The 121,896-nt window shown below is 37.6% G+C and overlaps 5 protein-coding genes and 1 long non-coding RNA gene across 11 annotated transcripts; 3 read left to right on the forward strand and 3 right to left on the reverse strand.

The window, feature by feature from the left end:
- Positions 1-45,871: 45,871 nt before the first annotated feature.
- Positions 45,872-54,373, reverse strand: sub1b (SUB1 regulator of transcription b). Of its 4 annotated transcripts, none has more exons than XM_065267009.2 (5): positions 54,271-54,373; positions 53,310-53,379; positions 53,037-53,156; positions 46,346-46,454; positions 45,872-46,213 (listed from the first exon to the last, which is right to left on the reverse strand). In XM_065267009.2, the coding sequence occupies exons 2-5, from the start codon at positions 53,376-53,378 to the stop codon at positions 46,134-46,136; spliced, it is 378 nt and encodes a 125-aa protein (XP_065123081.1). In that variant the 5' UTR covers position 53,379; positions 54,271-54,373; the 3' UTR covers positions 45,872-46,133. The 4 variants fall into 4 exon arrangements, with proteins under 4 accessions (XP_065123081.1, XP_065123083.1, XP_065123082.1 ...); XM_065267011.2 differs by having other exon boundaries at positions 53,310-53,382; positions 54,271-54,345; XM_065267010.2 differs by having other exon boundaries at positions 54,220-54,300.
- Positions 54,374-57,435: 3,062 nt separating this feature from the next.
- On the reverse strand, positions 57,436-59,607 carry LOC135748623 (E3 ubiquitin-protein ligase TRIM39-like). Of its 2 annotated transcripts, none has more exons than XM_073814842.1 (6): positions 59,218-59,607; positions 58,725-58,820; positions 58,402-58,632; positions 58,264-58,286; positions 58,072-58,190; positions 57,436-57,973 (listed from the first exon to the last, which is right to left on the reverse strand). In XM_073814842.1, the coding sequence occupies exons 1-6, from the start codon at positions 59,605-59,607 to the stop codon at positions 57,450-57,452; spliced, it is 1,383 nt and encodes a 460-aa protein (XP_073670943.1). In that variant the 3' UTR covers positions 57,436-57,449. The 2 variants fall into 2 exon arrangements, with proteins under 2 accessions (XP_073670943.1, XP_073670942.1); XM_073814841.1 differs by having other exon boundaries at positions 58,072-58,178; positions 58,246-58,286.
- Positions 59,608-60,245: 638 nt separating this feature from the next.
- zfr (zinc finger RNA binding protein) lies at positions 60,246-78,515 on the forward strand. Of its 2 annotated transcripts, XM_065266986.2 has the most exons (20): positions 60,246-60,373; positions 60,569-60,650; positions 63,116-63,398; positions 63,522-63,678; positions 63,868-64,089; positions 65,463-65,698; positions 66,004-66,216; positions 66,990-67,293; positions 68,729-68,919; positions 69,023-69,142; positions 69,879-70,024; positions 70,110-70,275; positions 70,426-70,637; positions 70,733-70,883; positions 71,056-71,197; positions 73,705-73,802; positions 74,605-74,700; positions 74,840-74,951; positions 76,691-76,788; positions 76,934-78,515. In XM_065266986.2, the coding sequence occupies exons 1-20, from the start codon at positions 60,337-60,339 to the stop codon at positions 77,114-77,116; spliced, it is 3,249 nt and encodes a 1,082-aa protein (XP_065123058.2). In that variant the 5' UTR covers positions 60,246-60,336; the 3' UTR covers positions 77,117-78,515. The 2 variants fall into 2 exon arrangements, 1 of the variants encoding a protein (XP_065123058.2); XR_010532180.2 differs by lacking the exons at positions 73,705-73,802; positions 76,691-76,788; positions 76,934-78,515 and having other exon boundaries at positions 74,840-74,856.
- Positions 78,516-78,910: 395 nt separating this feature from the next.
- Positions 78,911-93,571, forward strand: mtmr12 (myotubularin related protein 12). Its single transcript, XM_065266758.2, has 16 exons — positions 78,911-79,082; positions 80,432-80,489; positions 80,910-81,049; positions 82,125-82,197; positions 82,306-82,442; positions 82,526-82,613; positions 83,631-83,754; positions 84,364-84,433; positions 84,576-84,673; positions 84,994-85,118; positions 87,100-87,178; positions 87,505-87,575; positions 89,258-89,427; positions 89,692-89,868; positions 92,144-92,296; positions 92,406-93,571. The coding sequence occupies exons 1-16, from the start codon at positions 79,014-79,016 to the stop codon at positions 92,982-92,984; spliced, it is 2,211 nt and encodes a 736-aa protein (XP_065122830.1). The 5' UTR covers positions 78,911-79,013; the 3' UTR covers positions 92,985-93,571.
- Positions 93,572-96,798: 3,227 nt separating this feature from the next.
- golph3a (golgi phosphoprotein 3a) lies at positions 96,799-108,490 on the forward strand. The gene is made up of 4 exons (XM_065267234.2): positions 96,799-97,222; positions 101,334-101,465; positions 102,352-102,466; positions 104,724-108,490. Exons 1-4 carry the CDS (start codon positions 97,007-97,009, stop codon positions 105,146-105,148), a joined length of 888 nt encoding a protein of 295 aa, XP_065123306.2. The 5' UTR covers positions 96,799-97,006; the 3' UTR covers positions 105,149-108,490.
- Positions 108,491-112,807: 4,317 nt separating this feature from the next.
- LOC141282235 (uncharacterized) lies at positions 112,808-120,973 on the reverse strand. The gene is made up of 4 exons (XR_012336757.1): positions 120,644-120,973; positions 119,487-119,651; positions 119,221-119,361; positions 112,808-113,954 (listed from the first exon to the last, which is right to left on the reverse strand). It is a non-coding gene; the product is annotated as an uncharacterized lncRNA (long non-coding RNA).
- Positions 120,974-121,896: the final 923 nt, after the last annotated feature.

Raw genomic sequence — 121,896 nt, forward strand, 5'->3', positions numbered from 1 at the left:
GTTCCTCTTTTAAATCCGCTTAGAAAAGCGTTACGTTTTATTTCGTGCCACCATACTTGCTCGTATAACTACTCGTCTTAAATAGGAAAAACGTTGATGTGTTTGGTCACTTCTAACCAGGGGTTAAATTGGGATTTGTTATGTGGGGGGGGCTCTGCGGGAAGGGGTACTTCAAAGGGTAACATGTTTAATACTGATGATAGCAAAGCCACTGGTGTGTTTCAATGACATTCTGGACCTCTGATAGGATTTGATAAGTTTCAGCTTTAAAGCTGTGCCAAAGGTTGACCCAAAATATTTAAAAAAGAGCTTCTGAATTTTAAATGATGCAAATCTATGAGTTTGACACCCTATATCCATTTGTTGCACATATCATTATGCACAACTGATCAAACTTTAAAGGAAGTTTAAAGAATCAACCTCCTTGAATAATTCTAGGCATAAGATACCCAAAAAGACTCAATTAACAAGAAAAGGTACAACACACAGTACTGTATCATCAACATGTCTTATAAATTAGCCATAGAGATTCCCTATGCTGGTCAGCAGCTAAAACAATCATATAGTTAGGTTTGATTTGTGTAATCAAAATACATTATTTTATTAAACTATACAATAGTTATATCCAGTGTTATCCTTAACATAATGTAATTAGATGAGTGACATACATACTTTAATCCTTTACACGTTTCTAGTCTTCTATGAAGTTTTCTCGACATGGGCACCATTCTTACCTCTCTCTCTCTGTCTCTCTCTCTCTCTGTGTGTCTCTCTCTCTCTTTCTCTCTCGTCAAATGATCCTGCGTGAGAGCGCGTTCTTGAAGTTCCGAGTTTTTTCGCTTGAGTTGCATAACTTGCGCGAAGACGCATCTAAAGGGAAAAGCGCGTGTTTTTGCGGCAATTGCGGCGCCCAATTCGCGTCATTTTCATCGCCCCGTGCGAGGACGCGTCTGATTGCGTCTTTGCATTGACTTTGTATGTACTCTGCTCGCGCAAATCGTTGAACTTGCGTTGGTGAATATGCCCCATAATGAATGAAAACGCATTATTCCCTTCGCGTCAGTGCACACACACCAGCGCAGCGAGTACACACACACAAGCGCAGCGGATACACTGGCAAGAGCAGAGCGCGACCTTCAGCCTATGTGCCGGGGCTTAGCCCCGGACGGCCCCGGCCCAATTTATACCCTGCTTCTAACTTTATCTCTGTTTGGTACCATTGAATGAATGGGGCTAAGCTAAATGCTATCAAAGTGTCGCAGGGTGCCACAGCGCTTACATGCACGCACTAAGATGATAGAGGTATTCTTAGTTAAGGTAATAACATAGTTTAATATGGAAAAAGGATAGACTATTTCTTTAACTAACAGACTGAGACTGAAGCAGGAGGAATTATGATAATGTCAGTCTTGTCCACGTCAACAGGCCCTGGAAGTAAACTGTTGCCTACAATCTGTGTGTTTGTTGTAGTGCAAGAAAAGAGATTTACGCTGGAGACAATAACTCGCCTCATTTACTTGGGTTTGTACCTTTTGCATAACGTTAACCAGTGTTGAGGTAACGCATTACAAGTAATGTGCATTACGTAATAATATTACTTTTCTAAAGTAACGAGTAAAGTAACGCATTACTTTTTTAATGTACATATTAATATTTGAGTTATTTTTTTTAAAACGTAATGCAAGTTACTTTTCAGTTTAATGAATCTGATTAAAAAAAATAATGTACCGAATTAAACTGAAGTTAGTCAAGTATAATTACGCAAACTCTAGTCAGAAACAGAGATGGCAGGCAAGACTTTGACATTTTTGTGATGGAAATATGCAATTTCTGAATGCCGAACTTCTCAGTCATAAAAAACAAAGCCTGCAAGAGATCAAGCCTCAGCCAAGTAAGAAAAAGTAGCGCAAAAGTAACTTAAAAGTAATGCAAGTAATACTTTCCATGAAAAGTAACTAAGTAACCCAATTAGTTGCTTTTTGGGAAGTAACTTAATATTCGCATTACTTTTAAAAGTAACTTTCCCTAAAATGTACTAATACACATGTTAACTTGTTCTAATTATTAGTACATGTTAACATGTGTACTAGTCTGTAAGTGTGTATTAGTAACTAATACACACTTACACACCAAAGGAAATGTAAAATCGTGAATCAGACCATAGGAGCTCTTTAAGATCTATTCTGAATTTGGTAGAGCATAACATTAGCAGTACAAAGGTTGTGGGTTTGAATCAGAGGAAACACATACTGATGAAAAATATACAGCTTGAATGCACTTTTAAAGCTGCTTTGGAAATACGTTTATACCGAATGCATGGTAAATGTAACTGAAGACACAAATTAGGTAAATAAACACATTATTAAAGGGATAGTTCGGCCAAAAATGATATTAAACCCATGATTTACTCACTCCCAAGCTGTCCGAGTTGCATATGTCCATCGTTTTTCAGACAAACACATTTTCGGTAATCCAAACGGCTCCAGGATGATAAACAAAGGTCTTCTGAGGGTAATCCGCACGGTGTTGTTGTAGAAATATCCATATTTAAAACTTTATTAACTAAAATAACTACCTTCCGGAAGCGCCGCCATCTTAGTCGCGTCCGCATTCAGGATGAGAGCTTACGCAGCCTACGGAGGCTACTCTGCTGCTGCTCTGTGCCCCCGCCCTCCGAATTTGTCATACGTCACTAAGAAAAGTGCGACCACTACGCTAGTACTCTCTCCTGAATGCGGACGCGACTAAGATGGCGGCGCTACCGGAAGGTATTTATTTTCTTTAATAAAGTTTTAAATATGGATATTTCTACAACAACACCGCGCGGATTACCCTCAGAAGACCTTTGTTTATCATCCTGGAGCCGTTTGGATTTAATTTAATTAATTTAAATAATTTAATTTGGACTTGAAGGTTGTGGACCCTGTAACATAACATTTAATCAACTGAAAGATCTAAAACATTTTCTAAAATATCCGAAAATGTGTTTGTCTGAAAAACGATAGACATATGCAACTCGGACAGCTTGGGGGTGAGTAAATCATGGGTTTAATATCATTTTTGGCCGAACTATCTCTTTAAAGGGTTCATTTGTGCTAAACTAATATTGCCTTAAACTGTGCATCAGTTTAACTGTAAAAACCCCTGTAATGTTGTGGCTTTCCTTATAGGTAAAATACAGATTGCCAGTTAAGTCACAGCAAGTCTTTAGTTGGATGCTGGAGAGCTACTGAAATTACAGGAAATTATAAAGCATATATGGAAAAAATGTAACAATATAGTAAATCCAGAAGCTTTCATGCTTCTTTGTGCTACTTTTCAGCAAAGTTGTATCTCCTTTCTTGCCACATGAATTTATATATTTCTCATAAATAGCTTTAAGCAGGTGGCCCAATATGATGTTGATGAAAATCATCCAGAGAGAGGCTTAAAATGTCAGTTCCCTCTAATATCCATGAAGAGGAGATAGATCTGACGCACTCTTAGCTGTAATTTGTTTATTTGCTGCATGAATAAATATCTGACACATTGAGTAGTGAAGCACATCATTTAATGAGACACTTGAAAAGCTTACAAATGACACAGCTGAAAACAACGGCAGTGTTTGATGCTCTGGTCTGTTTCATTTTAAGCAGTAGAATTATTGTCTTAGCGTCCAGCAACAAAGCAATGCAGCATCTTTGATATAAACACATTCCAGCAGTTACACAATGTTATGTGGTTGCACATCAGTGCTCTTGAAACAATAACCAGATCCAGGAGCATCTGCTTAAAAGCATCTGTGATTCACTCTGTTGTAGATGCCAAATGACTGCTGTCAGTCTATTCACTTCCCTTTATTGTATCTAGAATTTCGTCCCAGTAGTCGGCTACTTTTGAAAAAGCAAACTACTGTACTGCTCTGTAGCTTTGAATTTAACGTTTCTATTGATATATCCAAATGAACTATTAGATTTGGGGACATCGGCAATATTAAAAGAGCACACTTGAGCTAATATCCCACAATGCTTTAAGTGTGAGAACAGAAGTATTGACTTTTTTACTTGCAGTGTGTACATTTTAGGAGGATCTCTTGAAATCTTGAAATGCAATATTATATGCAAGACTATATTTTCAGTGGTGTATAAATCTTACAAAATAATAATAATCATCATAATAAAATGTTTTATTTATATAGCGTCTTTCCAGAGCCCAAGGACGCTTTGAACCTTTGTGTTTTTATACCTTAGAATGAGCTGTTTTTATCGCCATACAATGTGGGTCCTTTTACATGGAATCGGACTTTACGAGTTCGCCTCACTGACAATAAAGTGGGACTGCTAATATGCGTGAGTGGCGTGCTGTCCCGGGGCGAAGGTTCCGACCTCGGGAAATACCCCCCGAGTTCGGAACGTTCGTCCCTCGACCGGGGAAGGAGCCCCGGGCCTGGGGCGTGCCCTGACCCGGGTTATCCCCGGTGCTGAGCTAAATGTACGTAGTGAGGCGAAGGGGTGGAGGTGGGTTTGCGATAATTCCGGAGAATGAGGGTAAGGAGTCTTGATTATTTATAGAGCTGCTACTAAGTTAGTGATTGTTAAACAGCTGTGTTCATTGCTTAATGATCGAGAGCCAGCCGTGTTCATTGACTGATCAGCTCCTCCCAAACCTTGTTTATATAAAACATCATATTTTGCACCTCCATGTTTCTACAGTAGCCTTAAAGGATTAGTCCATTTTCTTAAAAAAATAAAAGATAATTTACTCTCCTCCATGTTATCCAAAATGTTGATGTTATTCTTTGTTCAGTCGAGAAGAAATTATGTTTTTTGAGGAAAACATTACAGGATTTTTTTTCATTTTAATGGACTTTAATAGAACCCAACACTTAACACTTAACTCAACACTTAACAGGTTTTTTCAACAGAGTTTCAAAGGACTCTAAATGATCCCAAACGAGGCATAAGGGTCTTATCTAGCGAAACGATTGTCATTTTTGACAAGAAAAATAAAATGTGCAATTTTAAATCATAACTTCTCGTCTATCTCCGATCCTGAAAGGGCCAGCGCGATGTCACATTAATGCGTAGTGACGTAGAAAGGTCACGTGTTACATATAAAACGCACATTTGCGGACCATTTTTAAACAATAAACTGACACAAAGACATTAATTAGTATCATTCCACATACAACAACGTCGGAACGGTCCTCTTTCTCCACACTTGTAAACACTGGGGCGTAGTTTCGCGTTCATCCTCTGTGATCTCTTGACGTGATGACGTATTGCGTGAGGTCGCGCTTGCGCTTTCAGGACCGGAGATAGACGAGAATTTGTGGTTTAAAAGTGCACATTTTTTATTTTTCTTGTCAAAAATGACACTTGTTTCGCTAGATAAGACCCTTATGCCTCGTTTGGAATCGTTTAGAGTCCTTGAAAACTGTTAAGTGTTGAGTTAAGTGTTAAGTGTTGGGTTCTATTAAAGTCCATTAAAATGAGAAAAATCCTGGAATGTTTTCCTCAAAAAACATTATTTCTTCTCGACTGAACAAAGAAAGACATCAACATTTTGGATGACATGGTGGTGAGTAAATTATCTGGATTTTTTTTTTTAAGAAAATGGACTAATCCTTTAAACAAACAAACTGCTCTACAGAGCATATTTCATTACTGTTGTCTCAGACGATGACATGTTTGTCCTATAGCGGCTACCGTAGCTTCTCTATGAATTTTGAAAGGAAGGTGTGAGCTGTGGACTGCACCATTGGTTGCTATTTTCAATCTCACCACTAGATGCCGCTAAAATCTGCACACTGCAGCTTTAAAGAGCACCAATTGTCCGATTTATGTTTTTACATTTCCTTTGGTGTGAAAGTGTGTGTTAGTACATGTTAACGATATGCAAAAGGTACAAACCCCAAAGTAAACGATATTTGCATTTAAAGTTGTTTGTCCTTATCTTGGAAACTTATACTTCCAGTTAGTAAAATAACATAAAGTTATCCATTTGGGACAATACTACTCTTCTAAAATTCATACATTAGGTGGATGAGTATTGTACATATAGTGCACAGTTTAAATGCATAGTGTATAGTATTTCCTTTGAGACACAGCTATATTGAGTGTGTTTACATAATAATACATAATAATAAACTATCATAATATGCTTATAGAAATGTTTTCATGGGTTTACATGCAAATTAATAAACCAGAAAACGTGCGTACATTTTTTGGATATTTGTCAGGTTTCCTGTAGGCAGTGATGTAACCACCTATAGGACATCTAGTCATTAAAAAAGCTAGCGGGACATCTGCCTTAAGCTATTCTGTTGTATCTCTTCTAAATGTAACATGAGCTTATTTAGCGGTTTCGAGAGCAGACTTTTATGCGTTACTTTACGCTTGCTTCTGTTTGTGGGGTTTATCTTTTACAATCTACCACAACTCTTACGAAAATAAACCATGGTTTTATAGTGGTAAAAGTGTAGTAACCATGGTTTTTTGGTGTATTGATTACTATCAGAAAAACTATGGTTTACTACACTAACCATGGTTTCTCCATTGTTTTTGAAAGCCATGGTTGTCAAAATCTTGGTTATTTTGTGGCTACCATGGTTACCAGGAACCAAGTTTTTTTACTGTAGTAAAACCATGGTTAATTTTCGTAAGGGAAGGGAGGCGTGTTGGGGTGATTTTAGCTGCAGGTGGCTTGCACTGTAACTGCTGCGGCAGGTGGATCAACCACGTACTGTGGATTTTAAGATCCTCTGTCACTGTGGGAGCTATCGAAGACGACAACACTAACTCCCCTGGATTACTTCCACCTCCGACAGCCATCTCTCTGACTGTGCCAGACTGTCCAGAGTAAACCGGAAGGTCAAAGCGACCATCTGCCACAGAGCTTGTGACCATAATCGAGCCTGTCATGGAAACAGAGTCCAAGCATTACCCGCCAAGGACTGCAATTGAAAGCCTATTCCTACCACATACTAAGTCCATACCAGAGCCAGAAAGTTACATCCGTCTTGAGGCCAGAGCCGATCACCAAGCCCCATCTGGAGTACTTGCCAGTAAACCGGTTCACCCCTGAGCAAATTGAAGCAAATCCCACCTATCACTCATGTTGTGCCAGATAATCTTATGGATGACCCAGTCCCATCCTGTATCCTGCCCACCCCTTTGTTTCCAGACTCCCTGCTGGCTATGCCCTGTCATGTGCACTTACCTGCAAATTAGTCCCACATAGCTTCTTGGCTCTTACATCCCCAATGGCTCTGCCTACTCTTCTAACACAGCTCTTCAGCTCCACCCCAGCTGTCCACACCCTCCAGGTTTTTGGTTCTGCCTCAGGCTCCTTCACCACAGCTTGACCCAGTTAGGGGGTCTTCAGAGCACATACCTCAACAAGTTTTGCCTTGGCTGTGTTCTCCCTTGGCTTCATTGTGGTCTGTCAGTACTTGAGCTCCAACGGGCTTGGTTTTACCATGGACTTTCAGGCCTCTGTTTACACCTCAACCCTCCAAACTTTTGGTTTCTTCAGCATCACCACATTTTGTTAGACCCGTTTCTCCACCTCCACCTCCAACCCCACTTCCAGGTCGTGGATGTCGTTCTAGGCATACGTCCTTATTGCTACACCTCAACTGCTTCATCAGTTCATCACCAAGCTATGCCAAGGAGATCCATCAGTTCTCCACCATAGCTCCCCCCTCCTTCTGCTTCACCTTGAGCTACTCCTTTGCAGGCTTTTTCAGTCCCTGACACATCACCAGCTCCACGCTCTCCTCCCAGGCCCTCCCACACCACCATTATTAGACTATAATTTATAGTGCGAGGACACACCTGATGGGAGAGGGGAGTTTTGTCACAGTTTTGTTTCCTTGTGTTTGTTTAATTGCGTATGGATATCTTGTCTTTACTTTTGCCATAGTTCATTAGTTATCTTATTGTCTTCTTTGTTACTGATTATAGTCATCTGTGTGTCATGTACTGTAGCTACCTCATTAATCCCTGTGTATTTATACCACTGCATAATTTAATAAATTAATAAATAAAATAATTATTAAAAGTAAAGATCTGAATAATGTATGTTTGGGTATTTTCTTATATGATTTTTCATGTTTTCTTGTTTTTATAGCATGTATTTTTTATGGCATTTGTTTGGATTGGTTTGTTTGGATGTAAATGTACTATCTATTGTGATGACTGTATATGGTGTATACACCTCAATAACAGTACAATAACATGCATTTAGCACAAAGGGTGATTTGAAGCAGTTGTTTGTGACTGTTAAAAGTATTCGGTTGAAAGAAGGTCATACTGTTGTGTTTTGGTGACTAATCCAAATGTTCTCATTATGCATCACAATGATTATGTGGAAAAAAATATGTAACAATGAAAGCATGAAATCAGTGTTTTTTATAAAGTGACTTACCTCAGTTTGGAGTTTTTTTACTTTTACTGAAAATGTACACCCTACTTGGTGAAAATAGAACCAAAGTGAATAAACAATTTAATATACCATAGAAGTGTGATTTGTTCCTAAACATTAGGAATGGCAAAATTGCAAAAAATATACAGTATAGTGACTTGATAACATTTGTTAGAGCAGAATAAGAGTGCATTATTATGATTTATACCACGGGTCTGTTGAACGCTTTATTCTGATTGGTTGAGAAATGTTCTACGGGTGTTAATTTATTTTTTTAAATGCTTAATTCCAATCCTTGACTCTTATTGGTCAATAGACCTTTTGCGTGTTTGCAAACAGAGATGACGATTTTGTGGGCGGAGCCCAACTGGTGGCAGAAAGTGACAGCTCTGCAATAGCGGTGTGAAGTGCTTTAGCGTTAAACTGTGATTTTTATGGATCCGGTGTCCTGTTGAAGTCTGTTTCCCCTATATTTCTCTTTAGTGTAATGTTTCTTATAGCGTTTTCACCACGTTACGTTCATTTTTTCGATAAATTAAAAGTTTAAATGGCTTGGCTACTGATATGTGTGCATGTACGTAATGTATATGTCATGACACGGTGGTGGAGTGAGGACACAAATGCAGAGTTCGGAAAATAAATAACATTTAATGATAAAACTGGAAATAATAACACGAGGAGTAACAGGTAACCAACACAGGAACATCCAAAACGTGACACAGGGAACAGACATGGTTGCAATGACAATATAGAACAGACACAAAACATGACACGGATCACCGTGACATAACCCCTCCCTCTACGAGTGGCTACCAGACACTCACATAAACACAAAACAAACACAAAGTCTGGTAGTGAGAGTCCAAGGGAGGGGTGGAGGGCTTGGGGACCCTGGCGAAGCCGACAGCCGCCGGGATGAGACCAACAGGACGGTTGGCCAGACTGCGCCAGGAGAACTGGAGCGATCGCTCCGAGAACCGAGGCAGACGAATTACCCCCCTCCTGGGAATCGTCGACGATCAGATGCCCCCGGAAATCATTTCCCATCCCCTCGCGGAAACGGAGACCCTCGCTCGGTAGCCACCCCGGGGAAATGATCGGGCGTGGTCCGTTCCGGATCCCCCTGCGAGCAGGATGGTGGTCCTCCGAGGGACCGTCGACGACGACTCAACCGTTGGGGGACCGCCTGGGTCGATCCTCCTCCCGCAGGCCCGCAGGAGAGAGCGATCGCTCACGGTGGTCCCCAAGAGACATCAGGGTTGATGGGGAACGAACCCCGATGTCACTACTCCCCCTCGACGAAACTCCTGGGGGAGCCGCCCTCCGTGAACCTGCTGCGTCCAATATGGCCGGATCATTCTGTCATGACACGGTGGTGGAGTGAGGACACAAATGCAGAGTTCGGAAAATAAATAACATTTAATGATAAAACTGGAAATAATAACACGAGGAGTAACAGGTAACCAACACAGGAACATCCAAAACGTGACACAGAGAACAGACATGGTTTCAATGACAATATATCAGACTTCGACAGAACACCGGACATCTTCTCTACTTAATTTCTATTCAAATTATTAATACATTTCCAGATGATTTCATTGCTCCAGTCTGTCCGTTTAAGGGCTTATTGCAACCATAAACACCTACGTTTATTTTCAAATGGTGTCTTTGACGACGGTATACTATAAAAATAAAGGTCAGGGCCGGCCCTGGGCATAGGCGGAATAGGCAAATGCTAAGGGCGCTGCCGACCCCTTGGGGCGTCCGTGCGCCCAAATTATTATTTTTTTAATATATGTATATAAACATTTAACTATAAATATTTAATTTTGCACAAGAAAACAGCAGTTACTGATGAATTATTAGTAGCAAATAATCTCGGAAGATCGTGCTTGTTAAATAGCTCTGTGGCTATACTGCACTGAAGCGGCAGTTTAAAATATAAACCCAGAATTCAGCAAACGTCAAGGACAAGAAAACGGAAACAACAATCAGACAGAGACGCGGAATTTACATAATGTTACACAGACCATGTTTAAATTTCAATGTTTCTAGACAGAAATAGCAACTTGTTCACTTTGTTTGGTATTAATAAGCTGCGCATTGGAGTGCTGGCCGCGGTGCTGAAGACCAGGGACGTGCACAGGAATTTTTAGGGGCAGTTGCTCTGACCTAAATAAAGGGCACCCCCCCCCCCTAAATATTTTTTTAAACACGGCCTATATGAAGGATTGAGAATAACAGGGTCTTTATTAAAATCAGCAAACATGTTTGCCTAATTCCTACCAAAAAAATTGTAGCCTAGGCTGCTTGTCTGCAAGCTGTAGCTAGCTGCTATCTGTCTGATTATTTAAGCTTAAACGTGGCAAACTCAGCCTAGATTCATGAAGATTTTAACAGAGGTGGAAAGAGTAGCCAAAAACTTTACTCAAGTAAAAGTACAAGTAACTAAATAAATAATTACTCAAGTAGAAGTAAAAAGTATGCAATGAAAATAATACTCAAGTAGCGAGTTACTAGTTTTTAGTTTAGTTTTATTTTTATTAGTTTATAATAACGTGGACAGTCCCTTTTAATAAAAAGAGCAGCTTTAGCCTGTACGGCTAATTTCCAGCTGTAGTCCCCGGCCAGAGTGTTAATAGGCATACATCAAACAAAATACATTACAGTTATATTACAACAGAACTAAACAAAAGAGAATAAAATATACAATCCTGCGACACACAATTTAGACAAGCACAGTCAAAAAGCACCAATTACAAAAACATAAAGCCTGTTACATACATGGGAGCAGTACAGATTTCACATATAATTATGCAGGAGCCACATTAAAACACATACATAACCAAACATTAAGGCAGCCAACAAAGATCTAACAGCAGCAGCATGACCATGTCACATCAAATGCACATCACATCTGTCTGATTAATGTGTGCATTTATAATTGACGGATAGCCAGCTTTTAAGATGTGTAGTAAAGACGGAATATGTATGTAGGTCTTTAATTGTGGTGGGCAATGAATTCCAGTTTTGTATTGCTGTAACAGAAAATGATAATTGACCAAATGTGCTTTTCCTAAATGGGATTAAAAGATCACCTCGTGTAGTGCTTCTGGTGATCTGACTGCTATTTTTACGTTGGATTATAAATGAATTAAGAGGAGTAGGAGCCTTATTATGCAGAATTTTATAAACCAGACAGATATTTTTGTATTTAATTACATCTTCCCAGCTTAACAGTTTATGGTCATCAAGAATGATACAATGATGTGAACTGTTAGGCTTCTGGGCCAATACTTTAAGAGTTTTTTTATAAAGAATTGCTATTGGCTTTAGTGATAAGCTATTTATTTGTCCCCAGCTTGTCAGACAATATGTCAGATGTGACACAATCATGGCATCCATAAATAATTTAGCAGCATTAAAAGTAAGTGCATTTCTAATATATCTAAAATTTGCTAATGTAAACTTAACCCTATTGCACACTTTCTTAATATGAGGTTTAAAAGAGAGATTAGAATCAATAATAACACCCAAATACTTAAATTGTGGCACAATACTGATGTTTTGACCTGAGATCATTATATTTGACACAATATTACTTTGTCTCTTTGTGAAAAACATTCCCACTGTTTTATTTACATTTAGTTGAAGACACGAACGATTTAGCCAATTAGTAATGTGATCCATAGCTATGGTCAGTTTGGCAGCAGCCAGATGTTCTGTCTTGGCATGCACATATATTACAGTATCGTCCGCATACATTAATGTACTGATATCTGGACAGACTGATGGCAGATCATTAATATATAAACTAAACAAAAGCGGGCCAAGTATCGAACCTTGTGGTACCCCTGTAGATAGATTAAGAACTGATGAACGATAATTATTAATGGAAACGTATTGAGTTCTACCAGTTAAATATGACTCAATCCATTTGATTGCAGAAGGGGAAAAATTAAAAGTAGATAATTTGGCAATAAGTACCTGATGGTTAACTGTGTCAAAAGCTTTACGCAGGTCTAAAAACACAGCACCAACAACACCTCCCTTGTCAACCATTGCTCGGACAGTTTCTACAAAGAAACAATTGGCAGTTTCTGCAGAGTGATGGGCCCTGAAGCCAAACTGCATCGGATGAAGAGTAAATGGACTATTATTAAGAAAAGAAACAAGTTGCTCTGATACACATTTTTCAGCAACCTTGGAGACCACAGGTAAAATACTGATTGGGCGGTAATTAGATAAAATTAGAGGGTCATTTGACTTAAATATAGGAGATACAATTGCAGTCTTCCAAATAGTTGGGAATATCCCCTGTAATACTGACTGGTTAACAATATGTGTGATAGGGTAGGCTAGATGTTCATTCAGGGATTTAAGCATTTTAGAATCCATTCCATAAATATCTTTTGCTGTTGAGTTTTTAAAAGAATTAATAATTGCCTGAGTTTTAATTTCAGAAATAGGTTGAATGATAAAAGATGGCTTACTTTTATCTATTTCAACAATATCTCCATTTATTGGAGGAAAATTCACTGCAATTTCATTCACAGAATTAATAAAATATTCATTAAAAGCTATAGCTATTTCAGATGGATCTTGTATCAATTTACCATTCAAATTCAGTTCTACCCGGTTTCTAAGCCTATGGCTAATTCCCATCACATTCTTAATCTGTTCCCAGATCAGCTTTGTATTACCCTTTCCCTCATTAATAATTTTTATAAAAAAGTTAGCTTTAGCTTTTCTAATTACTTTGACTACTTGATTACGTAGTGAGGTGAACCTATACCTATCACTATTTAACTTTGTTTTTAATGATCTTTTTAAAGCAAAATCCCTTTCTTTCATCAGATTAAAAATGTCATTATTAAGCCAGGGGAGTGCATTTGTTTTTTTCTTTCCTTTTACCTTTCTAGTAAACTCCTTAACTAAACTTTGTAGCTTGGTTGCAAACATCTTGCTGACTTCGTCTATATTGATCCCGGTAAGAATATCTGACCATTTAGTCTGCTGTACTGCCCTTTGAAAATTATCCATTTCATTCTTTGGGATCCTAAGTTGCTCCACAGATTTATTAGAATGATGAAAACGCTTTTTTGTAAGTTTTCTTGACAGTAATGTCAGATTATGGTCAGACAGTCCAGTAATAAAATTAAACGTTTTTACAATTCGCTCGGGCTTATTACTGAATATTAAATCTATCTGTGTTTGCGATGATGTGGTTATTCTGGTTGGACCTTCCAACAATTGGGTAAAATCTAGACTGTCTGTGATCTGCTTAAGGGGTTTCCTATTAGTCTTATTTAGCCAATTACAATTTAGATCTCCAAGTAATATTACCTCCGTTTTAAAATCACACGCTTGAAGTAGCTTTTTAAAAGTAATATAAAAATCATTATTATTGGAGGGAGGGCGGTATACAACAATGAGCACAAAGGACATTTCAGATGAGAGCACAATATTCAACCCAATACACTCCAAATCATGATCAAAAGGCCAACATATTTGATGACAGTTAATGTGGTCTTTTATATAAATCATAACCCCTCCCCCTCTTCCCTCAGATCTGTCCCGTCTAAAGATATTATACCCGGGTACATGTAATGCGCCCGATGGAGAGTTGTTATGTAACCACGATTCTGACAGGCCTAAAAAGTCTAAATTAGAGTTAGTGAGAAGATGATGTATTTGTTCAGACTTTGGGGTGAGGCTACGAATGTTCATATGCCCTCCAAAAAGACCCCTAGGTTTAAGTTGTTGATCCCAGATCAGTCGAGAATGATTGACAGTTTTAAAAAAGTTCAGTTTGCGATGTTTTATCAGGGCAGGATTTATGATGCTTTTAAATGCATTGTGAGCTGTGCCGTGCAGATTTTCACGCTTACCTTGAGCGCAATGACCAGTTACCGTAACATCATTAGGATCAGAAACGTAGGGCAAGGAAATAGATGTTTGCTCTTTAACGGTGATAGCTCCATTGTTGACAGTACACGTGCCAACAGACGGCCAACCCAGGCTTTCGGCGCTCACCAAGCCCGGCGTCTCAGCCCTCTTTAACTGAGGTCTCAGCTGCCCGCCACCGATAGATCCACCTCCCGGTCGATGTCGGATAAGCCCTAGCCCCCGAGAAGCAGGGATTATACTCCCTGTGTTCTTGCAGCTGGCACCACGGGAAGCTGGACCTGGGCACGGGTGCACATCTCCGGACAGCAACAGGTAAAGTATGATAATAATCCCACTGTCATCCTGGCGTTTGCCCCGGACCACATGATCTCGCTTGTATTGGTCCCGGCCGGCCGCAGTGTTTACAAACGCTTGCATTAATATATGCTTTCCGTAACCGAAATGCTTTATTGGCGTTGTTTTTCTGAAAACGGTTATATCTTGGGTAACTCGCTTTGAGTTTACAGACTCACCCGAATCCGTTAGATTTAAGATAACTCCAAAAACTAAAAGTGCCAGGAGAGCTCCTGACGCACCTGTCCCGCTTGCTCTCGCCATCTTGATCATCTTGATTAAAAATCTCCTAGTTACTGATGAAAAAATAAATCTAGATATACACGCGCAAACACACACACACACACACACACACACACACACACACACACACACACACACACACACACACACACACACACACACACACACACACACACACACACACACACACACACACACACACACACACACACACTACAGTGCCCTCCATAAGTATCAGAACTGTAAAGACAAGATTTTTCTGTTTGCTGTGGAGACCAGAAATTGGTAAGATAAATATCAGTATGTCAGAAGTTTAGAATGTCACATTTTATTAACCTTTGTTTATGTTTCAACACATACATGCTTTAACAACAAAGAACAACAGCATTAAATGCTGACTTATGTATGTTGTACACAAATGCACATACGTGAATCAAACTGATCCTACACATTTTATGCTTTTCATGTGTAAACAATCAGGACACAGCTAAGTGACCATTAAAAAATAATTATGTGACAGATTCTGTACTTTTGTCTCATGTTCATCTTTTAATGTTTAGACATTTCGTGACTCCACAACAAACAGAAGAATACTTATGAAGGGCACTTCTACAGTATGTGTAAAACTGCAACATACACAAACAGTACAGAAAAAAGAATACAAACACAGAATAGACAAGCATTTCAAATTAACAAATTAACTCTAGTCTCAATGTTGATGTAGCTTATAGCTGAAATATCAGACAAGTAAACTGACAACAGTTTTGCATATGTATAAAGTTAGAAATCTCCTAAGATGGTCTGAGGACATTGACAGTTTACACTTACATAAAAATGATTTTAGACAAAACTCATGTTTTCTTACGTTGTCATGTCACGTGTGTTTTGTGAGAATCACTTGCATCATATACAGTACAGTATACAGCGAATCAGACGTCAATCATCGATGGATTTTCTTCAATCTGTGCTACGTCTGGAGGTTGCACGCGTTTAACTGTGTCTGACGAGGAACAGGTCGCGTGTATGTAATGGCGGGTACATGTGTGAAGTTTTGCTTTTAGTTAAAAGATTGGTAAATTCATTTCCACGTCACCCAAAACTGGTTATATTCTGCGTGTTTCTACATAGGTTACGAGTAAAACAGCTTCGGACGATTCCGTTTTTGCAGCGATCTGAACAATTCATTCAAACTGATTCGCGAACCAATTTAAACGTTTGGCCCATTCGCTTTGTAAAGAATCGACTCAAAAGACTCGTTTATTTGCAAAACTTTGTAAGGAATCGACTCAAACGAGTCATTAATTCGCGAATACGCCAGAAACACAAGATAGCAATTTAAAAATAAAATACAAATTTCGTAATTAATTAAAATACAGTAACGAAGGAACGCTGCATAGTGTAAACGAAGTAAAAGTACAATTTATTTTTTTCCACCTCGGAAGGGCAACTTGAGTCGAGAAGGGCATATGGGCAGTTGCCCGGGCAACCTGAGCAACCCCCCTGTGCACGTCCCTGCTGAAGACGCGCTCGGACGGAGTACAGGTGGCAGCACAGATATTTACGTGCAACCTATTGGAAACTATTATTCGTTATTATATAATTATTATTCGTTATTTTACTTTATTACTTCCACTTAAGAAGAGTTTTGCACTTTTATTTCAATATTTCTCTTTATATAAATACTATTTTGTACTTAAATCTATAATTTCATTATTTTACTAACCAAACTCATCTGCGCTTTCCGATAGGTTGCACGTAAGGAGAAAAGTAGCTTACTTTCCCTTGAGAAGGGTTGTGTGTTTTAAACTTTTAAAAACATAAATCTCTTTACAAAAAACTTTTTTCTTCTATTAAAAAGCTATAATTTCGTTATTTTACTAACCCAACTAATGACTCCTCCGCTTTCCAATAGATTGCACGTAAATATCTGTGCATATGTGCCATCACGCGCCTTCAGCACCGCCACTGTGCAGCTTATTAATACCAGACAAAGTTGGTATTTCTGTGCAGAAACATTGAAATTTAAACATGGTCCGTGTAACGTAATTTAAATCCTGCGTCTCTGTCTGATTGTTGTTTCCGTTTTCTTGTTCTTGACGTTCGCTGAATTCTGGGTTTATATTTTAAACTGCCTTTTCAGTGACAATGTCAAGACCAAATGCCTGAGGGTATTGTGTGTATGTGTGCGTGTGCGTGCGTGCGTGCATGCGTGTGTTTCCAAAATATTTTCGAAATTAAGAAAAACTAGACAAAGCTTTGCATTTTTTTCTGTGTAAGTTTATGAACAAAATGATTCTAAAGGGCACCAGGTGAAATCTTGCCTAGGGCAGCAAATTGGCCAGGGCCGGCCCTGATAAAGGTCATCTTTTTTTGGCATTCCTATTCTGACACTCAACATCACAACAAGACATTGTCAATGTCTAGTGTGTTATCTTGTTTGTTTCACTCGTGTCTAATGCATTTTCACAGATTTTCTGCCACCACATTGCGCGCGCAGTTTGCAGTGACCTTACTGTGACGTCTACTAGCAAAGGTCTATAGCTGTGCTTTATTCACAATAAAACATGGCTATGACCGCTTCACCCAACGTTTCTATTTATCACTGTGCCCTTAGCAACCACAGGTATCAGTTTGTTGTTTTTATTTGAGCTTTGATGCATATTACACATTGAAACACTGTTGTTCACAGTCGGGGACTATTTTTTTCTAGCGAAAGGAATGCTTTTATTGATTTAACTACAAGAAAGTTACATACATTTTTTGTACTTTAATATTGTGTGGTAACCATTTTATAAAAGCAATAAGGTTCTCAAGGCAAGTGCTGTATCGTGCATAAGTAACGGCTGAAGGGCGTTAGGCACGACCAGAGTCGTATAATAACAGAGTTACGAAACGCTTTGATCTCGCCGCCGCGCGGTCACGTGATTCAGGTAACGTTCTACAGTTCCAAACCAAGCAGGGCTGTCAATCTGTTTGCATAGGTTTTCAGCTATTTTAGGTAAATATTAGCTTGTAATGGGAATTGATCACTATACTTACTGTGTTTATAACGTTTTTTTTACTAGGGAGTGATGGAAATACAGTAAATCAGTTAATAAAGATAAACAGTTAATTGTGACCCAAATATAACTGTGGTTATCTATACCAACTACAGCAACACAGTTTAGCTTTTATTTTTGTACCAAAATATGGCTATATAAATGGCTATCAATCTGCTAAAAACATAATTCCTACACTTTTACTATATTAAAATCACAAAAAAAGATTGCCAACGCGGTTATTTGTAACAGTGAAGCATAACAGAAACACACTAAATTCATATTTTAAATTCACATTAAATGTTAATATAATCATACATGATTTTCGAGGATACATCACTCGTATTACTTACCCAACACAATGAAACACATAGCAGCATTGTGAAGCAGTGTGACTTTCTTATAAGGCATTTAGCTTGTCGCTGTTGCCCCCTAGTGTTACTCGTAATATATAAAAAAGATAAGTATAAAGTAGATGGCCACCAGTAATAAAATATTAAACCATTAAATCTATATTATTCACACATTATACACAACTCATTAAAATATAAAATTTTTACTAGTTATTATTAACGATAATCATTACCTACAGCAGAGTTCATAAAATATCACTGTTGACTATATTAATGAAATGTCCGAAAATGTAAAGAGAAACGGTAATTTCATCGATTTACCAGCAGGTGCCATTGAAATGAATGGGCTTCAGTGCTGCGTTTGGAACTATGCGTCACTACCGGTCACTACATGAAACGCTGTTTCTTCCGCATTCCATTCTTACAACGGAGGTCTATGTGAGTGTCGTAACTCTATTATTATACGACTCTGGGCACGACGTGAAGCGGAGTGCCTGCAACCCTCATCAGCTGTTACTTATGCACAGCCTCTCGTACCTTATTGTGTACGTAAAACGCACACCTAACCTCTCAAATGTCTTAAAATAACCACCAGAGCTATGTTTGTGGTATGTTTGTGGTATAAATGTATTCATTGACTCCAGGTCTTTGAAATATTTGAAAATAATGCACACCCGCGGTGTAACAGCACTCCGCTTCATTAAGAGTGGATGTATTTTTGTGGGGTTAAAAGTTGTTTCATGATCCCTGTTTTCTACTATTATAAAGCTTGGAAGAGCAGGAAATAACTCCAAATGTGTTCTTCTGAAAGATATATGTATCTCGGATGGCTTGAGGGTGAGTAAATCATGGGGTAATTTTGATATTTGGCTGGAGTATCGCTTAAGTTAAATCAAACTTTGATGCTCCTAATCTTGACTTTTGCCTGGATTTCACAGACAGGGTCAAAGATTTATATGACTGTTTAACATGATATTATAAAATTATTTAATTTGTTTCCCTAATGGCTTTCCGTATTTTACCAAGTGGTTGATGTCCTCAGGGCAACATGATGTTGACCCTGTGACAACATTTTAACCAACCAATAAGATTTCAGAAATAAGTTTACAGTTTGTTTTAAGTTTAAGAGTACAACCAGGATTAGCTGCATCTAGACCATTGTTTTTAACGTATCATTATTTCTCTTTAATTTTAGGGTTTAGTTATGGTTAGGGTTGGGGTTTGGGAAGCCAAGCTGTTAGTTTCTTCATTCTATTAGTCAATTATTTCCCTCCAAATATCTTTTTAATTTGTTTCCAAGGATACCATGTAGTAGTATGTTATACTGTGTCCCTAAGTACTGATTTTGTTGACCGGTTACTTGGACAACAAGAATGGCAATTAGCTGTGAACTAACATGAAGACCTCAGTTAGGGTGAAGCTGTGAACATTGTATTAATTTGCACTTCTGAGTTCCAGAAATGTTGAACTACAAGAATGTGCTGTGTAATGTTACCGTCACAAATCAAACAGCTCTTTTCCTGCCCTTGTTTAATTAGTTTGTCTTTTTTTTTAAACCTGCACTTAACTTGTTTCCAGGCAGCATTTCAATATAATCCTGACATAGAGTATGTGCCCTGCCATATAAAACTAGGGAGTGAATTGTGTTCCTGAACTACAAGGTCTCAGTAAGGGATGTGCCACATTTCCTCTCAATGAAATGCCATTGCAATACTTGTCAGGTTTGTAAAACTTTGAAACCTGCACTAAATCTTTTCAGAGCTGTTTTATTGGCCGAGTGACAAAAGAAACGCTCATTAAGCAGTTCTTATTGCTGACCGTCTAGTCAATATTTAACTAAAACACTTAAGAGTAGCATTTCTATATCACATGTATATCATTGGAATCTGTGCGTATTTAACTGAGCTTTAGAGTCGAAACATGTGCCCTGTTTCATTAACATTCAATAAAACCGCAGGGGTTCACAATGTTTTCCTATACAGAACATCTACTTAAAGTCGTCAAGTTGTCTATTGTTTTCAGTGAATGCAAATAGTACTACGGAAGTCAGTGACATGGACATAAGGGCTGGTTTACCAACACAATCTAGACAGACAACCTGTGCTGAACCACAGGTGGACCAGAGAACCATCAGACCAGGATTATCTCAGCTCAGGGTCAGTTCCAGATGTGCACGGTTCGCATTTATTAATGGCCTGCAGACAAATGCTCTTTATTAAACCGATTACTTCCACGTGGGATAAATTGTGTGTCCTTAATGATTCGCTAGAAACGATCTGTGTTTACAGCAACATAGTAGTGGTAGTGCAGGATAATGTTTCTGTTGACAATAACCTACCCTCCATTTGTGGGATGTGGCACACAGTTGTGTGTTTACTTGAGTGTGATCCAGAGCACCACGTATTCCTACTCGATAAAACAGTTTACCCTGATTGATGTGAAATCAGTACTCAGGTAAAGGGCACATAATGGCCATGTCTTAAATGTGCACTTAATGTGGAATTGCAACTTTTCTTCCTAGTTCCAACATGACGCTCAAAATACGACTCCAAAATATGAATACGGTGCAGCCTCATTGACTTGCATCAAGGGTCCCTAAAGTTTGCACTACTGTACATGATATCATCAAAGTGGGGACTCTCGGCTCTCCTGATTTTGCCAAGTGGTTGATGTCCTCAGGGCAACATTATGTTGACCCTGGGACAACATTTCAATCAACCAATCAGATTTCAGAAATAAGTTTACAATTTGTTTTATGTTTACAACCAGGATTATCTGCTTCTAGACCATTGTTTTTCACTTATCATGTGCCCCTGATTTTAGGGTTTGGTTATGGTTAGGGTTGGAGTTTGGGGTGGGTTTAGGTTTTATTTACAAAATGTTGTCCTTGGGTCAACGCAATATGTTGACCTGAGTACTTCTCTCACTTGGCAAAATCAGTTCGACCATGGACTCACAAAGTGAGGAAGTCCACAAGTCCGGAGTGAGCCATTTGAGACAGGGCCCTCTATGTCGTAGACTACATTCCTTGCTATTGTATGAATTAAGCATAAGTTGAATTGCAATCCCAAGATACCTTTTGTCATTTTGCACTGCTAACAATGTTCTTCCAGTTGAACTACAGGAAAATAGATCTTGTCTCCATATATAATCTTTCTTTACGAACTCCAATATGTTACACTGTTACACTAGACTCCAGTAACAACTGACTTAAAGAGCACCTATTTCATTGCTAAAACAATGTTATTTTGTGTATTTGGTATAATTTGGTGTTCACGTAGTTTATGGTTAAAAAACACATTATTTTCCACATACCGTACATTTTTGTAGCTCCAGATTTCCCTGTCTTCCTGAAACGCATGGATTTTGTACAAAACTGTCCCTGATTGACCAGCTTACCTGTACGTTGTGATTGGCCTGAATACCTCTGACATCAATGGCAGGGCCGGCGTCAACAGGGGGGGGCTTTCGCGGGCAGTGCCCCCGAACAGGTTATTGTGCCCCCCTACAAAGTTTTTAATTAATTTAATATATATCAAGAATAATTAAAATAAATTAAACATTGAATGTTTCATGACTTGTAATGTAATCAAATGAGGAAAATATAGTTGATATATGTTTTCTTTAATTAAAATAGACCAGTTTCTCTGATTGGATGTATTGCCGCGTCTCATGCGTCTTACGTCTTTAGCATATTTGTGACTTGATACTAGCACTAGTGACTTAATTTTTGCGGCATTTTATGGATCGTGTAAAATATGGATATTAGAACATTTAGAACGATCCAGCACTGCCTGCTTCACACACAGACTGGATCAAACTCAGAGATTAGAGGTCGAGGTGGAATTTTCAAATCTACAGGACACTGTTTTAAGGAAGTTTAATGTTTGTACACGCCGTCTCCAGCAATTTTAAAGGTAAGTTAGTGTTGTTTTAAATTACGTAAGCTTATATGTGAAGTGTGGCTATAGACCGTTAACAGCATTAAGACATGATTATGGTAAAGCGGCTTTTAGGACGCGGTGTGCGCTGCGCTATGAAACCCATTCATTTCAATGGCTTGCGCTGGGCGAGGGCGGTTTGTTGTTGCGTCGAGCAAAGCTTGCGCTCACGTCGCGGTCGAAGTTCAAAATAGTTTTGCGCAAAGTTTGTGGTCTTTTGCACTTTATACGGGAAATGAGCTGACAGTCTGTACCAGTTGTATGAGTGTGTGCTTGCACTGTATTTGTTGTATTTGTCTTGTTTTTGCAAGCCACATGCCCCTTATGATTTGGCACCGTCTCTGATCAATGGTAATGTGACGTTCCTTACCATGTTTGAAAGATTCGCTTACAGTGCAATGCTAACAGGAGTTAACTTACAGACTGAGTCCGAAGTGGGAGGAATTATGATAATGAGTACATTTACATGCACAGAATAAGCGGAAAACTATCAAAAATCTGCTTATTATAGAAAACTGTTTTCATGCGTTTACATGCAAATCAATAAGCCAGCTATGCAGTCAACTGCGTTTACATGGGACTTGAAGACTTATCAGTTTTCTCGCAGACAGTGACGTCACCACCTATAGTACATAATAGTCGATCAAAAAGCCGACAGCATATCTGTCTTAAGCTATATTCTTGTATCTCTTCTCGTGTCTGCAGAACCTGTAAATGTGACATAAGCTTCTATTTTAACAGTTTCTCTGCCAACTGCTTTAGTCGAGTGGAGACTTTTATGCATTACTTTGCACTTACTTCCGCGTGTGACGTTTATCTTTCATACGCGGAGACATGCGCACATGGACAAAACTGTGAGAAAGCCGGTTAAGGTGTTTACATGCCACGCGAATTCGGCGTAATGAGTAAAAAACTACCTGTGCCGATCTGTTTTTGCTTACGCCGTTTATGGGCTTTCCCCGATTAAAGAGAACCGTTTTACGCGTTTACATGACCCCACGTGTTATCAGTTTATTAAGCATAATCGGCGTAAGACTGTGCATGTAAACGCACTCAATGTCGGTCTTGTCTACATCACACATCCCAGGAAGTAAACTGTAGCCTACAATCTGTGTGTTTGTTGTAGTCCAAGAAAAGATACAGTCTTGTTCAAAATAATAGCAGTACAATGTGACTAACCAGAATAATCAAGGTTTTTAGTATATTTTTTTATTGCTACGTGGCAAACAAGTTACCAGTAGGTTCAGTAGGTTCTCAGAAAACAAATGAGACCCAGCATTCATGATATGCACGCTCTTAAGGCTGTGCAATTGGGCAATTAGTTGAATTAGTTGAAAGGGGTGTGTTCAAAAAAATAGCAGTGTGGCATTCAATCACTGAGGTCATCAATTTTGTGAAGAAACAGGTGTGAATCAGGTGGCCCTATTTAAGGATGAAGCCAACACTTGATGAACATGCATTTGAAAGCTGAGGAAAATGGGTCGTTCAAGACATTGTTCAGAAGAACAGCGTACTTTGATTAAAAAGTTGATTGGAGAGGGGAAAACCTATAAAGAGGTGCAAAAAATGATAGGCTGTTCAGCTAAAATGATCTCCAATGCCTTAAAATGGAGAGCAAAACCAGAGAGACGTGGAAGAAAACAACCATCAAAATGGATAGAAGAATAACCAGAATGGCAAAGGCTCAGCCAATGATCACCTCCAGGATGATCAAAGACAGTCTGAAGTTACCTGTAAGTACTGTGACAGTTAGAAGACGTCTGTGTGAAGCTAATCTATTTTCAAGAATCCCCCGCAAAGTCCCTCTGTTAAAAAAAAGGCATGTGCAGAAGAGGTTACAATTTGCCAAAGAACACATCAACTGGCCTAAAGAGAAATGGAGGAACATTTTGTGGACTGATGAGAGTAAAATTGTTCTTTTTGGGTCCAAGGGCCACAGGCAGTTTGTGAGACGACCCCCAAACTCTGAATTCAAGCCACAGTACACAGTGAAGACAGTGAAGCATGGAGCATGATATGGGCATGTTTCTCCTACTATGGTGTTGGGCCTATTTATCGCATACCAGGGATCATGGATCAGTTTGCATATGTTAAAATACTTGAAGAGGTCATGTTGCCCTATGCTGAAGAGGACATGCCCTTATAATGGTTGTTTCAACAAGACAATGACCCAAAACACACTAGTAAACGGGCAAAGTCTTGGTTCCAAACCAACAAAATTAATGTTGTGGAGTGGCCAGCCCAATCTCCAGACCTTAATCCAATTGAGAACTTGTGGGGTGATATCAAAAATGCTGTTTCTGAAGCAAAACCAAGAAATGTGAATGGATTGTTAAAGAATCATGGAGTGGAATAACAGCTGAGAGGTGCCACAAGTTGATTGACTCCATGCCACACAGATGTCAAGCAGTTTTAAAAAACTGTGGTCATACAACTAAATATTAGTTTAGTGATTCACAGGATTGCTAAATCCCAGAAAAAAAATGTTTGTACAAAATAGTTTTGAGTTTGTACAGTCAAAGGTAGACACTGCTATTTTTTTGAACACACCCCTTTCAACTAATACCCCAATTGCACAGCCTTAAGAGCGTGCATATCATGAATGCTGGGTCTTGTTTGTTTTCTGAGAATCTACTGAACCTACTGGTAACTTGTTTGCCACGTAGCAATAAAAAATATACTAAAAACCTTGATTATTCTGGTTAGTCACATTGTACTGCTATTATTTTGAACAATACTGTAGGTACTTTGGAGATGATAACTCGCGTCATCGTTTACTTTGGGGTTTGTACCTTTTGCATATCGTTAACATGTGCTAATATACACCAAAGGAAATGTAAAATTGTGAATCGGGCTATTGGTGCTCTTTAAGAACAGCCTGCTTCAAAGCAGGATGCTCAACAAAGGATAGGGAATCCACATATATTACAAGGATCCAGTAGTACTTTGTACCATGATGAAACCTTAACCTGGGGATACATACTTTCCTAAAACATACGGAAAGCATTCAATGTATTTAACAGAATATATAGAGGCTTGTGTAGTCAGTTACACCCCATAATCATTACATGGTATTCGAATGAGATCAAGTAACAATACAGGTGCTGAATGGCTTGGCCAGTCAGAGCGCATCTACAGAGTGCCAGCGGTTCCTGAGATCATCGGGGAAATAAAGCAAACAGAACAAAAAGGCCCAATTGATGGCAGTACCTGTTTTAAGGGGCACATCTGACTTTTATTAAAAGCACTTTAAGAGGAAATAATAACAATAATCATAATCAGAGCAAGATGTTTGCTGCCTTGTGTTGCGTCACTCACACTAAAAGTTAAGTGAGACAATCTGCTCTCTTCAAGAATCACTACTTGCATTTCCTCACCATCAAACTGATATACATCAATGCAAAGAAATGTTATAAAATGCTTAGTGCACTGCTAACCGCGCTATGAAGGTTTATATAAACCACAATGATAATGCTTTGGTCTTTCACACTGTTATTTTTCTTTTTTTGTGTGTGAATCCAATGTTAAAGGTTCTCATCTACATCGTTTTGTGGCTTTGTTCAATTGAACTGGGAACCGTTTAAAACAGGCATTCTTGGCATAAGTTTAGAGACCAACTGTGCACAAGTGATCACAAGGGAGACTTTATTAGACATCCTCTTTAGAAATAGGTCTATTAAATTGAAATACTTCTAGGATTAAAAGCACATTTTTATGAAATTTTGGCTTGGCTTGAAGTTTCTAATCAGTTAAATGAATCCAAAGGCTTCAAGACTTGTATCAAATTAATTTCAATACATTTTTATGCATACTTTAAACCTATTTTAAAATAATTAATATGTCACCATAATTTATATGAAATCCAAGTCTCATGCTCTCATTATGAGATTATGCATCATTTTGAATCATTCATTTTGATTTGATTTTAGTCAGTTAAAGATATCAAAGATATCAAGTTATACTTTACTATAAATACAATGATTTTGTTGAAAACAATACATCACAAAAAATTACTCTAGCAAGTTCACAGGCAGGTACATATACAATTATATAAAATATGTACATTATTTAAATACTGTCCATACCATTTCATAAAAAGTCATGTCATTTATTTTTATATATGTCGTTTTTTTATATCTTAACTAATATTCAGGGTAAAAGCGAAACCGCTCCACTCTCAGGCCTGTTTTAATAGTGGTACATGCTTTCAATCACTCAACATGTTCAGACTCTTCTGTGTGGGGGATGCTGGTACTCCACTGGTGCTGAGGGCCTTCTTGGGTTTGATGTTGAGAGAGAGAGAGAGAGAGAGAGAGAGAGAGAGAGAGAGAGAGAGAGAGAGAGAGAGAGAGAGAGAGAGAGAGAGAGAGAGAGAGAGAGAGAGAGAGAGAGAGAGAGAGAGAGCTTATCAAGACACATTCGCAGCATCTCAATGTAGTAGACACTGTCCATGAATTCAGTGTGTGTTTGTTTTCTTTGAGAAAGTTTGGTAATATAGCAAATCACGGAAGCCTGTAATGGCAGTTTCTGTTTGTTTGTAAAACTTCTCCAGAACAGAGTCTCATTTGTGCAGATGTCCTAGATGTATTGATAGTGTGGCCTATAGCAAGAATTTCCTTTGAAAGATTTGTTCATTATTAATATTCATAACAACAACATAGTATATGGTGTTTTCTGATCTGGTTAATGTATACTGTAAATGACACTGTGCAACTACATTTCTATGAAGTTTACAGTTTGCACATTTTTTATTAGTATATGTGTGTGTTACTTGTGGGTTGGAACCAATAACCTCTGCAGTGATTTACCAATTAGTTATTTAGCAGTAATGAATCTCTACCAGTAACCTATTATGTAACGTTACAAAACAACAAGTTTTCAACTCAAAATGTATAATCAATGAATAATAATTAATTTAAATTTGTGGCATTCAAAAGTAAAAACTAGTGAAAGCTTTCTTAGCATGCAATGATTAAAAAAATTGAAGGAAAAAACGCCCCAATTTCTACAAATTTAGGAGAAAGAAATGTCTACTTATGTAGTGTAATTAAAAACGAATGTACTCGCAATAGGGATATTTGACCACACTTTGTTCCATCTTCAGGTCATTATTAGATCATTATTATTTCAACAGTTTATTGTTGTGCTAGTAAGGCTAAATTGTCCATGTCAGAGGTTTTATAATTGTTCATTATTCAACCCTTTGGTGCATTCCCATACACTTTTTTGTGTACTACATTATTTAAAGGAAAACTCCCAATAATGTACTCACCCCCAGGATTTTTCGCAATTTAATAAACTTTATTGGACAGGGCTCTCTGGAATGCTTGATTCTGATTGGTCAGTTGAGACATTTGCAGGTTCGTTCTTTTCAAATAATAACCGCTCCAAAGTAATAACGCATAGCCGGTACTACTTGTATGTTTAAAATCCCTCCGCGCCAATAAAGATTACAGTTTGGCGCCATCTTGTGACAAACACTGGACAACCACAATTAACAATGGTGGTACTATATCGTTTCGCGGAAAGATAAGAATGTTTATTTAAAACAAATATGCCAATAAAATGTTTCAAATTCATATTCATGTACAGTTTTTTTTCCTTATGTGGCAAGTAGCCGTGTAATAAGCGGGATAATGTAGAGGCAGCCTGTAGTTATCGCAAATATCGCTTATTTTACGACTAGCCGTGTAATAAGCGGGATAACTAATGCCTCTACATTATCCCTTACATAACAATTTACAGTTTCAACGCAGCTTCAAAGAGCTCTAAACGATCCCAAAGGAGGCATAAGGGTCTTACCTAGCAAAAAGATTTTATTTTTGGCAAAAAAAAAAAAAGATATATATGTAGGGGAGAGCAGGGGTGAAAGTACCATTTTTCAGAAAAACTTAATTTTAAAAGATAATGTTTTAGACAGAGATATATCTTATAAATCACAAGTGTGGTCTATCAATACAAGGTGAAATTTTGTAAAAATGTCAAACAACTTCTGTATAATTTCACTTTAAACATGTGTAGCGCATTGTTACTTTTGACCCTGTCAGCAGGGATGAAAGTAACACACAGGTTGGTCAAAAGTAACACACAAAACAAGATAGATTTTTGTGTTACACTTGTTTTTATTAAATAAACATGACTATGACCTCATTAATATGTAACTGCAAACTTTTTTGTCATTTATCTTTTTGTAAAAAATAATGAAATGAATTATTATTTTAAATTTATTTCAGTTTTATCAAATGTTTCAAAAGCAACAAACAGTACAAACTTAAATGGTTGAGAATAAAACATTTTTCAACTTTTTGAACACTATTAAAATGAAATTAAATCAAATTACATTTTCAACATATACAACAGTATTAGCAGCGGGACAAAAGTGATAGGATCTCTTCACATTTAAACTCAATTTACTTTTATTTTGAAAAACTCAGAAAAGTCAAACTTCAGGATGTGTTAAAGTACTAAATACCCTGTATAATTGATTAGTATTGTAACACATGAAATAAGAAACACAATGCGTTATAAGAAAAAAATGACCACTTTTGGAATTTATACTTATCATGGTTGAAAACACCTTTCTGGATATTTGTCAGGTCTGTCAAGGGTTTGTCTGTTAAAGATGATGTCATAGTTTGGGATGCAAATTTTATCAGGGCTGGGAGAAAATCGCTTTGTTACTTTCATCCCATGTTACTTCTGCCCCGGTTCTCTCCTACTTTTAAATCAAAACTTCTCGTTTTGCACTAGCCTTGTGGGCGCCAGCGCGACCTCACGTAATGCGTCATCAGGTCAAAAGGTCATGAATGACATATGCGAAACTACCGCCCCAGTGTTTATAGGTGTGGAGAAAGAGGACCATTCTGACGTTGTTGTTTGTGGAAGAATACTAAGTAATGTCTTTGTGTCAGTTTAAAATGGTCCACAAATGTGCTTTAAACATATGTAACGCGTGGCCTTTCGATGTGCTTACGCTATTACGTGAGGTTGTGCTGGCATGGCAAGACAAGAAGTTGTGGTTTAAAAGTGCATATTTTGTATTTTTCTTCAGTAGATAAGACCCTTATGTGTCGTTTGGGATCGTTTAGAGCCCTTTGAAGCTGCATTGAAAGTGTAAATTGTTGGGGTCCAATAAAGTCTTTCTAAAAAACACTTAATTTCTTTTCGACTGAACAAAGAAATACATCAACATTTTGAATGACATAGGGTGAGTAAATTATCAGGATTTTTTTTAAGAAAGTGAAGTAATCCTTTAATTTTTTTGTTCTATACAAAATCAATACCTGAAGAAACCCAGAATAAAGGAACCTACAGCAGATTTGTGTACTCTTTACTCATTGGCTTTTTTGTCACAAAAGACATGTCTTTCTTCTCATTCCTTTGGAGACTAAATCAATAAAAGGATGTAAAACTGCAAAGAAAGGAGTGGTAGTGAGTGTTAAGTGTCTTCACCTCCGAAGACCCAATTTAGTTTGTCTCTTTTTTAAGACCCTTGTTAGATACACATTGGTGAGCACATACGCAGACACTCACCACAATGTGAAAGTCTGGGAAATGTCAACAAACACTAGACTTCTCAATAGTTACTGGAAAGGCCACCACTACAGAGGCATGTCCCAGCATTTAATTCAAGGCGCCAGTGTCACACTTTCTGTGCCGACTGTTTAAAATGCAGGAGCTTTGTACAAAAACGTACCAGTATGTTTCTGATGTAGCTATTGATATAATTAAAAGGGTTAATCTGGTTAAAATTCTCACCTGGGTTAGGGCCTGTGTTTAAACTGAGTCAGATGATTTATTTATCATATTAAATAGAGTGTTACGAAATGAAATAATGGAAATTTGAATGCGGAGATGTGTTCTGAACTCAGGTCATGACGGCAAACAACATCATTCACTCTCATTTAATAGCTCAAATACTTTGGCAACATAAGATCGAATGACATTGCATGTGAAACAAGAATTTGATTTGTATTTGCTTGGTTAACTGCAATGACGATCAACTTAAAAATGTTTCAGCCAAAGCTGGTAGGATCATTTTCACATATGGGCCAAACAAACAATGGGTTGCCATGATATCTTGACATCTTTTCTTGAAGCCAAAGTGCTTGATGACATTTAACATCACTTGGACGCGTCATTTATTTTCACACCCAGACGTTGCGTCACGAATGAACACAATGAAACATTTGCCGAGGAAATTGGAAAACAAAAGAGGTCAATGTTCATGAAATAATTCATTTGCACATCATTTTAAAGTCGTCTCATCCTGTACTAAATCTAAATTATGTTTAATGAAATGATCACGCTACGGAACTTGATGTTTATGATTTCTTACACTAAAGGTATTTATGTGTTTTACTGGACTGAAAATCGTTTACTTTAACTAGTAGCTCATTGTTGAATGTCAGAACGAGGTCAAAATATATTTCTAAGTATGTTTAAATCTGTTTGGGCAAGTCTTTATTTTTATAGACAGTCTGCCCTCATCATTAGATTTTATTTGTGCTGGACTGAGTTGTCTAAAGTTGCTTTCTCTGGTTCGTTTCGTCTCCTGATAAAGTGTTGCAAATCAAAGATGACACTGATAAAGATGATCTGTCGCCCTTATTTTTCTACAGATGTTTAACTCTGAAAAATCCATGGAAAAGATTTCCATTCCATTTAAAAATATTTGTTCAGTCTCTTTTTCCTCAATTTAAATTGCTGTTGACTTTGTCAATTCAAATATAATTTTCCTTATTGAATAAGAAAGTCTATTTTTTCTTTTTTTTAAATAAAGACTGTAACACTTATATTCAACAGTTAGGTTGTATATGTCAACAATTAGCACAATCAGTAAAATGAACAATGCTTTTACAGCTATTATGAAGTATTAAATGTTTAATGTCCATTGCATAAAGCCTAACCATTTCTATTACTAACATCAAAAGTTTGTGTAGACTACTACCGGATAACTTCATGCACCTTAAAGCAGTGTTTCAACCACTGTGCCCTGGCACACTAGTGTGCCGTGACCCCTTGTTTGGTGTGCCGTGGAAAAATAACATTGCCACAGTATTTGAAAAAGCGCTCAAAGCTACCAGGTTGCTGAGTTGGTCACAGCTGTGTGTGTCACTGTCCTCAATTCCAGCCAGGATATCATTTGTGTTCATCAAAACAAGATCAAGTTTCACATTAAATGTAAATACTACGTTTAATTCCAGTTTAAAAAGCAATTTAAGCATTGCAATACAGGTTTGTGCAGATCTGTTAATGCTTATTGTGAAAGTGGTGTGCCCTATGATTTTTTTTCTTATCAAAACTGTGCCGTGGCAGTATAAAGGTTGGGAAATATTGCCTTATGTCTCCAAAAAATGATGCTTTACTTATAAAAAATGTCAAACCATATTTATCCAGGTGCACTGCTTTGAATCAGCAGAGACAAAATTACTGTGACAGAAATCTCATAGGCGTTATCCATCTTGCAGGAAAAAAAAACTTTCAAATGTGCAGGCCTGCAATGAATTGTGGCAGAGGCACCTGTTGTGATTTGATTCGCATCTACTTTTAGCTGATGTTAGTTGAGTTCACCCAAACGTTTAATGCCACATCTAGTAAAATTCACTGCTTTATCTCAAATTATTTAAGTACCAAGTGCACCACACAGCTACAAGATACAGTATACAGTACAGTGTTATATGATGCTAGATCTTTTAAGTTAATTTTAGATTCTGTGACATTTGAAAATGTCGACACTTCTTTACTAGCAGTGTCACAACGGAGTTGCCACAATGCCAACTGAAAAGAATTTTAGTGCTTGATATACTACTGTATGGAAATGTGATTGCACTTGCAGCCTCTTTGGCTCCCACCCCAGAAGAAAATGTCTGAGCACACTTTATGTCAATGTGAAATCCATAATTCATAGGTAAGGCAGCATACTTTTCCAAATATGTATTGATGTTAAATATTACATTTGAAAATGTAATTCTAAGATAAATTTACTAACTAAATAGTGGTAACTAGATATTTTTTTTTAATACAGAGATAGTATGCTAAGAGCACACTTTTGTTCATATTCATGGTGTCTCAAATAGCACAGATAAGTACACTTAGATGTTCTTAAGATTATCTTAAAAAGTACTAAAGAAGAATTTTAAGTATAAAGCACAACATTAATATGTAAAGAGCCCTAACCTAAAAAATGCTTTTAAATGTGTTTCTAGCAAAAATTAAGTCGGCAGTGTGTGTTTTATACAAATACACTGCCTGTTATTATACAAATCCATCTATTATTTTTTGTACAGTCACACAAAACAGTCTGTTTGGGATCCCCTATCAATGTGATGTCACATTGTTTATGCCCCACCCATAACCGCTCACAGACTTCGCCTTATGAGCACGTAGTTCAACCTTCTGCTACAGACACATGTTTTGATGTAGTCCAAAGCACATGTGTAAGCGCTCCACCCCCTACTTTGCATACGAGGAGGGGAACAGAAGCTGTGCGTGTACTTTTTTCACCTGGGTTGCCATTAAAGAAAACATGTCAGACGAACTCTCAATATATTAACCCAGTGGAATTGTTTGAATTAGTTTCAATATATATACACTTACCTAAAGGATTATTAGGAACACCTTTTCAATTTGTCATTAATGCAACTATCTAATCAACCAATCACATGGCAGTTGTTTCAATGCATTTAGTGGTGTGGTCCTGGTCAAGAAAATCTCTTAAACTCCAAACTGAATATCAGAATGGGAAAGAAAGGTGATTTTAGCAATTTTGAGTGTGGCATGGTTGTTGGTGCCAGATGGGCCGGTCTGAGTATTTCACAATCTGCTTAGTAACTGGGATTTTTGCACGCACAACCATTTCTAGGGTTTACAAAGAATGGTGTGAAAAGGGAAAAACATCCAGTATGTGGCGGTCCTGTGGGCGAAAATGCCTTGTTGATGCTAGAGGTCAGAAGAGAATGGGCCGACTCACTCAAGCTGATAGAAGAGCAACTTTGACCTAATTAACCACTCGTTACAACCGAGGTATGCAGCAAAGCATTTGTGAAACCATAACATGCACAACCTGCATGGGGCGGATGGGCTACAACAGCAGAAGACCCCACCGGGTACCACTCATCTCCACTACAAATAGGAAAAGAGGCAACAATTTGCACGAGCTCACCAAAATTGGACAGTTGAAGACTTTCTGATGAGACATTCAGATGGTAGAGAATTTGGCATAAACAGAATGAGAACATAGATCCATTATGCCTTGTTACCACTGTGCAGGCTGGTGGTTGTGGTTTAAGTGTGTGGGGGGGGGGGTTCTTGGCACACTTTAGGCGCCTTAGTGCCAATTGGGCATCGTTTAAATGCCACGGCCTACCTGAGCATTGTTTCTGACCATGTCCATCCCTTTATGACCATGTACCTATCCTCTAAAGGCTACATCCAGCAGGATAATGCACCATGTCACAAAGCTTGAATCATTTCACTTAACCCAATAGAGCATCTTTGGGATGTTTTGGAATGGGAGTTTCATGCCCTGGATGTGCATCCCACAAATCTCCATCAACTGCAAGATGCTATCCAATCAATATGGGCCAACATTTCTAAAGAATGCTTTCAGCACTTTGATGAATCAATGCCACGTAGAATCAAGGCAGTTCTGAAGGCGAAAGGGGGTCAAACACAGTATTAGTATGGTGTTCCTAATAATCCTTTAGGTGAGTGTACGTCTGCTTTTGTCAGTTTTTATGTCAGTTTTGCCATTTTGGAACCTATTGACGGTTTTAGCAGCAACAACATAAACCGCTTTTGTGGCCCAAATTTAACTTCCGGTAGACTTCCGCAAAGCATCAATAGAGTCCCTCTAGAGTAGATTATTTCTGATAACAAGCTAAATAAATAACCAGTAAATTAAATCACAGCTTAAGCGTTTTAACCATTAGACTGAACGTTACGGTGTAAAAAATATATATACAATGTTTGCTACAGTTTCTTAAATTCAAATCCGCACAGTGGTGATCCATGCCTGCTGTCTCCCCTCGTCTTTTGGAAACCAAAAATGTTTATTTTTCACAAGTTATTCGTTTCAGAGGTTTCTTTATTCTCTCTACACCTACCTATATGTAAGGCCTTCTATAAACCTCATTTGCATATTGAGCTACATAGAAATTGATACTTGCCAACACATTTTAAAGAACATTATATGTTTAAAAGAAAATGTTGTTAGGGAAAATGTTGTCATTATTTTTCCCATTGTGTCTTTTAAAACCAGTAAGACTTTCCCGTGTGGAACACAAAAGAAGATCATTATAGCCGAATGTATTAGCTACACTTTCCATACAATGACAAGCAATTTTTTTAAGGTATTGTGTAGTGCATGAGTCATGTGGATTACATTTATAAGGTTTTTTGTTGTTGGTTTTTGGCTTTTGTGAAGCTTTAATTGTATGCAAGATCGCAGCATGAACATTCTTTTGTGTTGCTTGGAAAACAGGATCAGGTTTGGAATGACATGAGCTTGAATATTTTTGAAACATACCAGCTACAACTGTATTATTAATCAGTATTAATTTCTATAGCAATTTACTATGCAGTTGTTTGACACCGGCATTCCAGGTTTTAGGAACATTTTCCAAGTTATTTGCCAACGTGCATTTCTCAGCAGAGTCAGTGACACGTTTGATTCCTATAATCAAACACGAAAACTAGCAAGCAACACACCAGAGGTAAAACTTGATCGAAATATGCGAACACATACGCATACACCGTCCTTCCCTGATGTGACTGGAATGCAAATATCCAAAGACAGGTACCAGGGGGACAACATGAGCGATGTTTTAAAGAGTTGAGTTTCATGTTTTGAAAATATTTAACACATACAGAGTGCATTCTTGAATCTGCCCCCTGACAGCGCTGGATGTTTGGCCTTGTTGTACAGCAGACACCCCCCGTTGTTTTGTACCTCTTTCTCTCCAAGCAATCTACAGTATGGGGTAACACATTTGGCAACATTCCTGTTTCCTTTTAAAAGAGGCCATGCGGCAGCGAGCACATATGCATGTAAAAACAAACTCTCGGGGACAGGTTAATAAGACCCACAGTCCTCATAGGGTCTAGAAGCGGCGCTGTGCCCTCAAATTTCGGAGTCAAGGAAATTCACAGTCCGCAGGCCAGTCAGTATTACAACATTCAATTACACCTCATACCAGCAGGCACTGATATTTTAGTAACCAAAGCCAAGATATTGATACTTAGAATTTGTTCTGTATGAGATATTCCAATGTTTTAAAGTAGCAAAATGAGGCTATAAATTCAGTTATAGGACATATAAAACACACATTATGATTATTATACAAAGCTAAGAAAATCGTTCACCCTTACATACAAATCAGTAGTGTTGTAGTCAAGCCCACCCGAGACCAAGTCATGGCCAAGACCAAGACAGGCCAAGACCGAGACAAGACCAAGACTTTAAAGGGTTGAGACCGAGTCAAGACCAAGACAGGCCGAGACCAAGTCAAGACCAAGACCATTGCAAGTCACTGCATTAGAACACTTATGATAAAATGTGGAATATGCATATGATTAGGCACAGTGTGTGTGTGTGCGTGCGGGCGTGTGTGTGTGTATGCCATCAGAAAAGTTGATAAAATAATCAAAGGCATTGCAGATATGTGGGAATTTATCTTCGTCTATAAGCAAATAAAAGTGAACAAACACTAAAGAGCTGAAATCAACTTAACCATTTATTCTGAGCTGTCTTTCCATGGCTTGCCATCCACTTAACACGTTGCAGGTGTTTTTAGTAATACAATTAGATAAACTGTCATTGGGAGAAACTTAAACAATGCTTAAACAATGCCAACATCATATGCCAACCCTGAATAAACTGCATAAAATTAATGATAAAAAATTAATTTGTGATGTGCACTGCAAAAAATTATTTTCACAAAAAAAAATTCTTAGTATTTTGTCTTGTTTTCAGTAAAAATATCTAAAAATTCTTAAATTAAGATGCTTTTTCTTGATGAGCAAAACTACCCAAGACAATAAGTCTAAGTGATTTTATAAATAAAACAAGCAAAAAAAAATTGCCAATGGGGTAAGCAAAAAAATCTTGAACTTTTTTCTTAAACACTAAATTCAAGAAAAATTTGTTTACCCCATTGGCAGATTTTTTTGCTTGTTTTATGCACAAAATCACTTAAATTTTATATTTTTGTTCTAAAAACTAGACTTTTCTTGGGTCTTTTGTTCATCAAGAAAAAGCTGCTTAATTTAAGAATTTTTAGATATTTTTACTGAAAACAAGACAAAATACTAAGAATTTTTTTCTGTGAAATTTTTTTTTTTTGCAGTGTGCAATCAGTTGTGGTTGTGATCGGTCTTGAAATAAAATTCCGAGTCCTCTTTGTCTGAGACCGAGACGAGAACATAAAAATATGGTCGATTCCAAGACAAGACCAAGACCTTTAAAAAGAGACCGGTCTCGAGAACTACAACACTAAAAATCAGTAACTGAATAGGAACCGGGACTACAGAGAAAAGCTTCACAACTGTTCTAGAAGTCCACTTAAGTCCATATAAAAAGAAGTATGTAACGTTGTAAAAGTAATGAATTTCGGAACAAAATAATAACGATCCAACTCCATTACTTCAAATTGTGTTGCAGACATTTACACTAAACTTCCTTTCACCTCTTAACAGAGGCAGCTCCATTCCCCCGAGTACACATTAAAAACCCACTCCAAGTTGTTAGGGGTTTGATTAATTCCAAAATATTCCATTTATTAAACCTTTTAAAAGACGTGGAAATGCAAAGTGTAGAATAATCTCATAAATTGGGCTTGTGACTTAATGACTCTATTGCCTCTGGGCATTAATGAATGACTCAATGTCCCAGCATGAGAGTGTGACTGCTTACACTGCTTCTTACTGCTAACTGAATTAGTCAGCTATTCCAATTAAAAAATTAGGCCATCTCGCAGGACAGACACGGACTCTGGCAGTCTCTGGCAGCATTGTTTTACCTGATTTTTCTCACGTTCATTGGAAAACGCTGCTTCGATCTATTGCATTTGATTCTGGAGCAATAATGCAACAGGAGAGGAAACCAGCCACATTTCTAATGATGCATTTGAGAATACACCCATCCAAAAGAAGGATTCAGAGTCGAGATACTCCAATATAATGAGGGAGCCGGATCCAAGCGAGGTTTGTTCTGGAATGCCTGCGGTCTGAGGAGCAGATAGAGGCTAAAGCAAAGAGACGAGCAGATCTCTGTTTAAACATCCTCCAAATGGCATGCTATGATGTCCCACGGACGAAGAGAAACAGTGTGTGTTGACACTGCGTGTGCGGTAGACGTCTTTACGTCAGAGATTCTCTCGTCCTTTTTTCTCGTTTTCTGCAAATCTTTGTTTATTTGAACGGTCTATTACAGCTTTCCATTGTCTGGTTCTGTCTACTTTCTGTCCCTGTGAGAAATTGGACATGGTCAGACAGAATAGTGTGAGGTCTTTATTCAAGCAGAGGTAATGCTTAACTTATTCTAATTGTGAAAAAAAAGTGTGCCTCGTGTCCTACACTCCATCTTATACCTTACTAAAGTGTGTAACCTTTATCCACAAAGGACCTCTTGTGCAACTTCTGTGGATATTAAAGGTTCCCTATGGACAAAGAATCTTTACGTAATTCTGAAGTCAGACTTTGCAGCACACAGATATGTTTTTCACAGCCCAGTGTGTAATGAAACAATACAGCTAGGAGCACGAAATGTCATGAGGAATTTTTAGTGTCTTTGGTCTTAGTGTGTTTAGCTGGAAAAAGTGGAAGAACAGGATTTAAACAGGCCAAGGAACAATCTCCAAAATGGTTCAACATTTGGTCCGACAGCACAAACAAAGGAAACACAACCATGAATATTTAATGGCGGCACTTTTCCAAAACGCCGTTTTTAACCGTTGGATTTTTCTCTAGTGCTCCATAGAGCTTTGTGTTGATTGTATTTTATTAATGCAAACTAAGTGGGAGATGTGTGATATCATTATCTAATGTCTCCATAGTGTGTTTATTAATAATACAATCAGAAGATTTATTTCAAGGATAAGAAATTCCACCTTGGATACACCCAGGCAAATAACAAGATGATTTGCTAGAGAGACCACGTTGTATACACTAGATAAATGAGACATGACTGCTGACATATTTTTTCCCTTTTGGCAAGACACATCTCCGCCTGTAAGCGAGATAGCAGGATTGAGTTTTCACATTTGGACCACTGCGTCAAAATTACAACCACGACTATCTTAATTGTGTCCTCTGGGAATTAAAGTATGGTTCAAGTTATTTGGCAGGCATAACGGAGCTCGTTGCATAATGCGTTGCCACACGATCATTTGTTGAAGCACACAAAGGGAGTGTACCGGCACCCGGGCAGAATCCTCCAAGGTTACTGGGATGTAACTGGTTGTCCTGCTGTGTGGCGTGCTGGTCCAAAGGTGAGTATAATCTAGTCTCATTAGCGGGAAAATTCCCGCACCGTTAAGTATACTTAAATACTCCTGACTACCCAAGCATTTTGTCTGTGGGTGAAACAAAAAGGCAGGCAAACAAGTCTCCTTGTGAACAATCACTGTTGGTCCAAATTTACGAGGCAGTCTGGACAGTCGGGCGGGTCAAGGACACCTCTAGTTAACCTCATAGGGTCGTTCTGCTCAGCAGGGTCCTGCAGCCAGTGTGAGGGTCTCAACAAGCCCCAGCTGAGAAGAGAGCAATCAATAAAGCCCACTACATTCCTCAGTGTTCCCAAACCAATGTGAGCAGCTGTGGGGGCAGCATTGTCTCCCATCTACCCTTTTAAAAAAGGTGTTTCACGATACCATTGAAGATCATGTAGCTCAGTGGTAAAGCATTAAAGCGTCTGCCATAGTTAATTTTTGCTAATGAAACTTTAACATCCAAACCTTTCTGTTTCACAGTAAGTTCTTCAGATTATATAAAGGTAAGAAATGGTTATTTTAAGAACATTTGACCGGCTTGTTGTGAAAATCCTTTTAACACTTTTATTTTAAAGAGTGAAAGCTCTCTATTAACATTGAAAATCAATATGAAAGACCAGGCAGGGTAATTCAGGCCTTGATCAGGGACTATTGTGGCCGCTTTTGCTAAAATGACGTTATGATTTTGATATAGGACACAATAAAATCTCACTGATGTTTGTGTCAGGTTTCTAAATTGTACAATCAACAGTACCATACTAAAATCTTATTCCTCTAGAACTGCAGACATTTTATATTTTTCTAATGTATTCACCAATCAAAACTGTGAGTAATAACCGATACGAAAGTACTTTCAGATTTATCAATCAAGAAATGACCTTTTACATGAACTATTATTTCACAAAGGAAACATTTATCTTAACGTTCAAAGCAACCTTAAAGCAATACTTAGTCCTCTTACATCTTAATTTCTACAAAGTTACATATTTTATAGTGGTCTTTTCTGCATATTTCAAGCTGTTAGATAATAGATTTTAAAAAAAAATATTTCAAAAAAATAACTTAGAGATGCACCGGAATTAAAGTGCACCTATTTCATTGCTAAAAACGATGTTATTTTGTGTGTTTGGTATAATACAATCTGTTTGCATAGTTTATGGTTATAAAAACAAAATTTTACACATACCATACATTTTTATATTCCTGTCTTCCTGAAACGCACTGATTTTGTACAAAGCTCATTAATCTGAAAAGCTCTGTGTCCCTGATTGGCCAGCTAATCTGTACGTTGTGATTGGCCTGAATACCTCTAACGTCCGACGGAAATGTGACCATGTTTGAAAGATTCGCTCACAATGCAATGCTAACAGGAGTAAACTTACAGGCTGTGAGTCCAAGCGGGAGGAATTATGATAATGTCGGTCTTGTCTACATCACCAATCCCAGAAAGTAAACTGTTCCCTACAATCCGTGTGTTTGTTGTAGTCCAAGGAAAGAGATTCACGTTGGAGACGATAACTCCTGTCATTGTTCACTTTGGGGGTTGTAGCTTTGGCATATCGTTAACATGTACTAACACACACTTACACACCAAAGGAAACGTAAAATCGTGAATCGGACAATTACATTTTCCACTGATAGGATTATTCAGATTGATATCTGCAGATACCAATAGGTTGGTAGTAATATTACCTAGCATTAAACGTAGGGTTTCACATTCTGAAAAATGCTAACGGTAGCCGCCTAGCAATGAAATAACGATCCCACCCTCCAGTCAAATTGCCATCCAAAGCCACGCCTCTTTCCAAACACATGAACACGCACAGATCAGACGGTCACGTCTCATGTCTCATTCACTAGTGAGAAAACTTTGCAGTACAAAGTGAATAACATTTCCAAAATATCCAACATAAACAACTGGTTTACATCAGAATTAGTTAAAGCACACCTTCGGTTGTGTAGACGTAGTAACTATATCGTTACGCTAATCCGTAAACGAACAAAAATTTCATAAGCAAATGTTTCATCAAAGTAGAATATCTGAATCCATCTCAATACAGACATATCGTGTACCTACACTGTAAAAAAATTCCGTAGAAATTGCAGCTGGGTTGCCTGTAACTTACCGTATTTAAATTTATGTTTTTTACTGGCAGCATTTTGTTCAAAGTTAAATGAAAATTAAACATTTACAAGTCTTTGTCTTTACAGAGTAAAACTAAAAAAACAGCATCAAGCAAAACATTCTGGGGAAAAAAATCTGAAGCAAAAAACAGAAAAAGGTTGATGATGATTTCTGGTTCCCAGAATGCTTTGCATGAGGCTGTTATTGTATAGTTTTATTCTGTAAAGATAAAGACTTTTAATATTTAAAATTTATTTAACTTTGAACAAACTCTTGCCAGTAAATAACATAAATGTAAATCTATGGTAAATTACCGGCAACCCAGCTGCAATAACATTGTAATTTCTACTGAATTTTTTTAAAGTGTACCTTACTAAAATAAAAAGTGCAATGACCCTTTCAGACCCTTTACCTCCTGCAGCTGTTTGCATCTCGTGGTAAAGCAGTAAAGTTGCTGATGTTAATTTGGGTTTTTGCTTTTTGCTGATCCAGGCAGTTTTTGCTGTTGTTGTTATAGACCGTTTCATCGGACGCACGTGATACACGTCTGGATCCGAACCTTACTTCCAGTTTCATTTTTTTAATGGACTGACTAGTTGCTAAACAGATCTCTTGAACAAATGCCTCGTCGTAAATAACAAATGTTTTGGTTTCCTAGGTAATCTATGTGTTGTTGTTTTGCTTGTTATATAAATAAACCACGTTTAAAGGACTTTGTTGTTATTTATTCTTGGCGGAGTTTACCGGAAGTTACGTGCGGACCGCGACAGCCGCTTGTTCATGTTGTTACTGCAGAAACGGTCTATAAAACATGTCTTTCGTTTTGTGGCTCCTGTACAGGTTGTCAATTCAGCAGAAAAGTCAGACAGGAGGTGAGCGCGCCGATATGGCGTCTGCGCGGTGGGCATTCAAATTACGCTTACGTATGAGGGGCAAACAAGGCAACGTCCGTTCGGACCGAAATCTATGATTGGTTGAACATTTTTTGGTCCTACGACTTTCACAGATGACATCAATTTCTACAAATACATTTAAACAACTTAACACAGTGATTGCTATCAGGATGTGAGGAGACTTTTAACCAGCATAACTAAAAATGTTTCAGGATCAAATCTGTTACCCTACCTTTAACTACATTCTGAAGATAAAATTTTATAAATGTTATTTATTTAAATAATGAACATTTACACTCTAAAAACAAACGGTGCTAAATAGCACTAAAAGTGGTTCTTGGCTCGTAATCATAGAGGAACCATTTTAAGTGCCATACAGCACAGATAAAGTACCTGTGTAGCACCTGTGTAGAACTATATTGTGCTATGTAGAACCATATGTGGTCGAATTCATTGAATTTTTTCTTTTGATTGACAGGATATAACTGCCATGACTATTGGCCTTTTTTAAACTATTGGCCGACAGCCATACGGATTATTGTCCGATATATCAGTGCATCTCTAATATTATTCGGTAGACAAAAGTGAGTTCCTATATAGATTCATTTGATATTAGTGAACTGATTTGAAGAGACTCTGACATCAAACAAAGATTTTTCCCCCAGGTTTAATCCGCTAAGCAAGAACTGTAGTCGATAAACTAAAATTTTATCAAACAGAACCTCCCATGTCCTTCTCTGGACTTCTGTTTAATCTTCATTTGACAGTCAGCAAACCAGTGTTTCACCTTATCCTCATCAATCATGAATAAGGGCCCGTTTTGATCTATCTTCACTTACTGTATTTGGCAACTTCACCCAGATGGCCTTACATGCAGGCACATGCATGCCAAAAACCACAGCAGCCATTATTGAACTGACACTCACTGGACGTTTCACAGAACCAGCCATGGTACCAACTGACCCAATGCAATCCCCAATGCAGATAATTTTACTATATGCAGAACGACACCAAGAACATTACAATCTGTATGAAGCGGATATGTATCATTCAAGTCGCAGTCTAACTGGACTTGTTTTTCTTCTGACGTGTTTAAAAAGATGATTTAATCTTTGCCAGAGGGTCAAGAAGGGAAATTCTGGCCTGTAGACCTCTTAATATCATTTGTCCATTGGAAAGATAATTCAAGTGTAGACAAATCAGCAAGATCCCGCCAAAGTTCACAGCCAAAGCGTGGCTCGGCCAATACCATCCCTGTCACGGACAGGAAACTCAGGGCGTCCTGTAATCAATACGCATTTCACATCGCAATGGAAGAACAAATTCCTTCCACGAAACAGTATCCGTTATATTAGCCACTACGGAGTAAAACAACAGAGGCAGAGACATCCATCAAAAACGGGCTGAAAGGGTTTCCCCATGTGCTGTTCTCTCCTGTAAAATCCATGCCGGATTAACATTAGACCAGAGATGTGCGGCACACCCCTGCATGTTCCCTTGTCCAGATGAAAACCTAACCTGAAACTGAAGTGCTGAAATATGCAAAACAATACTCAAGGTTCCAATGACACGAGAGCCGGTCCAAAAACACCACAGACACTATGTTCAATCACCAGACTTACAGCAGACCCTTCAAATAGAAGCAGATGTTGGACTTTGAGGCATCAGTGACCTAAAGTGCTCCACTGGTCCATCGGTTAACTAGCGCAACACACCCAATGTGCTTTCTTCTTTACAGGATGTTCTTCATATCCCTTCATCCATCATAAAATCATCAAAGTAACATAAATGAAGAAATGCATTTTTCTTTATTCCAGTTTCAGGTTGCACGGGTTCTCCAAAACGCTCCAAGCATTCGATTCCTGTTCAGTGGGCAGATGGTTGAGATCTTCCACAATGTGTGTGTTTGGAGAACATCTTTTCATTGAAATGATTGCAGATCAAAGCACAACTATTGTTATAATTAATCAACTCGATGTTTTTATCATCCAGTTAAACGTGTTCATATGACATACCTTTCGCAAACTCGTGAAAATAGACATTCTTGTGCATTAACCGTGTTTGATGCAATGCCAACACATTCCATTGCTATCAACACAGCTAACATGTGAAGGAAAGAAATTGACATCAATGAACCACAAATACAGTGCAATCAAAATTGGTGTATTAATTGTGAGATTTCAAAGCGGAGGAAAACAAGGACCTTTAATTTAGAATTTAAAAATGTGTCAATAACACAACAGATGGTCATTTTTAAAAGCCCTTCTGGGCATTGTTAATACAGGATGTCTAACAATACGAACAACTGGGGGAAAATACTAAAAGGCTTCTATAGTGCACTGGTGCCACCTAGTGATCCTGTCCAGTGCTTTCTTCCAAACCTACTGGTATTAACATATTTTTCGAATTTTGCCTTTTAAAGTAATGCATGAAAATTATGAAGACACACTATGTAGTTAATATAACATAGCCATCAACAACTAGTGGTATTTTACTAACCACCAATGGCTTTACATGGATACTATCATTTGCATAACAGATGCAGAGTAAATGTAGCTTTGAAGCCTTTATATGACTTTCACATGCAGTTGGTCACCGTACAAAAGGTGGAGTAATGTAAAAGTCTGGTTTTCCATCAAAATCATAACATGAAATTAAAACCTCTCTGAGAATAAAACAAACCTCTTTGATGACAAAAGATCCCCATGGTAACCACACTACTAGTAAAATAGAGGAACGTAATATGCTTTCTAAGGCACAGCTTGATTGTACCTTAGGATGTAAATTATACCGATGAGACACACATTTGTAAACACTTAAATATACTGGTTTTAAAGAGACACATTTTCCAGCTCCCCTAGAGTTGAACATTTAATTTTTACCATTTTGGAATCCATTCAGCCGATCTCCGGGTCTGGCGGAACGACTTTAAGCATAGCTTAGCATAATCCATTGAATCTGATTAGACCATTAGCATCGCGTGACTCTTCTGTAGTAACATCATGTTCTAAGACTAACGGAAAAATAAAAGTTGTGATTTTTTATACGGCTAGGAACTATATTCTCATTCTGGCGTAATAATCAAGGACTTTGCTGCTGTAACATGGCTGCAGTAGGCGCAATGATATTATGCATTTTCTGGCGCTGCATAATATCATTGCACCTCCTGCAGCCATGTTACGGCAGCAAAGTCCTTGATTATTACGCCAGAATGAGAGTATAGTTCCTAGCCATATCTGCCTAGAAAATCGCAACTTTCAATTTTCCATCGGTCTTAGTACACAATGTAACGACAGAAGAGTCAAGTTTTAAATAGGAGAAATATTAATTAATTAGTTACATTTATATAGCGCTTTTCCAGTGCTCTAAGCACTTTACATATGAATGGGGGAATCTCCTCAACCACCACCAATGTGCAGCATCCACCTATATCAAAATTCTGGTCATTTTTTTTCTGGTCAATCAGATTCAATGGATTAAGCTAAGCTATGCTAAAAGTGGTACCGCCAGATTGGCTAAATGGATTCCAAAATGGTAAAAATCAAATGTTTAACTGTAGGGGAGCTGGAAAATGAGCACATTTTTAAAAAAAAGTTAATTTTCTCAAACATTTAAAACTGATTTAAGGGTAACTTTATATTTTCGTGTTGAGTATGGAGCACTGCATATTACTACAAATGTGTTCGCACTGCAGTTACCATTAGCAGAAACTGTCTGAATAATGTTTGCTTTGCACGCAACACCATAAATCATATTATCTTAAAGACGTGCTGGCAATACGGGGGCTACCACAATATAAGGCTGTGTAATTTAATTTTAGACAGCAAATGCAATTGATGCAGGATGGCTCTTCGGGATAGTCAACTAAAAGGACTGTTTTATTCTGGGGTCTGGTCCATGTTTGACTGGGTGTACTGACCATTACAATTTGTCGCTCCTATGCAAAGACGACACTGAATAGAACACAAGAAGTATCAATGCCAAATGCACTTGTTATAGATTATACTCATATATTTCTCATCTGCTTATATTAACAGGATGATACTTCAATTTTTAATGTATAAAGCTATAATATGATTCTTAACTCGTAGGTACAATGCATTTAAGTAAATACTCAAAACACACACACAGAAGAGTCTAAACCAAACAAAGCCTTTTATTACATGAAGTATGACAACAAGTCAGCTATTTGATTAAAATAATCACCCAGTCAAGACTTATTATACACACATTTACATTTAACAGCACACAACTGGAAATTGACCAACAAAATAAGCAAAAAGCTATTTAACAGCAAACATAACTTGAAAAGGGGGTCAAGGTTTGTTTAAGTCCCCGTGCACCAAAGTGTTTAATTCTTAAAATAATTTGCCAACCATTCAAATGTACAGAAAGATCTTAGTATTTCTTAATTGCATCATCGATGTCTGACATTTGTTCCTTTAACTGATTCCACTGCTCAGGATTCAATGAAATTCCTGCAGGTAATACAACAAAATTCACATAATCAGGAGACAAAGAAACATTTTATCTTAACTTGTAAGCATTTCTATGATAAAAAGTCAATTAATAATTTTTTTTTATAGAAAATTAATGGGTTTCATAATTACCTTTTTTGCCAGGTTTCATTTCACCAGATTGGTCCATCCAGTACTCTCGAATGTCAATCAAAACTTTGCCTTTGAAATCCCTGACACTGACATATCTCAGCTTTCCAATCTGTCATATATCAGAACACACATGAGCTTGCAAAGAGCTAGTTAAATTGAGAAACAGCACTTATGTAAATAATAAATGTTGTCTTTTTACACATAAATTCTGGGCTGCCTAACGACTAGTCATGACTATTTGTTTGCAGAATAAAAGTTTTTGTTTACATAATTATTATACACAGTACATCAACAAATAGTATGTATATAAATACACACACATGTATGTATATTTTTAAGGGAAAATATACTGATATAAAAAAGATATCAATTATATGTAAATATACAGATGTTTATACACATGCAAATTTCTTAAATATATACATGCATGTGTGTGCATTTATATATACATAATTATTATACACATTACACACACATTTAATATGTAAACAAAAACTTTTATTCTGCAAACAATTAGTCACGACTAATCGTCAGGCAGTTCTATAAAAAACAATAAAAGATGAAGTAAAAAATTGTGGCAATGATGCATTACCAAAACGATTAAAAGCCCATTCACACAAGGATAATAACAATAGTTATTAATATTGTTTAAGGAACAGCTCACTGAAAAAGAAAATTACCCTAACCTTAATCTAGGTGCATGTAACTTTCTTTCTACTGTCATTGGTTCCTGAGTGTCATGTTTCATCACAATGAAAATAATGACTATAGTGACGAGATTCGCGAGATGATCATCTTAAGCCGAGTACACGCACCACAAGCAATGTTCCCTCTAATTTTTTTCAGCACTGAGCAAATTCTTTTTTTTCTGAGCGCACATTTCAGTGCTGTGAGCAATTCGCAACCACACGACCTGCCGAAAATGACCACGAGCCTGCGTTAGCCATAGGAGATTCAAAGAGATGACAGCAAATGCATCAATGTTTACCAGAGGCGATTCTAGCGTTAGAGCTATAGGGGAGCTGAGCACCCAATGAGCTCCGCTGCCACCACCTGCTCTTTTTCCTACAGAAACCAATAATATGTCTATTATAAAATAACTATCATTTTAACATTGGTTCAACTAACTCCAAAATCCAGATTTTTTTGGAGACCTTTCAGGCATGAAAACGGGTCAGGGGTGAAAAAGATTAGAAGAATATTACCCCTCTAGGGTCTGGGAGCATGCTCCCCCTTAGAATTTTTTTTAAATTACATATTTTAATAAATGTTTTGAGATGCATTTTTTTGCCAACCTTTTTATTTCAAATTAATGGCGAGCTAGCCCTTTTTTGCCATTAATGCCATATTAAAGTATCAGGACAAAAGGTGGGCTACAGCAGCAGTGTTGGTATGGTTTTATGTGAATATACAGTGTATCGTTTTAAGCCTTTGTCAAAATGACAAATCTCTTAATTTATAACTTTTATGCCTACAACATATGGTAGGTTTATTAATAGTTTGTTAATTTGCAGCTTTTCTTTTAACAGTCTTTTAATTGAACCATTACCTTTACTATATGTCTAAAACAAAACACTGGTGACTCCTGCACAAAGGGTTAAAAACATTATCTCCTTCATATTAGTCTACATGTGACAAACTAAAAAAATATTTGTCGTGTAGTTTGATAGTCAGACAGTGATTTCACACATAACTTACCGGTTCTGGTGGTATACGGTGATATGTAGTTTGTTTTCACTCTGTTCCAAACGCAATGTTTTCATGACGAATGACCAGAAAAGACGCACGTGACGTCATGTTTACATGACTCCCGATTGTTAAAATTAGTTTCAAATAAACGATAAATCATACAATAAACTTTAACAACAGAGACACACGTATGCAACTACCCACTGAGACGCACAAAACTGCATGCGTCTTGCGGAAGAACATTGTAACCGGCGCTACTTCTCTCCGTTTAAGCCAGGGGTGTCAAACTCAAGGCCCGCGGGCCAAATCCGGCCCGCCCCCTCATTTCATCTGGCCCGCGAGAGTTTACAAATTATGTTAATTATGTGGCCCGCGAGAGTTTACAGATAATTTTATTGTTATTATAAGTTTTATTTTTGCAGGTTATTTCCTATATAGATTTTTTTAGCAGCCACCAAAACAAATTTTTGTCCCGCCAAAGTCTTTTTGTAATGTAATTATAGTGATAATATTGATGATTGCATGAGAGAGAACGAGCAGTGCCCCGCACGCGCGCACTACTAGAGTGGGCGTGTCTGAATGCGAACGCTGCAGCCTCCATAGGTCGCATTTCCAGGCTGCATACGTCATCAAGACTGCCTTGTTTCAGAATATTAACAATTATAAAGTTAAATATTATTCTTTGTTTATAGTAAATAGTTGTAATATGCGTATGACTTGCGAATGTAATGGTCAGTTAACTTAAATAAACCAGGCTTGATGACGCTGCCTATGCTACCTCCGCATATGGAAATGGACAGTATCTGCTCGTTCTTTCTCTCCCTCTCTGGCGCCCGCTCACGGGGATGTCCAGCTGGTATTAGTTTATTACGCGTCTATTCCCGCTAAATACGCGAACTAATGACTCATCTGAACCGATTACTTTTAATAAACGATTGAAACTATTGATCTGTAGCCTACAACACTGAACTTATGAGACTTCAAGTCAATCAGTCAGACACTCAAAGCCAGGTAAAAAAAATCACAGCTTTTTTGTAAAGAGGGCAAGAAATGACAAGCGAGGGTAGAGATGTGTCTAATGAATGCATAATTTTGTGGTGGAGATTGTAAAACTCTTTATTAGTATCTAAAATGCCTCTCATTTTCTGACCTGCACAATGAAGGATAACAGAACATTTTGAGTGTACTCATATACAACATGTGTTTTTGTCACCACAATTATTTTTAAAATAATCTGTAGAATAGTAGTACTCTATACACTTTGTCATTATTTGCCTGGGCTTCTACTTTCAAAGCTAGGTATAAATTGAGTTATTAACAAAACCAATAGTAAGCAAATTCAGGGAAAATTATGCAATGTACAGTAATAAAAGAGTTGATACATTCATACAGTCGTTCAAATACAACCGGCCCTATGAGATTAACCGTAATGCTGATGTGGCCCGGGATGAAATTAAGTTTGACACCCCTGGTTTAAGCCTATGGACGAGTCACCCAGGTACTGTGCTACTCCGCAGCGTGCGGGTACCCGCCGGACTAAAATAATCCGAAAATAAACACTTATTATACGTGTACCATGGTGATTCAGTATAAGACAAAAACACAGCTTGACAGATTGAAGCATTCCTAAAAAGGGGCTAGCCTCGCCCATGTTGTGCGGTCTGAAAAATGTGCGCGGTCTGACAAATCTATTGCGCGGCTACTTTGACTGGCCTGCGCGGCCGCGCCCGCACAGCTTAGAGGGAACATTGACCACAAGATAATCGGGCTAAATTTGGGCCAATTTTCCCCCTTACGACGATCCAAGGTAAAGTCCTGATCGTCTTCGTGGTTGAACTGATTCTATTATCAGATTTTCCAGTGGTGCGCAGTGTGTTAATAGCATCGAAATCTGCTCGGAAGCACGCCGGGGCCACCCCAATCGCAAATATTCAACATGTTCCTGTGTTCTCAGTCGAGACTCACGTTGTTTGTGAAGTTAACCTGATGGTACATGGAGTGACATCATGACCACATAGTGGCACTCCACATACTACAGGAACAAACAAGTTAAATCGTGGATTTTTTTCTCATCATGTCTCACATTTTGAGAATCTGATAAGATTTTAAAAAAATCTTTTGGTGTGGCCCTACTGTAGCTTTACTTGCCGACATGAAGTTGGCAGGGCTTCACTTTTAATTTAGATGCATCTCTATTCTAACCCGATTTGTTGATCGCTAAATATTAGGGGTGTCACGATTCTCCAAATCCTTGATTCGGTTACATTTTTATTCTAAGGGTCACGATTCAATTCACGATTTTTACTTTTTTTTTGAAAGCACAAAAAAATTTTATGCCATTTTTAGACTTATGAAATAAAATATCTGACCTTGAACCCGGAGATGCCCTGCCATGTTAGTCGTGCTGTCATTGGAAAAATATGGTACACCCACATACCTGATAAAATGAAACTTCCTGGCAGATGAACAATCCTGTCAGTACTTTGCCCCTTAAAAACGCGTTTTTATTACCGTCAGACGAGATTGTGAGACTATACCCCAATAAATCATGTTTAAATGCACTTTTCATAACTCTTAAGCAACTGTGAGAAGTTGTTGTGTAACAAACAGATTTCAGTTCAGAGAACGTCCGGTCCTGGCACAGGCGCATTTCTGTTCTGAGTTCAGCTGAAGGCGCTTGCTGTTTTTTGTTTCCCATGTAAAGAGCAGCTCACGTGGTGTCTCCTGCATCTGCCATGCTATCTTTTGACTGGCTGTAGCTAGCTAAGTTAGAGGAGGTTGACTCGCAGCACTCAATGTGTTTTTTTCCCGCTCGGCAAGCCGACCAGACACGACATGAGGGCGTGGCAGCATCAACGATTCCATTTTTTAAATTTGAATTTCGAGGTTGTGACTTAATTTCGTTGATAATCAACAACTATGATTTTTGTCAATCGTGCAGCCCTAACAAACTAGATTTCTTATTTGATGATGGATATTAGGGGTGTCAACAATAACCGATTCGGCAATGCATCGCAATGCGCACATGCACGATTCAGCATCGATGCAGCAAATGCCATAATCGATTATGTCACTGTTTATTTTCTGGAGATGACCGTGATAGACGGGTAAATAAAAACGCACCCTTTTCCATGGAAAGTGGACATATGGGCACATTTCGGATTCTATGAAGTTAATGGGGAACAAGACTTACGCTGTGTGTAAAATTCTCATCTCGGGCAGGGCTCGCAAAATCGCTAGCCGACGTCTCGTTTCTATTGTGAATTCCTGTCGGGGTACCAAAATGTATCTCCACCCTGCCTGTCGGGCTATCTTGGGGAGGAAATAATATTTTAATGTTTTTGCTTTGTCTCAGATTTAGTTGGGTAATTATAGTGTATGTATTTCGGTGTCCTCTTGTCAGTCATTATCCTCACGTACCAAGTGAAACTGTCAGGAAATGAAGTGAAAGCATAAATAAACTCATCCTCTAATGTGCACATCTGATATATGCGCGCGACCCTCTGCACACGCTTCTACCGGCTAGATTCTTCACGAGCACCTGCTTGCGCGAACTCAAGTCATTTAATAAAATAACGTCATTTCATTTTTACCTCATAGACTAACATTGTTTTATCGTATTTTTTTTCTTTCTTCAGTTAGTAACTTAAATATGTGAGAAGGAAAATATGTTTGAGTGATTTACGTCTAAGCTATTGAGAATATGATGTTACAAGCTGATAGGTGACTAAACAGCAGTGGTAAGATATGTTAACCTAAAGCGAATAGAATGTGTGTTTGTCATTTCGTTTTACCTCAGAGTCTAACATTAGGGGAACATAAAGGGAATTATGTTTATTCCTTTTTAATAAATATCTGCTTTAAGTCTTCTATATTGTGTTAAAGTCACTGGTTGTTTATATATTTGATAAAATACCATGTTATCTAAATACAATGTGTGATGTGTTGAGGTATTTTTTATAAAAACTAACCTGTGTTATAATACATTCATATAATATTTCAGTAATATAACAATTAAATTATTCTAACATTAGGGGAACGTTAAAATAACCTAAAAATAACATTAGGGGAATGTTTTTTCTGTAAGAAAACATTCCTGGCTAACCAAAAACCTTGGAAAATAGGGGAACGTTTTGGGAACCAAATTGTTAGCTGGGATGGGCAGGAATATTTGGCTTACATGGAAATCCAGGATTTATCAATATTCTACATTAAACAGTGTATTTTTTTATTCTGGCTACTTATATTCATTTCGGGCTACCAAAAATTAAAGAGTGTCTGCCCGAAGGGCTACCAGGGATTTTAAAATTTTGCGAGCCCTGGTCAGCTTTCGTTTTTGTGGAAAATAGTTGCACTTGAGTTTACTACTTGACTTATTAAAAATTTGCCTTGTTGTGTACAGTAGAATTCTGATGCATCGCAATGCATCGTAGAATCGAATTGAATCGTTACCTGGTGAATCGTAATTTAATTGAATTGTGAGGGCAGTGCCAATGCACACCCCTAATGGATATGCTTAAAAAATTACTATTTAATGCAATTACAAAGTCAAGAAGAGCTTTAAATAAGATGATATTATTTAATATAACTCCAAATGTGTTTAGTTAAAGAAAGTCATATACACCTAGGATGGCATTAAGGTTAATAAATTATTGGGTTTTTTTTTATTTTTCAGGTAAACTATTATTATTATTTATTAAGTTTATTTGAAAAGGGGACAAGTATGTTACATAAGCTCATGTTACATACTACAACATTTTAGCCAAAGCTAATTCTCAATGTCAGTCCCTAGTGTCATTATCATGAGTTGGTGTGAATGGGCCTTAAGAGTAAATGAAATCTGGTATTCTGTATTAATTCTGTGGAGCACTTGTGCAGATTTCATTAATAGTACCCTTTGTATAATTTATTTCAGGTCACAGCTGGCAAGACACACAGTCCAAATCACAATTTTCCCATTTCCCATCATTATATAAAGGTACAAGAAAAACTCAGACTCTACCTGAAACATGTTATCCTCACATTTTTTGTCACTCTTAGCAGAGCCACTCGGTTTGGAGGTCTCTCCGCCTTTCTGTTTTTTTGCAGGCTTCTCAGGAGCACTTGCCTTCTTTCTTTTAGCCTTTGATAAAAAATGTGAGCACGTTGGTTTTAGTATCTTACCTTGGTAAAAAGTTACAAGTTTGCCGATTTCAGTTTGTGACTGGCAGCCCATTTTAGTGGACATTTCACTACACCAAGTACGTAATCTGAAAAAGGTGTGTAGTAGTCATACCTTTGTTTCTGTTTCACTGTCTGAATCACTACCAGAAGTGGAAGACAGGACTTCTTTAGACTTGGGCATGCTGCTGAGGACAAGCAGAAATCATTGAATCAAAAGTATGATTTAACACTGCCACCACACGGCCACTTATGGAACTTAATTATAATTCACCTCAACATTTATTACGTCACCTCCTTAAAAGCAAAAGGCAAGTAGCCCACTATGTGTCTCCATAATCATCTTTAATAATGCCAAGAGAATTTATCATCCAAAATGATAAGATCAGATGTATCCCTAAGGATTAAGATATGTTTAATATAGCTTTAACCTGACGTCACATAACCATCGACAGAAGTTTATCTAGCGAAATTATTACGTATGTTATCTTCATTTCAACAATAACAGTTACTTTGTCAGTGAACACAGTTCTTGATAACTAACATTTATTTCTAGAATGATTTTCACCTATTAAAAAAATATTATAAAACCTGCAAAATTCTATTTGCGCATTCCCCATATTTACATTGTTTATTAACTGCATGAGTTTTACATTTATTTGAAAAGTCTGACAGGATGCGGCGCATTCTCCTCCACTGATCTCAGTGCACGAGACAGCTCGGTCGAAATAATATCGATCAAGCAAGAAACGGCGTTGTGGCTTCCTCGATCAATAATGACTTTGCTTTAGAGATTGCCTCCTCATCTGGGAATACACGGCATTAAATTGTCTTAATTGGGTTTGTTCAAACAACACTAGTTTATGTTAATCAACACCGGCGGGACTGTTCAGAAGGCCATCTACATCCCAAAACTAACGTGGAAACAAGGCCGTAAAATGAGACGTTACTGTTTACATAGTTTTTTGTATGTTCGTTGTCTTTTATAAAACCGTCATGGCTGTTTAGTGATTTAATATATTCACCTGAAATGAAAACTTTGCTATTTGCTTCAAGACGAATTGAACAAGACTTACGTTAAATGTGATGCAAGCTGTTTTCTGAAGTCGCACTCAGCGGCGGGATGTGGAAAAACCGAGCACCAATCAGGTGGCTAATAACGGATCAGAGGGCATTGTGGAAAATGTAGTTTAATGATAGAACAGCATCTGTTGCTTTTTGATAGTACCAGCAAGTGCCAGTGTCTACTTTTTTGTGCCTTTATGTCAGTGTTTTATTTGTTATTCTGCATATGAGAATAATGCTGTAAATTATAGCCTACAAAAAAACTAAAATCCTTATTTGACTAATAAAACTTAAGCTTGAACATGGTTACAAATTCTGATAATACTAAATATCACATATTCTATCACATATTCTAAATCATGACGATTAAGAATATGTGAAAAAACACATTATAAAAGTCCCCTGTGAATAATTAGATTTTAAATTTAAATTTGGCTATAGGTTAAGTATCAATATACAAACACTAGGGTGATATCAGGTAAAATGGGCCACTTAAGGTTTGGGGGTCCCAGCCCCTCTGGAATTTAGAGCCAATGACTGCAAAGGATTTCACACTATTGTCATAACTGTGCTTGACAAACAACAGGTGATCTGATTGGTTTATGGTTGCTATGGTGGGCGGGGCAATAATTAAAATCAAGACTGCACCAGAAAGCTGCATGGTAAGTAACTAAACTATTATAAGGATTATACATCTATAAAAAACAAACATGCACATAAAAAAACTATGCATAAATGTCTTGATGGATCAATCAGAAATAATGTTGTTAGTTTGGTATATAAACATATTTTTTGAAAAAGTGATGTTTTTATTGGCGGCCCAACATACCTTAACCCACTGAGATAAACATCACATGGCAGTTGCTTCAATGCATTTAGGGGTGTGGTTCTGTGGTACCACTGTGCAGGCTGGTGGTGGTGGTGTAATGGTGTGGGGGATGTTTTCTTGGCACACTTTAGGCCCCTTAGTGCCAATTGGGCATCGTTTAAATGCTACGGCCTACCTGAGCATTGTTTCTGACCATTTCCATCCCTTTATGACCACCATGTACCCATCCTCTGATGGCTACTTCCAGCAGGATAATGCACCATGTCACCATGACAATGAGTTCACTATACTGAAATGGTCCCCATAGTCACCAGATCTCAACCCAATAGAGCATCTTTGGGATGTGGTGGAACGGGAGCTTCATGCCCTGAATGTGCATCCCACAAATCTCCATCAACTGCAAGATGCTATCCTATCAATATGTGCCAACATTTTTAAAGAATGCTTTCAGCACCCTGTTGAATCAATGCCACATAGAATAAAGGCAGTTCTACAGGCGAAAGGGGGTCAAACACAGTATTAGTATGGTGTTCCTAATAATCCTTTAGGTGAGTGTACGTGCGTACACACACACTCACACACCGACCGACACACACACACACGTGACAGTTCACTGATCTATATTGTTCCAAAATGCACTTTTTTAATGGCACATATGAATATGTTTGTTTAATGCAGTTTAAATGTTATGTGACTGTAGCAATCGTGTTTTAAAATAAAAATTGATGATAAATTACTATTTCCCTTTGCAGTTTGACTGGCCCATTGTACCCGAAACAGCTGGCCCATGTTAACTGAACTGCTGGCCCATTATACCTGAAACTCCTCATGCAAAAAAGTTAGCACAGGCAGCTGATGTTTCAAGAACTGTAGGGCCTAAATAATTATATTTTATTATATAATTTCAACACAAAATTATCAAAAACAGTCATTATTAATCATTAAAACACATGGAAAAGGCATATATGGTATTGTATTATGGTCCCAAATGATTTACCAAAAAGTGGCCCAATTTAGCTGATATCACCCTATATAATAAACATTTAAACTAGATTCAATTTAATTTAAGCATGTTTTAAAAATATTTTGTGACAGTGTGTGTGTTTAAAAGATTTAAACGAAACACATTTTAACAGATTAACAGGATCCAATCAAAATAAAAACAGTGTAAATGATTATATATTTTTTGAAATATTAAATGGATGCTGCATTATCGGGAGAATAAATCCCTCCCAACACAGACCCCTAACCCTACCCAATAAATACTTTGATTCTTAATAAACACTCATTATGCACTTTATTTCCACTTTTAAACTACAACTGACATGCAGTTCAGAACGTTAAACAAGTTAAAAAATAAACATATAAATGTGAGTTGTTTTAAAAAAAATTGATTTCATGTTCATGTAACTAATAACAAAAAACTGGAAAAACTTTCAGTAAATGTGTGTGCAAAACTGTGTGTGTTAATCAAATAATCAGAGAATAGTATAGTACAGAATAGTAAATATAGACCAGAATTTTACTGGCAAAGCCATAAAAAAATAATAAACAAGTTATAATAAAGGTACCACTTGAAATCATTATAAGTTTAATACAACCAAAATAAATTAATTCTCTTAATCTTGTTAAACTTTAAGGGGCGGTTTCCTGGACAGGGTTTAGATTGATCCAGGACTAGGCCATAGATATATTAGGACATTTGAGTGGTTTTAACAAATTTTACAACAAACATTTTCAGTGTGTGCATCAATGTGTGCGACAAAACAATGGCACCCATACACTCAATATGTCAGTGCAAGCTGTTTCCAGCTAAGACAGCTCAAATATGCATTTTAATCTGGCAGTAAACTTAATCCCTGTCTGGAAAACCGCTCCTTGTCTGTGTTCTACAGAAACTTGTAAAGTTTACAGACACAAATCATTTAAAGAGGACATTTTTCCATGTTTAAGTTCTATAATTGGGTACCCATTGCTTCTGTCAACCTAAAAATTGTGAAAAAGAACAACCAAGAAACTTAGTTTTGGTAAACTATTCTCTGCAAGCATGTGAAAAAAAGGTAATTGAAATTTGGCTCCCCTTGTGATGTCAGAAAGGGTACCGCCCCTTAATCTGCACTATCCAACCACGGGATTGCCATTTAGTGCAGAGATCAGTTCATTTGCATTTAAAGGGACACCCAAAAACGGCACATTTTTGCTCACAACTACAAAGTGGCAATTTTAACATAAATTATCTATATGGTATTTTGAGCTAAAACTTCACATATTTACTCTGGGGACACCAAAGACTTATTTGACATCTTAAAAAAGTCTTCTGAAACGTCCGCTTTAATTTCTAAATGAATTGTGGAGTGCTTGTCATAAGGGTAATTTTACCGATAAGATCTCCAGAGGAGAAATGTTACGGCCAACACAGAACAACGGATAAACTCTCTCAGTAAACGTCTGATTAAAAGTGTGTATGTGTGTGTTAGTGAGGGAATTAAAGAATGATAGTTCTCCTCTTTCACAATTCAGCAGAACTCTGATGCGCTGGAGTTTTACTGAAAGAGGAAGAACGGTTTTCCGTGGTGTGTTGACTGCATGGTATTCACCAGAGACATACGCCATATACCAGACTTCACTACTGGATAACATACTCCTTTTCCTCTGGGCAGATTCGTTCATCACACCCAGAGCCCAGTGTGTGTTTTCTCCAACCTGAACTTCCCAGCAATGAATCCCTGAGTTAAAGCTCTCGGATCCAAGAACACACTTTGACACATCAAATCTCTCCGGAATATCAGGAAGCAGCATTGTATCTGCACTGTATCTCAAAGTGTTCAGCTCATCAGAGAGGATGAGATTACAGTGAGCAGTGTTGGGATCCAAAGTAACTGGAGCTGAAAAGAGAGAGAGGGAGAGAGAGAGAGACTTATAAAACAAGACAAATTATCATTATTACAGTAAAGCTGAAGTAACTGTTGTATTCTAAACTCACTGTATTTAACGTTCTTCTGTATTTTCTTTATTACAGTAAAGTTCAGGTTGCTCAGATGTTTTGCTACATTGATCAACATTCCCGAGAGGTTCTCTGGTACTGGCGGTCTCCACCTGGCTCTAAAAGAACATTTAGGAGTCAGAGCTGTGAGTGTTCAGGATCACAGAGAAAAACAGGAAACACAATACAAACCTATTTAGTGTGCTCCTACAGTTCTGTAAAAAAACACATGAAGACTATTCACTACAGTTGAATTTAATATTTACAAATGACAGTATATATTTGTCAGTTTCTCCACTAGAATAAATATTGAAGTTCTTTTTTTCTCACCTGTAGGAATGAAAAATCTTCAGCTTTCATCTCCTCCTCTATGACCCTGATTGTGTGTGAAAGAGATGAAATCTCATTGTTTATCTTCTCAATCTTTTCATTCATCACCAGGCTCTTTCGCTCCTCTTCCTCTCTCAGTGCACTTATTCTAGCTGCTTCTTCATCATGCAGAATCTGGTGAAGTTTCTCAAACTCTTCATGAATCTGCGTCTGTGTGCATTCAGCCTGAATCTGATGCAAATCATTTCATGTATCATGTCTGCATTAATACATTTACAAAATAGATGCGCATGACCTTGAGTAACATTGTGCTTAATTCAAACCTTTATATATTCTGCAATTTGATCCATATTCTGTTTATACTTTTCAAATATTTCCAGTTTCTCCTGTAAGGGTTTTAATGCAGTTTGGATTTTCTCCTGAAAAATATCAATATGTTAATAAAAAGAATTCATGTCTTAACAGAGGCTTTTATCCAAAGCGACTAAGATAAGGAATTAAATCAGCGTTTGTGTTTCCTGGAAAATGAACCTTTGACCTTTGCACTGCTAATGTAATGCTCTAAAACTATAAAACATCTGAATGACAAGTCATACTGTACATGTATTTTAAACAAATGATTTTAAATTAATGTTTATAAATGCTTTTATAGATTACCAAAAAGCATATTGTGTAAACTGTGAATACTGAATACATAAAACCAAAATTATAATTGTTATATATTTGTCATAATAAAAAATGTCTATCAGCTATTGATGTGATTAAACGTTTTATATATTTAGATATAATATATATATATAATATTATTTATCTTACCTTATTATCTTTGACCGCTTCATTTACGGGACAGAATTTGTGGTTTGTGTGGGTTTTAGAGTCTCGACACACCACACACACTGGCTGTTGGTCGTTCAGACAGAAAAGTTTGAGTTTCTCATTATGAATAGTACAGACTGATGAAGATCTCTGACTTTTCTCCTCTAAGAAGGTCTCACACAGGTTCTTCAAAACTAAATTTAGTGGTGGAAAATCTTTTGAAGATTTTCTTCTGCAGACTGGACATAGTTTAGGTCCTTTGGTTTCCCAGGATCTCTGAATACATTCTTCACAGACACTGTGAGTACATGAAAGCAAAACAGGACGCTTAAAAATTTCCTTGCAGACAGGACAAGAGAAATCCTCCTCAGAAAAAGATTTAGATGCCATTTTTAAAGTCACGTGTGTAAAAATCCTTCTTCAGAGCTTCACTTCAAGGTGTTATACGGTTTAAAGTCTCAGTATTCTGTTAGAAATGTTTTTTTACATCCACAGCAGCCAGGGACGGCATCAGAAATAGTAATAATCTTTAACATATTATTCAGTCAACTAGGTAACAGGTTTCATGTGACAATCTCATTTTCCTGGATCCTTGTGAAAGTAGGAGGAGATTACTCAGTACCACACCTTATGATTTTACAATTGGAGGGAAATCTGTTTGACTCAAGGGCCATGTTTTTGGATTCCATATAACCGCACACTATGTACATGATAAATTATGCCTTTTTTATTTATTCCTCTAATGAAGCCTATGCATGCACAGGGAGGTTATTCTCACCACCTCTACCACGGTTTTATGAGCACATAATAAAAATAGTAACCATATTTTTTTTTCTTTCAGATTTATCTTACAGACCTGCCTATACTCATTTAATATTTTATTCTATGAATAATTATTTGAATTAACAAAAATAATTTAATCTTTACAAAACATGGAGTCAATAAGCTAATAGAGATGATTATTTTTCAGAAGTTTCAAATAATATTAGCAATAAAACTACACTAACCGCCGCTGACATATTCCAGTGCGCATGCGCAGCAAGATCTATATCCTGGTACGACCTTCTCATATAAAAAGGCAGGCTTACGAGACCGCGTTTGTAAGAGAACAGGACCCCAATGATTCCCATATGTCCAGTAGTCTCCTTCACCTATGGTGAGTAAAATTATGATTTTGAAACATCAGACAGTAAACCAGAGAGGATACGATTTGGATCATGTTATTGGATATCGCTAGGGCTATTTCACAGTAGTCTCTGGCGTATTTTCTGTCTCCGCATGATACGGGACTTTTCATCATGGTTGCCTCTGCATACAGCCGTTTACCCTCTATGTATCTTCTCTTTTGTAGTGCCCAGCCGGCTAGGTGAAGATGCCAAAATGGCCACCGGCAACTATTTTGGATTTACCCATGGTGCTGCGGCGCAGTACAGGTATGGGCCTTCATGTTTGTTGGGCTTCGCGGTGATGGTGGCGGCTCAGTAATGGTGGATTTGGCCCTGCTGTCTTTGTTGCAGGGTCTGGGTGGGGGTAGGGTAGGAAGCGGATAGGCTTTGCTTTAAATCTTTAGATGCACGATTTGGAGAGTGTTGTATTTTTTGATTTCTATAGATTTTGTCATTTATGTAACGTATATGGTTATTTTCTTGTTATTTTCTAAGCATTTGTTTATTTCTTTTTCCAATGAGAAACCACTGACATCTGAGTGTCGTTGTAGTTCGTGTTCTGGGTGCACGGAACATTACTTTTTTTGTTAATTTGTTCAATTTAGTTTATATAAAAGATTATCAAGTTCCAACGGTTTAAAACGGTGCGATTTTTAAACATCCTACGTAACGTTAATAACGTAACTAGAAGCAGGTGCACTATTTATTAACTGCACCTGTATTTGTTTAAAGTAAACAAGTGAAAAAAATTCTAGATGAACTAGTTATACATTTGAGATTTTGCCTTACAACATGTCAGCCTTACTGAAATGTAATTTAAAAGGTTTTGCCAAAAAATGTATGTAGGTATCCGAAGGGGTTTCCCTTTGTTGTGTTATTTTGTCCCGACGACGTTAGACCTTTTCTTTAATTTCAATAATGTTTTGAACCAATTTTAGTCTTTGAATTAAGTGTAAAATTAGCCAAATCAGCAGCGGTATACTGAGCAGCGCGAGCAGAGTAGACTGCAGCTGTCATCTGCACCATTGCAGCTCTGCGCATGACTGTTCTGAGCAATGGCCGTCTCTTTATAAGTGTTAAGACGGAATGCTAAAAAAGCACGTTCACATGTATCTACCTGCTATTTTAAAACGGTCGCTCAATATCGACAAGTTGGCGTCGTTTTGTATCAATTATACTGCAGAGTTTGTGATTTTGTATGTGTGGTAGGGCGATATCTATACAGACAGATCTTCAAGGACTCTTTGAAAGTCACTCCTGATCCGATTTTAAATGTTTTATTTTGGATGTTTATTTTGTTGATGTTGTTATCTTACTGTGCCATGTGACGAAAGGGCTTCAATGTTAAAAAAATGCATTGTTTTTTCCCCTTCTGATTTCAAAATGTAGTTTTTCTTTAGACATGTGTTCATGTTAAATTACATTACCTGTAAAGTAACATTAACTTTTTTTATTAATTTAGCTCCATTAATAGAAGCTGGTTTAGCTTCTTTCTCCAAGAACAGAATATTTGCATACAGACATGCATTTCATGTTTTAGGGCAGCCACACATTAAAGAGTATCAGGAATGTTTCTCTGATGATCTGGTTTAGCATGTGGTCGATGTTAACTTGATTTGTTGTAAAGATCCACTTAAAGGCCTACCGAAGTGCCTTGAAACATGCAGCATTATTTGATGTTGTGACATCATTTTAACTTAAACAGGAAGTCAGAACTGAACCATCGAGAAGTCCCTCCCCTTTTATATATAATCTGTATGATGATAACATTTTCAAAAACCCCAAAGCTCAAAATATATCTCATGACTAAACGGAGCAGACATTTCTATTTATAAAGATACCTGGGTTGTAAAAATTAGTTGAAGATTGAGAAAGTTATATTTTTAATATTAGAAATCATTGGAAAGTTATATATGGATGTCTATGGAAGGTGTGTGACAAAAATGCTGCTTATTCGCATCTTTTTGCTTGTAAATTTCTCATTTTATCAGATATTTACATGAAATTTGAACAGAAGGTAGAATTTTGCTAGTTCTTTCAAATTAAATCATGGACACTTACTGTTTTAGTTGGAATGGGCATCAAACGTTAGCTGGAAAGGGCATCAGACCCATGGTAACCATGGTTTTTAGAATGATGCCTGCAGTTCTGATGTCCTGACAGGAAGTTCATTGTAGTCTTATACAAGAAATGTGACCACCAAAGTTCTGCAATTTATTTAAATGCCTTCTCCTAAATAGATAAATAGATTTAGATTACTATTTTCAATACCAAGATAAAATATCTATATTAATTCTGGTCCACATACCTTTCATTAGAGTCCAGAGGGTGAAACTACCTTTCATAGAGTCCAACTAATTTTTCGCCTCAGAATTTTGACGCGAGTGCCCGCGATGTCAGCATTGCTATAAGCAATAGCATTTAATTTATGGCATAGTACAGCAAGGACGCATTTGTAAGCTCTTAAGCGCCACAGTTGGATTAAAATAGTGTAATAAAGACAAATAAACCTGTTATTACAGAATAAAAAACATTATAACATTGATGTGCTGTTTGTCTCATCTTATACTTGTCTGTGTTGTTTACAATGTTGATGCCATCTAACCACTTATGATATTTGATCTCCTCCTCACTGTTTTTGATGCAGATTCGTTCATTAGATCCACTCTGTTTCGTTTAAACCTTGCATTTGTCATTATCTTACTCCGTCATCCTCTTTGCATCCCTTACAGTCAACAGCCGGCCCCTGGGGTAGCATACACCCACCCCACTACAGTGGCCAGCTATACTGTGCACCAAGCACCTGTGGCAGCACACACGGTGGCGGCAGCCTACGCCCCTACAGCTGCCACGGTTGCCGTAGCCAGGCCAGCACCAGTCGCTGTAGCAGCTGCGGCTACTGCTGCCGCTTATGGAGGATACCAACCTACCCATGCTGCTACGGATTATGGGTATGCCCAAAGGCAGCCGGAGGTCCCTCCACCACCACCTCCAGTCACTTCACAAAACTACCAAGTAAACCCCATTTTATAACACCGTTTATAATGTTTATTGGCTTGGATATTTTTTTTTGTGCATTTAAAACTTTTCAACACAAAATATTTCAACCTTTGACAAGCTTTCTGTTTATTTCCGCAGGACTCGTATTCATATGTACGGTCCACGGCACCAGCTGTGGCATATGACAGCAAGCAATATTACCAGCAGTCTGCAGCTACACCAGCCGTAGCGGCGGCGGCTGCTGCGGCGGCAGCTCAGCCACAACCCACTGTGGCTGAATCCTACTATCAGACAGGTACACTGGACACATCTTGGCATGCATGCATGCATGCATGCATGCATGCATGCATGCATTTTCTTTTTGTAGCCCTAATGTAAAAAAAGCAAATACACAAAGGTAAACTCTGTCTTCTTGGGACAATAAAGTCACCATGAAAATGGATCTGTAGTGTTAAATTACAATGTTTGCCACTTCTCTCTGTAGCACCTAAAACTGGATACAGTCAAGGCGCCACTCCTTACACTCAGACCCAGCAAACACAGCGTCAGGTTACAGCCATAAAGCCAGCCACCCCCAGCCCCGCCACCTCAACCTTCTCCATTTACCCAGTGTCCTCTGCTGTACAGCCCGTTGCAGGGGCTGCATCTGTAGTCCCATCCTACTCGCAGAGTCCCACTTACAGCACCAACGCAGTCACATACTCTGGTAAGAATATCACCATTAAACTTAGGGATGTCACGGTACCAAAAATCTAGTAGTCGGTACCAATACCACAAAAAGTACACGGTACTCTGTACCTAAGTCGGTACCACAGTGTGTAAAAAAGAACAATCATACTTAAATATTATTTTTTTTATTAAAACATTTCAACATTATAGAAAACTTAAGAGCTTCTGTTTAGGTTGTCTGTGTTAATGTTTGTTGACTTTTCTCCTGACTCTCTTGGTGTACATCCTCCTCTGGCTGATACTGTTAAAAAGAGAGAGAATAAGAAATACATTTTATTTATTTAACATACTGTCTGACAATGACTAATAAATCAGCTAAAGCTACAGGTGCTAAGGTGCACTTATAAACACACGCACGTGCACATACACATACTGTGAATGCAAGCATTAGTTTAATATCACTCACATTGTTGCAGGATGAAAATAGTTATTAAAAACCCTTTACATTTTAATACTTCATCCAGTGACATTAGGCTACATTTTGCTGACAGGATGACTAAATGGCGATGCATGGTCGCCCATTTAGTTTATAAAGTTGCAAATGCAGCGTCATTAACAAATAACTGACTTTCACAAAGCATTAACATCTAGCATAAAGTTAGCTGGTTACACGGCATTAATGACAGCTGCCTCAAACAAACATAATATAGGGTCTGGGTTTCAGTATAAAATTAAAGTTTTACAGTTTGTATATAATGTTAATGTGAATTAAAACTTACCTCGAATTCTTTAAAGAGATCGGGGGGTCTGTCTTTCAAGAGCTTTGCCAAATTCTATGTTTGATAGCGACAAACTACTTTTAGAGATATTCCCGTGTGCTCGTCTGAGGCGTTCTTCCTCATCTTTAACTCTTGTGGAGCGTCAAATACACACGCGCGTATATGCTGCCCCCATCAGTCCCGGAAGAGTATTGCAGCCTCGGTACCTCCGGTACCAGAGAAAGCAGGTACCGTCATGTTTAAAAAAATGTTGGTATCGACTTGGTACCGAAGTATCGGTTCTCGTGACATCCCTAATTAAACTACTTAGCATAGGCAAAGTCATTTCTTTGAAACTACTTGTTTTTTATTTCCAGGAAACGTTGAAATTATTGATCTGCTATTATGAAATGCATGCCAAGTCTTGAAGACCATTGTTAAAGTAGTTTAATGAAAATGTAAAATGGTAGACATTTAAAAACAAATACAAATGTTCATTTATCTGGCAGATAGTTTCAGCCATCAGCCAAAGCGGCGACTTTATTGATATGCATGTGCCTTGTACTCAAACACTTGACTTTGCTAATGTCATGCTGTATCAGTCACCATGCTGTATCCTGCACTTTGGCCAATAACTGCTTTTTATATTCAGGAACATCATACTCTGGGTATGAAGCTGCTGTGTATTCAGCCGCCTCTTCCTACTATCAGCAGCAGCAACAGCAGCAAAAACAGGCAGCTGTTGCTGCAGCCACTGCCGCATGGACCGGCAGCACTTTCACCAAGAAGACCCCCTTCCAGAACAAAACGCTCAAACCCAAACAGCCCCCAAAACCACCGCAGATACACTACTGTGACGTCTGCAAGATCAGTTGTGCCGGACCCCAGGTATCTTTTTCAACTGTTATTTTATTTTAACTTTGCACCCTCTTTGATGCTTAAGTGTTATTTGGCATTTTGCCTTCAGTTTGGGAGGTGAGGTATTTGATGTATGAGCGTGAGCTTTATGCTAAATTTGTGGTTTGGTTATATGTAAAACATACAATTTCCCATGATATAAAAAAATAACACATTGGAGACGATCCTAATTTCAAATCTAAAAGTCTTTTGAATGGTCTCCAAATAAATATTTGCATGGTTCCAAAGTAGATTTTGTGGCACCTGTCTTGAGTTTTTCTTCAATGTTTTTTAAGACCTATAAGGAACACTTGGAGGGCCAGAAGCACAAGAAGAAAGAAGCCGCTCTAAAGGTGTCCCAGACAAGCAGTAGCAGCAGCAGCAGCAGCTCTGGAGCTGGAAACTCTGCCCGTGGCATCCAAAATCAGCTACGCTGTGAGCTCTGTGACGTCTCCTGTACTGGGGCTGATGCCTACGCCGCACATATCAGAGGAGCCAAACACCAGAAGGTATGTGACTCATTCTTCACATACAAATCTGCTTTCAGCTTGTTGTTGGCCTGTTTTTGACTACAGATGATTTCGGATAGAAGCGTAAACTATCAATAATGTGAGCTCTTGCTGTTTATAGGTGGCTCTTTAAAAATACTTGAAGACATTTCCAAAGCTGTTTGAAGGTTATTTAAGGGGTCTGTCTCACCAAATGTGTTTTAAACTGCTGAAAATGCAATGTGCAGCGCACTGTCTTTTTTTTTGGTCGCTTTAAAAAGAACAGTGTGGCTTTTTATATTGCTAGGCAACCACCGAGGCAGCTGTCTCATTACACGCCTGAACCAAAGTGAACTTGTCGTCTGTATTTATTTATCAGTCTTAGGATTTAGCAATTAAATCGCGATCTGGTAAAACACAATTTTCTAATCGCAAGGACTGTGATTATTACACTCTGGTCACGTGACAAGCGACCGCCATTTGCAGAGGAAGCAGCAGCTCTGTACGCTGTAGCTTAATCTGTTGTAAAATGGCTTTATAGAACCGGACACTGCAGAAATTTTAGTGCCAAACCAAATGGGAACAGTAACGTTACGTCAATTATGTGGGACTACTTTGTCTTTTAAAAAGATGTCACACAGCGTCAGGTATTGCGCTAAACCTGTCTTGCTAGCGCTGCTACCTCACGGGGCAACTCGCTTACAAAAAATCTTTACGAACAACACAGGTGTAGCTTGTATTAGTATAGTCCTGATATGCATTAAAATTTGTAATATGTAAATGTGTTTCTACAGGTGGTGAAATTGCACACCAAACTAGGAAAGCCGATCCCATCCAGCGAGCCCAGTGTCATTAGCCAAGCCTCCAGCTCCAGCACTGCAGCTCCCAATAAGACCGTCAGCTCCACCATCAACAGTTCCACAAGCAACTCCATGTCCAACTTTTCTTCCTCTGTTTCCAATGCGTCATACCTAAAATCTGTTGGCATGAGTAACAGCACAGCAGCTTCAGCCTCACAGGGCAAGAACTTGGCATCCAGCAGCCTTACAGTCAACAGCTCAGTCAAGAAGGTCAACACCCCCAAGATCAACTTTGTTGGTAGGCATTGCTTCTTGGTTTCATGTTAGGGCTGTGCGATTTAGGGGAAATATCTAATTGCGCTTTTTCTGCCAGGAATTGCGATTCGATTTGCGATTTAAATTTTGTAGCAGATGCAATGTGGATCTGCCTCTTTAGATGGTTAGATCTTACTGATACTGCTTATGGGTCTGGTGATTTAACTGTATTCTTATGTTTTTTTTTGTTTTTGTTTTTTGTGAAAATAAGGAAACAAAAACAAAGAAATTAAGAATATAATTAACACTTCTTATTGTATGAAATGTAAAATGGTCTTTAGCTTGGACTTAACACTGTAACAGTAAGTGGGTTCATTATAGCTGCAACTTAATAAGTTAAAATATTGAAATGGGTGACTGAGTTTAACTGGAAAGATTTGTATGCATGTTTGTTTTTTGTAAACAAAGAACTGTAATACTCAACTTCATAACTATCAAAATGTTAAAAAGCTACATTTGGGATTTTTAAAATGAATATAAAATCCAAATGCGTTCAATGTCATGTCATTTCATTCAAGTGACATTAGCAACCAAGTTAAATTGTATTTTAGTTTGTTTTAAATACGAAGCCAGGCTTGTAAGCATTGTTTGGCATGTGTGTTTGTAAAGTTTTATCGCATCATACGTTTTGGGAGACGCGGGCGTGAAGACTTGCGATGCGAGAGACACAGGCTGCACGTGTGCGTCGAGTTTAAACACCTTGTCTGTTGTGGAAGACGCCGCGCAAAGTCTTGCAATGCGGAACCAGGCATGAGTATTTAACAAGCATTGAGAGACACAGGCTGCGGGCATGCTTTAAATTGAAACCCCTCGTTTAGGAGTTTAGGTGAAGCACTGTTTTGGTTGACGTGCCTCTCACGGAGAAAGCACAGCCATACTTGCGCTCGCTCAATTGGTTAGACTGTCACAAAGCCCCTCTGCATATTTCTCAAATCGCATCCTTTCGCGATTTGCTAATCGCAACGTTGCACATCGCGATTGCGGTTCGATTTCGATTAATCGCCCAGCCCTATTTTATGTCATGCCTTATATTTTTGTTCACCTACAAACTTCAAAGTTATGAAGCCAATATAAACCAAAGATTTGGGCAAATGTTGAGGCCTTGTTGTTCCTATGTGTGGGGTGTAGTTGAATTATGGTTATTTTAAAGCAAAACTGATCTGATAACAGAGGTTAAAATGGGTGTAACTGACACAAGATCTAAATTGGCCAATTGCTGATTATTAAAACTAGCCTGGGCATCTGCCAAAAATACCATATTAGTGCGTCCCTACTCAATCATTTGCATCCCTGTGGTTTTTCAAAGGCAAATGTATGGTTTCTGGCTAGGCGAGTCCTGCTCATCCACAACACCCCCCCTTATTTTTTTAAGTTCTAGGTTAACTAAAGATTTTTTATTTTGTGCACGACCAAATCAGGGGGGAACAAGTTACAGACCACTGCTGCTAAAAATGAGGAATCAAAGGTTGAGGCAGCCAAACCAGCCCAGTCTGTGCCTGTATCAACACTGGATGTGAAGAATGAAACTTCTGACTGTCTGTCACCTCAGTCAGCGCTCGCAGCCCTGCAGAGCGACGTTCAGCCTGTCGGACATGACTATGTTGAAGAGGTACCAGATTTTACTTGCGAATTACAGTGAAACATTTCCTGCATGTCAATTTTCAAACTGCAGCTATTGTAGCCAAGTGCATAAATCTATATTTTTTTTTCAGGTAAGGAATGATGAAGGAAAAGTTATCCGTTTCCACTGCAAGCTGTGCGAATGCAGTTTCAATGATCCGAATGCAAAAGAAATGCATCTAAAGGGAAGAAGACATCGCCTGCAGTATAAGGTGGAGTTTAACATTAGTTTATTAGTTTACTGCATTTTTACCTTGTCTTTGTTGAATAATGGTAGTCTACCCGCATTCACAAACATACAAAAAGTGCTAGACATGCTAAACATCTCGGTCTCATACAAATTCCTCTTTTAGAAATGTCAGCCAGAAAACGGCCCAATCGGAAAAACTGATGTTTATGACATCACAGGCATCTCACTGGCCCTCCACTTTAAAATAATTGGCTACATATTTTGAGTGGCAGGAAAGTCAGCCAATCAGTAATGAGATTGCAAGGTAAGCCCGTAGGGGGAGCCAAATAGGTGCAAAACCACTTGTTTAAAATCCCCCACCCTAATAGAGCTATCTGAGAGAGGTTTTTAGGAAGCTTCTAAGGCATTACAGACCCAAACAAAACATTTTTTGTCTACATGTCACATCAAAAAACAAGGATAAATACCCCGTTCAATCATTCTATGTCACCTTTGAAAAATATTCAACTTTGAGCGAAACGCTCAGCTCGTCAATGTCAGTTCTCATACGGCCGTCCAATCACAGTGGAGGAGAGGCGGAACAAATCACAACAATAAACCGGTACAACGACGGTTAACAAAGCAGGTGTCACAGCAACCAACGCACTCAGCTGAAGAAAGCTGGCAGTTGGTGTCCGCCTGGCGTTTTCATTCGCGTTTAAAAGCCTTGGTATGCACGCCCCCTTAATGGTGCTAATTGTAGCTTCTACCGTGTATAGAAAAAGGTGAACCCAGATCTCCAGGTGGAGGTCAAGCCTAGCATCAGAGCTAGGAAGATCCAAGAAGAAAAGATGAGAAAGCAAATGCAGAAGGAAGAATACTGGAGAAGACGTGAAGAAGAGGAGCGCTGGAGGATGGAAATGAGGTTGGATGTTCTTTTGCTCCTTCAGTTAAAAAATATCCACCTTTTTTAAGTATGTGAGGCTCTAATCTTTGTGAATTGTTCTCAGGCGCTATGAAGAAGACATGTACTGGCGGCGAATGGAGGAAGAGCAGCACCACTGGGAGGACAGACGACGAATGCCTGACGGAGGTTATCCGCAGGGTCCACCTGGACCTCCAGGTCTCCTGGGAGTGAGGCCTGGCATGCCCATTCCTCAGCCACAAGGACCAATGGTGAGTGCTGAGAATTTAGATGCCAACCTGGTGACTGGCTATTTTAAGCGCGTGTGCTTTTGGCCAGAATGAGTAACGTTGTAGATTAGAGTTTATGAAGGGTGTTTTTGGCTTGTTTATCATTGGAACCAATGTTTTCTTTTATTTCAGCCTCCACGTCGCCCTGATTCCTCAGACGATCGTTACGTGATGACCAAACACGCAGCTATTTACCCCTCTGAAGATGAGCTTCAGGCCATCCAGAAGATCGTCTCAATCACAGAGAGGGCACTTAAGCTAGTCTCTGACATAATCAGTGACCAAGATGCAAACGCAAAGGTCAAAGAAGAGGACAAAGAGAAGAAAGATCCTCCCAAAGACAGGTAGGACAGAAAAGCTCTAGTTTATTCATCCATGCACACTTTAATGCAAAGAAAAGATAAAGGCAAAGCTATACATCACCTCCTCTTCGATGCAGGTTGCTGAAAGGCGTGATGCGAGTAGGCGTTCTTGCCAAGGGCTTGCTTCTGCGAGGAGACAAAAATGTCAACCTGGTCCTCCTGTGTTCTGAAAAGCCAACCACGAGTCTGCTCACCAGAATTGTGGACCATCTCCCCAAACAGCTCACGGTACCGGTTATGTCATTTTTGAGTTTTCTTGAGTTTCAGATGCTGTACTGAATCTTAAGTTGTTCCATTTACTGTAAGCGTTTAATGTGCTTAGATGTGTTTTCCACCCCTCAAATAGATGATTGTTGCTTTGTTTGACTTATTTTTTTCTGCTAACCCGTGTGTTTGTCAGGTGGTAACACCAGAGAAATATGAGGTTAAAGGTTCCACCCAAGAGGCTGCTATTATCCTCACCTCCTGCGGTGACCCCAAGATGCAGGTGACCATCACTCTTACCTCGCCCGTCATCCGAGAGGAGAGCGTCCGGGATGGAGGTTGGAAAAGACGTTGTTCACATTAACCGACAAACTATCTGATTAATATTATATGCTGATTTGACACCCTAGAGAGCCCATCTGTTGGCACTGTGGGAAGACCGTACTAGATCTAAATACAGGCAACTTGGTTGTACAAAAGGTCTTAAAAATGCAAAAACCATTTAAGAAAAGAAAAAAGGTGCTCCAAAGTAAACCTGGTATGTGCTTGAGCTTGGTCATCACGCAGTAAGAAATGTACACGGGTTGCCTTCAAAACTTGAGCAACATCGCATTGGTGCCATTTATACATTTTGCATATGACAAAGCCACTTTTGTGTTCATGCGTTTTATTTAAAGTATGACTAAATGAGATTTGAAGCCAGTTCAAATGGTTTCAAGTTGTTAAAGTTTCGAGTTCAACGCTACCAGGTTTTATTGTGACCCAACCAAGATGCCAGCAGTGGTGCTCGGGGCCTTCTCTTTGTAACACTTCTCCAGTGCTCTTAAAGCTCTTCCCAAAACAAGCATGATAAGTGTTTGCATTGTGTCAGTCTAGTTAGTCCCGGGTAAGATTAATTTTTGTTTCCTGTGTTCAAGGGGATTGGTTTATGCAAAATATAAATTCAACTGTATTTCTTCCCAGGGGGTCGAGAGGGTGGTATTCGGTGCAAACAACAGAACGGAAATTCCTGAATTAGGTTTCAGGAGAAACGGTTGCGGTCCGAGCTGTTTAGGTGTAGTTGGAATGCTTGTAATGTCCCCACAGGAAACAAATCTTTATTTTTGTCTGGTGGTGAGAAGGTTCACCATTTTGAGATCCACCTATTCCAAAATGAAAGTGCTCCCCTGAGAGAAGCAGTCTACTCTACCTTAATTATTTTTAATATTCGCAGATAGAATGATGCATTTTCCTTTAATCTAAAGGACGTTTAAGCGACGACAAAAACGCTACATTCATCCCAAGTCATAGGATAATTTCATAATTAAATTTATAGGATTATTGATGCAAGTTTTAGTTGGTGCGAAGGCGCTGTAATGGTGAAATCTTAAACACAGGCTTTCGCTATATGCTCTGCTGCACCATTTCTACAATTTGGCTCCTTAGGGGAGTATCAGTAAGCTTTTGGGAGGAGGAAGGCTTTGTTAAAGGAATCTTGGGTTGCCTTCGGTATACATAACAATATGGGGTTCTTCAAACCCAATCATGACAGGTATGCATGCAGTGATGTCCTAATCCTCTTGCTGGGAGCTTCGTATTTTCTTGCCAGCACGCATTGCTGCCTTCATGTATACAAAGCTTTTCAAGTCCAGCCCAAAGCCTCCTTGCATTTTTCAGCAAATTGTCTCCCATCTGAGGCTACGTCTACCAGCTCCGGAAGGATTTTTGACCAAGGTCCCCCTCCTAAATACCTTCAAACACTTTGCCACACCTACCATTGCAACTGTAGTGGACCACTGCATAAAAACCAACATCAGCTATAAACATTGCACATCTCCCTCAATATCCCTGTTTTACATCATTTTCATGATTACACATGTTATACCATGGCAGGCCATCATTATCTTTCCAATGTTTTTGGATCAGTACAATTACTTTATTCATAAAGGTTTTTGGTATTTAATTTTTTCATTTAATAACTTTAATTTCAACTGCGGTAGTTACTGGAATCCACTATTTGTTTTTGCCCAGAGAAAATAACTCCTCTAAAATGCAAAGTTAGCTGGTTAGCAAAGGAATGCAGGAATGACAAAGTTCCCATATTTTGTGACACCCCCCATTTTATTTCTAAATATTGTAGCATTAGGAATACAAATTGTTAGTTTGTCCCCCTTTTTTTCTTTCTATTGCAAACCAGGGGATTTACCAAGAGACTCCGTAATTGACAAATGAAAAAAACACTTGAATTCTCTTAAGTAGCATGTTTTAAAACCATTTAGTCAATAACATGGAATTACGAATGGAAAACATCTACTTAACCCTGGAGAACCCACAGGGTCAAATTTGTTTAATAGAATAAATGGGTTTTTGGATTTTCCTGGGTTCTCCAGGGTTAAATCTGCCAACTGTTGCAATTACGGATTGTGACGCTCGAATTTGATCTGTTGAGCTACTCTGATGGCTTTTTAGCATTTTTTTATGTTTTCTAAGCAATTTCAAATAGTGGATTGCAGAGCATTATCATATACAAATGTCAGGCACATTCCCGGTGTTTTATTTCCTAAGGAGGTCTTATTTTGAATTCCAGATTTATTTGTCCCTGCCCTTTACCTCAGCTCTTAACCACACCACAGGCTAGAAAAAAGTGCACCAAATGACAAGCGTAGCTGATCCATAATGTTGTTGAAAAGATCTGAAAGATTCTGCACATGGGGTAAAACGAAAGCTTTGTATGTTTTTACATTTGGAAAAAGAGAAATGAGCAAGGGACCAGTTTGGTATGTGTGGCAATGTGTTCTTGGCAGTCTCTCTGACCTGGTCAAACACCCATTCCTTACCATCATTTGACAATTCGATCCATTTTTAGATGTAACCTCGAGTATGGTGACAGACCCAGCGGACGTCTTGGACAGGCAAAAATGCCTTGACGCTCTGGCTGCCCTACGCCACGCTAAGTGGTTCCAGGTTCGGAACATCATTTTACTTTCTTCTCGTAGCCTTATGAGATGTATTCATTTTTGTTTGTTGATTTGAGTTGTTTAGTCTTTCTTTTTTGTTTAACTTTAAACCTAAAGTTGATTTATGAGGAAAAAGTGATACAAGGATGCAGTATAAAATTTAATAATTTGTAAATCGTTCTTTTTTTTTTTTACATTTTAACTGATCTTATCCAAAAGATGGCATCCTTGCATACATTATTTTATAAGTATTAAATGAAATAATTAGCACGTAAAATGGTTCCATAAGGCTGCAGAATACCTTTGCATAAAGTATCATCGATAAGAGCTTTCATGTTGAGCGTTTGTTTTGTTTTTTATTTCTTTAGTTCTGTTAATGATTTTTTTCTTGGAATAGGGATTGAGAGGAAAGGAATATCTGATTAGTTTCCTGTGTTTTTGCAGTCTCTGCAAACACACGGGCAAAATAAAGCAGGTTTCCTTGACTGTTTCAGTTCCTATGCAACTACTTGCAAACTGATCTTTTGTAAAATGAAAGTATATGTTTGTGAAGTATCTGACTACTGAGGTCAAGGTTTACAAGATTACCAGGGAGTCATTCCCAGTGAATCTTGCAAACTTTGAACTCTTTTACTAATGCTGAGGTAAAATACTGCTGGAAATGGCAGCTTATGATCTGCTGTTTGTAAACCAATTAAAAGCTTCCATTGTGAACAGTAGTGTTGCACCTCTCTCTGAACCCGCCATGTTTTATGACTCTTTGTAAGTGCTGTTGTGTATTAACTAATCTTGACCTTACTGCACTGAAGGCTAGAGCTAATGGACTCCAGTCATGTGTGATTGTCATTCGAATACTGCGTGACCTTTGTCAGCGAGTACCTACCTGGTCTGCCTTTCCAAGCTGGGTAAGTGTAGAAAAGTAGTTTTTGGTTACAAATGTTAGCTCTCTTTACACTAGTTGAATGTTAAAATACAAAATGACAAGCATAGCTATTAATTTACTTCGTATTAATATTGTGAATTTATTGTTTTCACTTTTTAAAGGCTATGGAGCTGTTGGTGGAGAAGGCCATCAGCAGTGCTCCTGGACCAATGAGCCCTGGAGATGCTCTCCGAAGAGTCTTTGAATGCATTTCATCCGGCATTCTTCTGTCTGGTGAGATGGGACACTTTCTTATGCAGTTTTCTTATGGCTGCTATTGCATGTCTCAAAAATGTCCAACTCTGAAAATAAATGACCCGCAGTAGGACTTGGCAATGCAGCGCACAACATCTTTCGTCGAGTTCACACTTTATCTCTGGATAAGTTGAGTTAAAAAGTTAAGAAAATTTCAGATATAGGCAAAGACGACACAATTTTCAAAAGGTACAATGCTATTTTATTGCTTTATGGGATGTTATGAAAGTACACATTAATGCTGCAGAATGTAGGGGAGAGCAGGGCACAACCTAACGCTTTTTGGTTTTGTCTCAATCATTCAAAAATATTTTAGTTTGATTAATTATATTTTTACACAAGCAACACACACATCGCTGCTATAAATGAACATTTGAGGTTTGTTTCTAGTACTACTTACCATTCTTGGACAATTACACCAAATGTGACAGAAGTGCAAACGTTACAACTTACCCCATAGGTGGGGTTAATTGTACCAGGCAGGGGATTAGTTGTAACACTTGCTTAAAATTAAGTTTGCAGGCAAATATTTCAATAGTATTTTGTCTATATACTTGAAGTGGATATTGTTTATATATCTGTCTATAATAGACAGTTATCCACACTGTATTCAGCCTTTTCTAACAATTGTATCCATTTTGTAATTTAACTAATGTCTAAATATGTGAGATGCAGCACAATTAAGACACTTTTTATGTGACCCAGTCTGTAATAACCATACTACAGTTTCAAATCAAATTCTGAGATAATGAGCATCAAAGTCTGATTTTTATTTTTTTCAATCTTTGACGTGATCTTATTTAATCAATATTAGAGATATGAACAAAAATAAATTTGACACACGATTTTTTGTAAGACGTGCACATTTATGTTGTTTGCATCCAGCAATCATTTGGGTGTAGCCTATTTAAAACTAATTGCGAATTACGCCAACGTTAGTGGTTTTCATATAAGTGCTGAGGTTTTTTTTGTAACGCAGCGTTACAATTAACCCCGCTGAGTCAAAATATTTTCATGCCCAAACAAGTTACTAAGAGCTGCAGACATATTTCAAAACGATGCTATGTTTTAGTCAACAAGACACTTTATAATATGACACAGCATTGGATTTGGTATCTTACACACCCACTTAGAAACGGAAAAAACATATGATGAAAAAATTTACTTGCATGCAACCAAAACACTAAATCAATAACCCTCTGGAAAAACACGGGAGATCGTCTATTAGCAGCGTGGAAAAAATCCTGGAAATACAAAACGCTCAACCTTGTGCAACAATGTAAACAGTCCGTGTTACAGCTAACCCTGCGTTAGTTTTTGCCCTGCACACCCCTACCGCGCATGACCCCATTAATAATGCGCGTTTTCATTGCCTTGCTATTGCATGTTTCTGCACTGAGAGTCATGTGATCCATAATATAAGGCGTGAACTTAAGCACAATTCTTCTCTACATGTGCACAAGGTATTTTTAAATCCGAAACAAAAGATACTATCATTCATGTGTTTACATGCGTATCTTTCTCCTAATGATCACAGTACACCACCCTTTCAATACAATTGAAATTTGCATCCGGTAGACCTTAATTGTATTGATGAACGTATTTACATGAAGGCTTTTCTATCCAATTGAACCATCAATAGGCTTACAATCAGTTTTTTTTTTTGGTTGCGTGTAAACGTACCTACTGTGGCTTATGTACTATTGCTTGCAATGCAGGTGCTCCAGGACTGATCGATCCCTGTGAGAAGAATCCAACAGACACATTGGGTGCAATGGAGGAGCAGCAGAGAGAGGATATTACATTAAGCGCCCAGGTAAGTACACACTAAGACTAGATATTACTGATGAGACCTCTGTTTCCTCACATTACCACCAGAGACTGACATGTTTAAAGAATAACTGCATGAAAAATAAATATTTGAGTCGTCATAGCAATTGAACGGTTGCTTTTTCCTGCAGTTTGCTCTGAGACTGCTGGCGTTCCGCCAGATTCACAAGGTTCTGGGTATGGACCCACTGCCCCAGATGAACTCGCGCTTCAACGTACGAAATAACCGCAAGAGACGCCGCGACAACAGCGACAGTAATGATGGATTCGAAGCTGAAGGGAAGAAGGACAAGAAAGATTATGAAGGCTTCTAAAGCGCACAGCAGTATGACAAGTCCTCTTTCGCTCTGTAACCATTTCAAATCCTGTGCATTCCAGGAATACAAATTGTTTATTCTGTTGACTCCTGTGCATGCCGGTTACTTCTCCCTGGAAATATTTTAACCCCCTTATAATGGCTGCTTAGAATGTGCTAGGTTTCATTTGACTTAACACTGTAAAATCAAATAGTCCACCTCATTTTTCTGTTTTTGCTTATTTAGCCTAAAATAATTGAAGGTTGGCCACGAATCTGAGGTGTTAAGATTGAAGGTTAAGCTTGTTGGATGTACTAATTAATTATCTCCCTAAAGTGAAATTTTAGCTGAATGTAGGCTGGGCATTTCTATAAGCAAGTCAACAGAGTGAACAGATGACTAATATTAGTGTGCAAACAGATTTTTTCTTTAAAGTCTCTTACCCTGTTTAGTGAGAAATCTGAAGTTATGTTAACAGTTAGCTTTGTATTAAATCATATAGTTGTTTTCATTATTTATTTTGGCTAATAACATTCCTTTTAAACCATAAAAGAAAAGGTAAAATGAGACATTTATGCATTAGTTGCATTTTGTTGGAGGCTGACTTGGTGTGGATCTATAAATGTATATAGTAGTGCAATTTGAGGGCTGGGTTTGCTGTTTTCCATTTGTAAATCACACCATTGACTAATTAACAACCTTGAAACCGGTCTAAACGTCTACTTTGTTTCTTTAATATGCTTAATGCAAGTGATGTAAAGCTAAAATTGTCTCATATGTAGGCTGTAAGTGTGCTGTTGATATTCACATGCCTCTGTGGTGTAGCTGTATCATTTCCAATAACACACTGGTTGTTCAAATCAAACCTGGGCCGAATACCAAATATGTACCCATTGACGCACATTAATGTTGAGTTAGAGCTAATCTTAAGTTACTTTCTCCTTTTGGATCTGTTTGGATGTATGCAAATCGTGAACACTGGAGTACTTGTAAGGTCAAAGACATTTTGCTTTTAGTTTTTCATTTTGAAATTGACCCAGGTCTGGTTCTTTGTGTTTGTGTCATAAATGTGTAATCCCTGTACCTCTAAATGTACATATGATCATAACTATGATCTATATAATATATAATCATGAATAAGCCTGTGTCTAATCTCGCAATAGATCTTTAAAAACAGATGCCTGTATGGTTTTAAAGCACAGGAATGTTGATTTTTATGAATTTTGTTTTAATGGTTATTAGTTGCTTGCCCCTAATTTTGCTTTATGACATTTGATAAATTGTATTGAAGACGTTGGAGGAAAATACGTTTGGTTTTTGTGTTGTAACTGCAGATTTATGTAGACCCATTGATGCTTGTCATTCGCTGTCAAGGTACTACTGCATTACAATGCTTATAATAAATACATTTCTTGAATGATGTTTCTGCTTTTGATTGAATTTGCAGCAAAGATATGCTTAAGATTCATTGTAACTTAACCCATAAGAATAAGATTTAAAAGTTTTTATTCTGCATGAGTAAAACAGAGAAAACTGTTTTAGGTATTTTCATCGCGAACTTTTCATTAGGTCATCAATTCTAACGCCTGTAAGTAGTTCATAACAAACCCCTCCTTACCTCAATATGGGTGTGAGGCCATGGTGAAACTGATCGCTTATTGGCTCAGCAACGAGGAAGTGAATGTGATTGACAGGCGGGTCAACCAATAAACAATAAGCGACCAACTGAGATAATGGACCGCTTGTACATAAAGAACCAATGGTGTAGAATGGGCGCGGTTTGCTGTCAGATCAGATTGTCTCTCAACCAAAGGAAATCTCGTTTTTGAAAGAGAGAGAGAGAGGAAAGTTGCGTTTGAGCTCTCCCGGATTTCCACCTGACTGCTCGGGAAGCGGGACACTGGGCACAGGCACAATGTTGAGTTTGGGGAGCGGAGGAGCGAAATCTAATAAACCGTCATTTGTGTCTTACGTTACGCCTGAGGTAAGTGAGACATGTGCAGTGTTACGCGTAGGTTGTTTTCAAAACAATAAGAAGACACCGATTTGTAACAAGAGTTGAAACAGCAGTCTTGCACTGGGCGGGGTTATTTCTCATACTTATGCTAAAGTTTACATTGTTGACTTGTTTAAGTTTACATAAACAGAGACATTTCTTGCAAATGAAGCAAAAGAGCTGCATTGATTTTGTCATCTAGTTACACGCCAGTGTTTAAATCCTGTCGGGATGATGATTAAAATCCGTTTTCGTACTCTGTGTATACTACAAATTATTATATATTATTATAAATTATATATTTTTATTTTTTTGTAATATTTGAATGATTTTATGCTTATTGATTCAGCTGCATTGCAAGCTCATGGTTGTATGACATGTGATGTGCTGTGAGTGAGTGCAAACCATTATGGGCCGTGCCTGTGTGTCTCGACCCTTTGATGGACAATGGAGTTGTGTATCCTATTTGTTCATTATTGAAACCCTGATGGAAAATATTTGTTGAACTTAAATATTTGAGAGTTGCAAATGCTTTATTTGTCAGTGTTATATGTTGTCAAATATATAACAAATATGAGCGTAGTACACAAGCGAAGTAGATAATAAACATTTACATATTAGATTGTTCAGGGTTTTTACAAAGATTACAAGAACATAAGGTGTTTCAGCATTAATATAAAATATATAAAATATTTGACCCAACACAGACTTTAATCTTGTGTAAAACTTAATCTGTTTCCTGTCATGAAGATCAGTTAGTCAGATCTTAGCATTCTTACCTCAATGTCATTTCTGTTGGCTGTATATAAATAAACTAAGACCCACTGTGAATTATTTTGCTGTGTTTTGTTTTAAAAGCGAGTTTCAAGAGAAAGTTTTCCCCCAGGAAGTCTTCAAGGAAAGAGTTAACCAGTATGCATGGGATCATTTATGAAGTTTTGGTCATTGTGTTTGCAGATGATCCTATGGTTGCCAGGATCTTTGATGGATTGCTTTCCTTTATTCATCTTGTTTGTTTTGATTAAAATGACTTAAGGCATACAGATAATATTTTTAGATGCAACAATAATACTGGATTTTTGTATGATCAGTTTTCATTTAAGATTCAATAGTTGTAGGTTCCTCATACCTGTCTCTTGATCTTTCAGCAACTTTAAGTAACATTTGTCAACTTCCTCTCATTTGTGTGAGCTTTGTGTGAAGTGTGACATGACATGTTCAACATTAGATAGTAATGTGTGGATTATCTTGTAATATTTGTATAAGACATCAGCTATATAATTTATCAAGTTTACCATTTATAGCATACAGCATAGTTTTATTACTTCTGTTTTAAGGAAATAAAATTGGAGAAAGACCCACCAAAAGAAGAGAAACATCCTGATTTGCTACCAGGTAAGAAACTCATTGCGTAATGTTTTGCTATGCATGTTTTTTCCTGTATAACCTGTACAATGAACAGCTGACTGCATTGTTAAGCTCAGGTTTACTTCATTGTTGTCAGTAAATAATAAAGTTTGTCAGTTTTAAACCTCCCTGGGTGTAGTTTTATGTTCACACTTCAATAGTTGCTCTTTACGTCAGTCTCTGGTGTACAGAGATCGCATATAGTGTAATTGCAGCTTGTGGTTTTTCAGATACAGAAAAGTGGTTCATACACTAAAACACTTGAGCATAGTCCACTGACCACATTATTTTATGCGCACGAGTCGACAAAACAAACTTGAACCACAAGCCTTTCTTATTTTATTGGTATTGTGTTTAGTGCTGACATTGTGTACATATAACTGACATGAATGTTCAAATTTGTTGCAGGGGAAGTTGTGTTTTGCAGTGCAAACCCCATCCTCAAATATACTCAAGATGATCTCTCCCAGCGTGGGGTCTTTGGCACATTGTTCTGCACCAATTTTCGCGTTACGTTCATTAGTGATGAGATCTCTCAGGAAGAGACCGTAAGTACATGTGACATGGATTCAAGTTTAACTAACATCACATGTCCTTAAATGTGAAAATACAATTATTCGATCTGGTGATACTAGTGCAGAAATCGTACACTTCACCTTTAACCTCCCAAGACCTGGATCACTTTTTTTTGCACCATAATATTTCATTCTGTGTAACTGGAACGTGTTGTACACAAATGTGGACGATTACACTTCTTTGTGTTCAAAGACAAATATTTGGGTATTATTGGTTCTTCCCTACCCCAAAATACATGGTAGAAATCTGAAAAAAAAAATAAACCAAACCTCGGATTTAAGGAGGTTAAATATAATTTTGTGTCTCACCTAAAAGTAACTGTCTGTAAGTGCGATTGCCAAAGTGCATGCAGAATGGCCACGCATGAGGAACTGTGCTATCCGAGTGCTCTCGCTTTAGCTGCTATTTCAGGAACTTGTGTCTTTGACTCACTGGCAGTGAAATTCTGGTGGGAAACTAAGATGACTGAGAAACTTAAGTGACAGACTTATTTGAGGCATGTGAGATAGAAAGATCCTTTATTGTCCCCAAGGACGAAATTTGTTTTCACTGTAGGTACGTACATAACACAATCACAAACATAACACTGATTGTTTAACTTTCAACATGGAAAAAAGTCCATTTTCAGATCAATTCTGGTTTTAATAATCACTTGGACTGGGATCATAGCATGTAGAGGTCAATGAGCTTTTATCAAGGATGCAAAACAATGTGGGTGCTCAAGGTTACACTTGGCTCTATTAATGTTGGTTACGTTCAGGATAATATTTAAGGGAGGCTAAATAGGAAGTAAAGTCTGTTCACACTTGATTTCACAAATAAAATATTGTGTGAAAGTTTTAATACCACGCACTGAGCAAGACAACAGCACGTGCCTGTGTTAAAACGGAGTATTGCAATGTGATTATTTTTGTCATTAAGAATGTCAGTGTTACCACTTCCAGTGTATATATACAGTACATGTGGTTAACATGACATTATATGACGTATATTAGACTGGTACATCAACTCACAACCGTTGAATCACCCGGTAACTCTTTGTTTCAGGCCAAGAAATTCAAGAACAAACTCTACGGAGAAAATGACATTCCATTAATGTGTGTGGATCACATCTATGGTGGTAATAATTGTTTTTAATCATCATTGATATTACTATTAATGGATCTAGATTATACATGTTAACGTGTGCTTTTCATTTGATGGAGTTTGATGATTCATTTCTTTCAAGTTTATGATGAAAAGAGGAAGCTGATAACAGGAGGCCTTGTGAAGAACAAATGCCCATCTAAAATGATAATTCACTGTAAAGATCTACGAATGTTTCAGTTCTGCCTGACATACACCAAGGAGGAAGATGCTAGAAAGGTAATTTGTTTACATGAGAAACAAAGGGAAGTGTACAGTAATGAGAGTAACATTTCTCCTTGTGTATTTCTTTGTTTTGTTAGATCTTTCAAGGTATTGCACACCATTGTTTGGAGGAGAAATCTCTGAAGTGTGTCTTTGCCTTTTCATATGAGGGGACAACCAGCCCAGGTGCAGATTTGAGATGTTTTTATTCTTTCCATAGTTTAACTTGAAATGAAATATAGCTGGTTTTAATAAGTAGTACTGTTTGTGTATGCTTAAGGGACACAGCATGCTTAAAGGGGACATATCATAAAAAAATCTGACTTTTTCTATGTTTAAGTGCTATAATTTGTTCCCCAGTGCTTCTATCAACCTAGACAATGTGGATATAGAACAACCCAGTAACTTAGTTTTGATAAACTATTCTCTGCAAGCATGTGAAAAAATAGATAATTGAAATTTGGCTCCCCTTGTGATGTCAGAAGGGGATAATTCCGCCTCTTAATCTGCACTATCCAACCACAGCACTGCCATTTAGTGCAGAGATCAGCTCATTTGCATTTAAAAGGACACACCCAAAAAGGGCACATTTTTGCTCACACCGACAAAGTGGCCATTTTAACATGCTATAATAAATTATCCGTGGGAGCTTAAACTTCACACATGTACTCTGGGGACACCAAAGATTTATTTGACATCTTAAAAACGTCTTGTGAAATGTCCACTTTAAGAACATGAGAACTTCCTAACATTACAATTATGCAGAACATGCAACATTTGCTTATGTAGGACCAGCTGCTGACATTTTAGTCTAACATAGTCTCTACAGCTGAAATCCAACAGATGTCTGAAAGAACAGCTGTCAGTCTTATATATATTCCAAAATATCTATCTGGAATTTTATTCTTGTTTTTGTACAGTTTGTGCAGCTTCTTAACGTTCAGTACATGAGTAATAATCTCTTTTAACGCATTAAACTGTTATGTCACCTAAATGCATTATTATTATGGAATGCAGCTTCCAATGCATTTAATGTATATAGCAAGATTTAAGAATTTAGTTAAAATAAAACTTGATCATATACTGTAGTATACAATGTCAGACATATACATTTTAAATCATGCATCTTAAACAAATAAGGCTATTAATAGATGATGCCGGAACAGCAACAGATGTCATTTGTGCTAAATGATGGTTTTGCAGACATGCAGAGGAAACACGAGACAATTATGTTCGACGCACCAGAGGACTGGACACAGGAAATGAAACGGACCAAGTCGAATTGTAGATTAGTTACTGAAAATGAGAACTTTGAAATCTCGACGAGGTAAATTGTGCTGATAATGTGTTGCTCCTATTTATTTTATTTTAATCTCTAATCTCTTTATACTAAACTCGATGTTTATACAATCTCAACCGCATTGCTTGTAGATAACTTATATATATAACTTTGATATAAATGGCTTTAAAGCACCAACGATAAAATATATAAAAAAGGGGAAGTGTTTGTTATAGGTTGTAATTCTTTTAAAGTTTTATAAATGTAATCATTCTATTAAGGTTTTTTTTGCATGTTGCTTATACAAAAGTGCATTTGTCTTAACCCAGAACTTTATAAGTACAAAAATTCAACTAATGTGTTTTAAAAAACGTATTATTAAAGAATTAGAAAAATGCAATTGAAACCTATGTGAATTATAGCATGTCACACCTCTGCTGCCACTGCTGAACATGTCTAGTCAATTACACTTACATTATTAACCTACAGTATTTCAAATTCCAACATGAGTATGAATAAATTATTTACATTTATCCAAAAATGTTTGGTTTATTATGTAAAATATACTTTAGATATTTATAAATGAATGATACTGGAAATATTTAGATGTATATGAAATAAATGTATCCAGTAAAAATATCCTCTGATGCTCCTCAGGTTACCAAAGTACTTTGTCATTCCATCAGCCCTAGATGACTTAGTCAGCCACCAAGGAAAAGGATTACCTGTGAGTTATTATATTTATTATTTTTACAGTAGATTATTATGTCTAGGATGGTCCTTTTGTAAATCATGTTAATGAAATTCTTTGCTTTACTGGAATTTGCTGTTAAAAGATCTAAGGACTTTTTTTTTTATACATTTTACAGGTCTGGTGCTGGTCTCATCACAGTGGTTGTGCCCTGTTCAAAGCATCTTTCCCACCTGTGGCACAGGAAGACGGGGATTTCCAGAAGCACTTGGATACGTAAATAAACACACTTTTGTGACTGGCCTTTAGCTTTTAATCTAAGCCAGACTGCTGCAGTATTCTCTTATTTCTCTGTGCTTTTTGTTAGTCAAACACTGTGTGTGGGAATAGATTCAGACACCCAAGGGCACAGTTTTATCAGAGAATAATGTGCTAGTTTGTTATCTAGCAATGGTATGTTGTACCTCTGTATTTCCCCCTCTCTATTCACTGAAAGGACCAAATGGTCATGAAACGTGGTTTCCACCAAAAAAAAAGTCTTGTCTTGAGGGTCAAATGTTTTTTGCATTTACAAAATGTGGTTTCTTCTGTTGCAGAATGATAAATGCAGTCGCACATAATTATCTTTACTCTGTAAAAACAGAGGACCTCTCAGAATCACTTCCTACTATACAAGACATCCAGCAGTCTTATAACAAGTTCAAACTGTTTTTTCTTATCGGTGAGTTACAGAATATACTTTGTGTAGTTTCTTTCACAGGAATATATATATATATATATATATATATATATATATATATATATATATATATATATATATATATATATACACACACACATATATATACACTAGTCAACATTTGAAGTGGATCAAAACCTTTCCTAAAAGTTGTCATAAAACCAATACCCAGTACCCGTTCTTGTCTTAGAACAAATTTGATTAACATTTTTGATCCACTTCAAATGTTGACTAGTGTATATATATATATATATATATATATATTATTCACATATATATATTTCACATACACACAGGTGCTGGCCATATACTTAGAATATCATGAAAAAGTTGATTTATTTTACCAGTTCCATTCAAAAAGTGATGTGAAATGGCATGGAGTCAATCAGTCTGTGGCACTGCTCAGGTGTTATGAGAGCCCAGGTTGCTCTGATAGTCGCATCTTCCTCTTCACAATACCCCATAGATTTACATGGGGTTAAGGTCAGGTGAGTTTTCAGGCCAATTAAGAACAGCGATACCATGGTCCTGAAACCAGGTACTGGTAGCTTTGCACTGTGTGCAGGTGCCAAGTCCTGTTGAAAAATGAAATCTGCATCTCCATAAAGTTGGTCAGCAGCAGGAAATACTTTAAAACTTCCTGGTATATGGCTGCATTGACCTTGGACCTCAGAAAACATAGTGGACTAACACCAGCAGATGACATGGCACCCCAAACCATCACTGACTGTGGCAACTTTACACTGGACCTTAAAGGAGCATTTCACTTAGAAAGATTAATCTTTATAGAAAGTGCGTCATATTTGTAGTCGAAATGTAACATACATTTAGAATTTGGTGCCTATTTGACAGAGAAAAGGGGTGTTTGTAGTCTCAGCCCCTCAACAAAGATATTGGACTTCCTTCTTTCAATGATGCAAAATGATGATTTTTACATCATTGAAAGAAGGAAGTGCAACACTGAAATCTGTATTTTTCCTGTCTCAGCGACAACTGAGAAATGATGCACGACCATTCAAAAACATGACTGGGGTTCTAACTATACAAAGCTTAATGCAAATGGGTGAAGTGTCCCTTTAAGCAATGTGGTTTGTGTGCCTCTCATCTCTTCCTCCAGACTCTGGGACCCTGATTTCCAAAGGAAATGCAAAATTTACTTTTATTAAAGAACATAACTTTGGACCACTCAGCAGCAGTCCAGTCCTTTTTGTCTTTGAGACGCTGTCTGTTGTTCAAGAGTGGCTTGACACAAGGAATGCAACAGCTGAGTCTCATGTCTTGCATGCGTCTGTTTGTAGTGGTTCTTGAAGCACTGACTCCAGCTGCACTACACTCTTTGTGAATCTCCCCCATATTTTTGAATGGGTTTTGTTTCACAATCCTCTCCGGGGTGCGGTTATCACTATTGTTCATACACTTTTTGCTACCACATCTTTTCCTTCCCTTCGCCTTTTTTATTAATGTGCCAGCCTCTTTTTGCAATGACCTTTTGTGTCTTGCCCTCCATGTGCAAGGTGTCAATGGTCGTTTTTTGGACAACTGTTAAGTCAGCACTCTTCACCATGATTGTGTATCGAACAGAACTAGACTGAGAAACCATTTAAAGGCCTTTGCAGCTGTTTTAAGTTAATTGGCTGATTAGAGTGTAGCACCAGGTGTCTTCAATATTGAACCTTTTCACAATAGGCTTATTTCGAAGAAACTGAATTTGGGATTTCCCTTAATTGTCAGTTATAGTTATTCAAATGAAAAGAAATAAACATTTAAAATATATCAGTCTGTGTTTAATAATAAATTAATAAAATATACATATATATAAGTTTCACTTTTTGAATGGTATTAGTGAAATAAATAAACTTTCTGATGATATTGTAATTATATTACCAGCACCTGTATATATTAAATGAAGTACTGGACATTTTTATTTGCATTTGCACTAAATACATTACTTTTTGTCATCTAGATAATTCAACAGATTTTTGGATGTCAGATGTGAAGTGGTTCTCTTCGCTTGAAAGCTCAGGTTGGCTAGATATTATCAGGTCAGTTTCCATTCATAGAATTCATGGAAAAGTGAATTAACTGGTCTGAATAATCACAATTAAGTGGAAATAGAAAGGGCATACATTTTAATTGATAAAAAAATTTGGCAACACTGGATTTACTACACTGTAATAAAAAAATGCTGAATGCAAGTTTAATCAAATTAAACCTACTATTTTAAGTTTTTGACTAGTATTTAGTTAACATAACTTAAAAACTATTTGGAATTATTTAACTAAATTTGTTAAGTTAAAGTAAAAAAAATGATAGTGTAGTATTTCCCCAATGCTGATAATAATCGTATTCCTTTTAATGCCCTTAACAGACAGTGTCTTCTAAAAGCAGTAGAGGTGGTTGAATGTCTTGAAAAAGACAACACAAACGTCCTTATAACAGGTAGGACAAGCAGGTTTAAGTGCATATTATTTCACATAGACAAAAAAACCCATCAAAAATATGACATTTAGTTGAAAAATCGTTAAAGGAGCGGTGAATCAAAAACTCAATTTTAACTTGATAATTTGTTATATAAGAGGTCATCATACTAAAATGAACATCCTGCAAGGTTCAGAACTGAAAACGTCCGTGCTACTGAAATATAACCGTTTTTGGAACCAAGCCAGCTAAACACTCCAGTGTGGAATTCGGAAATCTATGACGTCAAAGTAGAATTGAAGCACCTCCCCATAGCCAAATACAACGACCACTTTTGTAGCCCCGCCCACAGCTTCGCGTGACACACGTGTCTCAATCAGTAAACATGTCTTTAAAGATTGCCAAATGTAACCAAAATGACTTTTAAATACATTTTTTCTGATAGACTTTTATTTTGACGCGGTGATCTGTTATAATAGAGTAACCATGGTAACGAAGACTAGGGTTGTGGAAGAACCGCGTGGGAACAACACAGAAGCTGAATACTTTAATTTGGAGGCTCGGAAAATAACATTAGGAATGTGTGAAAAAAGGTTGTTTTTGAAGAGTTCCAGCTCGCGTGGGGAGTGTTTGATTACCTTGTGTACTGTGCGGATTCACTTGTAAAGAAGCAAGTCGATGCTGGATTTGCAGAGAGACTGTGATTAAAAGCACCACTAATATTGGATCTGACGAAAATGACACAGCAAGTAAGACATTTTACTTTAAGTTACTGCGTTTCACTATTGCTTTGTTAGAAGAGATCGCTTGATATGTCCTGTTGTAACATCCGTGTCTAAACACGTATGTTTGACTGTTTTAATGTACTAAAAACATTAAACGATTAATAAAGGTGCAACACTTAACAATACGATTGTAATTTAACAGGAGAAATATGCAAAGGAAGGACTTATCCTCCGCAATTTAGATTCTGATGCCCGCTTACTGTGTTGTATACGGTAATTTAGGAAAGTTGCGTTTGAACGGTCAAACACTCAACAAAGCTTTTTTATCATATAACTGTGGTATGTAACGTTACGTGTATCTAAGAGCAACCTCACAAGCACAATAGAAATATACAAAGTTATTGATAAGAGCTTATCAGCCGCAGTTTATAATCTGATGCACGCTTACTGTGTTGTGTACGGTACTTTAGTCACGTCGAGTTTAAAGTTTTGTTTCTACTTTACTATACGTATTGTCATTTATGTGTATCATCTTTAGCACCCAGAATCTTTTGTGGCTCAAACATATGTGTTCGGCTGCTATTTTCACACATTAATGTTTTTATAACATTTCCCCACATGTAATGACGGGGAATGAAGCGGTCCAATCATAGCAGTGGGTGTTTACGTCTAGGTCTTCAATGCGGCCCGCCCCTTCAAACGAAGCTTTTATCCAGAGAGCCACTAATCCATGTTACAAAATAGCCTATTACTTATTGTTTTTGATGTTTTTGAATGTAAAAACCACGCGAACATCATAAGTAGACCTCATACAACAGTATAAAACAATAAAATCGACAAATTCACCGTCCCTTTAATATATATATATATATTTTTTTTTCTTTAATTTTCATTCAAAGGTGCAGACAAAGCATTTCCACATTAAACCCTCAAACATGACACTTTATAATTGGATCCCCTTTTCTTGATTCATTTCAGAGGAAGAGGGGACAGATCTTTGCTGTGTGATTTCCAGTCTGGCGCAGATAATGCTGGACCCTTATTACAGGACACTTACGGGTTTCCAGAGTCTGGTGCAGAAAGAGTGGGTGGCTGGTTGCCATGCTTTCCTGGATCGATGTAATCACCTCCATCAGAAAGACAGAGATGTAATTATTGCATGCTCGCTCTCGCCTCTTGTTTCTTCTGAAGCTTTATTGAGATCTAACAGATTGATGTTCTTAGTTTTGTGACTTCCTGTTAATGTTACTTTGCCTTTTTCACTCGAAAATAAATCAAACTTGCTTTCTATCATAAAATTGTAGGATTACTGATAAAACATCTGATTCTGAACGTATTGATGAATCAGTTTAACATACAAATACATGTTTAACTCTAGGGTTTTAATTTGATTCTTGTTTTTAAATGTCTAGTGTCAGTCTCCGGTCTTCCTACTGTTCCTTGAGTGCGTGTGGCAGCTTGTTCACCAGCACACCCCAGCCTTCCAGTTCTCTGAGACTTACCTAACAGTGCTGTCCGACAGTATACATGTGCCAGTATTCAGCACTTTCCTGTTCAATTCTCCCCATCACAGGGAAAGTGTTATGAAGGTAGAAACTTTTGTATTTATTACGGTTTAAAAACTTTGTTGAGACAAAAAATATATATATAAAAAAATATATATATATATATATATATATATATATATATATATATATATATATATATATATATATATATATATATATATATATATATATATATATATATATATATATATATATATATATATATATATATGAAGAGTTTGGTTCCAAAACGCAATAAATCCATTTTGACAAATTTCGGTAAAAACGTGTTTTCTATACCAAGAAAGTGACAAGATGAAAACCACTATTTTCTTCTACAAACTTTCACATCGCATCTTTTGGTTATAAAAACATAAAAAATTCAAATCCATAACTTGATTTTCAAAGATTTATTATAAAAACGAATTATATTTTCCACAAAATGCAATAAATCCATGACAAGTTTTTTTCAAAATTCTATACATCTATTCAATCAATGTATAAATGTGCATTCATTTTTGCCATTTTATATTCATTTAGTTGAATAGTTGTACACACTGATTAAAAAATAACCATTAATGGCATTAATCAAAACACTTACTTTGTCATATTAGGAACACTGTCATTGCTGCGCGGTTATACTTGACGTCGTCGCTTAACATTTTTTACAGCGATCAGCTGTGATTCTCGTTGACTTTGAGTAAAATAATGGAAAGTTTTTCATAAGATCCCCTGGGGTCAATGTGTTAGCACGAGAGAAGCTAGATGCTGTCGGGAGAACAAGCGATCGTCTCCCGAGTGCCTCTCGCCTAAATTATTAGATGTTGATGGCTTACGTTTCTTTCACGTCACAGAAAACCACAGGTTAATCAATGCTATCAAAGTATTATTTCGTTTTTGTTTGTTTGTTGATCACGAAGTACAAAGTAGATGAGGAAAACTAGGACTCTGTGTACTCAACGCACCGCCATTGGTTGTTTACATTGCGTGGAATGGTGCACTGTAATTTATGGAGTGGATTTATTGCATTCTGTAGAAAAGGAGTAGTGGCGTTTATTGCGTTTTGGGAAAAAAGGGAGAAAAGATGACAGAATAACATGGCTGATATTGGATTTTGCGTAAAATTAAGAATTTACTTTTAAATAGTGACCTGATATAATACTGATTTTGGCATTAACTCATTTTTTTCAAAAATGGTGTTTATTGCGTTTTGGAACCAAACTCTTCATATATATATATATATATATATATATATATATATATATATATATATATATATATATATATATATATTAGAGCTGGGCATAGATTAATCTAGATTAATCTCATACAAAATAAAAGTATTTTTGCATAACATATATGTTTGTGCTGTGTAATTATTATTTATATATATAAATACACACACATTCATGTTTGTATTTACGAAAAATTTACGTGTGTGTGTGTGTATATATTTAGTTATATTTTTATATATTCTAAATTCTATATAAAAACGATATTTAAATTTCTTTAATGTGTGTATGTATGTATGTGTGTGTATGTGTTTAATTATGCATAATATTAACACACATCACAAACTCATATTTTACGCAAAATTACTTTTATTTTGTAATTTTTATATATAAATTATAAATTCATTAATAAAAATAAATTATTTATTTTTATTATTATTATTATTTAAATCTGTATTTTGGTAAATTATCATAAAATTACAAGTAAATACACAAAGGTGTTGTTCACACACCCAATGACATTCCCTCTTTTTTCCAGTAAGATATCAGTCACACATCATTACCAAAATACCGGTAAACTCTGTCCGAAGAAAAAGCTTTCCAATAAACTGTTGGGCGGCGAAGCCAATTTTGCTTTTTGTAAACAATGGTGCGTTATGCCTTCATATCCGAATGTACGCTGCCCATATTTTAGTTTTTCACTTTTGTGGCAAAGGATGACAGCTGTGCAGTTGCTCTTGACCAAATTAGATGACTTAAATCTGCAACCTGAGTATAACAGCAGCAATGTCTACCCATAAGGCTTCAAAGAGGGTGTGCGAAAGACATGGACAATTTGACAAATAGATGATAAACTGTTTTAAACAATTGTGGTGTCAGAGTGTTATGATGTTTTTTGGGGGGTCAAAATTGCTGTGCATTAATTAGAAACCTTTATAGAAAACAGTCACTCTATAAATGAAAACAGTTAATCCGGTGTAATGTAATCATTAGTCTGCAGATGCTCAGAAATGATTTGCCTGCTCCCCGTCTGATGCACTTGGACACGCCTCCCACTAACAGCTTTTGCCTGACTGTCTTTGCAGGTTGAGTCGCCACTAGCACAAAGCGGCCCATTGAACTGTCCTTCAGTGTGGGACTGGTCTCTGCAGTTTGACAGCAAGGCCCAGAATTTCTTCCTGAACCCCCTGTACTCGGAGAAAGTGAAACATGTTGTCCGCAGAATTCACAAGCCCAAGGTTAGATAAAGAAATCCCTTATTTGTAATTGAATATTTCGTTTTTGTTTGTGCATATAGAACAGTAATGTCTATTTGCTAAATAAATTAACATTTTCTACCAATTATAGCACCAAAGACAGTTATCTTTACCCTGCTCAGCCTTTAAAACACCACCCAAGAAAGGTTTCTTTAAGGATGAGACCGACAGCCTTAAAAAGATGTTACAAATTAAACGTATCAGTCGCTGGATGGGCTCCCCTGACTCTCCCATGGTGTCCTCACGCGAGTTCTACGAGTCTTGGCAACGGCGTCCTCTGGACTATCACAGCCTCCTGCTTCCCTGTCTGGATGGACCGGCTATTCGCCTCTGGATGCAGCGCTACCTGCGTTGGATACCTGAGGTTAACATCCTGGGCGGTGGATCTGTGGCCATCACAAGCAAGCTTATGGAACTCCTAAGTCAGGTGCAGGATCTAAAACGTGCGCTGGAGCAAAGAGACCCATCGCAGGCAGCTAAACTCGATCATCGCTTGCACCTTCAGCACAGGCCGCTGTCATTTGGCTCATCTGGACATATGTCGTCGTTTCCCTTTGCTTACAACCGCAGCCGATCTTTCATGCCTATCATTCCTACAGGTATGCTGCAAAGCATTGTGTTAAATGACAACTTGGCCATTCAGGAGGATGAGGTTGTTAGTTTGGTTTAACAGGAAATGTTATTGGTGAATACCGGATAATAGTGGCCTTGTCAGATTAAAAATGCTGATGGTGCTAAGAGGGTCTTTTTGTAAAGTAATATATGCCTTTTTTCCAAACCAAATGTGCCCTACTGTACTCAAAGCATTACATGAGATGTTAAATACAGGATAATAGTGGCCTTGTCAGATTAAAAATGCTGATGGGGCTACGAAGGTCTTTTTGTAAAGTAATGTATGCCTTTTTCAAACCAAATGTGCCCTACTGTACTCAAAGCATTACATGAGCCACACAGGATTTAAGCTTTTTTATTATTTTTGCACATTTTCCATCTGTATCTTAGGGAAACATCACCATGCATTTTCCTTTTTAGACCTTCACAAAACAGGAACAGGATATAGCTCTCAACTTCCAGCTCTTCCACTGAGACGCTTCTTGCATAGCACAGTGTTACATTAATACTTTTTTATTACCAAGTAATATATTTTCACATTTAACACATTTTTTGACATGTAAAGGAAGTTCGTCCTTGTTTTTTTGTCTGACATCTAATAGCTCTGGCTAAAACTGCACTAAAATATGTTTGATGTCTTCTTAACTTAAACGCACTTGTCTATCTTTTACACATTTTCCACATACCACTACCAATCTGAAAGTTAATAAGCGATACATTTAGTATTATGAATGAGATAAGAAATTGTAAGTATGATGCCATCTACAGTCACATGATTGCAACTGCATTCATCTACTTCCTACTTCTATTTAGAAATGAAAAACAAAAATCAGATATTCAACTGATGTGGTCCAATGTCGTATATGTTTTCCCATATGTCTGTTTACCCATTAGTCTCTTTTTGAGGTTTTTGAGGTCTTACTGTCTGGTGGTTATTTCAAGTCTCATACTCAAAGAAACAGGAAGTGTGGAACAATACATGAGATCAGCAGTGTCTCCAGAGACAGCCCTCCATTGTAGGCTATTACGTACACAACTACAGTGTAATTGACTGTTGTCATTTCTAACAGCGTTCATTTAGGTTCAACTTAATCACAGACAAGGTTTAGAGTAATCCAAGACTAGGCCTTGGTTATAATAAAATATTTAAGTAGTTGTTACAGACAAAACTTAAAAAAACGTTACTGGTGTGTATCTTGAGACAAAGCAATGTCACTTATACATGTTAAGATTTGTCAGTACAAGGTGTTTTTAAATTAAGGCACCTTAAACATGCATTTTAGTCTGGGACTAGAATATCCTGTCCAGTAGATTGCCCCATGGAGTGATTAAAATGTCAAAAAGTTTCCCAATTTCCATAAATACACCCTACATTTTGAGCCAGAACTAAAAATGTCTTAAAGATGTCAAATAAATCTTTGGTGTCCCCAGAGTACATATGCAAATGCAAATGAGCTGATCTCTGCACTAAATGGCAGTGCTGTGTTTGGATAATGCAGATTAAGGGGCAGTATTATCCCCTTCTGACATCACAAGGGGAGCCAAATTTCAAGAGAATGGTTTACCAAAACTAAGTTACTGGGTTGGTCCTCTTCACATTTGCTAGGTTGATAGAAGCACTGGGGACCCAATTATAGCACTTAAACAACATGGAAAAAGTCTGATTTTCATGATATGTCCCCTTTAAAGGGTACCGTCCTAGTAACAGCTTAAAGGAATAGTCAATTTTCTTAAAAGAAAAATCCAGATAATTTACTCACCACCATGTCATCCAAAATTTTGATGTCTTTCTTTGTTCTGTCGAGAAGAAATTATGTCTTTTGAGGAAAACATTGCAGGATTTTTCTCATTTTAATGGACTTTAATGGACACCAACAATTAACACTTAACTCAACACGTAACAGTTTTTTTTTCAACGGAGTTTTAAAGGACTATAAACGATCCCAAACGAGGCTTAAGGGTCTTATCTAGCGAAACGATTTTAATTTTTGACAAGAAAAATAACAAATAAACACTTTTAAACCACAATTTCTCGTCTAGATCCGGTCCAGCGCGACCTAACGTCAATGCGTAGTGACGTATGGAGGTCACGTGTTACATATATAAAACGCACATTTGCCGACCATTGTAAACAATAAACTGACACAAAGACATTAATTAGTATCATTCCACATACAACAACGTCGGAACGGTCCTCTTCCAACACACTTGTAAACACTGGGGCGGAGTTTCACGTTCGTCCTCTGTGACCTCTTGACGTCATGACGTATTGCGTGAGGTCACGCTGACGCTTTCAGGACTGGATCTAGACGAGAAACTGTGGTTTAAAAGTGTTTATTTGTTATTTTTCTTGTCAAAAATGAAAATCGTTTTGCTAGATAATACCCTTATGCCTCGTTTGGGATAGTTTATAGTCCTTTGAAAAATCCTGCAATGTTTTTCTCAAAAAACATAATTTCTTCTCGACTGAACAAAGAAAGACATCAACATTTTGGATGACACGGTGGTGAGTAAATTATCTGGATTTTTCTTTTAAGAAAATGGACTATTCCTTTAAATATCATTTTGTATGAGAGCGTATGGAAGAATAAGTACTTAAACAGAAGGTTAACCAACTTAAGACTCAGAGGAAAATCTTTTTTCTCATTTATATTTAATAGTGTGTACAAATAGACAATCAGATTGCAACTATAATTATTAAATCATAAGCTAATGTCACACTGTATCTGCATGTGTGCACAGTTTTCTTTCTTTTAATTTTCTTCGTGGCATCTACAGAACTGCTGTCACAAATGAAGAACAGGCTCTTCAGTCAGGAATGATTTTTCTGTGTTTTTAGCATCTGTAATGTATAAAAATGATTGTTAAGTGTTGTTAATTGTTCCATAAGTTGTTATTTGTTCCAAAGTGTGGAGAAAGCATCCATGACATTTATTTTACTTTACACTCCTCTAACCCTTGTTTTGCACTATTCTTCTTGCCAAGTCAGTCACTGTTACTTGAACAGTCAGCTGTATCATCAGCTTCAGTCTGTTCTATCCAGCTTTGTCTTTGTGCCTATTGATAAAGACAAGATTGATAATCGATATTATTACTGTATAATTGCTTAATGTTATAACCAATGCTAAACTTTAACATTATTATAACTTTTGTCTTAACCATTAAATACAGAAAATGTAAACAGATTTTGTCTCATCTGGAAACAATGACTTTAAAACTGTAATTTCCATTATAATATGAATATAAAATGCTTTCATACAAGCACTTGGAAATTTTTTTTTTTTTCAAACAAAATATGATTTCTCCTAAAATTAAAGGATTAGTTCACCCCAAAATCAAAATGATGTCATCATTTACTTACCCTTATGTAGGAAAAGCAAATACTAAGTCAATGAGTACCGTCAACTTACCAACATTTATCAAAATATCTTCTTATGGGTACAACAGAATAAAAAAACTCATACAGGTTTCGGGTGAGTAAGTGATGACAGAATTTTTATTTTTGGGTGAACTATCCCTTTAAGGGCTGTGTCAATACTTTGCAGTCACGACCATTAAGCAATAATATAATTACAGATGAGCCTTGCCTTGGATTATAAATTACTTTTTTCTTCTTTTATGAGTATAGAAAAACAAAGTACGCACTAAGATAGCCTACAAGAAATGTGACAATACATAATATAGCCTTAAAAGAGAGAAACATTTCTATTGTCATTCTTTTAATAAATGTTAAAAGAATGGAACCAGTTTGAGGCTATATCACAAAACCTAGTAAGCTGCTTAACGAGTCAATAACAACCCAAACATTATGTCTAAGTATGCAGGTTTTGAGTGCTGATATGCCACATCCACTAGCTGCTGCTCTCGTCACGGCTGGTCGCCATATTAAAACTGAGCGAATCCGCGAACGGACGGACCTCTCTCGGGTTCGCGAAGGGGCCTTTCTCCAAAATAACTCCAAATTTACACCTCTCTTTACCCCGTTCACCCCAGGAATCATTTATGCATCTGACTGAGTAGGGCGTAGTGTTCTCAGACAGGAGTTGTCTGGGAGGGAGGGTTTGTTTTAGTGTTTAAGAGATGAGTACTCTGAGCCAGCGGAGCTCTGGCCTGGTGCAGAGACGCACCGAGGCTTCGCGCAGCGCCGCGGCCGCAGACAGAGAGCGCGGATCCGGCGACGAGGACTACGATTCACGCCGCGGGGACGAGCCGGACGACGATGACAGCGGGGACTCGAAGGAAACCAGACTGACCCTGATGGAGGAAGTGCTGCTCCTGGGGTTAAAGGACCGTGAGGTTGTTGTTGTTTTGCTTATTTTGTAAGAGATTGTCGGTAGTCGATGCTATCTCTCAGAACGGTCGAACCTCTTGCAGATAAAATTAAAGAGCATCCTATTGTACCTATATAGTTTTTAAAGACTCGTGTTTTGTGTTTGGATGTGATACAGGGTCACGTTAAGTTAGCTGTTAGCTTCGACTGCAGTTGTAAGTTCACGAGAATTGCTTTAATAAACGAAGAAATACATTTAACTGTTTAATTTGTACTGTAGCATAAGCTGTCACGTAGACGTTTCGTGCACAAACCAAGCTTTAAAAGACAGCGATGTACACGACAGCTTTTGAACCCCCTGTCTTTTTAACACACGATGATGTCCTAGCCTAGGATATTAAATGAGACACCCACTTAACTTGAGTGTTCTTGTGAATTCAAGATTTGTATGTCACATACAAAAGTCATATGCAAATACAACCTGTGAAATGTAGGTCTGATATGTTTGTTTAGACCGTGCAAGTATTATTATTATTTTTTATTAAATAAAACAGACAGTAAAGTGAAAACAGGAAAAACAAATATGATAGGATGCATTGAGTACCTTCAACTGTGTTCTTACTATCATTTATCGAAATACCTTCTTCATCTTTTATCACAATACTTCCATATAATATTTGTTTTTCTACCATGGAAGTCAATGGTTACAACCAAGCTGTGTGCTTCCCATTATTTATCAAAATATCTTCTGGTGTGGGTGGGTTGTGTCCATATTAAGGAGTCTAATGGCCTGAGGAAAAAGCTCTTCTTAAGCCTCTCTGTTTTGTAGCTCAGTTGGTAGAGCATTGTATTAGCAGCAGTGCAAAGGTGTTGTTTAATTTTCAGCAAGCAACACATACTGAAACATACAGATAATGCTAAACATGCAGGAATGTGTAGGCATGTCCTCAAAGGCCAAAGCTCTTCAATGTTTATCTTCATTCCAAAGCAAACATACCTGAACCTGCCTACCAAGAATCGCAGATAGTTTGTGTTTTTATATGGTTGGAGATAAACTGTCTAGGACCGTGTTTCTCAAACTTTTTAACGTGCGGCCCTCCGTGTGTACGGAGCTTTCCTTCGTGCCCCCCAAAGAAAAGTTTTGACACATGTGTTCTAAAACGCAACATTTTAAGTAAACAAAACATTTTAAATTGTACAAAGTAGTGCTGTATTTTAGTAGCCTTATTTTTTTTAGGTTTAATTACACAGAATTTTTGATAAATTTATTTATTTTATAAAATGTCATAAAACTGGGTCCCCCCTGGCACCATCTCGCGGCCCCCAGTTTGAGAACCACTGGTCTAGGACAGTGTCCCTTTATGTGGAAGATTGGACACAAAGCAGCATTATGATCAAGACAATCTTGTGGCAGCTTTTATAAGGTGTTATAAATTCATACATCCTCCTCTTTCAATTCTTTTCCTGTAAGGACAGGTTATGGATACTTTTATTCAACCAAAATAGGTAAGAGTTAAAATTATATATTTTGCATCATCCTTGACCACACTTGAACAAGAGTTTGGTCGTTCTGGGGGAAACTATATAATAAATATGTAAACTAACAAGGCAAAGAAAAGCACCCCTATTTCTAATCGAGCAATGCCCTGCTCCAACTGTATTGATTGGCATTTGCTTAGAGTTTATGGGCAGTCAACCCACGGTACTATGCTTTATTGTTGTCCACTGTAAAGACCCTATGCCCATTTATGAAGAACTGCGTGCTGTCAAGTTGGTTCTTCTGAAATGATTAAAAAATGGCTATACTGGAAGTGTCAGGATATCTTGGGTAATGTTGCTTTGCCTATAGCACTCAATTGTTGTGTCACTGGTTCATTGGAGTTCATTGGTTATTTGCATAGGATTGACATGTCATCATGTACAGTCCACCACACCGACTACTGATGTTTATGTTCCATTTGTTACCTATCTGCATGAAAAGTAGCAAGAAATATAAATAAAAGTAATTAAGTACCCATCCCAGTAGATTTGCATTTGCTTATGTTGCCACATACTTAACGACTTAAAATATTGTGCAACACCCAATTCTGAAGTACAAATATTCTGTGTATGTACATCAATTATATGTGAGTGTCATCAAACCTGTCAAATATCATGTTACACCCAGAAGGCAGATATAGGGAGTTGTGTTTTCGCTGGAGAAAAATGTTCCTAAAATGTGCTTGATTGTCTTTTTTTGACCAATTTTTTGTACTTTAATATTAAAGTCGAACCTGTGTACCTGTATGGACACATACGACAAGCATGTTTGGCTATCCCAGTGAAAACAACTCCCAATGCTTCCAACTTCACAGTGTGGAGGTGCCGTTTTCTATTTCAAAATCCAAAATGCTATACTTTCGTCATGCTAAAATGGAAACTGTCCCTTCCCTAATGTGTTGCAACTGCAACGAAGAGCACAGTTGTGCACAAATGTCATTAAACGTGACTCATCCTACCAGTTGCTGTAACCAAACTTACGTAAAGTATTAAACGTTTGATAATTCCAAGATGGTAACTTTGTTGCACATCTGTCATTTGAACCATGGATGTTTAACTTTATGTAAGCAATAAGGTATGAGAGGCTGTGCTGTATCGTGAATAAGTAACGGCTGAAGGGCTTTGCGAGGCACGATGCCTCAAGTACCTTATTGCTTTTATAAAACGGTTACCACACAGTATTAAAGTAAAAAATATATATAACTGCAACTTTCATGAAGTTAAATCAATAAAAAGCATTCTTTCCACTAGAAAAAATAGTCCCTGACCATGAACAAAAATGTGTTCCAATGTGTAATATGCATGAAATGAAGTTTATTTAACTAAGTTCGGGAGGAGGTGCCTATAAATGGCAGTCCCTCACCTCTGTCCCGTGACAGATTTTTTGCAGCATCCCTCCTCCACCCCATCACCTCACTCTCATCCAGATTCATTTATCACAATTAAAGAGGGGGGAGTACTCTGGGTTCAGGCTAAAATTCCAAGCTCGGAGCCCTCTCCTCGGACAGCATGCCAAATATGCTTTATCTCATTCCCTATCGATTACATGTTAATGCGAACTCGTGAAAGCTCAAATAAAAACAACAAAGCGATACGTGTGGTTGCTAAGGGTGTAGTGATATATAGAACTGTTGGGTGAAGCAGTCATAGCCGTGTTTTATCGTGAATAAAGCACACCTATTGACCAATCAGAATCAAGGATTGGAACTAACCATTTTATAAAGTTGATAATGTCACATAGTTGGTGAAGTACTATTTAATCTGTTCAGATCGATTTAATATCAGATTATTGCTGTAAATAGCGTACAAAGCATCTGAAGACTGCTTTTTTAGTGTTTTGGTTCTATGTTGTTTTTATTTAAAAATATTTCAATTATTTGCAAGTTTCCTCTTACGTCACTCTTCTCTGGGATTCCCCAGGGTCTTAAAGCAAGTCGATTTTTGTGAGTTAAAATGTATTTGTCTCAGAAATTAAATGATGCTTTAACCTGGCCTACGGTTTATTTGATTATGCTTCATCTTAAAGATGTTTAATTGCAGCATTGGTGTGTTTGACTTTGGGGCAAAATCATTTGACTGACACCTGACTTATAGATATTTTTCAGTTTCTGTTCAAATCTCTTCATCAGAATCTTCACCATAATCTAGCATTAATCAAAAGCTTATTTAACTCAAACAATACAAGACAAACTGCTATTTTACAATTTACTGAGAAAACGGATCACAAAAAATTTAGCCTTGAGTACTCTTGGGTTTTCCCATGCGCTCGTCTTTATATGCAGAGCGTTTCTTATGTTTCCAGCCCTTAAAAGAGACCAGTTGTTTTACAGTGGTGCCCCCTGGTCCGGGAGGCTGGACCTTCACAAAGCAAGCCTTGTTACTGATGGAGAGACCCATCGCTTACTTTCACCGCTAAACATGACACTGCAGATAAAAATTCAGTATAGCAGTCATTCTTGTCAAGAGTTTTTACACAAAACAAACTCTTTTTTTTGTCTTTTATAGATCTCTTTATGTATACGTTTTAGCTACACTGAATCTCAGAAGTACTCCAAAAGGGAATATATATTGACTTCCTTTCTGTTTGTTTTTTGCAAGGGCTACACCTCCTTCTGGAATGACAGCATTTCATCGGGCCTTCGAGGCAGCATGCTTATTGAGTTGGCTTTACGGGGAAGGTTACAGCTGGAGGCCTGTGGTATGAGGAGGAGAAGCCTGCTTGTCAGGAAGGTAAGACCTGTTAGGTATTCAGCAGCTGATCATATGATATTAATAAGATGGCAGACTCTTGCATTAACGGCGCCAAGGTCATGGGTTCGAACACAGAGAACATGCATACTGATAAAAAAAATCCTTGTAATGCAATGTAAATGCATAAATGTACAAATTATTTTTTTGCAAATTATTATTATTTTTCTTTGGGTTTCAAAAATGCTCTTCAGAAACCTACGGATGACCTCACGGACACTATGTCCTTCTTTTATATGCCCTATATGTACAGAGCTTCATCTCCGCTGCCAAAACTTCACAATGATACACTCCTGCACTACACTGATCTGCATACGGCCTCAAAGTACCGCAAGAGTAATTCTCGATCTGTGCTTTTAAATTACTCTCATGTGAATGTCATGCGCTGATTGGCAATTGTCACAGTAATAATAATAATAAATAAAATATTATAATTATTAGGGACACATTTAAAATACACAATGGCCAAGGGCTTGAGGTCCCACAGCAACCCACACCCCGTGCATGCCACTGTCCTTAAGGGATGCTTACTAAAAAAAAAAAACGTAATCAACTTACATGTGGCTCTTAATGATTTATGATTTTAGTTTGGGTAAATGCAGAGCATATTTTTGTTGTCGTTACACGTGAAGTACAGTTTCTGCCACAAGAGGGAGCCCTTTCATATTCATTGTGTGTCAAGAGTAAATTTTCTGTGGTTAGTGTTGGCTGCTGTGAGTGAGTTTTTATTAAAATGGGCTTTGATGTAACCCTGGAAAATGCATTATTTTAAAAACGAGTTAAAGCTCTCATTCCCTTGATGTATTTGTTAGTTTTATGCTGTAGGCTGTTTAATAGGTTGAGTGACGTCTCACATTTTTTTCGCTAGGTTTTATGCAAGTCTGACGCTCCAACAGGGGACGTGCTGTTAGACGAGGCTCTGAAACACATAAAAGACACCCAGCCGCCCGAGACTGTGCAAAGCTGGATTGACTTACTCAGTGGTTAGTTCTTTAGAAATCATTCAACTCATGTATTTTTTTTTCTTAACTTAGTATTGTTCTGTTTTTTAAGAACATCATATGTCCATTAAAGGGACACTTCACTTTTTTTTTAAATGTGTTAATTTTCCAGCTCCCCTAGAGTTAAAGGAATAGTCTACCCTTTTGCCATATTAAACTATGTTATTACCTCAACTTAGAAGAATTAATACATATCTATCTGTTTTCAATGCGTGCACTGTACAGCGCGTCGTGAATGTGTTAGCATTTAGCCTAGCCCCATTCATTCCTGTGGTACCAAACAGGGAAGCCACCAAACACTTCCGTGTTTTCCCTATTTAAAGACTGTTACATGAGGAGTTATATCAGTAAGTATGGTGCCACAAAATAAAACTTTTTTTTGGTACCATAGGAATGAATGGGGCTAGGCTAAATGCTAACACATTCATAACGCGCTGTACAGTGCACGCATTGGAAAAAGATGGGTATGTATTTATATTTTAGACAGAGATCGGCTGAATGGATTCAAAACCGGTAAAAATCAAATGTTTAACTCTAGGGGAGCTGGAAAGTGAGCATATTTTCAAATAAAGTGGAGTGTCCCTTTAAAGTGATTATTTTCCATCTTTAAAGTGTTGATCTACTTTAAACACTTGTACTTAGTAATTATATATATATTACATTGCTTTCATCACAGTAGCTCAGTGGGTAGCTCCCTGTTTTGAGCCCCGGCTGGGTCAGGTGGCCTTTTTGTCTGCGAAGTTTGGATGTTCTCCCTGTGTTCGCATGGGTTTACCCTGGGTATTCCGGTTTTACCCCACAGGCCAAAAACTTGCAAATTAGGTGAATTGGAGATACCAAATTGCCCCTCGCCAACCTGTTTACGGATTACTTGTGTGGATCAACTTGCCATGAACATAGCCATAGATGCTGGAATGGCGTGAAGAATAAATAATGAAAGATTGAAAGATATTAAACTGAATGTATTACATAAAATTTTATTTAAACCATTTTTTATATAAACAATTGCTGGCAACATCCTGAATTTAGTTTACTTGGGGGATATCAAGAATGTTTAACTGGATCCAGGCTGATTTCTCGTACCTGCAGTGGCTAGGAGCTCAATTGAAAGGTGGAGTCATAATGAAGAACCAAAGGGTCATAGGCTGAGATCAAAGAGTCTGAGTATGAGCTGCCTTCATGGAGAACGAGTACAAAAATCTGCTCCGAATTATATCGGTGCCGTGGATTACTGCAGGTTGATGAGTAGCAAATGCAGGTCTGCTTTCATCCTGAGATGTCTGTGCTTCTCTTCTAAACGGTCTTGAGGTCCAAACTCAGTTGGTTGTATCGAGTGGACGAGAGACAGGGTTTCTCAATACTTGCTTTTGTTTAAATCTTCTGCAGTTCGGAAGAAAACACATTCAATTAATTGATAATGATTTGTACATGGAAATATTTATCAAGTATTAAAGCAACACTATGTAGTTTTTTTACCTTTAAATAATGTCTCTAAAATTATTTCAGTGATAGAACAACTTTTAACTGGACAAATTGTACTGTTGCTGCAACCTGAGCAGCCTCCTAGCTGCTACAAGCACACTCTGAAAGTGGCGGTAGAGGGTAGGAAACACAGCCCCGCCCCTCCCCCTGCCTGCAGAAGAGTGTTTGATACCAGGCACTGTTGCGCTTTTCAACCACATGGGGGAGCTGTAAGTCATTTTTACATGGAAACTACATAGTGTTGCTTTAAGATGGGAAGTTTTTTTTTTTTTAGATAAGAACCAAATAAACCTATTAAAAAATGATTTTCACTTTACATTGTGCTGCTGTATTCAGAGTGGTGATAAACCTCTCTATAATGTGTTAGGTCTTTGTTTTAAAAGTGTACAAGCAGGGGAAAGCCTTATTTGTTATTACTTGAACTGTTCTTGAGGGTACAATTTTACAAATATACAGCCCTTTTGGGAGCTGTATATCTTAAACCTGACGTTTTTACTGCTGTTGTGGTCATTTTCCTGTCAGCTGTTATTATTTTGTTTGTATGTTTACTGCATTTGTAGCTTTTAGCCATATCGTGTTGTTAAAAAGATCATATGATTTGACAATAAAGAAATGATTAAACGGAGCATCCTAGACAGACTGGGAATGAACATGATTCCTGGCATGCATTTCTGGGTTCATGTGTCATGATAATTGAATTAAAAAATGTGTAAGTATAAGCAGACAGTGCTGAAAATCTTTTATTTATTTTTTGCAGGTGAGACATGGAACCCACTAAAGCTTCATTATCAGCTGCGTAACGTCCGAGAGCGCCTGGCAAAGAACCTGGTGGAGAAAGGCGTCCTCACCACCGAGAAACAAAACTTTCTTCTCTTTGACATGACCACACACCCACTTACCAACAATAATATTAAACAGCGCGTTATTAAGAAGGTGCAAGAGGCCGTGCTGGACAAGTGGGTGAACGACCCTCACCGAATGGACAAGCGTATTCTGGCCCTTATTTTCCTCGCTCATTTCTCCGACGTGCTAGAGAACGCATTCGCCCCGCTGCTGGACGACCAGTACGACCTGGCCATGAAAAGAGTACGACAGCTGCTGGACCTCGAACCTGAGGCTGAAAGCATGAAGGCCAACACAAACGAGCTGTTTTGGGCCGTGGTGGCTGCCTTTATCAAATGAAGCAGGTTCAGTTCTGGTGAACGTGTGTTGTGAAAATGAAACGGTTGGACTGGTAAGAGCAGGTTTTTTGAGAAATGGTGAGAAACCTGGACATTCCTATTCTTGTAGATATCTTGCTTTCCTTCTCCTCTCTGCAGGATTTATCATCGCATTGCTGTCTCTTGTTTCGATAGCACACAGAGTTGTTTTGTCCTTCTATTGTTTATTCAGTTAAATGCAATTAGGAACCTGCTCACCGTAGACTGTTAACACTTACCTATTGCATCACTGGATAAAATGTATTGTTTATTTTCTTGCCTTGACATCTGTGTTGGGTACCTAACAGATTTTACAATCAAAATTTATTTTGCACTAATGTTCAGGCTTCAGTTTCATCCAGAATTGGATCTGATTGTATTTACAATGTGACAAAATATGTGTCCACTTAAGGCAGTACCTGCATATGGTACAGATTTACCAGAAAATAAAGTACACAGTGTATCATATATTTTAAAACGGTTTGCTGTCTTGACTTTTCATATGGATTGCGGAGCTTGAAAAGAAACCAAAAAGGTTGTCGAGGACTAAATCCTGTTCTAATAACAGATGCGTATAGCCCCTTTTCCACCAAGGCAGTTTGAGTGCTGGTTCAAAGCTTATATTCAAATCAGTTTTTTCTTTTTTCGACACCCAAAGCACCAGCTCTGAACCAGGAAAAGTAGTTCTTAAGTAGCAACAAAACACTGCTGGTCTAGAATTAAGAACCGATTGCGTCTGGGGTTTGGAGCAGAGTTACTGTGACACAATACTGCGAGCGTAGCTGCATGCTAAGACTAAAATGTTTCTGTGTAAATGATAAGATATGTATTAACTGTTATTCTCGATTGCAACCTCCATTTCAAAATGATCTCATGGAAAGTTGTGTTATAGTCATGAAAAATTTCATTAATTTATCTGAGCACAAATGTATTTTTTGTCACTTGCACAAATTTCTATAAATAGTTTTCGTGTCTGTGGCACGACTTTCTTTTTCGTGTCATTTTATGTATTGTTTTGTCATTGTTTTTTCCTTTTGTTTACCATTGATGCTTGGGGTTGGGGTTTGAATCACTTTCTGTTACATTTTTACCCCTCGTTCAGACAGCCAGCGATGTTATCGCTGTGTGTCGCCCGTCTCTTTCAATGAGGCGTTTCTAAATCTGCTTGTCATAAACAAATGAGTACCATCCACGCCAGTATCTGACGAGAGAAGGATGACGTGAACTCCACTGCTTTGTTCTCATTGGTAGTCGCTCCCGAAAGTCGCTCGACATTTGCATAAAGTTAAACTTTTCTTAACTTTCTCGTGTCGCTGGACACGCCCATACGGTCGCCAACGGTCACTTTCGCTCGTGTCGCCGGAAGTCGCCAGGTTTCCATTGAAATGAATGAGATTGCGTCGCTCTGCTACTGCTTGTCGTTGGCTGTCTGCATGGGGCGTTAGACATCCTAACCCAAATCTAACCCCAACTCTAGGCGAGAATAGTTTTAAAAGCGGAAGAAAAACATGTAGAAACCAATACGTAAAAGTACATCGTAACCCAAACCCCAAATCTAACCCCAACCCCAAGCGACAATGATTTAAAAATAGAAAAAAAATGAGAAATCGATACATAAAATGACACGAAAAAGAAAGTCGTGCAACAGACACAAAAAACTATAGACATTTGTGTGAGTGACACGAAAAAGACATTCGTTCTCAATGCACAAAATAAAGCAAAATTTTGTGCCACAGACATAAATAAATTAATCCAATTTTTTGTGACTATGACTTTCTGTGAGATCATGTTGTCCGTTTATATAAATTACGTCGTGCTGCACGTACACGTTGGATTCGTAACTCTCTAGCACATAGAAAGGCAAACCGAGTCTTATGGAGCGTACACACCAAACGCAAATTTGACGATTTGTCAATGCAGATATGCGAATAATTGCAAACTCGCGGGGGCCGATGCAAATTGAATTTGCCTCCAAAAGTCTTCACCCAAGTTGAAAATATTCAACTCAAGTTAAAAATTCAAATAACAAGAAGTTAAATCCGCAAGTAATCTAGAGCGAGGAACAGCAAAGGTTCGCCAGTCGAACGAACCCAAACCAGCAAAAGCACTAGCTCTAAACTAGCACCTGGTTCTTGCTGGTGGAAAGGGGTCTTAATACATGCAAAGCGGTGCTAACATTTACCCGAATTGAACACAAAGCAACTTCTGTGCAAACTGGTCGTACAGTAACTTTAGGCTGTCAAAGACCTGACAATTTATTAGCAAGAGGAGTTCGTCTATCTGAAGTGATTATATTATATTTGAACAGAGAGATTGTGGTGTTTTGCGGACTAAAATTCAATTTCTATAGTTTTAGATAACTCTACCATTCAGATTTAGTCTTTTCTGCTTCCAAAAACCTCACAAATGCTTCAAACTCTTATCTCTCAGACTGCACCTATTTACTATCCTGAGGTATAAAACCTTACTAGACACCCTGTTGTGTTGCTAAAAATTGAACTTGTATACTTCAATGTGCCTATGATTGGTTACAGAATGTTTGGCTGTAATGGTGCAATATGTACTGTAGCTCTTTGTTATGTGGCATTAATGGAGCTCAATCCAGAAATCATTATTCTCAATGGTCTTCATACCCATTGTGTGTATATACTTGCCAGAATAAAGGATTTGATTTTAAGAAGCTCCCTGAAAAGAAGTGCATCTGTACGGCACAGTGTTTACTTGAATGCATATTCAATGATTAATAACACTGTAAGAGTTTTATAGTGATGTTTTAACTTTACTCACAACACTCGATGAACCAAGAACTGAAAATTCATATCCTTTAAAATTGTGATTTTTATGTGTAAGAGCAGATTCCTTCATTTCCTTGAATCAGTATATTTTTGATAGTAGATTTTATTATCATTAGAAGCAGAAAGGTAGCTTATTCAGCTGTAAATGAGCAGGGCGGACATCTGTCACTTTTTTTTTGTTTTGTGTGTATACATAGCGCTTACCACATGAGCCAACTCTGTATCAGTCTTCATCATTTTGCTTGGCATGTGCAAGCTAGCTCAAGCATGTCAGTATAAAACTGTCTATTGAGGAAGCCTTTGCTCAAACATCTTATTATGTTTTTGTTTTTTCATTTCATTGCTGTAGCAATGGTTTGGGTAATCCACCAATTGTTTGGAAGAGTCAATATGGGAGTGTCAGGAAAAGTATCTCAGAGTAAATAAAATTTTAAATCACAAGTATAGCTTTTAAGTCACTATAATAGGAGCCCATTGTATATACCTTCTTGCTACAATGAAATAAACTATGTCCTGGAAAGTGCCTCAAACATCGTTTTTTATTTTGTGAAGATTGCAAGTGATCGATAAGATGGAATTCTCATTTAGATAATGTTTCTTTTTTATTTACACTAAATTGCATAACACAATTATATGTTTTAAAGGCTATAGCAATTGCACAAACAGCACTGCTTTAATCTGTCTGTTTCTAAACATGACCCTTTTCTTAATTCATGGTGTTTACACACTCCTTTTCTGGTGCTTTTACTGCTTAAAGTCCATCTTTTATTGGTACTTTTTCCCTTAGCAGTGGAAGTTTGTTTACAAACACTTTATAGACACTCTGGTCTATTCTTGTGTCTGACCTGATGTGCTGTCTGGTGTCTGTAGGCATCTGGCCATCCAGCCAGCTGTTGTGCAAAATTGTCTGCCTACCTGAAAGCATCACCACATTAAAATTTCAGCTGCACATCTCGCAACAGTGAAAGAAAATATAAAGGAACACCTTATTTTCACATAGTTGAAAAATGTTGGTCTGGAATATGACTCAGAGTTACATAAAATCCTGACTTTTCCTTACAGGGAAAGAATTTGAAGGGGAGTATTCTCTCTGTGCTATGTTTAGTGTTGTGTAAGGCTGTGATGACTGATTTAGTGAATAAACCTCATTTGCCGTTTATGAAAAAATTGTTTATTTCATGATAATTTTATATGATTTATTCTGTTCGGTGATTTACATTGAACGTGTGTCCATTTTTTTTCAATTGCACATGCTGATACAAAATCAAGCTCTTCAAAAGGATGCACTTCAACCTCCTCTCTATAACCTACCAACACAAGAAATGTTTTTTCTATTTTGTCAAAGCTGGTATAAATACATTTATTGTCTTCAATTGCTTGATTTCATAGTAAATATCACATTAGATGATGTCAGTTCTGCTGTCATGAAGACCATGTAAAACTTAATGATAAATATGATTGTGTGATTGTTGATCAGCTTGAACTTTCACATAAGTATAACTGCAAAAAATAAAAAAGTAAAACAAACTAGCCCAGGCTCTATTAAGAGATTGTTTTACTAAACTTGGCAATAGGACAAGAAATGCAATTGTCAAAGCAGCGATAAAGAGGTCAGCTGCGAACACAATTGCAACAGGTTTCTGTGATTGCCTGAAATGGGAAAAACTTCTGGATGTTAATCTTATCAGCACTTCAGGGACCAGAAAGGCAAACCTTCATGTCTGCAGTTTGTTTGAAACCATATGACACCTCTTATAAGTATTTTGGAAGAAAATGTTGGTCTGAGCAACATAAAGCAGTGCAAAACATAAAGCAGTGCAAAAAAGACCATCAGTCTTGGTTGCTGCAAAGTATTCTAGCTTTAATTCCAGCAGGAAGAATGACAAAGCTTGTTTCTTCTTAACACGCACCGGCCCGGCGGCGGTCCCTAGGGGGCGTTTTTACGTGTTTTTGTACTTTGTTTAACATCAAATATTCAATCAACAATCATAAACTTTGCATTATTTGAAAGTTTAAACACTCAAAATTCATGTTCTGAGCTTATTTTTGCAATCAATACACTGGTGTGGAAAGGGTTACATGAAATGCAGACGGAACGCATATAAAAATGGGTGTGGGTACTCACATGTCTTGCCATATGGTTCTGATCATCTCTGACAATTCCCAAAAACTTCAACGTACATTGCAATGTAAGGGTCCACTCTTCAAAAAGCATCCCACGTTTTAATCCAAAACAACGAAAAATAGTGATAAATCCAGCAATACCCTCCTTTATTTACATCCGCGCGTCCGCTAAGTATGATCGATCATGTTTATTTTCTATCAAATATCGAGTTTTATCAGTGAAAATCCATCTCTTCCTGCTTCGTTGGACTCTTCCGATAAATATCCCGCCCTATTTTTCTGTTTTGTTCAATCAGATAAGGTTTGACAACTCAAAATGAATCGGGAACACCGATTTGCCCAGACAGATGTCCTTCAGCTAACCATAGGCTTTTGACTGGATTACGCCAAAACAAAGCCAGCCAATGCTTAGCCAGCAAAGTTTTGATGGGCAGGGGTAGTAACCAATCATGAAACGATTACAAGGATTCAACTTACGTCAGTAAAGTGTACTTCTGCGCAAATCTACAGAAGCGCATGGAGAGGAATGCCCACGCCCCCTCCCTGCGCGTTTGTTTGTTTGGGTAGCATAGCAGCCGGCTAGTATGGGGGTAATATGATGCCAATATTATTGAAAATGGACAGAGTAAAAGTCACAAATAGATATTACAACTTGTAAACACAAAACGCAATCTACAAATAGATTAAAAATCCACAAACACAGTCCTTGTGATCCGCAAATGTAAAACAAGATCTACGAATCGTCTTTGTGATCCACAAATATAAAGCATGATTTACAAAAAGAAATCAGTGACTTGTACTTGAAAACCAGAATTTGAATGAATGTAAAGTGACTTCTTTGCAGATGAATATCATTTTCTATTTGTAGATTGTGTCACATTTGTTTTCAGAATTCTGACACTATTGTTTCGTTTTGGTGACAAAATAATGCCATAATCGTTGAAAATGAAGAGACTACAATTTGTAAACACGAAACAAATCTGCAAATAGGTTCCAAAACTGCAAACAAACTCCTCATGATCCGCAAATGTAAAACGAGATCTACAAATATATAAAAATCCACGAACAGACTCTTCATGACATACAAATATAAAATGCGATTTACAAATAGATTTAAAATCCGCAAACCAACTCTTTATGATTCACAAATAGAAATCATCGACTTGTACTTGACAAACAGAATTTAAATGAATGCAAAGTGATTTGTCTGCGCATGAGGGTCATTATTTGTTTGTAGATTGTGTTGCATTTGTTTTCAGAATTTTGGCACAACTGTTTCGCTGTTTTCCATTAAAAAAATCTACAAATGCCCTCCTCACAATTTGCAAACACAGTCTAACTTGTATTTTCCAACCATTGTAAAAAGACATTCTTACACATTCTGTGCAAAGTTCAGCATGCAAGTGTTGAATCTGTGTTTGCAGATCACAGGGCATTCACGAATCCTTCTGCACAAGTCTACAGATCTTTTTGGCACTATCTTTCCGCAGAGTTTGTCACTACGATCCACGCGTGTAGTCAGCCAATCAGGGGTATTGCTTCAAAGTAATGCCACGCCCCCTCAATAAGCTCTTTTCAAAATAAAAGCTGGGCTCACTGCCATTTACCGTTGCCGGTGTTACAGCGCTGAAAGGCGGCCAGACCGCGTTATCGATATTATATTAAGGATATTAAAGCATTTATGTATAGCATGGCAAATATGTAGCATTAACGTGAACTAGAACAACCCCTCGTTTAAGTTATTATCAGTGCCTGACAATTCAGCCGAGGTCATTAAATCGTTAAAAACACTGCATGAAGCGGTTTTATCCTTAAAACATCAGTGTCTCTTCAACGAACATTTGCCGAATGTCAGCGAGCCAGCTGGATGGAGTGGAGCTGCCAAGGTGATGCAGCTAAAATAAAGCAAGCGGGTGCAACGATAATATTGGATGTAACTTGCCGTAATTAACAAAAACATGAGCCTTATTTGACAGCAGCACTAATTGAACTATTTGACCATATGCATTTGATATACATACCGTGACCGGAATGCACTTACAAATCGCGCTGTTATTAGAAACATTTAACTGTTTCCAGACTGAGCATGGAGACAAACAAGCGCAAGCCGTTTATAGAAGCAGCTGCCTGTCAGCGTGTACGGAATGAAGTCAAAACGGTCTCGGTTTTTAGACCGGCAGTCTCCCAGATAGCAAAAATCATCTGGCCCAGATCTGGCCCGGACCATTCATAAGTTCTGTGCCAGATCCGTAAAACGGACCTGGGCCGGTGTCTTTTGGCACAACGGGCCAATACCGGCACGGATCCGTTTTTACACATCCGCACCAGCACTGGGCCACCTCCAGACCAGATGTGTATGCCTTTATGTTAATTTTGCCATGTGTGGGCCAGATCTGGTCCAGCTCTGTTCTGGATCTGGTCCAGCTCTGTTCCGGATCTGGTCCAGTATCACACCATATCTTACCAGCTCATCATTTAGAAACACACCGCACACTTTCTCTCTCTCCTTCAAGCTTCTTTAGCTCACATGCATGATTAAATATCTTGTTTTATGCTACTGATATTTTATTTCTAAAGTGTTTACATGAAAGTCTTAGACAGCAAAAGTTTAATTATTGATCTAGATGGACAGTTACTGTACTTAAAACTTTTACTGTAAAATGCCACCTGATAATCTAGTCAGCAACTACTTCCCTATAAACATACATTCAAAATAAAATTAGACAGAGTGAATGTGTTCAAGTCCTTAATACATTTCTATTTATTTATCATATTAAAACAAATACACATAACAATGCAAAAACAGTACCACTGTGCATCTTTTCTTTAATTTTCATCAGTTCTGAACACATATCAAAGTTCCTATAAACAACTCAAAGCAAAAATAAACCTTGTGAATTTATTTCACAAAATTTGATGTTTGGAACAGAAAAGAGGCCAAAGGAAAAGGAAAAAACAAACCCAAAAAAGTTCATATTATGAACGGGAAACACATTGTAATGGTAGCTAGAGGGTGAGGACATGGAAGTAAAACCAACAGGGTTTATATTTACAACGCAAGTCCATATGATGAATAGTAACACTACTTGAGAGTAACAGATAAATGATGAACACTTTCATTAATGAAGACAACAGTAGATAGACGACGACAACGGCGATGATGATGATGAAGACAATGCAAAATGACAATGATAGTAATCCAAATAACAAGGAAGAGCGTTAAGGCAGTATAATAACTCAGAGAAGAGGTACGTTTAACAGGACTGGACGGGAAATGAATGAATGAATGAACGAATGAATAAGAAAGTCCTTATATAGCATGATCAGGTGACTAGGAACAGGTGACGGTGATTAAAAGTCATGTGGTGCAGATCTTTGAGGGAGAGTGAGTGAGGAGCCTGGTGAATCCATGGCCATTTCTCAAGGTCAAAAATACTTCCTTGGCAGGACTAGTCCTTACAAGTCACTTCCTTCAGAGGCTAGGCGAGGCTCCTCTTAAGCATTCAGAGAACACGTTAAATGGAACAGGCTAACAAGTGCACATCATTGCGTCAATGAAAGGTGTGCTTTCGGTGCTGCGCGCATAGGATTGTGGGTGATTTCAGCGCGCGAAGGATACACATATGCATCCTTTCCTGTATATGGGATATTTCTCGAATGAAGGACTCAGTCCTTGGCTGAAATTCCGAGGATCCTCGACATTGGAACAGTCTTTTGACGGACTTCGATGACGTAGCATCCTCGAAATTCTGGCTTCCGAGGATCCTTCCTTGACATTGAGAAACGGCCCATAACACACATGAAGAACCAAACAGGAAGGGTAGGAACTTCAAACCACTCTATACATGCCTTTTAACTTCCATGAGACATCTGCAAACAAAAGACCAAGAAAAAAAGCTGTTAGTTTTGAGTTCCATTGAAGCAGCGTTAAGAACCAGACTATTGATTCACTATTAATGGATCTACATAGAATAACAACTCCCAGACATCAACATAGTAGTCTTGTTCAAGATGCACCAGCGCTGCACAGACCAATCGGAATGTGACAAAGTTTTATTATAGTTATATAGATGCTTAGAAAACATAGGTGAGGATAATAACATAACAGTGAAGAATATAAAAGAACAGCAAGCCAGGAAGAAGAGGCATGTGACAAAGTACCCTGAGAGCATTTGGAGAGAATTTGACTCATTGTGCTTTTCAATTGCTCTTGCATTACTTAGATGTAATACGCAGATCGGTCTGTGCAACATTTATGCTAAGCAATTTCTTATGAACTACTGTTGATGAGTTATGGTAATATGTTTTAGACAGTTGTAAGAATGCATATTTTTTCTTACTTATCTAAACTAATGAGCAGCCTGCAACTGCGATTGACCATTTTGCAAGATGTAAACAACACTGGTCCAGAAACACTTCCTGTTTCAGTTTGTTTTTTATTTCACATATAAAGAAAATACCTTCAAGGTGTTTGTTTAACTTTTTGATTCAGTTCTATATGTTGTTTGTTCTATTTTATCCCAACATTTATGTAGTGTTAAAAAACTGAAACATGAAGTGCTTCTGGAAGTTTTTATATCTTGCAAAATGGTCTATAGTAGAGAGCAGACATTTCAAAATATAAGTCACTGTGTACTTTAGGCTTGTTTATAATTAAAAATGTAAACATTATGGGCCAGATTACCAAAATGTGGCAAATTGTCATGTGATTAACAAAAAATCCTTTAGATTATGACCAATGCAATCTACCAAGAGCAGCGCAAATAAACATTGGGTCGCAAATAAGCAGAGCTGATGCTCATCAGGTGCATGGCGACACAGGCACAACTTCACATGTAACCAGAAAAAATGTTAGGGGAAAAAATCTGAAATAATGCTGTAAACTATACATTGGAGTCAGTTGGTACATACTAGGGATGGGAAGATTCCCAAAATTCGCTCAGTGCATTGGCATAAAAAGGTAACGATGCGACACATTAGTTTAAAAACTGTTAATTGGATAGAAATTAGCTTTTTTATTGCGTTGCATCGTTTCTAACATATTTTGCATGGGTAAAAAACAGATTTATGTATAATTATAAGTAGATGTGCTATACTTTTATTATTTAGAAAGTGACCAATATTTTGAGATTGCTTTCTGCTCTCTAAACTGTTGCTTCGTCCTGCTGACTTATCACCTGCTGATGTATCACAACACTGCGGAAACCAAGGCATGTCATGAAAGTCACGTAGAAGTTGGTTTGCATGCAGCTATAAAACCCAAAGAAGTTGTCACATAGAGCATAACATTGTTAAAACAGCAACTGCTTTCTGCTCATTAAGTTCACAGCCTATCTGCTGAAAGCACCTTCCTTTGCCGGCAAGTTATTGTTTATCCCTAAGAATCATTAAATTGTTTCACTGTTAAATGTTTGAGTTGAGGTTTAAGAGGAAAACTTTTAATCTAGGCCTGTTTGTCAAATGTGTTAAAAGTCTGAAGGTACTCAAGTTAATTTATAATTTGCTGTCTGAAACACAAAAATAAATGTGTATCATATTAAAGGTGCAGTGTGTAATTTTTAGAAGGATCTCTTGACAGAAATGCAAAATAATATACAAAACTATATTATCAGGGGTGTATAAAGACCTTTTAAAATGAACAGTTATGTGTTTATTACCTTAGAACGAGACCTTTTTATCTACATACACCGAGGGTCCCCTTACATGGAAGTCACCATTTTGTGCCACCATGTTTCTACAGAACCCCTTAACGGACAAATTTTTTTACTAAGTTGTCACCGATGATTACATGTTTGTCCCGTGGCAGCTACCATAGCTTCTCTATATGTTTCAAAAGCGAGGGGTGAGCAGTGGACTAAGCCGTTGGTTGCAATTCACAACCTCACCATGAGATGCCGCTAAAATTTCCACACTGCACCTTTAAATTGCATAGCATAATATATTTTTTTCATTGCATCACACTGCATTGAATGACATCGTGCTGAACCGAATCAAAAACGGACCTCACGGCATCATATCACATCAGTATAGCTTCTTACAACGGTATAGCTGCTTCATATGCATCTTTAAAGGCAGGGTATCTGATTTGATCTAGAGACATTTTAGTTATGCTGGTGAAAAGTCTCCTCACATCCTGATAGCAATCACTGTGTTAAGTTGTTTAAATATATTTGTAGAAGTTTATGTCATCAGTGAAATGCGTAGGACCAAAAAAATTTCAACCAATCATAGATCTTGGTCCGAACGGATGTTTCCTTTTTTGTCCCTCATCCGTAAGCGTAATTTGAATGCCACCCCGCAGCCTGTTCACGCAGACACAATACGTCATCGGTGCGTTCACGTGCGCTCACCTCCTGGCTGTAAACAGAGGGGGAATGGCAAACTCTTCTGCTTCTGTGAAATATGTTTTATAACAACAACAGCAAAAACGGCCTGGATCAGCAAAGAGCAAAAACCCAAATTAACATCTGTAACTTTACTGCTTTACCACGAGATGCAAAATGCTGCAGGAGGCAAAGGGTCTGAAAGGGTCGTTGCACTGTTTATTTTGGTAAGGTAGGTACGCGATATGATTGAATTGAGATGGATTCAGATTTTCTACTTTGATGAAACATTGTGTTGCTTATGAAATTTGTGTTCGTTTATGGATTAGTTTAAACGATATAGTTACTAGGTCTACAAAACCGGAAGTGTGCTTTAACAAACTACTAATTCTGATGTAAACCAGTTGTTTATGTTGGTTATTTTGGTAAAACTACTGCAAAGTTTTCTCACTGGTGAATGAGACTTGAGATGTGACCGTCTGATCTGTGTGTGTTCATGTGTTTTGGAAGAGGCGTGACTTTGGATGGCGATTTTGAATCGAGGGTGGGATCATGATTTCATTGCTAGTCGGCTACCGTTAGCATTTTTTAAAATTAGATACCCTGCCTTTAATGTATTGCATTATAGCCTATGCATCAAGATGAACATCGCATCTGCCTTAGTTTTGGATGGGATCTGATCCAATAATACTTCGGATCGGATATCGGGTTGATCCGGACCTTCTTGCCGAATTGGGTATTGAAATAACATGGCCCGTCCAAATCCGATACTGTGCGTTACTCGTGGTTGCAAAGCAAAATCCCCAATGTGAAATTAACAGTGTTTGGTGTGTATAAATAATCCACACCCAGATGGGTGTTAAAAAACACTGAATCAGTTTTAAAGTTAATGAGATAATGAAGTGAATTTTTCCTGTCTTTAACTTTTTATCTTATTGATTAATTTCTGGAGAAAATCATACTAAAATAATGAAGAAAGCAAAAATATTAAATAAATGAAATCCCCAGAGTTAAATGAACACTTTCATCATCTCTGTGTGAAAACTAAAATTACAGCTTGCTTGCAGCGCTACATGAATGATAAGTTTAACTTCTAAAGAACTGCTGTTAATCTGGTTAATAAAGTAAGTCACTATTTTGCCGATTAGTGTTTCCTTTAGTTGGGCACTTGGGTCTTGAAGTGTAGTGTTAATCTTCTTCTGTTTATTGTGACAGTGTGTTTATATAGCACTGTTAGAGCAGAGGAAGATGAGATCAAAAGACTTAAACTGTTGATATACTAATTATTATGAAAGCATAAGTATTGTGATTTAATGATCTAACACAAAAATAATCGTTGAATATAAGCATATAATTTTATGATCTGTCAACCCTGTGAAGCTCCTGTGAAATCCAACAGTGTTGTAAAAATCCATATAACCTTAAAGGAAAATACCACAGTTTCTTAATATTTTACTATGCTCTTCTCTCAACTTAGATTAATTAATACATACCCATGCTTATTCAATGCGTGCACTTAATATTTGTACAGCGCGTCATGACTGTGTTAGCATTTAGCCTAGCCAAATTCATTCCTTAGGATCCAAACAGGGATGAATTTAGAAGCCACCAAACACTTCCATGTTTTCCCTATTTAAAGACTGTTTCATGAGTAGTAACACGAGTAAGTATGGTGGCACAAAATAAAACGTAGCGATAAAAAATTAGAACTATATTGTATGGCGGAAGAGCACTTAGTTTGGAGCACTTCGACCATACTAACTCATGTAACTACTCATGTAACAGTCTTTAAATAGGGAAAACGTGGAAGTGTTTGTGTGGTTTCTAAATTCATCCCTGTTTGGATCCTAAGGAATGAATGGGGCTAGGCTAGTCTAAATGCTAACAGATTCACGACACGCTGTACAAACATCAAGTTCACGCATTGAAAAAAGATGGGTATGTATTAATTCATGGGACTTGGAGATTTGTCAGGTTTCTCACAGGTATTGACGTCATCGCCTATAATACATAATAGTCGATCAAAAAGCCAATGGCATATCTGTCTTAAGCTATATTGTTTTATCTCTTTTTGTGTCTACAGAACCTGTAAATATAACATCAGTTTTTATTTTCGCAGTTTCTCTGCCAACTGCTTTAGTAGAGCAGAGAATTTTATGCGTTACTTTGCCCAGTCATATGTTCACTCAAAAACTGACATTATTAATAAATATTTAAGAAAACTTACATTCGTTGAACTTGTATCTCATTCTAAATGAGTTTTTTACACTTGACATAATATCCTCCTGATTTGACCATATTAAATGCAGATAATCCATCCACACGATAATGCAAAAGCACGCTATCAAGCGCTGTCAAGTGCATGCCACACCAGCAGACGGGAATATAACCCAAATCGTGTTCTGCAATATAGTGAGATAACTGAGCATCTATCTGTATACATGTTAGAAGCCCTGTTAGCACAGTTATTATTAGCAAGATATGTCCGCCATTGCACAGAATCATCAACAAAGCAGTCAGCGGCGCACAATCTTGACGTCAAACACAGTGGATAACGGCGCACACTCTGACGTCGCAAGGCAAAACTCCCGGTTTTACTCTCTACACGACACCACTGTAACCGGGGTTTCTTAAAAAGCTCACCCTGGCCAGGGTTTTCAAATATGCTCGGTTTCAGTGCCCTGATACTGCGGTTTCGTGTGGACGAACGGCCGAACCGTGTGAAAAAACTCACGGTTATAAAAATACCCGTGTGGACTAGGCCTAATAGTTTAAAACACAAACTGCCAGTGTGCTACTTTTTTTATAAGTACCTTATTTAATGCCTCTTTGGTATCCGCACGCTCTTTCCAGCCACCACCATGGTCAAAGGCAAGATGAAACCAACGGTTGGTGTAAGAATCCAAGAATTCGCTGCACCAGTAGCCCACAGGACTGTTTGCTCCTTACAGCTCCTGTTGAGAAAAAAAAGTGTAATAAACTTCTCCATTTTCTACAGACTTCTTCTGTAATGTAAATTAGTTTAGGAAAAAAACTGGAATATCAATGCTTTTAATATTAATTTAAAGGGAAAGTTCACCCAAATTTTAATATACTGTTGAAAAACTCTCATGCCATTCAAGATGTGAGTATTTTCGGTAGAACAGTAAAGATGTTTAGCTGAAACGGTGGTCCTCATCTAATACAAGTCAATGGCACGTCACTTTGGCCACGTTCACACAGCAGCAGAATACGGTTGTCAGTCCTGTATAAAAAAAATAATTAATCCATGTAATGTACTACCACTTTTAAGTATGACCTCTAATATAATATTGAAGATCAAAAGACTGGAGGCTGAACTTATTATAATTTACAATCAAACAATATTTGATTTTATACTAATCATTTAATCCTAATTTGAAGGTATTTAAATACCGGTAAGAAGGAGTGATTAGCAGGAAATGACAGGGGTAATAGCTGAATTTTTAGCATTACTCTTCATTGTCAAATAATATTTCAGGAATCATTTTAATATGCTGATTTGCTGCTCAAGAAATATTTCTGATTAAATGACAGTATAACAGTGAATACATTTATCATGTTACATAAGATTTCTATTTAATAAATTTCATGAATGTTGTTCTTTAAACTTTTTATTCATCACAGAATTTTGAAAAAAGTATCACCATTTTCACACAAATATGAAGCAGCACATTTTAAACACTGATAAATGATTCCTGAGCAGCAAATCATATGATTTGAAGGATCATGTGACACTGAAGTTCAGTGGCCCGGATCAATAGGGTCTGTGAGGCCATAGCAAGCTTGGTTTAACATTAACGATAGCTTAATAACACGAGGCACATTTTAAAAGTAAAAAGTAAATAATACTGAATAATAAAAGTAGTGAAATTCGTCAATATACATGTAATTTTACAGCTTGTCTGGCCCTCCTAACGTAAAAGCTAATACTTTTCACAACCGATCTAAGCAATAAATCAAGTTAATGAGTAAGTTACACAACATAATAAAGAAATGAATTCAATAATAGCAGTTTGGACACAGTGTTTCTTAATTAACGTTACATAATTTTAAAATCTTCAACCGTCTTCACGCCCTCTGATAACGTAAAAGTTCGCTAATACTTTTCAAAACCGATCTAAAGAGCACAAAACCATTTTAAGGCAAGGAGTACACAACATAATCAAAACATTAATACATTAATAGCACTTTGAACACACTTTGTTGATTAATTACCTTGGAAAGTCGTGTGGGGATGTAAGAGAGATCAAACTGTGGCCACCTCGATCCTCTTCAAAAATCCAGACGCGCGCTCGTTTCCACGGATACGGCCCGAATCTGCTTTGCGATTGTTGTTCCCGCCCAATAATACCCAGCCCGGTCTGGATCTGTATTGGAGCAGTACAACGGAGGTGACAGTAACGCGGGTTTGCCGGTTTGTAGACGGAACTCGCAAAATGAAACCCAGCCCGGTCTGAATCCGTATTGGAGCAGTACAACGGAGGTGACAGTAACGCGGATTTGCCGGTTTGTAGACGGACCCGCAACGGAGTCACCTGCTGTCTGGGCTGCCTGTGCCATTCCACCCTAATCCGGACTGCAAATTACATGTTAATATTATATCCACCATTTACAATCCTTCCTTTAAGGTCTGTTCTGCTTTTAACAGCTCAAAGCTATTACTCTCTGTAGCTTTCGAGTCCGTTGTAAGCTGCTACAGGTAAATTTTGCAGTTGTTTTAGTTAACTTTGCAGAGCATTTTATTGTCGGAAATGGTCCTGGGTTTTCCTATAACGATTGAACTTAGCACTCAAGAGCGCTTTCTACAAGGTAAAACGATCGCTCGCAGCTGGGTTTTAAGTGCTACTAACGAGTCGCTATCCCTTTGTCAAGTGCTGAAATGTCACTTACTGAATGACTCGTAATTGTAGCAGAAGCTTGTTTAGGCTAATGATCTTCAGCCGATGTGCACTAATATTTTTTAAAATATTATTAATTATTTTTCAATGACTTATTAAATGTTTTAATAATTTGTGCATCATGAAATATTCTTTTTTCATATTTAGTTAGGACTCGTCCCACTGCGCAATGCCTTCTGCATTTTATAATATAGTTTAGATTTTTCTTTTTATTTGTTGTTTATTATCTATGTTTATTTATTATTAAGGATTATTGCATTACCCAGTTGCGAGCGATCGTTATACGTGCATCTTTGGGAAACGCACGTAAATGAACAACGAATGTTCGTTAAGTAGCTCGTAGAAAGCGCTCTTAAGTGCTAAGTTTAATCGTTATCGGGAAACCCAGCCCTGTTCGTTTGGAATGTGACTGGCACACAGCTCTAGTCAGGACTGATTAGGCTATCCATTTATCAAGTATTGATTAATTATTTTCACTTAATCCCTTTTGCATTTTACAAAAAGTAGAATAGGCAGGCATATTCTGAATTTAATCAAAATTATGACTGTGGCGTTGAAGGAACCTTCCTT

This window comes from Paramisgurnus dabryanus, chromosome 5, assembly GCF_030506205.2.
Source record: "Paramisgurnus dabryanus chromosome 5, PD_genome_1.1, whole genome shotgun sequence".
NCBI lineage: Eukaryota > Metazoa > Chordata > Actinopteri > Cypriniformes > Cobitidae > Paramisgurnus > Paramisgurnus dabryanus.

Bases quoted from the DNA above. Each gene is read 5' to 3' on its own strand.
- sub1b (XM_065267009.2), bottom strand. From the start codon at position 53,378: ATGCCCAAGTCTAAAGAAGTCCTGTCTTCCACTTCTGGTAGTGATTCA. The intron at 53,157-53,309 runs GTATGACTACTA...TTTTTATCAAAG, and splicing joins ACAGTGAAACAGAAACAAAG to GCTAAAAGAAAGAAGGCAAG. The intron at 46,214-46,345 runs GTAATTATGAAA...TATTACCTGCAG, and splicing joins AATGAAACCTGGCAAAAAAG to GAATTTCATTGAATCCTGAG.
- LOC135748623 (XM_073814841.1), bottom strand. From the start codon at position 59,607: ATGGCATCTAAATCTTTTTCTGAGGAGGATTTCTCTTGTCCTGTCTGC. The intron at 58,821-59,217 runs GTAAGATAAATA...GATATTTTTCAG, and splicing joins AAGCGGTCAAAGATAATAAG to GAGAAAATCCAAACTGCATT. The intron at 57,974-58,071 runs GTGAGTTTAGAA...CTCTCTTTTCAG, and splicing joins ACAGAAGAACGTTAAATACA to CTCCAGTTACTTTGGATCCC.
- zfr (XM_065266986.2), top strand. From the start codon at position 60,337: ATGATTCCCATATGTCCAGTAGTCTCCTTCACCTATG. The intron at 60,374-60,568 runs GTGAGTAAAATT...TCTCTTTTGTAG, and splicing joins AGTAGTCTCCTTCACCTATG to TGCCCAGCCGGCTAGGTGAA. The intron at 67,294-68,728 runs GTAGGCATTGCT...CGACCAAATCAG, and splicing joins CCCCAAGATCAACTTTGTTG to GGGGGAACAAGTTACAGACC.
- mtmr12 (XM_065266758.2), top strand. From the start codon at position 79,014: ATGTTGAGTTTGGGGAGCGGAGGAGCGAAATCTAATAAACCGTCATTT. The intron at 82,443-82,525 runs GTAATTTGTTTA...TTGTTTTGTTAG, and splicing joins AGGAGGAAGATGCTAGAAAG to ATCTTTCAAGGTATTGCACA. The intron at 83,755-84,363 runs GTAAATTGTGCT...GATGCTCCTCAG, and splicing joins AACTTTGAAATCTCGACGAG to GTTACCAAAGTACTTTGTCA.
- golph3a (XM_065267234.2), top strand. From the start codon at position 97,007: ATGAGTACTCTGAGCCAGCGGAGCTCTGGCCTGGTGCAGAGACGCACC. The intron at 97,223-101,333 runs GTTGTTGTTGTT...GTTTTTTGCAAG, and splicing joins TGGGGTTAAAGGACCGTGAG to GGCTACACCTCCTTCTGGAA. The intron at 101,466-102,351 runs GTAAGACCTGTT...TTTTTTCGCTAG, and splicing joins GAAGCCTGCTTGTCAGGAAG to GTTTTATGCAAGTCTGACGC.